Raw genomic sequence first — 144,179 nt, 5'->3', positions numbered from 1 at the left:
TGGGAGGGTCAGTTGGGACCCGGCCCTCCCGGAACGTGCTGCCCCACCCACCAAACTGCCCATGACATGCCTCCATCTGTGGGTTCCCTTTCAGCTTTGCAGGTGGAGGGTCACTCTGGCCACCGACAAGGAGTCAGGACTTGTACGTGGGGCCTCCCTGCTCTCTGCTGTGTAGAGTTGGAGTCACAGCATTCCCTCTGTGTCTGCTGCTATGGAGCCAATGGTAGAATTGGAATGTTGATACCCACAGAAATTATTTTGAATCATACTTCCTGGTATTTATGGGATAATATGGTCCTAAAATCCAGAGAATGTTATCACCTGATTCGATCTTAAAATAAATAAATAAATAAAGATCTTTGGTGCTAGAGAAGGACAAAAGACCATCATCATGGTACCAAAAGGGAAATGGAGGTACGAATAGTCTGGCTAACTTACCTACCCAAGGTCACACAATTTAGCAGGCTTTCTGGTAGAAGCCCAGTGCTCTCTTCTTGTAACTTTTTTTTTTTTTTTAATATTTTCTTAGTTGTAGATGGACCTAATATCTTTATTTATTTATCTTTATATGGTGCTGAGGATGGAACCCAGTGCCTCACACGTAAGGCAAGTGCTCTACCACTGAGCTACTCCCCAGACCATCGGATGAACAGATGAACGTGTCATGAGGTCAACAGGCAACAAGAGCCTCCAACACCCCGTCCCCAGGTTTCAGCTACAACCCCAGCCCTACTTTTACCTCTTTTTAGATATTTCTTTGCCAAGATCTGAAAGTTCAGTGAGACCAAAATATTGATGATAATAACGATAGCTTCTATTATTAGCTAGCAAAATATTCAGTGCTTATTGTGTGTTACTATAATGTCAACACATGCACTATCTAAGAGTGCTAGCTCTACCAAAGATGTGCGGAGTTCAGTGGGGCTTAAACCTCATGGGAGGCAAAGTGCTCCAATGGAGAATTTTAGGCATCTGAGAGGGTAGGTGATCATAATCCAGAGGTCATCACCTTCTATGATACGGCTGAGACTCTACTGGATAGACCCATGGGAGACTTTAAAGGCAACGTGCAGAGTCAGTTGGATGCCTCTATCCTTGAGTAGTTGATACCCTTTAGTGCCCTGGGTCAGTCTGCAAATCTCCACCGTTAACCCTGGCTCCAACGTGACCTGGGGTGTGCACACACCTATTGCTTCTGGGCCCTGGCTCATGATTTCTCAAAGTGTGAGTGAGCCTAAGAGGAAAAGAAGCTCAGCAGATGAGCCTAGAGGCCTGGAGGACGGTTGCAGCCAGTGCCCCAGAGGAGCCTGTTTGTCTAGCCTGGGCATCTGGAGGACTTGGTAGGCCTGTGTGGAGAGCTGTGTCTTCCTTACTGGTTGCTGGAGTTCCCCTGGCTCTCTCCTGCCCTTCGCTCACTGGCTGGCTCCCTCAGGCTCCAAGGTCAGGGATAGACTTATTCACAAGCAGACTTCTGTTTTTTTTTTTTTTTTTCAAAGCCAAAGCTCAGTTCTGTCTGGGCAGAGGGTGCTAGGAAACGTTTCCCTTTTTTTGCTCCTTGGGGAAATAGATTCATGATAAGCTTCACTTATCAAACACACCAGACCACTAAATGAAGCAACCCCCTCACCTGAGACTCATAAAAGGAGGAGCACCACAAAACTGGTTATAGTAGCACGCACCAACCCCTCCTCAGACCAGCAGATGAACAGATGAACGTGTTGTGAGGTCAACAGGCAGCAAGAGCCTCCAAACCTGTCCCCAGGTTTTAGCTCAGCTTGATCTCCCTGCTTAGCATGGCCCACTTCAAACCTGGACCCTGGCCTATAATAAGCTCCCTGCTATGACAGCTCTTCATCCAGAACAAGTTCTTCAGCTGGTTCATAGTCTTATCTACCACCTACAATGATTCTTTTGCATTTGTATCTGCTCTCTGCCTTTTTCTCAGTGCCCTCTCAGTCCCTGTGACCCTTTCTTCACCTTTTTGTAACACACATATGTCACTGTGGAAAGTATGATGTGTGACTTGAGTGTTACAGATATTAGTAATTGAGACTGGAATAAAAGAACATGTGAGTGCCCAGCTCATGAGTACCAAGTGAGCCATGAGTACTCAGGAATTGCAAATGATAAAAGTAATTATAGCTTGTAAATTTATATGTTCAATTATTTTATTTTATTTTATTCTTTGTGATGCTGGGAATTGAACCCAGGGATGCCTTACCATTGAGCTAAATCCCCAGCCATTTTTACTTTTTAAAATTTTGAGACGGGCCGGGCACAGGTGACACACACCTGTAATCTCAGCGGCTCAGAGGCTGAGGCAGGAGGATCACTAGTTCAAAGCCAGCCTTAGCAAAAGCAAGGCACTAAGCAACTCAGTGAGACCCTGTCTCTAAATAAAATTCAAAATAGAGCTGGGGATGTAGCTCAGTGGTCAAGTGCCCCTGAGTTCAATCCTCTGTACCATCCCCCCCCAAATTTTGAGACAGGGTCTCAAAATGTTGCCAACCATGGCTTTGAACTTGTGAACCTCCTGACTAAGCCTCTCCAGTAGCTGAGATTACAGGTGTATACCACCCCAGTTGGCTGTTATCCCATAAATTTGACACTATGGGAAGACACAAATGTGTCTGGTCTACGTGCATGGCATAGCTTACTCATGATGGGTGGCAAAGAAGCCTAGCTGTCCAAATGGAAAGCAGATCACCCCCAAAGGCCTCCCTCACTTTCCCTAAAAAAAAAAAAAAAATAGGGCATTTTGAAGTCAGAACCACAAACATCATTGCACCTGAATTACCTGTGGGGAACGCAGGCTCAGCAGGGATTCCATTAACAATAATAGCTAGCGTCTGTGAAGGCCTGCCCTCCTCCAGGCATACGTCACCCATCCAGTCCTCAAAGCCTGAGGAAGGTGGCAGTCCCATTCTCATTTTACAGATGAGGACACGGAGGCTTAGAGGTCCTACAGCTGGCAAAGGACAGAGCTGGGTTGAATTGCAGTTTGATTTCAGAGTCCAAGTTCTTAACCATAGAACCAGGCTCCTCACAGTGGAATCCAGTAGCCCCCCGAGTGAGAGTTTGATAAAAATGCCAAATGCCAATGTCAGGGCTCTGCTCGGACTAACTGAAACAGAACCTTGAAGAACGGGGCCAAGAAGGTTTTGCTGACAATATGAAGTTTGGAATCCCCCGCGCTGTGCTGCACTATCCGTGTGGTATGGAGAAGCGGGTTGTGGGGCATGGAGAGCACAGGGCAAGGAAGCCCAAGCAGCAGAGGGCCTCAAGTGATGTGAGGGCTCAGAGCTATTTCTTTGAGAAGGGCATCCCATCCGGAGTTCCCCTGTTCTAGTAGCTGTCCTCACACTGGGCCTGCATTAGCTGGGGCAGCCCGTGCCCAGCCCTAGGCCTGAGCTGTCCAGGCCCAAAGGACAGTCCTCATGGATGGTCTTCTATTGCCAGAATTATGCCAGCTCATTCTGAGGTCAACAGGGCTTCCCGAAGTCCCTGACTCTTCCATCCCTGAGATGCTGCTCCCAGAGGCTGCTGCACCTTCCTCCGGCGGCAGAAGGGACCTCATCTCAACTTGCCAGAGTGCTCAGCACTCTTCCTGCTGGGTGACTAGCCCCCAGATGATGCTTCTCTAGAGTCGGTGACAGCAGTCTCCTGAGAGGGGGTGTTGGGTGGGACCACCACCTCCAAGACACAATTAGAAATAAAGCAGGCAGGCATGTGGCCAGGTGCCAAGCAACCCACGACAAACCAGCCAGGCCTTTCTGACTCACTGAGACAGCAGCAGATGTCCTTTGGGACACGATGGAACAGAAAGGTCCCTCCTGGCCTGGAAATGCCAGCCAGTGGGGGTGGGGGAAGGCTGCCTCTAAATCTGGGGTTCGTACACTCCTCCACAGACTCCACAACCTGCTCCCGGTCCCCAGTATCACCCTGGGAAATGTGTGGGACCCACTTACCTGCAACCCACACACCCTCAGTCCAGGTGACTCAGCTGGCCCCATGGCATCCCTCCTTATTATTTTTAACTTGACTTTGCCTGATCTGGGTGGAGTAGATGGAATTAGTCTGGATAATTCCACTACCAGGCCTGGTGCCAAGCAAGAGAGGAAGGAGACAGTCCTCTTCCTGCATCTGGAAGATCCTTTCTCCTGAAGGGACCTGGGAGACGGGGGCTGGATGGACCCACCCAGGGAACACCTTGCAGACCACGAACAGACTGGTTTTCACCCAGCTCCCACTGCCGCTGTCCCGAGTCTCATGCCTGGCCATATTTTGTCTTGGGATGGCTCTCGGTCCCCCATCCTGATGACATCTCCAGGCCAGGAGGGAAGGCAGCCCCAGCCCCACAGGGCTGCAGAGATAGCGGCTTCCACGCAGCCTGGAAGCAGCCCAGAGCTGTCTCCCTCCACCAGTTGAAGTCTCCTGCCCCTCGCACTTCCTCCTCCCCCTCATGTCCTCCAGGATGCGGAAGCTCAGGCAGACAAGCATTCTGTCTGTTTGGCGATGGCTGATCCAGACAGCAAGTCCTGTTCCTTCTCCATCTGGCTTTCACTGTGAACTTTCTGCTGATCTCCTTCCAACCCTGCGGGCAGCTCCCCTGCCAGGAGGAGCCGGTGCCAGGGAGAACAGAATAATTGCCTCTCGTGTTGTGCATGCAGAGCTTTCATTAACACATCCCCAGAGTGGCATTTGCAGCCCTCTGTCACAGCAGCCCGCCACTGACTAGCACGCAATTCATCACCCTCAGGTTCTTCACTGTCTTGAAAGAGGCAATTAGCCCTGTGTTTCTGCGAGTTGCGTTGGCTCATTCGGAAAGCCACATCATTGGTGCTGTGGTTATTTATGGAGAAGAAGTTTTTCTAACTCCTTGCTTACTCAATGACACATATAAGTGACCAGGGCCCATGCTCTTTCTTTTTCATCCTATCTGCAACACAAGGTAGCAATGCTTCTAATGCAAGATGGTCATGGGATGAAGAGTCCTGGGTAGAGGGGGCCATTGGCTGGGTTTTAGTAAAGGTTAGACCTTGGACAAAACAATGCATTTCTGAATGTCATTTTCTTCCTTTTTAAAACAAAGCGGTCGGCATTAACACACAGGCTTACCAGATCTTAGAGCTCATCTTATCTACCACCAATTTACAGATAAGTAAACTGAGGTTCTGAGTGGCCCTGTAGCTAGGTAAGACCTCACTTCAAGCCTTCTGGGTTTGGATGAAAGGGGAAATGTTTAGATCAAAAGACACAGTGAAGAGATTCCCCTCTGTGTACATGAGGCTAGGGATACCTTCTCCTTCCCATCACGGGATTCCAGGGCTTAGAGGGGTAGTTATCCCCCAGGGGCAATTTTGCTCCTTGAGGACATTTTTTTTATTATTATTAATTATTAGAGGAGGTGAGGAGTGGGAAGTGGGAGAAATTCTACCTGACTCACTCTGGTGACATGGGCATTAAAACATTTATGAGGGTAAAGCCCCCAATGACTTAATCACTCCCTACACACACACACACACACACACACACACACACACATACACACACACACACACACACACACACACACACACATAGGAGTCCCCACCTCTTAAGGATTCCACCCCCGCACCGAAGAGCAGGCTTCCAGTGCAGAGACATTTGGTCAGAAAACCATAGCGGGATGGATGTGTACATAAATGTTCTGATTCCAAAACCATGGAAGAAGTATGATTGGTCCCTTGGTATAAATATGAGCAATGAGGTCTAGCAAGCACTGTAAATTGCCCACGGTCAGAATGACTAATGAGAAGAGGTGCCAGGATTGAATCCAGGGGCACCTGGTTCTGCAACTCTGGGTACCTCCTTGAAGGTTCTCAGACCCGATGGAATCCACGTGCCACTGCCTGCCTGTTTGTACAGTGAGTGGCAGCAGGTGAGTGCCTCAGGGCCTGTGATCTGGGTGGCCCCAGGCAAGGCAAAGGGAGGTCACAGAGTCCAGCCTGGCTGCTTGGCCGTGGGAACCCCTGGCAGGCTGGAGGAGCTGCCGGGGAGCTTCATGATTATTGGGTGTGCGATCTAAGGTCCCAGGAGGCCAAGCATTCTCAGGCCTGTGGGCTGCTGGCATCCGGAAGACCATTCTCATGTACGAAGTATCACACAGGGGCGGTGACTGGTGGCTCACCCCACAGACATCTGTCTGCTGCAGTGACAGCACCTTCCTCCTTCCTGGCAGGGGACTGAGCATCAGCCTGCCAAAGCAGGGCGGGTCTGGTTGAGCTCCATCAGGGCACAGCTCTCCTCCCCAGACCATCCCCTCCTTCCCAACCAGGCATTGCCCTGCTCCCCAAGGTTCCAAGGTCATTTCTGAGGGGTTCTCCCCTCTTTTATGGTGTGGCAGACCAAGTACAGGCTCCGTCTCAATCCTAGTTCTGCTAACCAAGTAATCTTGAGCAGGCCGTTTGCTTTCTCACAGTCTCAGCTTTTCTAGCTGTAAAATGGGAAGAACGGCAGCCAATCTCAGAATTCTTGGATAAAGGTTAAACAGATGACAGAGAGAAACTGATATTTCCTAGGTGGTCAGAAATCTCCTTTCTGGTGGACGTTGAAAGATGATGGGCGGGTGGTTGGAAAACGTGTGGGAGAGGAAAGTGGGTTGGAATGGGGACGTGGGGAGACTCAGGCAAGGAGTGGCCGTTCCCTGTTGTTTGTTTTTCCACCTGGAGTGCTGGTGGAGGGGAATCCCTCCTCTGGTTGCTGGTGGCCTTGCCTAAACAGGCTCCGTCACTTGTGGATTAAACCTGCTGTTCTAAACCACAGTGTGGGCTCAGGATCAGCTTCTTTAGTTTCCATGAGGGGGCAGAGCACAGTAGTTAAAGGCTCTGGGCTGCCTGGCCCTTGGGCTTCACTCCTTGTGGCCTTGAACAAGTCGCTCCAATCTTAGAGCCTCTGTTTTCCGATTTGTAAAACAGGGGTGTTAGTGTCTTATTGGTCGCCTGGATGATTCATTTGGATCCTGCCTGGGTTATGTTGGCTCAGCGCCTGGCCTTCAGGATGTGCATTATCAAGGCAAGTGCTAGTCGCCCTTGTTGTCATTGTTATTGTTGTTACTTCAGTCCTAGCTACAGATCTCGTTCTTAACCTGGGTTGTCTGTCTTGGAGAGACAGACAACTCATCGGGAGAGTGTAACTGGTTTGGCCCTGGCCTCATGCCTGGTGAGCCACATTGGCCAAGGAGGAGGCAGCTGGGCCAGCCTTGTGCCTGAGGAAGAGCAGCTCAGGTGACCAGGGAGGCTGTCCACCTCGGCAGAAGCAGTGGACAGCAGTCCACCTCGGCAGAAACTTCAAAACCAGAGGGAACACTGTGCAGATAGGCTGGGAAGGGACTCCTGGAGGTCCGCCCAGAAACCCCCGAGGCAAACCTAACCTGAAGCCGCCCAGAGTGCAAGCAGCACCAACGGTGCTCCTGGTGAGGACCAGCTAAGGATGGGAGACAGACCCCCCCCCCCCGCCCCACATCAGGTCTTGCATGAAATCCCAGGAGACAGAATTCTTTTTCCTTCCACCAGAATATCCTAGGAAGACTCCAAAAGCTGCAACCCCCTCCTCCTCTTTTGAGGAAGTCCGCTGACCGCTGACCGTTTGGACTCGGGTTCTCTCCTGCTAGAACTAGGACTCCCTATTGGTGGCCGGGCTGGCTCTTTCAGTCCAGGACTTTCTGAGGCCCCTGTTGGGGAGCCGACCTCCTGCTAGTCCTGCAGGTCCCAATCTGAGACGAGTCCCAGGGAAGTTGACAGTGCAAGGAGAAGGGGACAAAGTAAAGTCCACGAACCAGCAGAACAGCCTCCCAAGAGCACAGTGCCACCCCAAGGGTCTGAGTCCTGCCACCTGATTAATTAGCAGCTGTGTGACCGCAGGCGAGCCACTCAACCTCTGTGCCTCAGTTTCCTCATCCATAAAAATGTGGATAATAGTACAGTTTTCCACCCCCCCTTATTGTGATTTTGCTTTCTACTCTTTGTTATCTCAGGTTAGCTATGATTCAAAAATACTAAATGGAAAATTCCAGAAATAAACAATTTGTAAGTTTTAAATAACTTTTATTATAATATGTTGTCATAATTGCATGTTTTTGTCATCGGTTATTGTTGTTAGTTTCTTACTGTTTATAATCTACAAATTAACTTTTATCAAGATTATGTATGTCTTTTGGAGGAAAGGTGGTCTCTTCAACAAATCATTCAGGGAAAACTGGAAATCCATACGTAGCAAAATGAAATTAGACCCCTAACTCTCTCCCTGCACAAAACTCAACTCAAAGTGGGTCAAGGACGTAGGCGTTACACCAGAGACCCCGCACCTACTGGAGGAAGAAGTAGGCCCAAATCTCCATCATGGTGGCTTAGGAACCGAACTCCTCAACAAGAGTCTGAAAGCACAAGTAGTAAAATCAAGAATCAATAAATGGATTAAAGTAAAAAGCTCCTTCACAGGAAAGGAAACAATCAAGAATGTGAAGAGAGAGCCTATAAAATGGGAGAAAATCTTTGCCACCTGCACCTCAGACAGAGTATTAATCTCCGGGATATATAAAGAATTAAAAAACCTTACCACCAAAAGACAAAACAAAACAAAATTTAAAAAAAAAAAAAAAACACAAATAACCCAATCAATAAATGGGCAAAGAAATTGAACAGACACTTCACAGAAGAAATACAAATGATTAACTAATATATGAAAAAAATGTTCAACATCTCTAGCAATTAGAGAGAGAAATGCAAATTAAAACTACACTGAGATTTTATCTCACTTTAGTCAGAATAACAATTATCAAGAATACAAGCAACAATAAACATTGGCGAGGATGTGGAGGAAAAGGTACAGTCATACATTGCCAAAGGGACTGTAAATTGGTGCAAACACTCTGTAAAGCAATATGGAGATACCTCAGAAAACTTGGAATGGAACAAACATTTGACCCAGTTATCCCACTCCTGGGCATATACACAAAGGACTTAAAATCAGCATACTGTAGTGGTGCAGCCACATCAATTCAATAGCTCAATTCACAATAGTTAAGCAATAGAACCAACCCTGGTGACCTTCAACAGATGAATGGATAAAGAAAATGTGCTACATACATACAATGGAATATTACTCAGCCATAAAGAAGAATAAAATGATGGTTTTTGCTGGCAAATGGATGGAACTAGAGATTATCATGCTGAATAAAATAAGCCAGTCCCCCTAAAACCAAAGGCCAAATGTTCTCTCTGATATGCGGATGCTGACTCACAATAGGTCCGGGGCAGGCGGGGAGGGGGAGTGGAGGTTCACTGACTTGGAGAGAGGGGTGTGGGGAGGGAAGGGAGGAGGATGGGAATGGGAAAGACAGTAGAGTGAATCAGACATAACTTTCCTATGTTCATATATGAATACACAACTAGTGTAACTCCACATCAGGTACAACCACAGAAATGGAAAGTTATACTTCATGTATGTATGGTATGTCAAAATACATTCTACTGTCACATATAACTAAAAGGATCATTTTTAAAAAACAGTAAGTATGTATAGGGAGGAATGATGATGGGAATGTTCTATATAATATACAGTTTGGTACTATTTTTGGTTTCAGGCATCCACTGGGGTCTTGGGATGTATCCCCTACAGAGGAGGAGAGTCTACTCTGTCTGCCTTCCAGGGTCAGATTGTAAGAATTAAATGAGTTAACACGAGCAAATGTGTTTAGGGCAGAGCTGGCTTGTAGCCTATCTGTTCCTGTGCTATCAGGACAATGTACCCAGGTGCCACAGAAAGAGGGGGAGGACAAAACAGGTGTGGTCGGGGCTGAAGGGGTTGTTAGGGTGGTCAGTTATCGCGCGCCATCCGTGGGCTGTGTGTGTGAGCTCTGCGCATTGGAGCTAAATGACGGACAGGTCTGGCATTGCATGCTGACTGGGCTTCGCGATGTAAGTTCGACTTTCCTCTCACTCTGCCTGTGATCCCACACAGCACCTGAGATGGGTGTGACTTGCCAAGATGTCAATCAATCTGCTGACCACAAGACATCACCAAGCAAGACTCCACCTTGGAAACATTGTCCCCTGCCTTATTTGGTGAAGAACATTCCATCGAATCTCCTTTGTGGGCTCCCCCTATAAAAATAAAGAGATTCTGGGAGCACGCTCTCTTTCTAGAGCTGTCCAGTGTGGAACCTGACCGCTAAGGTCAAAGAGCCATCCTACCCTTGACATGAAAACTACTTCTGTGTTGCGTGATTTCTCGCCGTTTTCTTTCTTTTCTTTCTTTATTTTTATGTGGTGCTGAGGATCGAACCCCAGCCTCACAGGTGCTAGGCAGGTGCTCTACTGCTGAGCCACAACCCCAGCCCCTTCTTGTCGTTTTCTTAGCTTAACGTCGCAGCAGGCAGCTGGGGAGAGTCAGTAAAGGACAGGATGCTTACACCAAGCCTTGGAATCTGAGCTGCGGCAGTGGGTAGGGAGACAAAGGTCACGAAGTGGGACTGAGGCTAGCACATGGGGGTGACAGGGAAGGGCTTCGATTCACCAAAGCCCCCAATGCACTGGGGAAGGAAGAACTGGAGAGGGACGCAGGAGCCCATCCTGGAGGGTCTCAGGGGTCTGCAGGGGCTGAGGAACCTGGCAGTAGCAGGGGAGGTGATGGGAAGAGGCAAGGGTGGAGGTAGGAAGACCGATCTGGACAGGAGGTGGCTGTCAGAGTCCAGACCAGAGACAAGCAAGGATGAGGGTGGCAGGAACAGGAATGGGATGCACAGACCTCCTAGGCTGCCCGGGGTGGCAGTGAGGGAGGGGGAGGCCTCTGTGCACTGCTCAGTTCTGGCTGGTGGGATGCACAGTGCAGCCAGGCACAGATGGGGCTTAGAAAGAAAAGGTGAGGCAATGCCGTCCACGGAGCACGTGCTATGGGACAGGCACTGTGCTAGGTAGTGTTCACTTCACCCTCAAAACATCTCTGAGGTGGGTATTAAAGTCCCCGCTAAACAGGAAACTGAGGTCCAGAGAGCGTCAGCAACTTGCCCAAGTTCAAGTTCACACAGTCCGGAAGCGCAGTCTTCGATCTCTGACTTCTCACTCTTCACCACACTGCCTATTTGCCTTCAGCTGTCTCCAGACAAACTGAACCTGTGGGAGGAGAGCTCGGAGCCTGGCCGGGTGCGTGTGGCCCAGCAAAAACTTCACCATTGAGGCAGATGATGCAAACCACGCCTCTCCCGTGACTTACGGATATTTCCGATTTTGCCTATTTCAACTCAGCCAAGAACTTCAAAGGAGCATCATTCCTGGAGGATTTGTTCATCCGTGTGTCATAGTCCAGCTATTGAGCCTATGAGCAGGAAGGAAATGAGCAGGTCCAGAGACCAAAACATCTGTCCCCTGTGCACCTTGAGAAGTTGGGAAGTTGGGACCCAAGGATTCTCATGGAGACTGTCTGATATGGACAGTTTGGCCATCCCCCACCCCCAACACACACACACACACAGTGAGCTAGGGTTTAGAATATCTGTCTGATGTCTCAGGCAGGGTGGGTGGGAGAAGGTGCCAGCAGGACGCATTTCCTGGAAGGTGCTTTCATGGCCTGACCCTGCAGCAGGGCCAGGGACTGGATCATCTTGCCACCCTGGGAAGAGGAGGACAGTCCTGCTGCATGCTACCCTTCTTATGCCTCCCAGAAGCCCATGCATCACTGTCCCCTCAAGGATGAAGAATCAGAGGCTCAGCGATGTTAAATCAAAGGGTCTAGGTCACACAGCCAGGAAGGTGTTGATCTACACTCCAATAGGCCTCAGGCACCCTCCATAGCCACTTGCCAGTCCTTAGACCGGCACTGGTGACTCTTAGAAAAGTCTTTTCTTGTGTGAAATTCAGTTCCTTTCAGGTGTTGCTTTTTTTCTGTTTCTTTTCTTTTCTTTCTTTTTCTTTTATTTTTTTTTAAGCCTCGGGGGTTGGGGTTGGAGTCTGAAGGTGGAGTTTTCTATTTTGCACAAGTGACCTGCCTCCTGCGCGCGTCATCTGAATACCAAGTTCCGTTCACAGAGGAAGTGAGAGGTGTCCGATTCGGTCATGCAGAACGCAGCTGGCCTGCCTGAAACCAAATGCAGCGGCTGCTCAAGGAGGTGTTGTCCCTGGGCTGGGCCCAATTGAGTCAGAGCAGACGCCACTCCCACGTCAAAAAATACCGTGCCATTGTCCCACAGAGCTGGTCGGCTCACTCAGGTCATTTCCTCCCAACTCCCTGAAATCCATGTTAAAGAAGAAAAGGAAAAGAGGCAGAAAGCAGGAGGTCCCAGTGGCCTGGCCAGTGCTTCTGTCCACTGGGTCACCTTAGCTTTGGTTTTGTCTGGAACCCAGGAATAGATCTAGGTTGTGTCAAGTCCAAACACTTGCAATCTGGGACACTCCTTAACAAAAAGAATTTAAAATTATGAAAGCAACATGAAGTGCAGATGTGAATATTTACTGAAGGAGAGAAGGGGAATCAGAACCTGCCCACACCCCTCAGATTCGGATCTCTCTTTAGAGGTCTCCTAGGCTGTTTACCAGAAATGGAGCCCAGCAACACTTCCTGTTTTTCACCTGGCCTCCCCTCCCTGCCAGAACACTCCTGGCACCGCCCTGCTCTCTCAGAGAGTGGACGCTCACGTCTCTTCACCTCCAAGGAGTCTCCAGGGTCCACCCAGAAAGCTCTGACACCCAGGGCAGGTGACACCAGGTGCATCTTTGACGGACTCTGCTTCCCTTTAAGAATTGAATGGCGGCCCTGGAATCATTCCTGGAAAAATACACAGATACTCAAGGCCGCTAGATTTTACATACAATCTTAAGGATTCTTAGACCCCCTAAGCCCATCTGTAGAACCCAGGTAGAGAACCCCTGGCCCAGCTCGTTCCTCTCCTTCCACAGATGAGGCAACAATGCGTGTGCACACAGCATGCCAGAGGGGGCGAGGGACTTGCTCAAGGTCAGCCAGTATGCTGGGGCAAGGTCAGGACCAGATCCAGCACGACTCCCCTCCTTCACCGTGACCCCTGCCTTCAGCGCCAGAGGTGGCGTCTCCAAGGAAGCAGATTCCAAGGTAGACCTTCCTCACAGGGTCTTTCTTGTGTTTTCTGTTTCCCAGACATTTTTTTGCTTAATGTAGCTCAGGGGAGGCAGAAATGATGGCATTTAAACATAAATGCAGACAGGAAAAGACTGCTGCAGGTCTGGGTATAAATAAATGTACTGGGAAATATAAAGGAAAGAGAGAGAGAGAGAAATAGTCAACAAACACATGCAAATCTCCTGAGGAAGAACTTGGGGCTGCTCTACTCAATACCTGGAGACAAAGCTCTGGGGAAATCCGGGGAAGAGACCTATCTGATTGGGCCCAGTTGAGCTCCTGCCCACTCAGCGCCCCAAGCTGTATGCTGTGGAGGTGGCTGCCTTCTGCCTCCCCAGCCTCTGCCTCCCCAGCCTCCGCCTCCCCAGCCTCCGCCACCCCACCCCCAACACTGCCCAGCTGTCTCACACTTCCTCTGAGCCCCCAACCCCCTTAGATCTCCTGTACCTCCCACCCAGCACCTGGCTCTTCTCTTGCGCAGTGCAGTCCTTTTCAGATTTGCATGTATTTGTTTCCGGTGTCTGTGCCCCTAAAGGATATGGAAAATCACAACCTCCAGTGAGACCAGAGAGATACCAGTGTTGAGAATCAGGATCCGGGTCCCTGGTACCCTGGTGTTGACGACTGAACAACCAAGAAACACCAAAACAAGAGCAAAAAGTTTTATTTAAAGGATACAACAGAGAGAGAGAGAGAGAGAGAGAGAGAGAGAGAGAGAGAGTCCTACCTGACCCATCCTGGCAGGTGGAACCACTGGTAGAGAAAAGCTAAAGGAGCCAAGATGCTCTGAACCCATCCCCAAGAGGGATCTCTAAGGAATCTCAGCTGACTCTTAAGACTAAATAGGAACAAGGTCAGTTTTGATCGACTTGGTCTTAAACACCTGGTAGGAGATTACAGCCTGAGCACCATCCTACATGGATATTTTTAAAAAACACACACACAATGGTTTTCTAAAATGAAACTTAAGATGTACACTTGGGTCAGCCCTACCAAAAAGTAAGTAAACCTGGAGGCTATAAAGGAAGTGTTCTTGTGAGGGAGTATCTAATAATAATGATCACAAAGGACTTGGAGACTCAACTTTGTCCTGAGTTAATTTGAGCCTGGATCTCATAGACTTAGAAATCTTCCTAATTTCCTACATTGATACACTGGGTCTATTTTTCACTGATATGATTATGAGTTACTGTCTTTATGGTTTTTAAGGACTGGCTAAAATACCAATTTGCTTTTATGCTAATTGTTAACAAAAAAAATAATGCTTCACTGTCTTGCTTATTGTTGTCTTAGCATGATCTCTGCCCTTTGTGTGCCTTGTTTAGTCACCTGCCATCAGCCAGCGTGGACCTCTGGACTGCTCTGATGCTGAATACCCTGAACTGTCCATACCCCCCACCCCCTGAGAAAACAAGGACTTTGGGTCACTTCCTCCAACTTCACCCTCTTTCAGCAGCAAGCAGCTTGGAGATGTCATCGCCCATTTTTCCATAGAAATGGAATGTACAAATTGACAATGGGAATGTAACAGTGTCCACTTTAGGCTTTGAATATAGCCCTTGCTGCTCTGCTACTGCAACTTATTTTTAAAATGGACATGTTTCGCTTCCTCTTTCCCTGCTCCTCCGTAACCTCTCCCCCTTCCTAATCTCAGGGGAAACTGGATTACCTTTCTTCCCCATCCTAGGCAGAGTTATTTGTCCTTGAGTACATACTCACCCTAGGGACAAAGTAATCCAGACTTTGGGGATGGCACCAGAAGATCACAGAAATAACTATCTCCCAAACTGACAAGTGAGTCATAACTCCAACAGAGAACATGTGGAATGGAGGTTTGAGTCCCCTCTTTAAAAGCCCTTGGTCCCTGCCGATGGGCAGAATCACAGCCTCTGGGACAGGAGTCCCCTGTGTTTCTCCTTTGCTAGCAAAGCAATAAACCATCTTTTTCTTTTTTCTCAAAACCATGTCCTCGTTATTGAATTGGCATCCAGGACAAGGACTGAGCTTTTGGCAACATTCATCCCCTCCGAGTCCACTATAGCTAAACGGTGGCCAGTATGTGACCCTAAGTCAACCACATTCCTGGGCTAGATTTTTGCCGCCTTACTGCCACACGGATGGAGCAAGGACCTGTGTTGGGTCCTTTATTTATGTTGAAGGCATCCTCCTTTTAACCCCATCTTCTCCTATTCCTTCCTTTTTTTGAACATTCAGACCTCCATATGGGGGACCAGTTTCTGCCATTTTGTTCCCACATGAAATACTGGCCTTCTCAATCGTCATAGAGGTAAGATCCCTTCCCATCCCTCACAGAGGTGCCCTGTCTGAGACCTTCCACCTTTCAGCTCATCCAGACCCCTGGGGTCCTCCACTTTTGGGATTGCCAGTCCCTGTTGGAATGTTCTGTCCAGTGACAGGAGAAATCAAATGACACTTTGATCTCGACTGCCACCCCCGTCAAACCTCTCCAGTCTATACCAGGGGGCTCCCCCTTAGGGTGTCTCATAAAAAAATTAAAATCCTCCACTTCCAATCTGATCTCAAAAGTAAATGCTTTGTTAGGCTGAGGACAAAGATCTGAGCAGAGTATAAATTAGACAACCCAAGTCAATGGCCTGAATTTGAAATTTGGGACCTTTGATCCAAAAAAAATCCTCCAAGACTTAGACTATTTTCTCCAACAAAATGGCAAATGATCTCAGGTTCCTTACCTCTGGGCTTTCTTTTACCTTCTCTCAAGGCCTCATTATATCAACCTTGCTCCGCTCTACAATTAATATTCTCCAACTCCCTGCTCCACAAGCCCCCTAGATCAAGCCCTGACTCCCAGAACTCTTCCTCATTTACTGCCCCTGAAATAGCAGATGAACCCAAACCCCATCCTAGCCCATCTTAGAACAACCCTTTGGAAATAGGCTCACTCCCAACTTCCCCAGCTCCAATCTCCAAGGCACCCCCTCCTATCTCCATAGGGACTTAGTATATCTCTCTCCTCCCCAGCCTTCCGCCCGCCCGCCCCCCGCCCCAAGAAAAATGGAAGGGTCTCTTCAAGGTAATCCTCACCATTCCCACTGCAGCCAAACTGGAAGGCTACCGCTCCTACATTCATCAGATCAGTCTGAAACTTGCCCCTACCAATGACATATGCCAATCTATTCCCACAGGCCCCACTTCAATTAGTCTTCAAGGAATCTGGAAAATTTCCCCCATGGCTGAGCAGGAAGAAGCCAACAATTAAATGCTCTCATTCGAAGAATTCCACTTCTTGTTGACCGCCATCCATATGGATCTAACCTCCTTCCCTCTACTGACTCTTCAAAGGACATCCCACTTCATTCCATCTTTCCTCTCCTGGAATACCGATTTATGGCTCCAAGGAACCCTCTCTTCTCCCCACCTTCAAATTACGTTATTTTACTTCTGTCTCATTCTTATGCTCTAGTTGGGCCAGCCTCATCCCTTACGAACCCCCGCCTCCTGACTCTGTGGCCACTGCTATGAACTCCCTCTTACCAACTCCTCAGCCACCCTCCTCCTTGAGGCTAACCCAACGTGGGCAGCCCATCGGGTGTGCACTCAGGTATCTCCACCAAATGTTCTTCACACCTGTGCCGCCCCACCCCCCCAACATTTGGGCTACCAGTTCCATGAGGCCCTATCACCATCTACCCAAGGTTTCTATATTCTCCTCAAAAAAATAAAAATTAAAAAGATAATAATCTAATGCCCCTGAAATGGCCAACAAACTCTCCAGACCCTCACCTAACAACTCCTGCTCGTCCCCTCTCTGGACCAAGCTCCCCACTCTCAGCCATATTGCTCAAGGTCTTCCTCAAATCCAAGCCGCCCTCCGCATTTCTTGGCCTTCTTTCCAGGGAGGAAAGCCTTTGGGTACTAACCCAAACTGCTTCCTCACCCTAACTATTCCCACTCCCTGTACCTTTAAGAACTCTTCTTCTACCACTGCAGGAGGATCTCAGACCAAATGGCCTCAAGGAACACCCACTGACCAGCTTCAATGCACCTCATTTCAGGCCATATCAGGGCTGGCCACATCCACAACATCAGGCTTTTGTCAAGGGCGAGCCCCCACATACCAGGGGCCCCCACTTCATGGTTTATCCTATCCCGAACCTTTTCAAAACAACCGTTGCAGAGGGTTTCCCACCTCGTCCCCTCGCTGCCTTTTCCTCTACGGAAATATGGGAAGACTCACCTCTGAAGGCCCCATTCCCTCCCCTGCAAATGAAATTACAACCACTTACAGCAGCACATCTAAACACCACCCTGACTGGGAGCTGAATGCAGCTAGAACCGAACTGCTTCTCTACGTCACATCCTGGGGATGCCTGGAATCTAAGCAGGGAATATTCTTCCTATGTGGGGACTGGGCCTACTTATGTCCTCCCTTAAATTGGACGGGAATCTACCCTAGCATTTGCAGTCCCCCTTTATCCTCCACCCAGGATACCTCTGTCATCCCTATCCCTGCCACCCGTTTCTCCATCGCAGCTGGCGGACCCCAGGCCTGATTCCCATCCACAGAGGTGGCCACAAGAACTGCTGCTCTTGGGGTATCCCTAGACAAGACTGAGTGGCCATCCAGAGCACTTAGGGAATCACTTGACATATAGCTCCCCGACTTAATGACATCCAAGATCAATTGGACGCTCTGACTGCCGTTGTCCTTCCAAACTGGAGAGGTCTAGATTTAATTCTCATAGAAAAGGGGGGTTTATGCATATGTCTAAAAGAATAATGCTGTTTTATGTTAATAAATCAGAAATCGCAAGGGATAAGATAAGAAAGCGCTCATCTAGCGACCACCTCCTCCACCCCTGGATGGTGGGAAGGACTCCTGACCTGTATTTGGCCCATTATGAGCCCCGCTCCCTGGTTATCTTACTTATCACCCTTCTTTCATGTTTCATTAATTTTTTTCCAGAGGTTTCTAACAGAACGTGTCTCTGCAATCTCCAGAGCTACCACCCAAGAACATGTCAAAAATATTCTCCTCCCGTACTCACAACTTGACCCTCCTGAGCCACACAAAGGGGAGGTCACCATGGTGACCTTGAGGCTCCCTCCCTCTACACTCCTCTCAAGCCACAACTCCCAAGGCATCCCTCACCTCCATATTCTCTTCCAGACTTCTGATTAGGGGATCCCCTCTCCTCTCCTTCTCACCAGGAAGTAGATAGATATGATATCAACACCACAATTATTATCTCCTTTTAGAGTCTGGAATTAAGGATATGGAAAATCACAACCCACAATGGAGGAAAAGGGAACAAAGAACTCTGGCCTTTCACAATTCCCCTTATCTACAAATGTTTGCCTGCCCTCCCTAAATGAGCCCACCAAAAGCAACCAACAAAATTCCTTCTTATGACTCAGCCCTGCTAAACCTTATAAAACTCAGACCCTTGTTGTAGCCATCTGCCATTTTCTTCTTGAAAATATGCCCTTCCGCAGCTTCATAAAGCATGGCAGCTCTGTTCTGTCTCCATTTCTTTTTTGTCTCCGTATTCTCTTTTATTTTCTTTCACTCCTCCGGGATGTGAAACTCCATGTGAGCAGGGTCTGGGTTTTTGGTGCCTCTGCCCCGGCACACAGAGGCTGTCCATGATCACTTGCTGATTCAAATGAATGGTGGCATCTGGTCCTTTGAACTGAGGCACATGGAGCAAATGACCACTGGCCAGCTCACTCCTGAAATCCCTGCCAGATCTGCATGCTGCTTCTAGGACACAAGGGAAAGACGAACTGGGCCCAGCCCCTCAGGGCAGAAGCTCCAGGGGAGCCCACACAGACCTCCAAGCCAGGCTCTCTGTAGTTCTGGGAATTCTGCCCTGTTTTCAGGAGTCCAGCTCTCTGAGCTAGAAGGACCCCCAGCCCCCCAGCCAGCCAGTTCACCAGCAATTGTGCTAGGGGCTGTCAGCCAAGGTCCAAAGGTGATGGCCGAGATGGGCATCCTCTGAGGGCTGCACACACCAGGAATGACTTAAGAAACTCAGAAACAGCTCCCCCCTCTCCTGCCCCCTGGGCTCACCTCCAGATAATGGAGTTGTCTTGAGACAGCAGCCTGTTATTCATACCCAAGTATTTTTTTCTTTCATTCCATTTAGTTTGGGGGAGAGCGTTTTTATTTATTTATTTTTTCTTTCAACCTCACTCCCACGACTCCCTGACTGATGCTGTGTGTGACTATCTCCTGAGAGCCAGGGAGCTCTGATGGATTATTCTTTCTCCTTTCTCTTGTTCTTCTCAGTTTGGGGCTGGTCGGGTGGGGAGGCAAAGGATTTATGTGACAAAGAAGCACTGTTTTTCTCTGCCCAGGCTGGCTGCCGGGGAAGCAGGGGGTGAGTGGAGAGCAGGATACCAATGAAGACCAGACTGCCCCTGCCTCAGGCTTTTTTACCCACCCCCCCCCCCCCAGCAGCAGAGGATGGAATCTGACCACAGCAGCCCAGGGACAGGTGCATTCACCTTGGCAGGTGGGCGTGTGCTCCTATCTGCTCTTTGCTTCCTCTTAAAACACTCCGGCAGAACATCCTCCTTCCTTCCGCCCACCTCAGATGAAATGATCAGAATGGTTTCTTTTTCTTTTTTTCTTTTTTTTTTTTCCTTTTGACAAACACCAGGTACTTCATTTTCTTGCACCAATCACCTTTGCAGGGAGATAAGAAGTAAGCTGTGATAGGGTATTTAGTCAGCTGAAGGCAGCTGATTGGTGCTGATGAGGAGGGTGTCACCCATGTCTCATCCTCGCCAACTGATCTCCAGTAGCTTTTAGCAGAGCCCGACAACCTCCGTAGGTGTGAGATGTCCTCAAGGCCTAGCTGACTAGTCTCTGAGCGTCACGACAGGCCGCACAGCCTCCCTCCCTGCCTTACTCAACTGGTGACTCTGCCTTAGATCACTGCATCCTGGCTTTAGCACTTTGTCTCTGTTCCAGAAAAGCCTTTGCTTGGTCATAGCTTCTCTCCTCCTCAGGCCAGTGCATCAAAAGAGTGTCACCACCTTGCAAATATTTTGTGCTCCCAGGTGAGTGGCAGGCACCACACATCAGGGTTTATGGGGCTGTCAGGAAATCGGTAAGAAAACGCCTAAGTGGAAAGAAACAGCTGGCTCTTATTACAGCCCCTTGGCCCTGATGGCAGTCGGGTGCCATGCCTCCTTGAGGAAAGGGGGACTCAACGCCCAGGACTCCCAAGGATGTGAGATGCGGCATGTAGGGGCGTCCCCACACAGCCTCTCGTGTGCCCCACCTGGCAGAAACCCTGACTGCTACATGCCAGCTGGGCAAGCTTGGCCATGCCACCTGATCTCTGTGTCCCTATTTCTTCACCTATAAAGTGAGGATGGCAGTAATAATAAAGAATTGTTATGTGTACAACAGTTGAAATACTGCCTGACACACAATCAGCACCAGGTACGTATTTGCTATTCTTAAGATTAGAAAGATAGTCACTCTAGGCAATTGATAGTACTTTTAACCAGGAGCTGTGAATGTCCTTATCTTGTAGGTCACAACCTCCACAAACTCCTCCTCCAAGCATGGAACCATCTGTTGCAGAGGTCCGCGAGCTTCTTCCTATAAAGGGTCAAACTCAGTATTCAATAGTTCAGACCTGGCAGGTCACTGTTTCTATCACGGCTACCCAGCTCTGCTGTTGTGGTATAAAAGTGGTCATAGACAATATGTGAATGAATGAGGGAGGCTGTGTTCTAATAAAGCTTTCTTGACAAAAGCAGAAGGTGGACCAGGTTTAGCCAGCGGTCCATCATTTGATAATCCCTACTCTACATTGATTTGTTTTACAAAAACTCTGCTTGAATGTTACCTCTTCCAAGAAGTCCACCCAGATTTCTTGTGAGATGTCACTTTCCTCTCCCCAGACTTTCAAAGCACTGGTCTTGGAAGGTGCTTAGGGTCCTGGAAAGCTCTGGACTTGCTGTACAACTTAGCGCAAAGCACTTAAGATTTCTGGAGACTCAGTTTACCCATTTGCAAAACTGGTATAAATTTTTCTGCCTACTTATAGGGTGGTTTGAAGAGCACTAGACAAATGCACATGGATGTGGCTTGCAAAATGGAGAACCTTACATGCCAGAAGTGATCTTCTTGGTGCTGTACCTACTGCTCAGAATAGGATTTGGCCCTGGGTCAGCATCAACAGCTCCAAATACCAGTGGGATACTAAGAATGGAATTTTGTATCACACATTGTTAGCACACGTCTATACGGGTACTGAATGGAGAGCTCGAGGGACCCAGGCCCAGGACAGGAGGAGCAAGGGCATCTGCTGGGGCAGGTCTGCAGAATGCTTGTCTGCTTGAAATGTAGCTTAGGGTCAGATAGCCGCGGCTCTAGATTGCCACAACAGGCATATATGGCTAGAAATCTGGATTTATTTCCTGAGACTGATGTAACAACCACAGCTTAAAGCTAGAGAAATTCATTTTCACAGAGTTCTAGAAGCCAAATCTAAAATCAAGGTATTGGCATGGCTGCACTTCCTCCAAAGGATCTAGGCAGGGAATCTGGGTTTGCCTCTTCTGGCTTCTGGTGGTTGCTGGTATTGCTTGATTTATAAGCACATCAATCCAATCTTTGTCTCCATCTTCATATCACTATCTATACTTCTCTGTGTCTTTTTCTTTTCTGTCTCATATGGGGGACAGAATTTCTTACAGTGTCATTATTTTCACTTTCTCTCTGAAGTATTTCCCATACTGAGCAGTCTTCCAAAAGCATTATTTTTAATGGCTAACCATGGATGTATCATAATGAACTCTGTGTATTTTCTTCTTGATAGACAGTCAGACTGTTCTTGGTTTCCCACTATTATAACAGCAATACCTTGCATGGACTTTGTAGTCTTATATTCCCAGAAGAAATTTTGGTTCTGCCATTTACCAGGGATGTGCCCATAGTCAAGTTTCATAATTCTTTCTGAGCCTCAGTTTTCTTGTTTGTAAAGTAGAGATCATAATGCTTATCTCATGGGTGACTCAGGATCAGATGAAAGATTATGTGTAAAGTAGCCAGTGATAGAGTTTGGCACATGCAGATGCTAATTGCAACCACTCTTGATTCACTAATACCAATGACATCTCAGTTAATTTTCTTGGATGGATTCCTAGAAATGCATTCCTAGATCAAGGTGAATGGATAGTTTTAAGGTTCTTGGTTTGTATTGTCAAATTGAGTTCCAGAAAAAGGATCAGCAGAAATATAATCCCTCACAGTAACCATTATTCCTGGGCTCAGATGAACACCTTAACCAATGCATAAGGACAAATTATGAGATTAGTGTTGGGCTTTGAAAAGATTATAATTTATTTGGAGCAAACAAATCATATTCATGAAATAAGTCCAAAAAAAAGAGTTCATTAAATCAAATGTTTATTGAGCACCTGTTATGTTCTGGCTACTATCCTAGATGATGGATCTTATACATTGGGGCATGAAACAGGAATGACCCTTACCCCCATGTAATCTATGGGTCAGGACTAAGTTGCAGCATTTCATTTCATGCAGAATTTGGAGGAAGTGGAGACCTATGAGAAGAGGTTTTAAGAAGGAAGAGAACCCAGAAGTCGACCTGGAAAAGGAGCAAGGATTGGGAGCAGTGGGTTCAGAGGCTTACAATGCACTGCCTCCGGTGGTTAATGGAGGGCAGGAAGGAAAAGGGCTTGCAGGGTCTATTATGGAAGACCAGGACAGCATGGCAAGGTCTAATGTGTTTTGCTTTAGAAAATCAGCAGCTCATAAAATTTTCTGAGCAGGGAAAAGCCAATGAAAGGTGTTTGAGAAGAGGGGAGGGCTCTGGATGGGCCAAGCTAGAGTCTGAAGGCCACCCAGTCTTGGGTGCTACAATGCTTGGTGCCATAAACCTCACCCTGTTTCACAAGGAAGGGCTCAGCAGCATGACTCGGTGGCCTGGTAATGCTGCTTGGCACATGGAGTCCTGAGCCCCTGTCCCATGTCCTTCTCCACCTACCATTTCTCTTGATGACCAGCATTGAGCCCTCAGCAAGCTCTGAGTGTCTCTGAGTGGTTGCCATTGTTTTCTGGGACCCTGGGGGTGATCAGACCCTAGATGCTCTAGTCCTAGGGTTCATCAACCTGGTGTTCAACCTGGAGTTTATTATTAACTTTTTGGTCCATAGGTGTCCCTGGGCCAGTGATTCTTCCAAGAATTTCTTCTGTTTCACTGAAGTGTGTTCCCCAGAGGATGGTGACTATCTAATGATTGACCAGCTCTCTGTCCCCTTTGGTGATTAATGTGCTGCTCTAGAGGAATCAGGGTGCAGAGAAAGTGCCTTCCGCACATTTCCACCTGACCACTCAGCATGTTCACGATCCAGTCAGATGTAACAGGAGCTGGGGGTGGGGGTGGGGTGAGGTGGGGTGCTAAGGAACTATAGGGAAACTCCATGTGTGCAGAGACCCTTCATCCAACCCAACCCTCCACCCTGTCCTGAGTCACAGGCCCTGGAAGCGGGCAGGGGCTCATTTCGCATCTTCCCTGAACATAGAGCCACTTCTCTGATCTCCTTCCATTCCTGTAAATTGGAGCATTGCTGCCCATATAGAAATGATGATTGTCTTGTCTGGGGACAAGGGCAAACCCACTGAGGCCACCAACATGCTTCTCTGCAGTGGAAGAAAGCAACTCCCATGGACACCAAGCTCTGGCAACCCTGGTGAGACAGTTACAGAGCACTCAGGATCACCTGTGAACCCCCTCCCGCCACAGAGAGGGGCAGTGGTGTTCAAGGCCACCTTCAGGGGATGGGGTTAGAGTAGGCTCAGCACCCAGAGCTCCTGCACCCAGGCTGGAGCCCCCACCCACTGCTGTGCCAGGCCTCCTGAAGCCAGTCTGTCCTTCTTGAAGGTGATTTTCACCAAGAGAGGTGTTTTCTCCTTGGCATACTCCTCTTTTATTTAAACAGCAAAGTTCCTGAATAGGTACGGAAAACCCAGATCCATGTAAACTTCAAACCAAAACAGTTCAGATAAAAGCACAAACGTCTACAGAATTGCATCCTGGGAAGGCTGCTCTCCCACCCAACTAAATATGGATGCTGCCAAGGACCAGAGCCAAGATGGAAGCAAGAGAAACTGGGAGGCTTTCCCAGTGGCCCTTTTTTTTTTTTTTTTTTTTTGGAAGGGATGGAGGAAGGGGTTTCAAAGAGTGGGGAAGGGAGGAGAGCTTAGCAGAGGGGCCAAAAGGGGACTTGAGTCAAAGGGAGGCTAAGAAACCCTCTTCTGCCTGTACGTGGTGGGCACTTGGGACCCGGCAGGGAGGGAAAGAATGACAACAGAAGCCTCCAGGTCATGAGGTGCCTTGGGACTGTCCAGCACATTCAAAGAACCTGGACTTGAGGAATGACCTGAGCGCTGTACTAGCCCTCCATGTCCTCCATGCGTCTACTTCCCCCGGGGACCCTTTGCTCTTGCTGTCTTTGTCCCGAAATGCTCCCTGCTGTCATCTCTGTCTGATGACATCACAACTATCCTTTCATCATCCATTAATTAATTCATTCACTTGTTTATCATCAATGGGTAATAAGAGGTCAGACGGTTTCGGGCACCGGACATGAGATGCAACTACAAACATGACCAACAGAGTATTGACCTCCCGGGCTCACATGGGAGATGCTGGGGCAGGGCTGAGGGGGTGGAAGGCAGCCCTCACAACAGTACGGAGATGACTGATTGCACAGGCGATCGTTACAAAACAGTCCTGGTTAGAGCCATGAACAAGCAGTGCAGTCTATTCTGAGCATAGGATGGATCCAGCCCTCTGGGGCAGTCAGGGAGGGCTTCCTTGAGGAAGTGACACTTAAGTAGTGTTCTGGAGACTGTGTGTGAATTAATCAGTGGGAAGCAGAGGGCCCTCCAGAATGTGTGCAGCACCTGAGCAGGATGGCTTGTGGGCGGACAGGTGGGGTGGGGGAACTGAAGTAATCAAAATGAGGAGGTTAATATGTCCTCCACCAGCGGAGGTTTGAGGTCCCGAACTCATGGGCCAGGCAGATGAGTTACAGTGTTGCAGTCCAGTAGAAAGGGAACAGGGAGAGTGGGAACCTGGAAATGCTAAAGGATATTTATACTGCACCCAAAACATCTGAATTTAATGTCAAGACCTATAATTCACCAAAGCAAAATCTGCTGATTCTTAGAGCTTGGGGCTTCTGATTTTAGGGGAACAGGTTGCCTGGAAACAAAGCCTGTGGGGAGGGACCCTGGAGCTGCTTGACCAGAGAGCCAGAAAAAGAGCCAAAGGGCCCTTCTAGTCCTTTTTCCTCCCTGTGGCTGTCAGATCAACCACTCTCCACCCGCCCGGCTTTGTGACTTCTTCCAGCTTGCTTTTCAGGGCTCATCTGTCCCCAGAGTCATCCCACTTTTACCCAAAGCAGTCAAGTCCAGGATGCTAACTGCTGCCTTATGAACGGTGAACCTCCCTTAGCTCAGGAGGGACCATCCACTAACCGCAGCCATCACTGAGCCCAATGAGACCCGTAAGTTCCCACAACATACAGATTTATGGGATCGGTGGAGCTGGGGAAATAAACTGAAGGGGGATGCAGAAAGGAGGTGAAACAGATTCATAAGCCGAGAAAATAAGATTAGAGAGTTGACACACTCCTGTGTTATTTTGATGTTCATTTCCAAGCACAATTTTGGGTTATTTGCTTCCCATTATTGGTTCCTTCAAAGCTTGAAAGCGGGGGAGCTTATTTAAGGGCTGCTTCTACTTTCCTTGTGCAACATAAAAACATGAGTGAGTTTATCTTAAAAGCAATATCATGATTAATCAAAAACAATCCTTGTTTTCTCCCCTCTGTGCTGATTTAAATTTCCTTATGCGCCCAGTGTTGGGGGTTTCTAACCCCCACCATCTTCACAGTCACGTGGAGGAAAGATGCTCAGCCTCCACGTTTCTGCCTTCTTGGCAACACTGAGTAAGAAGTACACTCATTTTTGCCAGATCTTTGTAGAGCAAACCTCTTTATGTGGAAGGAGATGAATTTTCTTCTGTCTCATAAAGGAAGGAATTTTTTAAAGTCCATTTCAGTAGGTAGACACTGCTCTCACCACACACACAGCTAATGGCTTGTTTCCACCACCCTCTAAAGCAGAATGCGAAGATATTCCTTGAAAAGAGCTCAGCTGCCTGAGCCAGAATTTTCAAAGGACAGGCTCGTGAACAGCAAGTCCCCAAAATGTAGAGAGCATCTGTGACTTCCTCATTGCCCAGTGTCCATGCCTAGAGTGCCAGAAGAGCTCTGGGTTTATCATCAGAGGTCCACTTTGTCCTTCTCAGTCCACAGGATGCCAATGGCATTGATTCCTCCTTGAATCCTGGAAAAGGAATTTCATCCAGGCTAGGACAACTAGGCAACCATGTTCTCTCTCGGGAAGGGCCATCCAACCTAAACCTGTCCAGAGCCACAGAGGCTTGATTTCAGCTAGGGGGAAAGAGGATCCCATCCGTTTCCTGCTGGAACAAAGCCTGAGAGGATGCAGAGCTTGGGCTGCTATGGCTGTCCTGTCTACCTGTGAGATGGACGCACTACACATAAAGGTGGACCAAGATAGAGAAATTGAGTCCAGGTGACTTTTGAATCTAGCCATATCTAAAGCTGGCCCTACCCCAGGGACTTCAAAGCTATATGGAGAGGGCTGGGGATGTGGCTCAAGTGGTAGCGCGCCCGCCTGGCATGCGTGCGGCCCCGGTTCGATCCTTAGCACCACGTACAAAGATGTTGTGTCTGCCAAGTACTAAAAAATAAATATTAAAAAATTCTCTCTCTCACTCTTTCTTTAAAAAAAAAAAAAAAAGCTATATGGAGGGTCATTTTCTAGTTTTTCCCTAAGGCAATCTGAATCAGGTGTTCTCGATCTTCTGGGTACCATCCATCTAAACATAAAGCAACGTGGCTGGTTCCCATGTATGATTCCAGTAGAATCTGTCCCATTATTTTGTAGTCAGAACTTAAGCTCTGAATGACACTTTCAACTTCTTAAAGCACCATGACCAATGTGCCATCACATTTCATCCAGACCATTCTCAAGAGGGGAGTTTTCCTACTTCATCCTCAGGTACAGGCGGCTTTCCTGATGAGACACAGGACTACACAGAACAGCCCGATTCCCCAGCAGGCACCTCAGAAGACTGCTTCATTGCACACCTTTTTTTTTTTTTTTCCCCTTCAGAGAAATAGATTAATATTTAAAAGACTGACCTAGGAAATTCAGTCTGGAGAAGGACAATTGCAACAGAGATCCTTATTTCACTATAGTCCCACTGGGAAAAATCCTAAGCAATCATCCCTCGGACCCGCCAAATGCTAGAAAACTACAAAGTCCTTAACAAGCAGAGCCGAATGTCTTGCACAAACAATTGTGAAGAAATAAAGTTTAGTGAAAAGGCCAACACTGGGGATTGTGTGCTATTGCTTCAAGTTTTGAAACAGTAAAAGCCGGTGTACGCTTAATCTTGCACATGCAGATACCATTTCTGGCAGAAAACCACCATGTTACTTATAGAAGGTGCTCAGGAGACTGGAGATGGGGATGAGAGCAAAAGGGACTATAATTTTTTTCTTTTCTAGATGGTACACCTTGCCGCAGTCTGGCTGGGCACAAATCACGAGCCACCCACAGCTTTGTAGATTCAAACAGCAATTCTTTATTCCCGATCTCACACCGGCCGTCTACAAACACGCTCTGGGGAAATCCACGTTCTCTGCCCAAATCCACACCCACTGGGCTTCTGTCTCCCAAATATATTCTGAATCCCATGAGAACTCACGGGGAACTCAGGCAGCAGGATACGCCCTATTCTAAACGGGGAACGCCCTAAACTCGGATTATCCTAAACCGGGAACACCCTAAACACGGATCCGCCCTGGTCCTTGAGCAAGGTCACCTTACATGCAATGTCGCTGCAAAATGTCCTATTTCCACGAGTCCTTCCACTAAAGAAACATGGGGGTACGCTGGCAAGGAAATTGTCATACCTACTTGGCTGATGGCTCCCAGCAACACCTTTTCGTCTTTCATTTTTGCATAATGTGTATGCTTTACCTATTTTATAAGTAGATTAACTTTTGAAAGAGAAATGCCAACAGATAACAACTACAAAATCCCTCATTTTGATGTGAAAGCCTCACAGAGCTTCTAAGGAGTCAGTGACTGGCCTCCTTCAGAAACTGGAGCTGAGGCTTGTTCTAACTGGATGCTGATTTTTTCAGAGGGGGTTGCAGATTAGGAGTCAATTTTGAGGGTTCCTAAAAGGAAAAAAAAAAAACCCACAAACACAAAGTCTTTTGGAGCAATCAGGTAACAAGTAAATGAAATCTCTGTGAGGAGTAGAGGGGGAACTAGAAGATGTGCTTCAGGAGTGGGGCTTCAGGGACCCGCTGCTAGGAAAGAAAAGAGGCGCTGATTATATTTTCTAGAGGAAAAGTCAGGTGCTGGGCACCCTGTCTGTGCATTCATTGCACATTTTAACATTTTCATCATGTGCCTTCCATCCAGCCATCAGCTGAAGCTACATCTGCAGAGACCAGGGTCAAGACTGCCTCATTGTCTTGAGCTCCTGGAGGACCTTATTTTGAAGGAGAGTATGTTGCTTAAAAAATCCCTCGTGTCAAAAGCTGTTTTAAAAGTACTGAGCTCACGGGGAGAGAAGAAAGGAATGAAGGATGCAAGAACCTAAGAATATCCTGAGCCCCTCAACATCCCCAGACCCTTGAGGAGGTAGCACCAGGAACACAAGGGCCACAGCAGAGAACAGAAGCAGGAGCTGCAAAAACTCTGACCAACAATGCCCCAAGGTATGACTAGATGGTCCCTACTGCTGCTTCCTCTTCTGGAGTGCAAATATGACACCGTTTATTTATCCAGTCTGCTATTGGTGGACATTCGGCTTGTTTCCACTTTGTGACCATCACAAGTCATGCTGCTACAAACGTTCCCATACTCATCTTTGGGTTCTCACCCTTTGCCGTTGGTTCCTAGGACTGGGATGGGGCGGAGCTGCAGCTTGGGGTCAGCTGAGCGTTCTCAAGGACTTCAGCAAGTTTGATGCCTTCAGCCTGAGCCAGAGCTCCTGCTGCTCAGTGTCCTCAGGAATATTTGAGACTGTGGGACATTTTTGTTTTTGTTGACCTGGTGGCTCTGTGACCTTTGTTATTGTTGTTGTTTGCAGTACTGGGGATCAAACCCAGGGCCTCAGGCGTGCCAGGAAAGTCCCCCACTTCTGAGCTACAACCCAGCCCTGTTGTGGTTATAGTATCCATTTTCCTGGTGGCAATGAGCTTGAACGCTTCTCGTGTTCACAAGGCATTGGGACTTCCTCATGCAAAGTGCCTGTTCATGGTTTTTACCCATTTTTGTTTGAGTCAATAATTATAACTCTCTTGATGGTATATCTTTCATTTTATGGCTTATTTTTTAATTCTTTCTATGTCTTTTCATGAAATGAATTTTGAAATTTTAGTGTTGTCTATTTCATTGTTTCTCAACCTATCTACAGGTGATGAACCAGTTTTTGTTTGTTGTTTTTATTTCCATTAGTGGCGTTCTGATATGTTCTAAAACAAAATAAGATTATTAAAATAAGTTAAAAATAAAAAGGAAAACTGTACTAAAGCAATTGTCATGGAAACCATGCAGATCCCTCTTCTGGGACTTTAGCTCTTAATACTCAGGTTTTCTTCAAGTGAAGCACCTGCATTGATCCATACATATATAGACACTGGACAGATGCTTTCAAATTTAGAATGGAGAGGTTAAAAATAACAGCCCTGGATTGCTAGAAATGGAACATGAAAGAAAACAAAATCGAGCTGGCAGACATGAAAAAGAGGAACACTAGAACAAGAGGACAATGACAAAATGTCCTCACAGAGCAGAGTCTGAACACAAGCAGATTAAGAATGGAATATATTCTACCTCGGCACATTTCTTACCATATGAAATGGTCTACCAGAATCGGAAGCCAGGAACACAGCGATCTTCATTTACATGCCATTACCCAGAATGTTCTAAGGCTTCATCATTTTGAGGAAGAACACTGCTAGCGTCAGAGTTTGGAAATGAAAGCAAATTAATTTTAGAAATGGCAGAATCATCCATTCCACTTGTTCATGGAATTCTTCATTAAAGTTTTGGTTGTATATCACTCAACGTCAATTAATCTCTCCAGATTCTATCTAGTATATTCCCTAAGCTTTCCAGCTTAGAGAGTTAACTCAGGATGGTCCGTTTCAGACAGGTTCCCTTTAACAGCCAAGTACACAGTAACTTTTGTTGAGGTTGTTTCTAAGTGGGTCACCTTTCTGGTCCAGCTTTTCTGTAATTAAAGATAGAGATAGACAGGTATAGAGACAGACATAAGAGGGAGATGGAGACAGAGACAGAGAAACCAGTAGGGAAACCAGCACCCTATGGCAATTGGGTCTTCATTTGTAAGAATTACCTGCTCATTTTTCTTGATCTTCTTTCTACCAGACTCTGATTTGGCAAATAAGTGACATAAATATTGATAACTGGAACCAGGCACGGTGGCGCAAGCCTGTAATCCCAGTGGCTTGGGAGACTGAGGCAGGAGAATCGCTAGTTCAAAGCCAGCCTCAGTGATGGCGAGGCGCTAAGCAACTCAGCAACTATTTACAACCTTGTTTCTAAATAAAATACAAAATAGAACTTGGAATGTGGCTCAGTGGTCGAGTGGCCCTGAGTTCAATCCCTGGTATACCCCCCAAAAAAATTGATCACTGGGCTGGGGCTGTAGCTCAGTGGTAGAGCATTTGCCTTGCACATATGAGGCACTGGGTTCAATCCTCAGCATCGCATAAAAATAAACAAATAAAATAAAGGCATGCTGTCCATCCACAACTACAAAACAAATATTTTTAAATAATTGATAACTAAGGAGCAGGAAAGTGGTAGATCTTTCCTAAGTCATTTTAGTTCTCCACACTGTCCAGCTTTCAGTTTTCTGGCCAGTAGGCAAAGAAAGGGATATAACTCAGAATCCTCCAGCAGCACAGATGTTCAGGTTGTGCATGGACGTGTGCATTAGTGTTGAATGTGTGGGCATGGAGTGTGTGTGTTTAATGAGATTATTGCATGTGTATCTGTTGAGTATGTGTGCAATGAGTGTGTGTTGAGTGTGAGTACATGTATACTGAGTTGTGTATCTGTTGGGTGTATGTATGTAGCATGTTTGTGTGTTGAATAACTGTACAGATTAAATATCTGAATGTTGAATGTGTATATTATCGAATATGTATCAATTATATGTGTGTGTGTGTGTGTGGTGTGTTCAATGTGTATGTGGGTCTGTCAAGTGTGCGTGCGTGTGTGTGTGTGTGTGTGTTGTGTGTGCACATGTGTGTCCCTGTTAGGAATGTGTGTGTTAACCAGAGTTAAAACTCATCCACTTTAGGTCACACATGTTGCATCAGGAACCCAAAGGGCTGCTTCCAGCATCTGACTTCTTTTGTGTGGTTTGTACAAATGGGAAAGCAAAGACCTGCTATTATTTATTCAGTGGGAATTATTTTGACAAATTTGGAAAAACAGAGGACACCAGGGCTAACCTCACAGTTGGCTTCTTCTTCATTATGTCTTCCCTGTGACTCCTAACCCACTTTTCTCCCTTTGGAGTTAAAGAGTAAAGCTAATTATCCAGGGATAATCACCTGATAAAACACAATTTTCACCAAGAAAATGTGTGGGGCAGGGGCAGGCCATGACAACACACTGACCATCCAGAAATGGCTGGCAAGCTCTCTTGTCGAGTCACCTGTGTAATCTAGACCCTCAACCAGAGAAAAAGCTGCTCCAGTTCTGGAGTTTTCTTGTCATTTCCTTACCCAGTCCCCTCCTACCCACCTCATACTTCACACGCCAAGCTCTTCATAATCACAATGGTAGGAGCCAAAACTGGGCACCTGTGTGTCATGCACAGTAGGGAAATTTCACTCCGGTTGACCTCGCCTTCTCAGCCCTGTACTCAAGCCACATCAGGCTTTTTTTTTTTTCTGTTCCTTGATCCCATTAAGCTTGTCCCCAACACGGGCCCTTTGCTCTTGCAGTTCCCTCTGTCTGGAATGCTCCTGCCAACTCTCAGCACAGTCAATCTGTCAAACTCCACTGGAAGGACAACTGGATTCAGAATGGAGCTGTTGTCGCTGGACTTGGGCAGCACAGACCTAATTGGTCATCCTGACAGGGGTGGTCTCAGTGGCTTTGTAGAGACAGGAGCTCCAACCACAGAGGCTAGAGGAGAGAACAAAGGGTGAATAAGCTGAGATGGTAACTACAAAAATTTTACCACAAAGGGAAACAGAAAAATAGGGTGATGGCAAGACAGAGGTGTGGGGTCAAGGAGGGTTTGGTGTTTGTTTGCATATTTCCTCTTAAAGCAAGAGAAGACAGCAAGTCTGCATATGGATGGAAGTGACATTGACCTCTGTCACAGGGCTCAGATATAGGGGGAAGGGGAATAATTGCTAGGAAGAATCATTTGGAGAGGAGCAAAGAAGCAATGGAATCTGACTGGAGAATGTTGTGGGATTTCCAGGCACTATTTAGTTTGTTCAATAAATGTAATGCTCACAAAATCCTGTGAGGTACATAGTGTTATGCTCCTTACCTTAAATAAGAAACCTAAGGATCAGTGATGTTAACTTGTCCAAGATCACATTGCAGACAAAAAGAGGAGTTGGGGTTTGAAGAAAGTTTCTGACTCCTGGTTAATTATGAGATCTGAGTCAAGATTATGAAGGATGGAAAGTCAATTCTAAATAGCCAGTAGAGAGGATTTTGAATGTTCTCAACAGAAGTAATTGATAAACATATGAGGTGGTAAGATATACCAGTTACCTTGATCTGACTATTACACATTGTTTACATATACTGAAATGTCATGCTATACCCCATAGATAGCTATAATTACTATCTGTCAATTAAAAATAAAAATATATTTAAAAAGCCAAAGAAAAGTCAGCTCCTTAATCAAAGGCTATCAAAGATACAACTGAAACCCAAGGAGCTACAGAAGTGAAATAACTCCAGTGGTTCATGAATGGGAACGTTTTCAAGATGTTGTTTAGGTGCTTAAAAAAAAAAAATACGTTTGTTGGCAATGTGCTACCTCTCATACTGGGAGGATGAATTTTGGTTGTTTGCTCTTGAGCTAAATCACTAATCCATGTATCAGCTCTGTGTATTTTTGGGTATGAATGTTTTACAATTAAAGGTTTAAAAACAAAGCTGAGCTGCCTTGTTGGTAGATGTTATGATTTAGATATGGGCATCCTCCCAAAGCTCCTGGGTCAACGCAGGAATGTTCAAAGGTGAAATAATTAGGTTATGAAAGCTATAACCTAATCAGTCCATCCTAATTTGAAAGGATTGCTGCTCTGGGCCAATGGGGCATGGCTGGAGGAGGTGAGTTGGTGAGACAAGCCCTTAGGGATTGCATCTTGCCCACTGGCTCTTCCCTCCCTCTCTCTCTGCTTCCTAGCCATTGGAAGTGGAGTGGTACTTCTCCTCCTCTGATGCCTTCTGCCTTCTGACATGATGTTTGGCCTCATCTTGAGCCCAGAGCAATGGAGTTGGCTGACCATGGACTGAATCTCTGAAACTGTGAGCCAAAATAAACTTTTACTTCTCTAAGTTGTTCTTGTCAGGTTTTTTGGTCACAGTGACAAAAAGCTGACTAACACAGGATGATATGTTGCCTTTCAAAATATGACCTAACTGAGTAGTTCCAAACCTGATCAGTTATCAGAACCACCTGGGAGACCTTCCGAAATAAAGATTTCTACCTAAGACCCAGCAATTTGCTGGAAACTTGCACAGTATCATCAGAGAGCCTCAGTGACTAAGGCTTGGTCAAGTCTGGGGACCACCAGCTTCAAATACATCAATTCAGTTAAAATTAATGTTTTTTATGGTACTGTTTCCTATGGCCTGCAGAAATACTCAAAATATGCCTCATGCAATACAGAAGTCTGATTAATTCAGAAATGTTGTATGTTCTCTGTTCCTGCCTTATATGCTGAACTAAACCTGTCCTTTGCCTTCCTTCTGACCTTTCTGTTGCTTTGAATCATAGACAGAAAACATGCAAATGCAACATATGAAAACTCTTCAGCTTAACCCCAAATGACCATAAACTCAATTGTATCTCTTCCTTCCCTTTAATGTCTATCTCTCTTGACAGCTCCTGGGGAAAAACCTCCGCCACTCTTAGTAGGGAGGCCAGGGTATGTGTGGAAGGGTTCATCTTCTCCACCAAATGAAAGCAGTGGCAGGGTCTCCCAGCTAAGAGGACCACAGCAGAGTACTAGGGGAAGGAGCTATTCTCCACACTCATCTTTGATCTAGAGCCACCTAAAGACCCAGAGTCACTGAGGCCACTCCTGGGAAGGAAGGGCAGAGGAGCTCAGATGTGGGCCGACTCTGCCAGAGACGGTGAGGCTGCGGCAGAGTCAGACTGTGTCCATCCCGCAGATTCATAGGGGTCTTAAGGCAACCAGCTCTGAGAGCATCATTTTTCTTCATTCTCTAACCAAGAAAGAGCACAATGGAAGCACAGTTCTATTTGCTGCCCTTCCCAGGAAGAAAGAAGAAAGGAGCAGTTTGAATCTTTGCAGTTTGAATCTCAGGAATGCATAAGAAACAGCAGCACTGCCTCTGAGCAGAGCCACTCTATTGAAATTTGACTCATCTTGGCAGTTTATTGTGTTTCCCCCCTTGCCTTCCTTGTGACACAGGAGTGAGGTGAGTAATGCTCTGCGCAGTGAGAGGAAAATAGATTCCCAAATGCCTTCCATTATGCTAAAGGCCTGTGTCACCAGCTGTGGTGTCAGGGGGTGTGGTCACCACCCATTAGCAGGGGAAGATGCAGAATATCTGACTCCCTCGCTCTGCTGCTGGCAGCAGCGGAGGCTATTTGTGGTTGTAAAAGCCCAAGCAGGATCTGAAAGCTGATCCATGAAGAGGCCACCTAGATCCCCGAGATCCCTGCTGGAGTCTCAAGGGAGCCAGAATGGTCAAGAGGCCCCATGCCAGAGCTACAAGGCCACAAAAAATGTAAACAGTAGGACCTACTTTCTGCAGCCCAATCTTGCCAGCCCCTTCCCCACAGTATAAGAACTATCTCTTCCAAGAGTAAAACCAGCCAGTATTTCCTGAGTTGTGTTAAATGCTGAGCAATGGGCAAAGCATTTTTTAAGAGTTCTGTTATCTAATAAATTGCAAGCTTGGGCATGCACTTACGCATACACACCTCTGGAAGTACTGTGTCCTTTCTCAGAACAGCAAACCCCAGGAAGGTTCAGTAACATGCTCAGGTTTTCTGGATTCATTCAGGACACAGGCCAAGGCCAGCTTCAGGCAACAGTTTCAGATACAGTGCTTGAGCACACCTGCTTGGTTATATGTGCAGTTATTTGAACAATGAACAAGAGAAGGACAGAGAAATGTTTCTGTTGCCCCATTTCTTTTGCTCTATAGATGGATGCATCCAGGTTCTCAGCACAGAAACTGGGCCCCAGATCAATAACCCCAGACTTCCTATAGGCATTCTTTTTATTATAGTCTAAGAGGAGGAAATGGGGAGGTAGTTGCTGCTGGAGTTGGATGCTTGTTAACCAGGCAGCAGTGAGTACAAATCACAGCAGATTCTCCCTCCCCTACAGAAACTTAAAAAAATAAATAAATAAAATTAAAAGCCTCCTTTTCTCCTATTTAATATTTTAAAAATATATTAAGTTCTAATAGATCAGAAACATCTTCCCTTTCTGGAATTGACTGCATTATCCTCCTACCCAGGTGGAACCATGCTAGAGAGAAAATAAATGTGTGTCTCAATGGCATTTTCTGATTCAGCTAATTGATTTTTTAAAATAACAATAATGCTTGAACATCCCGCCGCCTAATTACCAGCAGCTTCTTATTTGCACTATCATTAGCTTTACAGCTGCCTTGTCAGTGACAAGCGGGACCACAGACATGTCAGCTGCAAGTGTTAGTTTCTGAAAGAAGAAACAGGTCCAACTCCTCCTCTGCCAAGGTCGAGGTCCAACTCTTCCTCTGCCAAGGTTGGGGCTAGTTTCAACAGTACCGGTTGAGGAAACATGTTGGGTGGAAGGGACCTTGGAGAGTATCTGGCTCAACTTTCCATTTACAGATAAGGAAATTCAAGGTCCATAGAGGTTAGCTGACTTGCCTAGGATCACACAGCTAATCAACTTCAGTACTGGAACTGAAGTCTAGGCCTCCTGGTTCCTTAGTTATCAGAATTTTTTTTAAAAAATTGAATCATACAGAAAAAATGTACATAAGTGTATGGCTTAAGTAATTACTTTCACATGAACACATTATTGTAACCATCACTCAAGTCGAGTAAAAGACCATCTCTAGCACCTTCTGTTTTCCTTCCTTCATTGCAAACCCTCTCCTCAAAAGTTACTTCTAACACCACAGATTAGCCTGGCTTATCAATATACTTTGAATAAAGAGCTGTTTTATGTGAAGCTAAGCTATTTGGACCTCAAAAATGAACTTTATCTTTCATGGAGTGAATTAAATGTACTTCTTACTGGGTATGGGGCTTCCTTTGAGGGTGATGAAAATGTTTTTCAACGAGACAGAGATGGTGGTGCCTCTCCAGTTCTACAGTCTTTGCTTTTCTTGCATCATCATTGATCTTCCTGATTTTGCCCCTTGCCTCATTTGCTGGACTATTCCCTCCTATCTCATCCCCTGGAATTTGCTCTATGGTCAGCCCACACAGTCATTTCACATGCCAAGTGACCCTTTCTTAATCCCAGTCACTTCCCTAGAGAAGTCATGGGATCATTCCATTACTTGTGCAAATAATTCATCTAGGGAAGTCTTAAAAGAGAGTCTATCCTACACTAAAATTGCTCTAAAAAAGGCCACTTTCCAATTTAAGCTGGCAGGGACAGTCTTCAAGTAGCCTGCTTCCCTGCAGACAGCAGACCTGGAGATGAACTTGTCTTACCTCTCTTGATTACCTTGTATAGACCCAAATATTGACATTAACTCATCAGTTTCCCCTTCTCCTATTTTCACTCATGTATTAAACTCAGGTTCTCTTAACTCTTTCAGATTGTTCCTTCCCATTTGGTCCCTGTAATTAACTGTCTTATGCTCTGGGGCTGAGATCTGGGAACCAGAGTACTGTAGTTTTTCTTTTTAGTCATAAACATGAAGAAAAAGTATTATTCATGATCCCAGTTGTCATTTCCTTTTTTTTTTTTAACTACATAAAGTCACTCTGGTGGTCAGGTGAATTCCTAAGCAGTGATCCTTTGGTACAGGGTTCACATTCTACCCACTTATACAAGTTGAACCTACTTACAGAAGCAGAAGCATGAAGCTTATTTTTTTAAGAGAAGCTATTAATCTGACCTACAAGTGCAGTTTTATTCCTACCAGAATATAAAATCCTCAAGGACAGGGACTTTGTTTAGTTACTGTTTATCGCCACACTTAGCCTTTATATGCACTGACAATGAATTCAATGACAATGAATTCATTCATTCCACAAATGCTTATTGATGTATTTATGAAAGAGGACACTGTGTCAGGTGATGCTTGAGACAGAAAAAACAAATATAGCCAGGATATTTTGGCCATAAGTAACAGACCTTCCCTAAACACTTTGGCATTTATTAGTGCAGGTAAGTGGAAGTCCAAATTTAGATCAGCTCATGTTTGCTCAATCCACCATCCAGGACCAAGGCTTTATACAGCAACCAGCTAAGATTTTTTTTCTCTTTGGAAAAGATCATAGGATGAACATCAGGAAATGAGGATAAGAGTAAGAGAGGGTGTGAAACTCCCAGAAGAATGAGGAAGAATCCTCCCAGAAGCCTCCATCAATCCTCTTGCATTTCAGTGGCCAGAACTGGATTATATACCCAGCTCCTGAATCATAGATTTAACCTTACACCCATCAGACCCTCACCTACAGTAAGGGTGGGGTCAGTTTATGCTGAAACAAGGGGGCTGTGTGGACAAAGTGGACTTCAGAGCTGATGAGTATACACATGAACACACACCTGCATACAAAGGTATGCTGCACATGTACATATACATATATACACCACACATATACCATACATACATAACTGCGTACATATACACCTGTCTACTTGCTATATATATATATATATATATATATATATATATATATGAAAAGTAGAAGTTAGTAAATTATAATTTACTACAAATTATAATTAGCATTTACCAAAAAAGTCTAAAGTTTAAAATAGTGTCTGTCTATATTAACATATAGCTCATTTGATCCTTCAGTGATGGTAAAGCAATGGTCTGTCAGGACCATCTAAGGAATGATTCTGATCCAGAAAGATTGAGATGGGACCTGGTCATTCATAGTTTTTAAAAGCTGCAGACACCCAGCCTGCATTGCATACCTAAGCTGTATGCTAAGTAGCACCATCTTGCAGGTATCCACATAAGAATCCAGCACACAGTCTCTGCCCTGGAAAGTCCATAGTAAATGTCAGTTAAGAGACTTTCATATACATGCCAGAGCAGTTTCAAGAAAAAGCTCCCTGTAGCCAGAATGTTAGCCAGAAGATTCCTGGGAGACAAAGAAAATGTTGGAAAAGGTTTCTGGAAGACAGAGAGACCTCCAAAGATGATTGAGACTTGAGTCAAGATCCAAGGGGAGCAACACAGCCAGAAGGGCACAGTATGAGCTGGGAGTGGGGAGAATGGAACAGTTGTCACATTCATGTGTCATTTTTGTCAGAGGGCAGGCTGATCTATGGTTTACTGCCATATTAGTTCATGGGAAAGGGAAATTTTCTCATCTTGAATCAACAACTAGAGAAACTGAGGTTTTTGTTTGTTTTTTTTTCCAGAATTTGGTGAATCAGTGCTATCTGATATTCCTGATACTTTGCTGGAATTAGCATCAAGCTTCCTCTTAGAGCACAAAGGGGATTTTAAGAGGCAGTACTGGGGCTTTTACATATTTATGTTTTTAAAATCAGATACACTGGATGGAAAAACCCTATGAGATCACCTCTGTGTTCTACCCAAGCTGTGCAAGGGGTACAAAATCATCTTAGAGAAGGAAGCATTTTGATTCTCTCCTTCAAATCAAACAAAGATAAACCAAATCAAATCCAGCTATGCTGCAAAAGTGATTAGGAGGAAGGTTGGAAACAACCTGAGAGTATGGAGGAAGTTTGTAAATTGGTTGGCAATTGGATTCCATTTAAAAATTCAATTAGTGACAGATTCAGAATAGAGCTTCCTTTAGTGAGTGTGTTAAACTATCAGGCAGAGGCTGGGTGGTTTGCTGATAGCATAGAAGATGAGTCATCCAGCATCAGCTCCCTCAGCCAGGCTGGGACAAATGTCACCCATTCACTTTGATGGATGCACCCCATGTTAGAAATATGTGGACAGATATTGATTTTTTTTGAACTCTGCCATTACTCACTATTCTTGACAACTTACCTTCCTCCTTTGGCCTGCCTTTATTGGTGCTACCTCTGCTGCTTATAAATTGCTTTTTAGTGAACTTTGAAGGGGGCTCCCTTGCTAAAGAACAGAAACTTGGATAGACAGTTGGCAACAGATGTTCAGTGTGTGGCTCGGGCTGGACTCTCAAGAGGAACAGTGCTTCTCCCAGGTTTCAAGAGCCCTCCATATTATATATTAAGTGGGTTCAGGATGAAAACTCTTGGCTAATCAAGAGGTAGCTACAGAAAGCACACGTGGCAATTAACTTCTTAAATAAAAAATAAAATATGTGCATGCCTTCCAAGTAGGGATCATGATGTAACATTTATAAAAGAATGGTTAGCATCTCAGAGGATTACAGAACAGAAAGAGAAAGAAAAAAGCACCAGGCCACAGAGGTCAGGACTGGCCGAAGCCAGTGAGGGAAGAGTTGAGAACTAGCTCACTCAGTTCCCAGCTCTATGCTCAACCAGCTTTGGCAGAGAAGAGGGAGTAGAAATGAAGGTGGAATGTGATGGTCATCATTATCCAAAGTACATGTATGAAGACACAAATTGGTGCGAATATATTTTGTATACAACCAGAGATATGAAAATTTGTGCCCTAAATATATAATAAGAATTGTAATGCATTCCGCTTTTATATATAAATAATAATAATAATAATAATAATAATAATAATAATAAAGAAACTAAAGGAGTCATGAGAGGGCAGCCGATGTGGGGGTGACACAGCAGCAGAGGCCTCCCTACAAAATGTAAGGTGACCTGTTTAGCCAGGAGGGTCAGACCTTTCTGTGAGTCCCATCTTTCCTTGTCTAAGTGGTCCCTAAGTTTAGAGAGAATCATTTTCCAAGTGTTAATTCGGCAGACTTCTCTTTGGGAGAGCCTGAAACCAATAATGCTGATGAACTGGAAATGATTGTAAACAAAAGATAATATTTGGGAGAAATTTGGGTCTTGTTTTGGCAAATGAGTTGCTTAAAGGTTAGAAGCAAGGACCCTAGAAAAACGAACGACAGGCATGAGTGCTATTCCACCAAAAGTAGCATAGAAAGCAAATAAGAGCAGTCTATTACCTATAGCTGAGCAGAATGTGAAAAAAGTTTCACTGTTTTATATTTCTAAAATTTCCTTTTAGTTCTTTATTGAGTTTCTGTTCCTTTGCTGAGATTTGCTCTCTGTTCATTCATGATGAACATATTTTTGCTTATGTTCTTGAGCATTAATAATATTTTTAAATAATTATATCCTAATTTCATATCATCTTAAGCTCAATCTCCACTGATTGTCTTTTCTTTTGAATATGGGTCACATTTTTTTAATTATTCAAGAAGTTTGGATTATGATCTGAACAGACTATAATTTCCATTATGCTCCTGTGAAAAGCTTTGAATTGTTTGTTTTACTAAACTGTTAATTTGCCTAGACTAAAACTCCAAACTCTTTCCTCTCTGTGGTGGGCAAGGGCTAATGAGTCTGTTCAGTTATTTTATCATTAGCTAGGGTGTTTGAAGTCTGCCCTAAGTGTGTTTAATTTAGAGACCAGCCAGAGATTTGGGAAAAGTTGATATATAGAGTTTGGAGCTTCTCTTTCTGTGGTTCCTTTCTTTCTAGGATTCCCATTACCATACCATTTTCTAGTTGCTGTGGTAGCTGTGAAAACCTAAAGCTCTATCTTCTAATTCCTCAAATCAGTTCGTCAAAATTGTGAGTTTCTATCCAAATTCAAACTAGAGCCTGCCTTCAGACAAAAAAAAAAATCATTTAAAAAACAACCAAAACAGGAAACTCATCCAGTACCATTCTCTTCTTCCAAGTGTCAACTTTCTAGTTTTGAGTTCACTCTTTGAGGACTTTAGGTCAATTTTTTCCCTCCAGAGTTTATCATTGCTGTTTGCAGAATGATTAATCCAATGTGAATTACTATATTATTAGTAGACATGGACTTCCAGGTGCTCAATAAATAGTTGTTGATTAAATTCTTGTCCATTTTACATCTCCTTATTGACCTTCAATAGACAACATAACTTAATTTAGTCCAAATTAAACTCAACTTCTGTTCTTCTTTGTCTCCCACCACCACCTCCAGCAAACCTGCTCCTCCCCAAGTCCAGAAGTATAGATTTTTTTCCAGCTGTCCTGACATTTCCACTTGAATATTTAATAGGTCTTTTAAACTTAATATATCCAAAACTGGCACCCCCACACCTCAGAATCTTTGCATTCGCCATTCCTTCTGTAAGGAATGCCTTCCACCAATTCTTACTCCCTTCAGGGCTCAAAGTCAATTTTTCAACAGGGCTTTCTTGACCAGTTGTTATAAAACAAATACAACCATCCCCTCCTTTTGTGCCACCCATCTCCTTACTCTTTGGTTTTTCTCCAAGGTGCTTATGTAACTACTACAGATCTATTTTTTAAATTGCTGCTGTCTCCCCTCACTAAGGCATAAGCTCTCTGAGCACAAGGCCTTTTCAATGCTGTGACCCTTGCACAAGGCAACAACTTCATATGAAGTTGGTATTCAGTAAATACTTATTAAATGAATGTGAGAAGAAAACATGAGTGAGGGATGAACACTAATGTTCACAGGCTATATGACAGAACAAGAGCCTATAAAATAGAGGCCACAACAGCCAAAGGGAGAAAATACAGAAAGAATAATGTTACAGAAGACACAACAGGAGCTTCTATAGGGCAGATGTGAGATCAAGTGAGGTGAAAACTGCAGAGTGGCTGTCTACCTTTCGGAATTAGGAGGACCTTGGTGACTTTGTGAATACAGTCATTTCAATGATGCAATGGAAGAGGAAACCAGATCACAGTGAAATATGAAGTGGCAGCAAATAGAGACACAGGGCAAAGGCTGGGGAAAAGGCTAGAAAGCAGGTAAGGTTGAAGTTGCAAAGATGACAGAATACTGAGGGGACAGTGGAAAAGAGATGAGCTCAGACTAGCTGGAGGGGTTTGCCTCCTGCAGAAGGAAGACCTCTCTTTTTGACTCTGAGATACAAGGAAGGAGGGGAAGAATTTACTACCTGTTTGTTTGCTGGACATTCAGGGATGCTACATGTGGTTGTATTAGTTATGTCCTGTCTGCAACTCCTAGCTGAGAAAGGCATTCTGTACTCCAAGTCATAAGCCTTGATGTGAGGCTGTGTCTACCCAGAAGGAGAGGCATTTTACTAACATAGTACCTAAGCTGAACCTCTCTGATGCTGCATCTGCTGGAAGGGCATCTTTACCTAAGATTTAAATTTCAATATGGTCATTACTTCAGCCCGTTTCCTGTTGCTACCTAGCCCAAAGACATAGACTGGGTAATTCATAAGGAATAAAGGTTATTTAAGCTCATGGTTCTAGAGGCTGGGAGGCCAAGGTCAAGGGACTGCATCTAACAAGGTCCTTTTGGCTGGTGGGAACTCTGCAGAGTCCCAGCATAGCACAGGGCACATTGTGAGAGTACCCACTCTTGAGATGACCCATTACCCCATTTGTTCCTGAGGGCAGAGCCCTCACTCATGACTTAATCACTTCTTAAAGGTCACCAGTTCGAAATTCTAACACATCACAATGGGGATTAAATTTCAACATGAGTTTTGATGGGAACATTCAAACCACAGCAGTCATATTTTTTCAATTCTTTTCATGATGAATCAACATGAATAATTTTTAGGTGTGTGTGCTGGAGGGGGGAGGTGTCTGAAGAATTCTTGCCAAATGACCTTCCTTTTCTCTGTGAAGGCAGAACAACTTTTAAGAGATAGCTATAGAGTTCTTGAGTGTCCTCCTTCAGTCAACTTACATTAATTGAATCCACACCAAATGTCTAGACCTGGGAGTTGCTGGGGCAGGTGGGGGAGGGGAACAAGATAGAATTTCATACATGGCATCCTGCCTTACTAGAACTTACCAGCAGACTAGTAAGGTTTAATTTGTGTAGATATGGTACACACTGCAGCAGAAACTCAGAGGGAAAAAAGATGGGTGATTAAGTAATTATCTATGGACTGGTTCCATCATGGAAGACTCACTATGTTGATTTTCTTGACATTCTATAAACTTAAGAATCAGAGTCTTAGTACTACAAGGAAATAAGAAGATGGGGACCCACTAAAGTTCCAGTCTCTCTGCTGAAGGTCTCAAAGTGAGTGAGAGACAGTTTCCACACTAGACCTACAGATTCCTGTCCAGTGTACTATTTCACCTACTAGCTATGAATACAGAAATACCCTCCTTTGATCATAAAATAGAGATTTGAGAATGATGTAAAAAGTTAAAAAAAAACAAAGAAAGAAAGAAAAATAAATCAAAATTTAACCTCAATAATAACCAAATTCAACTATAATGTTCACTGACAGAAAAGCCCTCTGTCATTTAATTTGGGCTTACAAACTGTTGGAACCATCTTTATATCAATTTGTCTTATGAGGATACAGAGAAATACATTATTCTCATCTTTTTCTCCCAGATAGAACACAAAGTAAAATGTCTTAACCCAGGTCACTTTAAAAGTCATAGCAAGAGAGTAAATTAATGTGGGCACATGTATCTATATATTGCAGTCACTTTTTTGTCCTTTTACTGAGTGTGAGGTTACCTACTCTACTTCATTTTGCCTGTGGAGAAATCAAGTTTGGATGTTAGTCAGTAATATGAAGGAATAAAGCAGAGATACATTGATGGAATTGTTCATATCCAAGTTGCTGTTACAGTCCTAATTTTTCTTATCTAAATCCTCACCAGCACACATGAGTATAAAAATCTCTTCCAACTGCATGTGAGAGATAAACTGTAATTAGGATCAATCAAAAGAGCTGTTCGTTATGAAAACACTTAAAACATTAACTCCTTATATTTTCATATAGTAATAAGCTTAGTAAGAAATTGATGTTATGGGCACCAGTGTTAGGAAACATAATACCAATTACAAGGAATCTTTAGAATCGCCACCAAAGTCAACCGTAATGTTCACTGACCAAAAATTTGCTTCCTCCATGTTCCTAAAGAGACTAATACTCAGTCCAATTGGATAGTCATGCTACAGAGAATCCACTAGTACAGGCACACCTTGCCAGAGGTTGAAGAATCAAGAAATGAGATGTAATTACTGCCCCTTAGGATATGATGTCTAGAGAACTGGTTCTAAATACCAATAATCCAGGATGCTCTAGGTAGATTCAAGATTGTTAAGGGCACAGAAGAGGGAAGTTCTACCTGTGAAAGCTGGTGTGCCATCACTAATGCCCATCTGAAAGATGCGTTTAAAGACACTCTTGTAGGGGAGCGAGGAAAGCAAGTAAAGTAGAACACACATCCAGGGCAAAAGCAGTAAGGCAGGTTTGTACATGGAGTGTACAAATCTGTTAAGGCTGTGACTACACCATGATGGCTTTATGTGGTGGGATAACAAATTAGGATTTTAATATGTAAGTGTAGGGCTTAGATTGGTACTTCTAGGTCAGTTGGACAGCCAAGAGTGGAGGAAGGCATCTCAGGGAAGGAATCTCATTATTAAATTTTTGCATTAGGCTAAATGAAAAGTGTTGAAAGTCTGGTCTGAAGCATAGGGGTGGAAGGGTTGGGGACATATCCAGAAGACCTTAAGGGGGTCATTAGGATTAGTCAAATGAACGTAGGTGGATAAAGTGTTTCCTTCAGTTGAAACTAGAAAAAAATCAGGAAGAATTTTGTTCAGGACCCAGTACGTTTAATAGGTACTTTTTATAGTGACACCCTCATCCCTTATATTCTATTAACAGAATATAAAAGAAGCCAAGGTCAGGAAATTTTTAAATTAAAAATCTTTTATAAATAGCTGATCATACATTGATTACCTGCAAAGAGGCTATATTCAGAAAGTACCATTTATGCCTTCTCCCCTTCCTTTTTAAAAATAAAATTCACTCTAATGGTGTTTGATATACTAGAGTAAATAATCACCAACTGTGCCAAAAAAAAAAAAAAATTGAAGAGTATTCTTCAATAGAGGAAGTACTTAATCTTCATACCTGAGATGCTTATGCATAATTAAGCTCTCCTGAAGCATAAAATATATATCTGAAATCAATTTAGAACAAACATGGTATCATCTTCAGGAAGCACCAAGGCATTTTTCCATTAGTTTTAATCTGAGGAGAACAAGATGAGAAGGTGACACTGTTTCATGGGTTCTAAGTAGCCTCTGCACAACAGGCAGTGTCACAGATCCCAAAACAGGAGTGATATGAGAAAAGTGCCTTCTTCCCGATTGTAGTGGGTTTTGCCCAGTCTCCTATTCGGCCCTGAGGTACTATCTCCTAACAGTACAAGTGTACTCTGCTGAATTGCTCTTAGCCCTCTTCACAGGGGCGGCTGATCAACTGATTGAACAATTAAGGTTGGGCACATAAAAAGCCCAGCCTCTCACATAGAAGGGACTGGCTAAGGCATAGCAGTTCACCTTCTCCCCACCACCTTTTATAGGTGATATTCCCAAGGGCACTCTCTCTTGCACAAAAATCTCAGGAGTCATTGCCCAGAAAGTCCAACCTACAAAACTATCAGGACCACAAAAAGCCTTTCATTAACAGTAATTATAAGGGATGAGGGTGTCACTATAAAAAGTACCTATTAAATGTACTGGGTCCTGAACAAAATGACCCACACTTCCTATTTATGTTCTAAAACTAACAACACAAAGATGCAGCACTCAAGTGGTCTAAAGGGCTTTAGATATAAACGAATACACAAAATTTATTAAGGAATCCCATCAAGGACACATAAAAACATGTATTTAGAACCAAACTGAGAGTTGAGTACAAATGATCTGCAACTCTTCATCATCCGGATACTTAGTTGTTTGGGTTAGTAAGCCATAGTTTCAAAGTTTGTTTTAATCCTTCTCCCCATAAACTACTCCGTAATACTCACTAAGGCTCCACAGGCAGTGGGGGTGGTGTAGGAGCATGCTTCCAAAAATGCCTGGATCCTGACTGCCACCTAATGGACTTCTTGAGTATTAGGATCTCTAGTAACTTTTGAGGTTGGGTTGTTTAGTTGCTTACAATGTATCAATAAAATGGCTATATGTGGCCATATTAAACCAAGGGTCACTCATCTTGAGAGGGCAAAACTCTAGGGCTCATTTTGGTTTCCGTAAAAAGTCAAGTTCACTGTCTCCTTTTTCCACTCTACCTGTCAGAAGACATATTCCTGGCCTCCATCGTTGTTTGGTTTGAATAACCTTCAAAAAAAGATCATTCTGTTACCACTGTGCAGAAAAAGTGATATGAAATATTTCACCCTATTTCTCCTTTTCCTAAAATAAAAAGCTGTAGGTGTTATGAATGTGAGGGTATGAAATTCCTAGATAAAAAAGGTGCTTTCTCCAAAGCAATCCTTAGCAAGAGGAGTGAAGCAGGAGACATCACAATACCAAACCTTAAATAATACTACAAACCTATAGTAACAAAAACAGCATGGTACTGCACCAAAACAGGCATGTAGACCAATGGTACAGAACAGAAGACACATAGACAAACCCACATAAATACAGTTATCTCATAGTAGACAAAGGCATCAAAAACATATATTGGAGAAAAAACAAATGGTGTTGGGAAAACTGGAAAGCCATATAAATAGTTGATCATACATTGATTACCTGCAAAGAGGCTATATTCAGAAAGTACCATTTATGCCTTCTCCCCTTCCTTTTTAAAAATAAAATTCACTCTAATGGCGTTTGATATACTGGAGTAAATAATCACCAACTGTGCCAAAAAAAAAAAAAATTGAAGAGTATTCTTCAATAGAGGGCGTACTTAATCTTCATACCTGAGATGCTTATGCATAATTAAGCTCTCCTGAAGCATAAAATATATATCTGAAATCAATTTGAAACAAACATGGTATCATCTTCAGGAAGCACCAAGGCAATTTTCCATTAGCTTTAATCTGAGGAAAGCAAGATGAGAAGGTGACGCTGTTTCATGGGTTCTAAGTAGTCAAATGAAATTAAGCCCTTATCTCTCACTCTGCACGAAACTCAACTCAAAGTGGATCAAAGACAGGCATTAGAATAGAGACTCTATGCCTAATGGAAGAAAAAGTAGGTCCAAATCTTCACCATGTTGGCTTAGGAACTGACTTCCTTAACAAGACTCCTAAAGTGCAAGAAGTAAAATCAAGAATCAATAAATGGGATGTATTAAAACTAAAGAACTTCTCAGCAAAGGAAACAATCAACGATGTGAAGAGAGAGACTATAAAATGAGAGAAAATCTTTACCACAGAGCATTAAACTCCAGGATATTTAAAGAACTCAAAAAACTTAACACCAAAAAAACAAAACAAAAAAAAAAAAACCAATCAATGAATGGGTTAAGGAACTAAACAGACACTTCACAGAAGAAGAAATACAATTGATCAACAAATATATGAAAAAAAATGTTCAATATCTCTAGCAATTAGAGAAATGCAAATTAAGACTACACTGAGATTTCTTTTCACTCCAGTCAGAATAACAATAATCAAGAATACAAGCAACGATAAACATTGGTGAGGATGTGGGGGAAAGGACACTCATACACTGCTGATGGGACTGCAAACTGGTGCAACCATCTTGAAAGCAGTATGAAGATTCCTCAGAAAACTTGGAATGGAACCAACATTTGACCCAGCTATCCCACTGCTCAGTTTATACCCAAAGGACTTAAAATCAGCATACTACAGTGACATAGCCACAACAATGTTTATAGCAGCTCAATTCACAATAACTAAACTATGGTCCCAACCTAGGTGCCCTTCAACAGATGAATGGATAAAGAAAATATGGTATACATACACAATGGAATGTTACTCAGCCTTACAGAAGAATGAAATGAGGGCATTTGCCAGTAAATGGATGGAGCTGGAAAATATCATGCTAAGTCAAATAAGCCAATCCCAAATAACCAAAGGCCAAATGTTTTATCTGATATACGGATGCTAATTCACAATAAGGAGAGGGGCTAAGTAAGAATAGAGGTACATTGGATTAGATAAAGGTGAGTGAAGGATATATGGGGGTAGGAAGGATAGTAGAATGAATCAGACATTATGACCCTATGTGCATATATGATTACACAACTGGTTTAATTCTACATCGTGTGCAATCAGAATGAGAACTTAGTCTCCATTTATATATAATATGTCAAAATGCATTCTGCTGTCCTGTATGACTATTTAGAACAAATTAAAAATTTTTAAAAATAATGATTTAATATATTCAATAATTGGGTCCAAGACTTTCCTACATCTTTAGTATAAGTACTGTGGAAATTCAGGGATGAATTTAAGCATGACATTATTCAGGATTAAAAGATTCTATGTCTTCAGTGGAAGTTTAAGAGGACTTCCAAGACACACATGCCTAAGCTTAAAAGTACCCAAACCTTTCTAATGTTTCCTAGGGTTAAATTATACATGCAAATGACATATGGATTTCATCTGCAATCACCATTTATTGCTTAACATTATGCCATAGTACATGGAGTAAGAGGAGGCAATAAGTTTGCTTACTCAGTTTTGAAGCCCATCTGTGCATGTTATTCACCCTAATAAAGAAAATTAATCACACACACAAATAGGTGTTTTCAGAGCCCATGATACAGATGAGTCCAATTAACTCCATGTTTAAAAGACAACCCTGAAGGACTGCTGCTAGAGCTGTCCTCTAAGAAAACCAAACAAGGCCAAAAAATGTAAACTGCTCCTATCCCCATACATCAGAGGGCAAGGTCTATTGGACCCTCTTGTATGTAGAGAATTCAAAATAATTATTTCACATTTTAATTACACTTTCTTTCCTAGCCTTCGAAGACCTGCTGGTGATGGCTTCTTTGGCCTCCACTGCCCCCATCTTTCCCATTAAGCCTTGACCCATTCACCTTTCTACTTTTGTTTCTGATAACCACATATACATTTGTCATCTCCCATATTACTTCTGATCTTTCTAAGCTATTCTAATTCCAAGAGTTTCTTCCTGCACTTCCCCATCATTCCCAAACACACCCCTTCCCCAAAACATTCTAAAAGGTGTTCTAACCAGGCTATGAATACTTTTCCTCATCTTTTTATTTTGAAAAATATCAAACATACAGAAAAGCTGAAAGACTTGTACAGTGAACACTTAACATACCCTCCACCTAGATTCAGTGACTGCTAACATTTTGCCATGTTTTTCTGTCTCTCTATAAGTATATATATTCATACACACATTTTGTAAAATTTTATGCAGTTTTTTTGGCCAAACAATTTGAGAGTAAATTTATTATTTGTTTTTATTCATAGCAGAAATGAGTTTCAAAATTGTACTACCATTGGTATGACTAGTTTTAAATCTGTGATATTTGAGGGTTTTTGCTTTTTGGGGTTCTTTTTATGTCCAGAATATATACCACAAGAAAGGTATACTTGTAAGTTGAGTACGCTTAGTTTGAAAATCCCAAATCCAAAATGCCCCCAAATCTGAAACCTTTTGAGTGCCAAAAAGACATCACAAGTAGAAAATTCCACAACTGACCTAGTGTGATAGGTCATAATCAAAATGCAGGTGCACTAAAAATACTGTATAAAATTATCTTCAGGTTATGTGTAAAGGTATATATTAAATAGAAATAAGCTTTATGTTTAAACTTGCATTCCGTCCCTAAAATACCTCATTATATACAAGGAAATATTCCAAATCTAAAATGCTTCTGGCCTCAAGTATTTCAAAAAAGGGATACTGAACATGTGCTGTTAAACAACACTTCTGAATAGGTCTAAAGAATTTTGAAGAACAGTGATTTCTGATCCTTGCTTGTAAAGCTTTAGATTATCATCTTTTTCAAACTGATGAAATCCTTTTCTATTTTTAGTGGCATGTTTTCTATTCCTTTGTGATTGTTTTCTGTTATTTAGTGATAGAGAAAAAAACAAAATGGCTGGAAATGTACATCCTAAGACCAGCAAGTCAAAGCATATTTAAGTGGATTGCTACAACCTATGAATATCTAATCATCTGCACTTACCAATATCTATCTAAGCCTTTAAAGTATGATGCCATCTAAGTATCATCCCAGAATATAAGTATTAAATGCCATGTACCCTAAAACACTCAAACACAAAAAAGCAAATAGTTCACCCAGTAACAAATTTCCATGCAAACATTTGAAACATTTTATGACTAAAGAAAGCAAAAAATATATAAGCAAGTGTTAATACTGTGCACATTTCTAATACATCTTAGGCATTTGTGGAAATAGGAAAAATGCGGGGAAATCTGAGGCTACTTTTAATCAGGTAGGATACAATAAAAGTGAAATAATGCAGTATCTCATTTGACCAACACATTTTGTTTATTGTTTTCTCTTTGTCCTATGGTGGGTGGAGTTTTTCCTAAGGCAGCAACTATACTTCTATTTTATTTAGTAGTCCTTCAGTTTTCTTTAGATGTGAAAGAAAATAGTTATATAATCTGATGGCAATTTGGAGACTACATTTTATTTACTCACTGGGTTTCAGTGAAATAAAGAACTGGAGGTTTACATACTGCTCTTTGTTTTTGCTGTTCTAGGACTGAATCCAGGGCCTCATGCATGCTAGGATACTGCTCTTTTTGAATAATAAACATGATTACATTTAAGTGAGTGTTTTAAGAAAAATCAGACATGGCAGATTTTAACATTTCAAAGGTGGTAAGTCAGAAAGCCTATCTGAAGTATCACTTTTCATCAAAGCTTATAATAACACCACACAGAACTGAAAAAGTTGAATACATGTAAAGTGTTCAGAATGGTGTCTGGTACATACAACTGCTATCATATCTTAGTGATAATTAAAATTCAATGTAGCTTTTCTTTATAAATCAATATTACCTAGTTTGAGAATTAAAAACAATACTGAAAACAAAACTGCCAAGATGGTATAGAAATCTATGTTGGAATTTATAATAAATATTTCCCTATTTTCTGATTTAGAAGTTTCAGGGAGACTTCTCATTTGAGAGATTTTTCACACGTTTTGGCATCAGTTCTTAAAATGCAAAATTAGGATAAGAACCATTGTCAAAAATTACATTTTATTTCAAATCAATCTCTATTTAAGGAAATGTCCATCTTTTTTGGTTTGTCTTCTTAATTAGAACTACATACTGCTGCCCTCTGCAGTATTTTCACACTTGCAAGTTGACTTCCATCCCAATCACACTCACATACCTGTCCTGATTTTCATCTCCATGGTTATCTAACTTACTGTATGGAATGTGTGTGTGTGTGTGTGTAGAAAAAAATGGAGCTCCTTCAAAAGAAAGCAATGAACTAAAGCAAGATGTTGCAAATTCAAGAGGAGGAACTGAGAGAAGGGTCTTCTTAGTTAATCCCCCAGGGAAGGTGGATATTTGGATAGCTTTAGTTTCAAGTTATTATCTTTTTTTAAAGAAATGAAATAAAATTATATAAATATGGTGGAAAAAGAGGAGGGGGAAGAGGAGGGGAAGATAGAGGAGGAAAAAGGGGAAACAGTAAAAAAGATAATGAAAACATTTGGCCTCCATTCCAAACCTTAGATAGGTTTGTGCATCAGAACTCACATATATTGTATTATTGCAAACATGCACATTTAATGAGCATTTCTTTTTGGACATAAATGGAAGTCTAATACCAGTCTACTTATCACTCAAGACTATAACCCGGAGATTGTTCTCTATTAGGCAAGATAATTAACACCAAATAGATTAAACGGATTTTAAATAAATCAACCTCTTCTCAATAGTTTTTGCCACAATTAGCTTTCTCTTCCTATTAAGGCATTTATTATTACACAATGTAGAGGTTCTCAAACTTCAGTGGACATCATTATCACCTGGACAGCTAATTCAAACAGACTGCTGAGTCTACTGGCAGAGTTTCTGAATTCCAGAGGTCTCGGGCGGGACTTAAAAACTTGCATTTCCACTAAAGTCCCAGGTGATGCTGATGCTGCGGACTCAGGGACTACACTCTGAAAACTAACCACTAGTATAAAAGCTGCATTAAATTCCATCATAGCTAGCTTAAGAAGGCAGTCAGAAAGAGCCTGACCCGCTTCACGATGAATATCCAATGACTACCCACTCAAAGCCGGAACTTAGGTATGAAGACCCTATACACTGCGCCCGGCGCAGCCCGGTTACGCCATTTCCTTCCTATTAAGCCCCACCTACTTCACCTCCCTAGCGAGCTTGACCGTCTAGAGGGCGCCCGGAATCATGTGAGTCGAGTGACATCTCGCGATGTTTTTTTCATATCTCGCGAGACTGCGTTTGCCTTGTCTTTTCCTCCTTCCAGCGCCCGGTTTTCCTTCCCCTCCCCCTCGCCACCGACGGAGTTCTTCCTTTAGAGACCTGGTTGCCCTGTTGTCGTCGCGAAGATTTTTTCCTACTGCTACTGCCTCTGCCGCCACCGCCGCCACTGGGCTCATTTCCCCGACCCCTTCCCGCCGCCCCATCCCCAACCCCACACAAGGTAACAAATCCTGTGAGGGAGCGTCAGGCCTCGCCGGGCCTTGGTCTCCCCAGAGTTGGAGCAGAGGCCCGAGACTGAGGAGCCAGCCTCACAGGAGAGGTCTGGGCGTGGGCTGTGGGGTAGGAGCCCCAGCTCCTCTCCCACCCAGAGTTGGTCGTGAGCGGCCCCGGCCTGCGTTGGGGCCTCTGCGAAAGGGCGAACACGGCCAGACTGGGGCGGCCGTCGGGTGGGGTAGGGACGCCCGCGCGGTTCTGCAAAGCCTCGGACAGCCGATGTTTAGGTTTCCAGGCCTGAAACAATCGACAAAGTTGTGGCGGGCTTAAAGGTGTTGGGTGACTGGCACAAGAGCTGCCTGGCTTGCTTGAACCCTTTAGGGTCTTTTCAGATTCCAGGCTTTCGCTGGACGGGAATTTAAGAAAGCCCCATACGATTGCTTACAAATCATCAAAAGGAAGGGTTCATTCATATCTTGTTTGCTGGAGAATGTGCGAGCTACGTTTGGCAAATGGCAACGTTTCTGGGAATGCCTACATGCGAGAGTATTTTTGTTTTTGTTTTGAGATCGAACCTAGGGTCTTGTGCATGCTCTAGCGCTGAGCTACATCCTCAGCCCAGCGGAATATTTGTGTTGCTACTTAAGAAAATGAATCGACAACTGCATATTTAAGTTGACTGAGTTGTGTAGATAACAGGGAATCAGTTTTATTTCGCCGTGGATGTATTCTTTCATTAAAGATATGATAATAACCTTAATTATTGAGCTGGTCACAGTGCTTTCCTATAATAAGAGTTAAGAAAAATAAAGAAGTTTTCTTCTTATCCCATGCTTTTTCAACCTTTTTAAATGAAATTGAACTGACATGTTCTGTATTCTTCAGAATATGTTACCTTGAAGTTTGTGATTTAGCTCAAGTCTAAAGTAAGAGTAAAAATAATGGTGATAAATATAAGCTGCAGGAGTAGTTTGGATTAAAACTGGTTGATTCAGGCAGGTTAAGGAAATATGTTTTGTACTTTGATATTTGACTTAGTTTTCATGGTCTTAACCTCTTTATTTTCCCCAGATGTCAGAGGATCTAGCAAAACAGCTGGCAAGCTACAAAGCTCAACTCCAGCAAGTAGAAGCTGCATTATCTGGAAATGGAGAAAATGAAGATTTGCTAAAATTGAAGAAAGATTTACAAGTAAGTACGAGTGAACAACTGTAGTTGACATTGCTTGAAAAAAATTTCTGTGGCTTTCAATTGATCTATTTTTTTAGAATCCATAGGTACTCAAAACACCCTTGGAGCAGGTTCCCCTCCTATGTGTATACACATATGTGTAGGCACTGAGGCTTGTAGAGAAATATGGTTACTTCCTCAATTTATATGCATCAAAAAGAATAAACATTGTTTTTAATTAGGTAAATCTTGTGGGCTCATAGGATTTCTTAAAAATTAGTTGATTTTGAAAGTGTCAGACTTTCAACAGAAGAAACTTTACAAAGGAATTTGCTTTTATTTTTCAAGTTTTGGCAAAGAAATTGAGTTCAAAAAGTAACTTAAGATTAAAAAAAAGAAAATATAATCAGATTAAAATTTGTTTTAGTGATATAATATTGAGAGTGAAACATTTAATAACTTTTTATTTCATTGCTAGTGGGTTACACCTTATATTAAAAACATATCATTAAGATATCCCAAAGAGATACATGTTTTTGGTATTAATGTTAGTTAGGTGTTTGAACTTAAGACTAGGTTTTATAGTGTAGTTTTGACCTTTGTCAAGTTGAGATCTTAATTTACTATGGGATAGTTCAGTAAGTATAACATTTTTAAACCTGCAGTGGGTTTCAAGACAAACATAAAAGCATGATAGTAAATACTTGTTGTTTCTCAGGACACCAGGTTAAGAAAAGTACCATTTGTAATTTGTAAATACTAGTATTATAACTTTTCATCTTAAGAACTTCCTTAAAATTCTGAACCTGATTTTTTTAAAGTTTTCAGGGGGTTTTGATTAGATGATCTCTGTACTGGTTCTATATCCTGTCTAATTAAACTGTCCCTTTATCATCCTGTTACCCACTAAATCTTAAATTTTAGGGATTTTATAACTGAAAATGAGTGAAACTTTTCTGAATTGGGGTCTAGGTTTTAGATTCTGAAAGAGGTTATCCAGGCATAAAATGAATGAATATTTTCAAATTCAGTTCTAGATTTAGGATAAACTTGCAAGTGTATGTTGTTTTAAAAAACATAGAAAATATCTGGAATAATTTCTTCAAACAGAATCCTTCATAGAAGCCAGGCCTGTGGATTGTAGGGCCACCTAACCTGGTGGTTTGCTCCTGTCCATTCAGTGAATTACTCACGTGTTCTGTGAGTATGCATTGCAGATATAACAAAAGCAAACTGACCTCTTTTCGACTTCAAGTATTGTTTTTTTTTTTTTTTTCTCCTTGCCTCAAAGAGATGCTCAGTCTACTTTACCAACTTAAAAGCAGTCCTTTTTTGTTTGAAGAAAAGAAAACATTGTGTGCAATGTTGTATTGTACCTTGCTTCCTGGGCAATGGGAGGAAAGATGTGGAACTGGTGGAAGGGGAATTGGGAGTGGAGTTTCAAACAGGATTATTATCAGGTCTTTTTAATATTTCTAGAGTAAATTATCTTTTAGGCTCTGGGCACAACTGTCTTAATATGACACAGTTTATAGCAGTAGATACTGTAGGGAGAAACCACTATAGTATTGTAGTGAGTACATAAAAGACTTATCTAGGGTTTGGTTAATGACTTGGGAATTGTTTTTCTATAAAATATCCTCTTTTCTATGCTGACCTGGTGGTGCTATAGGCCTGTAGTTTGATCTACTCAGAAAGCTGAAGCAGGAGAATCACTTGAGCCCAGTAGTTCGAGGGCATTCTGGGAAACATTGAAAGGCCCTTTCTCAAAAACAAAAAGACAATAAAAATATTATGTAACTATTAAGAACAGCACTGTCCAGTAGACCTTTCTGTGATAGTGGAAATATTCTGTGTTTGATATTCAGTACCATAGCCACTGGACACGTATGGCTATTAAATATTTGAAATACAGCTAGGGTAATTGAGGGGCTGAATTTTTAATTTTACTCAATTAAATGACTACATATGGAATGGCACAGATTTAGAAGTTTAAGTTTTAATCCCTCAGATAGTGATAAATCAGAATGTTTTAACTAACCAGTCTTGATGAATTACTTTTTTTATTCTCACGATGAGTAAAAGATTTGATTTTGATTATTAGATAGAGGCCTGTTTTGAACTGAAACTACTCAAAGATGGAAAGCATCTTTTAATATTTAGATAAAATTTTGAATGGTGTGTGGATATATGTTTCCACCCAGTAGTTGTTGTCTTCTTTGAGACTATAGTTATACTTCTGTTCTGCAATGTTTTTTTCTCCCTTTTCTGCTTTCTGCAATGTATCTTGTGCCATTCGTATTCAATACTGCTTATCACCTTTAATGAAAAGCTTGTTCAGATTGATTATTAAGTCTCTGGCTTTATCATTTTCATGTTTTTGGATCATCATATGTTTTTAATTTCTTGTGTTCTTATGGAATCATATCCTGTTTCTTAATTTATTTGCCCTTTGATTTATGATAAAACATTCTTTCTGAACTTTTTTCAGTGACATATTTTTCCAGTAAGGTTTCCATATTTATCTCTTTTATTGTCTTTCATAGTGTAGTTATTCAGCAGGCAGCAAATTAATCTACTGAAGTTCTATCAGCCTTTCTTTTCACTTAAAAGATAAAATAGGTATATTAAAATTCGGGCTAGCCAGCTGATTAGCTCCCCAGGCAGTGTATGATAATCACAAAAATAGTCAATTTATTAGGCTGTTTTGCTGAATAAACTGGTTCTAAAGGAGGCAGGGGTCAAGTCACTTGTCTCATATATTACAGTGGCTCTCTGCATCCCCGAAACGCCTTCCTTCAGTAAGCAGAGTGCTTGAGTGCACCCCCTTTGACCTGCTGATATGTAGATCACAACACCTGATGCTTCCTGGAATTGCCGATTACTGTAACTGCTGCCCATCTGTCATTGAAGGAGCAGTTTCAAAACTTGGGGGAGGAAAAGTAATTAATGGTATGTACCTTCAAGAACCCCCTCATACGTAAAATAGTTTTCTGATACTTTCATCCATATGCACATGTGAAGAAAACAAAAAATTAGAAAGCTCTTCATAGTTTATTGGGAATATATATAAAACCATGGCAAAGTCAGTTACAGGACATTAGGGGTAAATGCTCTGGATTTTGTTTTTGTTGAAAAGGGGTCATTTCAGAGCAAAGCTCTGAACATGCACAGCTTTTTAGGACCATTTTCTTTAAAAATATCTTTTCTTATGAGTATAGTGGGAAAATGTTCTGTCTGAAAAGATAATAGAGTTCTAACTATGAGATGTACAAATGAAAAATTTGTGTTTGAGCTTCAATGGTTAAACCATCCATAGGAGGATGTGGAAGTATTTAATGATAGAAGTATTATAGGCTCTTGAGTCAGGTTTATTGGATTATATCCTTGGCTTTAAAAGGGGTTAACTAAAAACAAGACTGGGTAATTTACTCTCTTCTGTGTACTACTTTATGTGGAACTTCTTTGCTTTTTTGCAAAGGACTGTCTAATTAAAAAGTATTAAAGAGGCTAGGGTTATGGTTCAGTGGCAGAGCACTTGCCTGGCATGTGTGAAGCGCTGGGTTTGATTCTCAGCATCACATAAAAATAAATAAAATAAAGATATTGTGTCCATCTACAAGTAGGTGGGGAGAAAGGTATTTGAGGACTGGTGCTATAGCTCAATGGCAGAGTACTTACCTAGTATGCACAAGACCTCCAGTACCACCAAAAAACGTCATGTCCTATCTTTAGGGACTATGCAAAAGGAAAAAAAAAGTGTTCAAATAACTATTGGCAGCTAATAAAACGTAGAGGTGCTACTGTACTAAATCTATAACTTAAGTCTGACTCTTGTAGTTCTTTAATCCACAAAATCAGCCTGTCTCCAAAGGCTTACTATTTCTTTCTCTTTTTTTTTTTTTAGACCCAAATATTAGTTTTTCAAAAGTAGCCAGTAAGTTTTTAAAACTTTAGGAAAGAGCTAATATTTAACTATCTTGGCTACTGAACCAGAATTACTATTACAAAAACTCAAAGAGTGTGCCAGAAGAAACTAAGAGAGTTAATTTTGCCAGTTTTTCTCCCCCAAACACACAGAATATTTTAAATAAAACAATGTGGAGGAATAGGTATGCAGTATGTTAAAACAAATCAGATAAAATGGTACAGACCTTGGATTTTCGTTAGAGTAAAAATTCAGTAGACAGCAGAATCTATGAATTTGTACTATTTTTCATGTTTTGGAACCATCCCTAACATACCTTTGAAGGAAACCAATAAATGTGAGCCTGAATTAGAAAATTATTAGCCACACAGAGGCATTGCCTGCCTGTGTTAGTTTTCTTTTTTTTTTTTTTTCTTTTAAATTAAGCTGTGCTGGTGTGATTAATAAATATCAAGGTATATTTAAATTAACTTGATGTGTGCTTATTAGTCAGTTGATGTGAGATTTATAATAAATGAATAGGAAGACTACTGGTTTCTTTTACATATGCCTACAGTGTTTTAGTAGAAATATGTGGAAGTAGGAATATTTTTGTTCACAAATAAGGCTGCTTCAAGTGTTTTGGGAATGGGGCGGGTATTGACTAGACAGGTAATAAAACTGCTAAGTAATACCTAGAAGACAGAACAGTTGCATGAAGTATACATGATGATAAAAGTAAAAGGGACCTCAAGTCTAATTCAATCCCTCATACTGTATTTCTCATCTTTAGAGAGATTTATTTACTAATAAGCACTTTGAAGTAATGCATGGCATAAGCTCAAGTCTATTTTATTTTTATTAGTATTTATGATTAAGATGAAGATATCTGTTAGGCTTAAATCACAGCTTCACTACTTATGTAAAATATTATCTCAGTTTCAACATGGAGTAAATCTCAATATTTCTTAGTGTTATAAACTATATCAGCTCTCAAACCACATAGCATTTATTATCAAAAACTAAGAAAGTAATTGATAATATGAATTATAAAATTAATGTTATGATTTTTGTCATCCTTTTTTAGGAAGTTATAGAACTAACCAAAGACCTCCTGTCAACTCAACCATCAGAAACTCTTGCAAGTTCAGATAGTTTTGCTTCTGCTCAGCCCACTCATTCATGGAAAGTCGGAGACAAGTGTATGGCAATCTGGAGTGAAGATGGACAGTAAGTGTAGAAAAAAAAAAACCCTCTAACTGTAACATGCAATAATAAAATACAATGGTAAGATTTTTTATTCAGTTTGAACTACCCTATTTTAATCTTTCCATATAGGCAATGTGATTTACAGAGCCAATTTTCGGGTGGTTGCCATTAATGAAGTTTAGGTTTAGCTTTAGATTAAGTTTGAGGGAGAAGAATGGTTTACATCCCAGAGGAGACAAAAATGAGTAGTTATTTTCCGAAATAATCTAAATTATTTCCTCCTTAAGTTGAAAACTGAGCAAATGGTAGATTACCTCAGATTTCTGTGAAGTGCATACACTGAAATCACTCCTATAAGAATTTATTTTTTTCTCAGAGAGTTGAACTAAAGCATATTGAATAGATATATGTTTAAGAGACTTTCTTGGCAATATTTTGATTAGGGCTTCTTTTTTAATACCAGATGCATAACTCCAACCACTCTTGAATTATTTTTGTCAAAAGGGCCATTTAACTTCAGAAGTTTCATTTTAATCACATATAATAATTGAATCTCTGCAGTATAAGTCTTGTAGGCTGAGTACTAAATCTTTACTCACCTGCTTACAGCCATGATATCTTTACAGGTGTTACGAAGCGGAGATCGAGGAGATAGATGAAGAAAATGGCACCGCTGCAATTACCTTTGCTGGTTATGGCAATGCTGAAGTGACTCCACTGTTGAACCTGAAGCCTGTAGAAGAAGGAAGGAAGGCAAAGGAGGACAGTGGGAATAAACCCATGTCAAAGTAAGTAACTGGCATTTTAGATATTCCCCATTTGGGTACTTGAGGTAATCTGCAAATGGAAGCTATATGTACCTAAATTGGGGTGAGGAAGTTAGAATACTATTATTGTTCTAAAGATGAGTGACACAGGCTCAACATGGTCTGTTATGTGTATGCCTAAGTGAAGACATATTGGTTCCCTCTTGGGCATTCCATATTAGGAGGATACCGTACTGTACTGAGGACATCTTCCTACTATATTTTTTATAAGCCAGGAGCTGAGGCTGTATCACAATGAAGACCAACTTAGGCTTCCTCTGAGTAAAATGAGTTTATATCCAAAGAGAACACTTAATCAAAGAAGCACTTTAATAATAAAGTGAAGATATTAGGAAGGGATAGAACACACTTACGAAGGGAACAAAGATAGAGTACTGGCACTGCAGTTATCAGGGCAGTTTTCTTAAAGAAACTGCATTGAAGTAGAGGTAACAGAAAGATACCTGTGGTAAAAACTTGGGACTAGAAGGTGGGGTTTTCAAATTTTTAAGTTACAACATAAGTATATTTGGAAAAATTCTGTCACTTGTTAAAATAACACATAAACATCCCCAGTAAGAAAAATCAGATTGTAAAACTGTGTAATCTCTGGTTTTAGTTTTTTGCCTTCTGTATACAAAGCCATACTTGGCTTCATGGTGGCAATTATATAGTATGGGGATCTAGATTTTATTGCCTCTTCTTCATCCTTCATTTTTTTCTTCATCCTTCATTTAGTTGGTTTTAACTGAGTGCATATTATTGATAGTTTTTTTTTTGTTGTTGTTAGAGAAGCTGCTTTTTATTTATTTTTTTATTTTTTTTATTGGTTATTCAAAACATTACAAAGATTGCAGAATCACATCGGTTACACATCCACATTTTTACATAATAATTATTATTGATAGTTTTAAGCTCTAATCCTATTTAGAATCCTGTGTAGGATTTTTGAACCCCACCCCCCACCGTGTTTTTGCTCTTTGTTTTTTTTAACAATTGTTAGCTGAGAGGGTGGGGTTGTAGCTCAGTGGTAGAGCACTAGCCTAGCACACATGAGGCACTGGGTTCAATCCTCAGCACCACATAGAAACAAATTTTAAAAAATAAAGGTGTCCACCTACAATTAAAAAAACTATGATTTCCCTTGTGCTGCTGCATTCTTCTAGGTGAAATAGTTTTATCTATATTCAGTCCATTCATCCACTTTTTCAGATGCTCTGCATTATACTTCTATGTCTATTTGGGAATTGGTTTTTAGGCAGCTAATTATTTGAAATTTAACATGTTTCTAAAATACAACTGATAGAAGCTATATAAAAGTGAAATAAAAAGTGCCAGGCTTGTGGTACACGCTTATATTCCTGGCAAGTTGGAAGCTAAGGTAGGAGGCAAGTTTGAGGCCAGCCTTACCAACTTAGCAAGACCCTGTTTCAAAAAATAAAAAGGGGCTTGGAATGGGGCTCAATGGTTAAACATCCCCTGGATTAATCCCCAGTACCCCCCAAAAAAGGTCAAATATATAGTTAAGTGCATGTATGAATATAGCATAATAAATACCACTATTATATATAATGATATTGCACCAGTAAAAAATACTTTTTTAAAAGGCTTAGCTGAAATATTTGATTTATATTTGTGAGAGATTACATATGAAAGCTTTTAAGGATACTTTAAAAAAAAAAAAACAATTTATATACTAGTGCCAGGTGATTGGCATTGATTTTAATGATTCAGTGCTTTTATTCATTGAGAGAAGTATGTGTAAGTTTATTGGATTTGTGTGTGTGTTGTGTGTGTGTCTCTCTAAGGTTCACAAGGAGGTCATCTTTTAAATCTTAATAGTTGACATTTAGCTGTTTTTATCACACAGAAAGGAAATGATTGCCCAGCAGCGTGAATACAAAAAGAAGAAAGCTTTGAAAAAAGCACAGAGAATAAAAGAACTTGAACAGGAAAGAGAGGACCAGAAGGTGAAATGGCAACAATTCAACAACAGAGCCTATTCTAAAAACAAAAAAGGCCAGGTTGGTAAATCTATTCATCACACTTTGCAAATCTGAAAAATGCAATTGTCACTAAAATGTTTAAAATGAAAAACGATGTACATAGATTTTTGAAACTATGATAAATCAGTTATAATCAAAATCATTGCCATTCCTCAATTTTGCTTTTTGAAAAATGTCTCTTATTAGCCACTGTCTGTACAATAAAAACATTATTCATGAGAGTTTATGTTAGTAATGACAAATTTGAAAAATTATTTGCTGCTTTACATACCACTTAGGGACAGTGTGCTGAACTCTGCTTTATAAACATGTCTTTATGTGCATTGCTGTTAGATCTTATTTAAAAAAGCTTTTAAGTTCCGTTGGTTAACTTTCTGAGTGTTAGGTAAAAGATAATCATAACATCCATGGAAGTTCACAGTCAGGATAACCTGGCTATTGTACACATCTTTGTTTTTTGTTTAGTCATCTCCATTGGTAGACATGATTTCTGGAAAATAGTACTTCCTTTTCATAAAGATGTTCATTTTATGACTTAACAAAGGGCAAGGGATTTCATAATTTAGATCTCCAATAGACACTGCTGTAAACTTCAATATAGTCAGAGTTGTAGTTATGCTAGACCTGAAGACTCATATTGTAAATTAGGGTTGGATTTGAGACTGCAAACTATAATCTGGAGACAGGAAAATGCCCAAGTGTTATGAGTGTTTGTAGTGTGTAGTGATAATTTCCACATGTTATAAGTTAGAATAAATGGCTTCTGTTTAAAGTTTAAAATTTCCTTTTTTCCCAAAACTAATCAGAAATGGTTTCTGTTCTTTCCCTTAGGTAAAGAGGAGTATTTTTGCTTCACCTGAGAGTGTTACTGGCAAAGTTGGAGTAGGAACTTGTGGAATTGCTGATAAACCTATGACACAGTATCAAGATACCTCTAAATACAATGTCAGGCATTTGATGCCTCAATAATCAGAAAAACTGTTGGATTTCATCTCTGCAGGGCTTTACATTTACCTTTTTATCCTTATATTTTTCTAAAGGTAAATTATTTGTTAGATGAGTAAGGAAGATACCATTGTTGTCATTGTTTGACTTCAATAGAATGAAACTTGAAGAAATTGCATTTGATAACTGCTATTCATTTAACTTTTCATTTATACTAGCACAGTTCCCTCAGAGTTTGTTGAATAAGGCAACTTTTCTAGATAGATGCTGCTTAAATCAGCACTTAAAATGAATTGTTGATCTTCCTAATATCAGGCCCCCCACTTGATGGTGTAAACTTTTTGTAAGTCATAATTTTAATTTTCAAACACTTTGAACTTGACACATATTCTAGCAATTCATTTGGAACATCAAGACAAAACACCAACTTGCTAAGGAGATCTTTTTGGGTTTTTCCCCCTTTGTCTTCAACTTTAAAACTGAGCTCTTAACCAGACAAGTCAAAATATGGGTTAATTTGTAAATGGTAAAGTTTGTTTGAGGTTTTTTTCCTTCAGTAACTTGTTTTCTAAGCCTGTACGCCATCTCTTCAAAATTGATCTAAATTTTACTTTTATTCACTGAGTTAGTTTTATGTAAGAAACCATGTTAAGATGAGCTACCTTTCTAAGGTGTTTTTTGTTTGATGTTTTGTGGTTTTGTATGTTTGATTTTTCCTTTGTCAGTTTTTCACATATGGTTAGTGGTACCATTTTTGGATGTGTAATGTTTATATGGGAAAACAAAAAGCTGATGTATAGCCCTGTATACAGTGTAGATACTATTTTTGTAAAAAACCAAGGCTAAATTAATGAACAAGAGTACTGAATGTTTCATCATTAAAATTTCTTGTATTTCTTGTGCATTAATCTGACCATAATTTCCCTGTATATTATGTTCATGTAGCTGAGTTTTTAATTTTTATTAACTAGATCAAGTTGCCAGCATTTGTTGGTGTGACATCAGTTATCCTGAGTTGAGTTAAAGCCAAATACATGCATAGAAAAGGGTCTTCCTATTAATGGGAGATGATTTTTAGAATGTGTGTTAATTTCAGTTTTGTATGTTTAACTTTTATTAAATAAAGTGTTTTTAAAAATCTCCAGGGTGTGTTAACAAGAAGATGAAGTCTTTAGCTTTGACATGGTGATTAAGCCTCAAACTTGCACACAGAATTGCCACTAAAAAGAATTTTGATTATGGGATAAAGGTTTCAGTAAATCCTTAAGTATTCCTTCCATTAGACATTAAGAGTTGGATACTAAGGATTGCCTAGTTTTATTTTATTGGCTTGTGCTATGAATGTGGTATTCACAAATTTTTGCACAAGGGGAAAAATTGAAGTTTTTATTTCACAAATTTTAATTTCATTAGTAAATTGAGACTTTTAGGATGGTGGTAAGAAGTAGCATTCTTTTCCTTCCTCCAGACCCCAAAACAGGCATAGAGAAAAGGCTACTTAAACCTGAAAACTTAGAAATAAAAAATTTTGAAGTATACTATTATTTATCTTTAACCATTGTAACAAACATCTTTTAAATTTTTATTAGAGATTATTCAGTCTTAAGATTGAGATTCAGTAGCTACATGATTTTCCCATTGTAAAAACATCTTAAGAGCATAACTAAATAACCAGTAGTAGCCTTAAAAGATAACAAGATAATTATTTGAATGAAAATGCACTGGCAAGAAATTTGCTGTAATTATGTGACCCCAGTTATGTTTTTTATTGAGATTATCTTGTTATGTTTGTTGGGATAGTAATTCACTTGGTGTTTGTACAGACAATACTGTTGGAACTGAGACTTATTCCTCCTTTAACCCTAAAGACCTTCCTTTCTTCATATGAATTTTCCTGGAAGGCTTTGTAATAGGATAGAGAAAAAGAATAAAAGTAACTATATCATAACAAGTATTTGTTTAGAAAATAGGAGCCATACAGAATAAGATCAGGACCTCTTATGTCAAAGACCTGGATATGGCCCTTTGGAAAATCCTAGTGTCAGGAAGGAAGATGTTGGTGTCTCTGGACTAAACTGAAAGAACTTACGGGGAGATAATACCTGCCACAGTTCGATGCTGAAGTTGAGAAAATACTTAATGAGAAGCATGATAGCAATAGTATTTTACAAATGAAAATGTAAGCTCTGTGTATTCTAAAATTGAATAGGAATCTTATCCTTATAGAGCTTTGTTATAAATTTAAATGTAGAATTTCTCCTGTCAAGAAAGGAGACTTGAAGCTCTGAAATGTAAAAACACCGATTTATGACTCCTGAGTAGGAATGCCTGCGTATATCTTCTCAGAGTTTGACATTTCACTTCAGTTACCATTTCAAGAAATGAATGATCCGAACACTCCAAAAGTTAATAACCCAAATTAATTTTAATAATTGTATAACTAATGCTATTAACATGTAGAAAGGTCAATAGGGCATATTGGAAGAGCAAGGATTCCTGACTCCCTATTTATTAGCTACTGTGTATAACTCCTCTGCCTCGTTTTTCTCCATAGAATGGATTTAATAATACCAGTTTCCCTAGGTTTTAAGAATTGAGTTAATATATGTAAAGAGCTACAGTGTCTGGCATATGGTAAGCACTATAGAAGAATCTGCCATTTACTGTAAAGTGGCAATGGTGAATATCTGATCTTTTTTTCCTTAACTTGAACAAGAATTGTTCACATTGCAATGGATAATAATACCCACTTGCTTATGATTTCTGGTCCCCAGACCCACAATTTTAACTTATTACTGAAATATTACCAAATTGCCAAGAAACATAATAAATCCTAGTAAAGGTTTAAAATTCTTCATATGAAGGCATGTTTCTTAGTGGGAAAGGGAGAAATTTATAATAAAAGTCACCCTTAATTCTTAAAGAGGAAATCTTGGGGTCTGGTTCCTATCCCAAACATTTCCAGGCCAAGGTATATGGTTTGACAAACACCATAGAGGATTCTGATGTGTTTCCTTTGCTGAGAACCATGTTTTTAGGTTAAATGTAAGAGAAGTTTGATTCTTGAAGAAAAATTCCATTTAGTGGCAGTTTTTTTAATCTAGTTTTGAAAACTAGGCATCCAACGCAAAATACATTGATTATTCTAAAACTTCCATTTTTTTAAAACTTGTTTTTGTCATAGTGAAAGGTGGTATGTATGTTTTTATATGATGTAGTTTTAATGCTGAGTATATCTCATTTATAAATAGCAAGGGAAAACATCAGGGGACAAAGGAAAATTTGATTTTTTTGTGATTGTGTGTCTGTAGATTATAATTTTATAGTTACAATTAGACCTTTTATACGATGAAAAATAACATTTGTAAATTTAGCCAAAAATATATTTAAAGCTTTTAGCTAAATTGAATAATAACTGAAATACAAAAGAAGAGTATCTATTTAAGCCAGCAAGGTTTTGTATTTGCTAAAATCTTTAGAAGATTCAATAAATATCTGCTGAATTGTATTAAGTATTTGTATTATACTATGAAAGTCAGTATAAATAGCAGTTTATTAATTCGACAGTAAATATAAACATTCTTTATATCTAGGATTTTTGAGTTCCAAGTTAAACAGAATTTTTACTGCAGTGGAGAGGAAGAGCATAGCAGGCAAAATAACAGGTAATTCTGTAGTTTTAAACAACAACCAAAAAAACCCCAATAATTGAATCCCTGTCATCTTGTATGATTTTTTTTTTAAAGCATATCTACCTGTATAGATACGTTCTTAAGAGGTTCAGAAACCAGTATTAAAAGAGATGGGACAGCTTAAGAATGTTTTGGATTAGTTTAGAGTGAGTAGAAAAGATGACATAAGATGGAATTACATCTGTAGTTTTTCAGTTTTTTCCCCCTGACTTTTCAATTTATGTGTAAAGGTGGTTCTTTTGTGGCCTTTAGTGGGATAAAACAGATCTGAGAATTAACAGTGGGTTTGTAGTGACTGACAGCTTAACTAGCTAAAAAAATCTCAAATTTTGGATACTCAACTTATCATTCAGTTCCCAGGCAGTAAAAACTAGACATTTACTTCTTTTACACTTCATTCGTTGATTTTATGAAACCACTCAAGTCACAGAGATTTTTAATTTGTAATTTTGTAATTTGTTTCCCCAGTTAGTCTTTTTTTTTTTTTTTTTTAAAGCAAAGCTAAAGGAGCCATTCTTAGGAGGAGGAAAAGTTTGAAGAGCTACTTTTTCAAGTTGGGCCCCCAAATCATGGTTATTAATTTACTCTTTGATTTCCCTTTCTTGGTGAAACTGATGTGCTTTTGTTTTTTCCCTTTCAAGCCCTGTACTTACTTTAGCAAGATGCAGTGAATTTGTGACCCAAGAAAGAATTCAGGCTTGGAGAAAACTTGATTCCATATCCTGAGAAACTAGAGTTGAAGCCTGAGATCTACAGCTAGGCTAGTCTTTAATAGATGGTAATTGTCCAGTTGTTCATTGCTCAGAAGTAGCAGGAAGGAAGAGTAAGTATCCCTTTGGTTCTTTTGCCTGGAGTGTTTTTTTTTTTTCCTCCAAAAGTGCTGTCAGGTTAGTTGACCTAGCTTTCAGAAAGTGTGATGCGTTACTAATTTAGAAACAACTGACCTCTTAAATTTATATTCTTTTAATACACATTTTAGAAGTACTTTATGGCTTTTGTTATATTTTTGCAAGGCTATTCTTTGCCCTGGTGTGAACATCTAAAATAAATATCCCAATTATTGCCCTACCAAGAAAAACTTTTTAAGCATTCCCCATGGCAGGGAGCAAAAGAATGGAGGGACTAGAAACATTTCCAAAATTACAGTAGATTAATTGGGAGATTTTAAGTGCATTTCATTTGAGTCATTTTTCACAATCATGACTTGGAAGAAATATAAAACAACCAAGAGTAGAATTCTCATCCAGTACATCTTTTTCAAACTACACTGTATCAAAGAATCAGACATAGTCCACAAGAAAAGCAGTTTCCTACTATCCGGACCATGGGCCAAGAAGATAGCTACTGATTTTACTTGGCAAGGTCAGCACTAAATATTAACTAGGACACTCATTTTCACAGAGGTTTATAGTACGCAGTATGATGTTAGTCCATAAAGACCAGATAATCACTAAAAATTGATGACACATTAATCTTATAAAGCCTTTATTTAAGAAATTTTATAAGATGATCAAAAGTCAAGCTAGGAATAAATGCCTATAGTTCCAGCTATTTGGGAGTCTGAGGCAGGAGGATCACTTGAGCTCACAAGATCCAGACCAGCTTGGGCAACATGGTGAAACACTCTCTCAAAAGAAAAGTACTACTACCATGGAATTGTATTAATACTAGACACTGAGCAAGTTATTTTCAGGGATGGAAGTGTAGCTCAGTGATAAGAGTATATTCCTAGTATGCATGAGGCCTTAGGTCCAATCCCCAGCACAATTTTTTTGGGTACTTGGGATTGACCCCAGGGGTGTCTTATTATTAAGCTACAGCCTCTCAGACAGGGTCTCCGTTGCTAAGGCTGGCCTTGAATTTGGCACTCTTACTGCCTCAGGCTTCCGAGTCACTGGAATTATAGCCATGTGCTACCACACCTGAGCTAAAATTCAGTATTAAGGAAATTAGAAGATTGCATTCATCAGAAAAAGTAGAGAAGTACCTCTTATGGATGGAGGTACTATTCGCATGGATTTTAGGAGTAGGTGATAAGTTGCATGTATCAGGGGAATCCTTATGTTTCAAGATGAAGATAGTATTTATAGCAACTTTTCAGGGAGGCAACAGGCTCCATGAAGAGATTGAATAACTTGCTCAGTGTTTACTAAATGTTATAATGGGATTAAATGTAATTAAAACCCTTGCTTTTCCCCCATTATGCTACATTTGGTAGGTGTGTTGGAATCTGACTTTGATTTGGGTTAAGAATATTTAGGTGGAAGGATCATAAAAAACAGGGTTTAGTCAAGCGAAGGAGGCGTCTCAAAATTCCTAAAAGGCTAAACAGTTTCTTTAGGAGACAGGAACCAAGAGGCAGTATGGCCTTAGAGTAAGGAGCTCGGCCTCAACAATTCTCATTGCCTTTTAAAACCCTTTCATGATTCTAAAAACAGGTATTGCCATATAGACATTGTCATGGGGACTAGAAAAACCATTTTTTTTTCTGTATTTTCATATCTATGCTAGTCTGAGTCAATGACTTCATTAGAATCCTTTGGTAATATAAAGGTCACTCAATAAGCATTTTACTAAAAGATCCTAAATAAGATTAATGAGGGTTAAGGCATCAAATGGGAACATGGAGACTTTTCAGTTTGCATAATGCCATAGTCAAAGGGATTCTCTAAAATGTTTCAAAATCAGATGAGGATGACAAATGTTTTGTGTGACCTACCTGAAGCAGTTACTGAGTACCTGCAGTTAGGTTATGTAAAAATAGATGTTTAAATTCTAGAACAGAAGAGTGATTAAATTTCAAATTGGTATTAATTCTGGACTTCTGACATAGTACCAATGTAAACATTTGGGAGACAGTTGTGACTACTCATCCATATTTTTGCCTTCATGGAGAAGGGTATTTGTTAGAAAATAATTCTGGTATTCTTTATTCAGTTTTTGTTTCTTGTGTTAACTTTTGTGTCTTCATTTGTCTTTTAAAGAATTAATACTTCTTACTCATACAGTCTATCCATATCCTCCACCCCCACAAAAGGAAAACCATCCAGGGAAAGAAGAGTTCAGGGGCAAATGAAATATGTACTATAGGTTTGTACAACCCATTATCCTGTACACGTACAACAAAATGGCAGCCCCTCAAGTTTGCCTGAATGTTGTCCCAAATTCCAGCCCTGTGCCAAAGACGCCAGTGAATGCCATGGGAATAACAAAGTCATTGGCTTCCATTTACTTTCCATGGTAATTTTAGTACAATCTTAAACTCTCACTTGGGAAAGTCAAAAGTAAGCAAATATATAGAGCAACATCTTGACCTAGCCAGGAATAATTATAAATAAAACTAGAAACTGTTTACTTGGGCCACAGAAATGAATCTGTTTTGTCATGTTTTTCATTAATTCCCAGCACCTGAAATGTAGCAAGTCCTAGTACTGGGTTTTAAAGGCATGCAGTTTTCAAACACACATCTATTTCAAAGAATTTCTTCCACTCAAACACAGCACAATCAAGGAAGATTTTTTTGAAGGAGGCACAGGGAGAGCACGAGAACGAGTGAGTATATATTATATATATATGCTGAGGTCTTGATGTATGACCAAGATGGTACACTCCATATAAAAGTTGTGAATGCTGTTTAAGTGCTACTCACAAAAGAATAGTCTAACATTAACACACAATTCAACTGCACTGCTAAATATGGTTGTCTTTATTTTCTTTTTCCTTGCCCAGCCCTATCTAAACATAAAATAAAACTACAGGACTGAAATTAACAACCCATTAAAATCAGCAATAAGTTATGAAAATCATAAAGCTTTTTTTTTAAGTAATTAAGGGTAGTTAAATTATTTAAAGTATACAAAGTCCAAACAGCTGGGGGTAAGGTCTCCAGGAAGGCTTCCCAGGGTAAGAGAGAGGACCAAAGGAAAACCTCGCAGTTTGAAAGACAAAGGGAACACATGACATCAAAGTGCAGGCTAGAAATTTCACTTCGAAGAAAATAACATTTCTGGAAACATTTATAAGAGCAACAATAGCACCTGCACAGGGGGATTGTGAAGAAGACTGCTTGTAGAAAATGGAAGCAAATCTTTACATTAAAATGAGACAAGTGCTGAACTTAACTATGTTAACTATGATAGTGTGTCTACTATGGATATCAGATGGTTAAAAGCTGGTAAAAAGTAATGATTCTAAAAGAAAACAAAAACAGCATTGACCTTTTTTCTACCTAGCCCAGACCTCATTCATTTTGTGCACTATAAAGAGTGAGGTGTGAGGTGTTTTATCATTATCAAATGCTGCATCAAAATAGATGATTTTTCCCATGTGTTTTTCCACTATAAAAGACATCTATGTTTACTTATGGACAAGCTTTAAAAAGATGTCATTTTGGTTTTCAACACATATAAACAGTTATCAAAATCTCAAATAAAAATGCTGCCATGGCTCAGACCTTGGCCTGCTAATCTGCGTGCACAACTCTTCTGACCCATGCAGACACAGGCACATGGAGCTTTTTCCTTTTGGCTCCCCAATCCATACTCATAGGCCTTGTGTAATAGAGGCTGTCATGCATGGACTGCCCCCATGCAGCCCTTAGGCCGCGGGCTGGCGAGATGGCAGTTGGGTGCCCTAGTGCTAACAATGCAGGATAAGGTTAGCTTGTTTAGCATGGAATCCAACAGAAAGCTGAGCTGCATGATGATCCCTTTCAAAAGGCTTCATGGGAGTCTCTCCTTTTGTAGAGCATGAAATGAGTTTGGGTTTGTTTCATTTTTGTTTTAAAGAATTGATCATCCACAGGCTTCATGATAAACTGTCCCAGGCTGAGTTTTAATAGCTCCTTAGCTATCCAAGATTAATGCCTGATTATCTTTTCTTTACCATAGATTTTTTTTCCCCCCTAGGGCCATAAAGCTCAGGAAGGGTTCATAATCCCATCTTTAAATGTGCCTACTCAATGTAGTATGAGCAAACTAGAAAAAGAGGATGGAATCTCCAGTGTCCTCTTTGAAATCAATTAGATCAAATCAAGATAATTTCACACAAGTTTTCCATTGCCATTAGAAATTGTGATTTTTCCAAAGTGAATATATTTGTTCTGCTGGGGAGGCTCTACCCCACTTTTTGCTAAGTATTTGCTTAAATACAGGTCTTCTGACCCTTTGTTCAAGTATAGTTTTGTTTAGCTTTATAGAGGAGACTGCATCATGAACCCAATTTAAGAGATTGTACTGAATTGGCCCAGTGAATATTTTGCCCTGCACTGTTATGTCATGCTGGGTTCTAGGAAGTGAACGAAAGTTTGACACTGGCACTGGAGTAACCCTCATCACTCCCAATACTCTGCAGGCTGCTGTGGTCATCAATGTCACTGATGCTGGTGGTACTTATATTGTCCACTTCTCCATGGGAGAACTCTGTGCTTTCAACATCCACTTCAATCTCCTCTGCCAAAGGGGAAAAAAAAAAAAGAAAAACATTAATAATCTACTCTATGTGCACCTTCAAAAATTAAAAGGCATGAGGAAAAGTGGCACAAAACAAAAGTTATACAACCAGTTTTTTTTATCAGTGAGCTCTGGAGAACAGAGAAACTGAAGATCAAAGAAATACTTTCTGTACAAGGGAATCTTTGGAATACAATGGTGGTCTTAATTTGGGCAGCAAGTTTACTAAAACCCTGTTGACGCCAGTCTGTCTGGACCTCCCACCAATCTGGGAATTATTAATTAATATTAAAAGATCCCAACCCAAGTGGTTTAACAACATCTGTCTTACATTAAACTAAAAACTAATTCTCAGTGTTGTTTACTAATCAGGGTTGACTAGCAGAGGGGGAGCACAAACCTAAAAACAGACTAAGTAAGGGCTGAAGGTATAGCTCAGTGGTAAAGCACTTGCCTAGCATGCACAAAGCCTGATTCCAACACTGGAAGGAAAAGAAAATAGCAAACTAGAAAATCTACTCATTCAAGCCTTTGGAGATACCATTCTACAGATAGTTCTACAGACTTCAAAGGTTCATAGTGAAGATATTTTGCTATTTAGTAATTAAAATAAGCCATTTGTTATAAAGTAGATTTTTGAGGGATTTGTCTTTAATTTTCTTGCACCAAATATAGTTTGAAGTTCCCGCCTCCTCCCTTGTCTTTTCGGTTTGTTAGGGATGAAACCCACAGTCTTGTACATGGTAAGTGGTCTGCCACTGAATTACATTCTCAGCCCCAAATATAGCTTGAAATAAAGACCTGAAGCTTAAAATAAGTCTCTGAATTATAGTGAGATCTATAGGATTACAGAAAAGGCATTTTGGGTGGTGGTATTTAACTTCAAAAACCCAAACAAACCCTTAAACACGTATATGATGTCTATATAGACCTTGTCAAATACTACATATACTATCACCAATACGTTATAACAATATACAGTTTAAAAATAAAAGTTAAAAACTGTTTTATCCAATAAGGGCTAGAATAAAAATGGGATTTTCCATTCCTCTATGACAAACTCTAAATATGTGTTTCATATTTGAATTAGATGAAACAAGAATGACAGAATGTTGATAGCTATTATAACCGAATGATGAGTACATGAGTTAATCTATTTTCTCTATTTTTGAATATTTTGGAAATTTCCATTAAAAAGGGCAAAACAAAAAAAAGACTTAAAAACTTAGTGTCACTTGTATAATATTTTAGAATGTTTAAGATCTCATTAATTCTGTTTTCTCAAATTTAAGGCTCAAAATCATCAAGGTTCACCTCAGGATTTTCTATTATGGTATAAGGCCTGAGCTATAAAGTTCAGACTGTTTCTTTTTTGGCTGACTTTTTTTCTATAATTCTGCCAAAGACAAATGTTTGAGGACAGGCAGAAAGAGTAATGAAGGGTGTGGTACTTTAAAATATACATTAAGAAATTAATATCACCAGTAATAAAACATAATTCAGTATTTTTTCTGAAACAATGAAATGAAGGGCACAACATCACTTAAGTGATATTTCTTGCTCCAATGCAATAATTTTAAAACTTCAGACAAACTCAAATTGAGGAATACTGTATAAAAAGATTGGCAAATACTCCAAAATGTTATGGTCATGAAAGAAAGACTAAGGAATAGCTAATGCAACAGGGAACGCTGCATAGGATCCTAGACCAGACAAAGGATATCAGTGGGAAAAACTACTAAATTTTGAGTAAAGTCTGCAGATTACTTACTAGTATTATGTCAGTTTAATTTCCTCTTTTTAATAACTCTATTATGGTTATATAAGATGTTAACATAAGGGAAAACTGAGTTAAGGTAGGTGAGGACCCTACAATTTTCTACAGAAAACTTTAAAAGTATTTCAGAATGAAAAGTTTTAGGTAGGTAAATAGATAACTCCCACCTCCCCAGAATAAGAATTACACAGTTCACACAGGCAGGACTATACAATGTTGTGAATACATAAAATGTCAGTGTTGGCTAAAAAGAAAGCAAATACAGTGTGCCTCCCTAAATCCAGATACAGAGATGCTTAGTATTTCATTAGAGAAAAGGCACACTGCCTACCTCGCTCTGAATCAGAACGATCTGAAGAAATAGTTGATCCAATGCTGTCCATTCGTATTCGTTCCATTTCTTGAGGACCCTGCAGCTGTTCCAGTCGCCGCTTTAAAAATCTCTGTTCTCGTTCCAAGTTCTCAAGCTGGTGCTGGCTTTTCCTTTCAACTTCTTCAAGTTTCTAGGATGATGAAATGATATTTACATTGTGGATGGTACAATACAAACATTAACTTACTTCTACCTGATATCTTAAAAGATTTCTTCTTTGGCTGAGAAAACAAGTGAATATACAAGTGTCTGCATATATAAAAATATATAAATTCATATTTTTAAACATCAAAAGAGTCCTGTCTTATTTGTGTATGACTGCATATAAACAAGACAGAATTTTAAAAGTCTGTAAAGTAATCTCTATAAAGGACAGACTTCCTCTGCAGTGTGGTATTTGATGGAAAAATACTGAAGGACACAGTCAAATGAAGTCATCTCCACCAGAGGGCACAATGGTCTTCCTTGTAGATATCACAAGAGTAATTGTTATTTTTCTAGCATTCTCAGATCTTCAAATGGCCACACTGTCAAAACAATTTAGTTTTATCAGGTTATGTTGCTCCACTCAGATTGATTAGGTGATCAATTTTCAGAAAGATTTCTCTTAAGGTCAGTTATTAAGGAGGGCATGGTGAGCCACCTAAAGTATATGAATAGGAATCATTGGTAATAACTAAACCAGGACCCAGAGAATCATGTGCAAATCTGAAAGTAAAAACTCTCACCTTGATGTGTGCTTTGGCTTTATTGAGCAAACCAAGTGTTGTGTGCCTGGTGCAGTCTGGTCCTAGTGGAATCAGAACTTTTAAGCGTTCTAAACACAGGCGCAGATGAGCTCGTCTGAGACCAAAAAAAAAAAGAAGTCAAATGAGCACAACCTGAATATTTTACTGGAAACAGCATAAAACCTATTTTAAGAAAATAATTTGGGATTATTCAGCCTATAAACAATTCTTCAAAGTATCTGCAAGTATAGAGGTGTCTGCATTTCAGTCCCTCCCATTTCCATTGTAGTCTGAAGACACCAGTCACTTCTATCCCCAATGGTAATCTGTCAAGAGACAGTTTATTTTTTAGTCTACCTCATAAACTGTCAACTGTATTAATGTGGAATACTAATAATACAGCAAAAAGCACTTGATTTTGAATGCCTAAATCCATGCACTAGAATAGGGGTTTTCAGATAGGGTATCCCCAAGAGGTATAAAATGCACACAAGTTTCCATTTCCCCTCTCTCATCTTTAATATTTAATAATTTTTAAAGTCACTATGCTCCTCTGCTATGCTACCCAAATCTCTTTAAAATGAAGAATTTCACATTATCAGACTGCTCTAGATGAGCAGATCAAAAACAAAAACCATATACAAAGTAAAAACTGCCTTTATATTCTTCATTAGGATTATTATGGCATATGCCAAACAAGTGCACTCATTTAAGACTGTAGGATGGAGAGAGAGACTGGTGGTTCTCTGCTAATTAAAGGCTCAGCTCTGGATTCAGCCTTATTATTATTTTTTTTAATGCAACAAACAAAAACAACTAGTAATGTTTGCACATAGTACCTTGCCACAAGAACAGCTCTGTCAATTTTGTTCAAATTTCTAATTTCAGAAATCTGGTATATAATTGTTTCTTATACTTTAGTTTAAGAAACTTCTGACTCCTTACTATAGTTTCATATCAAGAATAAAAAGGGTGGGTCAACTTTCTGTTTTGTTAGACTTATTGAAACCTACACGTAACATTACAGTCTTTTTTCTCTCTTTTAAACATTATTTATGTACTTATATTAAATGACTTTTGTGAACTCGGCATTGTTCTAGGTATCTGCTTGAGGGAGAAGAGTATAAAGTGAACTTTTAAGAGTTTATAAGCAGACTACAACATGAAAAATACTATTTGTTTAGTATCATTCTGAAGTAAGTTGTGTAGATATCAAGGGCAACACACTGAAAAAGTGGAGACATTCCAAATGAAGGAGACAGACTTGTAAAGGAGGCTGAAACTTGACTTTGGATTTGAAGGACGTTGAATTTCTCTATGAAGAAAGTATTTTCCATGTAATTAAAAGAGAATGAAAGGACTTAGGTTTATAGTTGGAAAATAAATTTAAATCTAAGATTAAAAATACCTGTTTTATTCATTCAAGAGAAAACAACTTAGTTGGCATTCTATAAGGAAGATCAGCTAAGTTGAACTGTTTGGTGACCTTCAATAAATTACTTTAAAATTTATTAAGTAATAAATCAGGAGCCGAGACCAAAGGAGTAAAGGCTTAAATAATGCTTAAATGAACTGAAAAGGCAGAATCCCCTTAAAAAAAAAAAAATCTGTTTTATTAGACACTCCTGAACATTTCTTCAGTTATTTAATTGTAAATCTGCTCTTAAGATACAGCTTACACTAAGAAAACACCCTGAGAAGACTTATCTCACAAAGGCCAGGGATGCCATTCTCCATGGTTTGCAAATACAGTTCTCCAAAACAGACACTGGCTTGAAGGATGAGCAGTAAGTGATGTTTGCTCTTCTAAGGGAAGAGGTCTATTTGTGGGAGCTAAGTATAATTTCCTTCAGTGTCTACACTTACAAATGAAACAGGCATTTGGAGAATAAAAATAACAAAGGGTTAATGGCAGCTGAAAGTCAGTAGCTGATCAGGTGGGAGCCACACTTTTTAGAACACGATTCATAAAATACACTTTCCACTTGTGTCTATGTGCCACCTAGGCAAAGGCATCCTTCAAAGAGCAATGGATATAAATCGCAAAGAGTTAAATCATATTCTCCTTGTTGTGTAATTTTTTTCTCTCCAACAAATTCCTAGAAGAAGAAATGTATAGCAAATTACTCTTCCCTTACCATGGTGCTGCTCTCTACACTTTACCCTATAGTCTCCCTGCTGTTAACCAGATTGCAAGCTTAACCACCAATGACCTAGAAAGGCATATCTTTTGATGCCATCTGGCCTTTTCTTTTCTTGTCTTCATTCTCATGTGACTGGTAGCTCAGGATCCTCCTGTATGGGGTTGCCAAATCATGGACTGTACGACTTTGGGGAAAAGAAAGCAGACAAGAAACAAAGAAGAAAAAAGCTCGGTTTGGTTTGAAAATCCTTATTTATTGAGAAAAGATAACATGCAAGTATCATACAATGTTTTTCAAGTCTCCAGAGAGTAGAAGAGCTGACACAGAGAATAAAGGTCTGGGAAAGGCATGGTCCTGCACCTGACATTATAAGATTGATGGAACCATACTTAATGGAAAATTACTTTTTTAAAAAATTTAGCCCCCTGGTTAGCATTTACTTAACTTTTATTTAACACACAGGTATTCTTTTAAACACATGGAGAACTCAATAAAAGCTATAAAAGCCAAAATCATTCCTAAATTAGTATGAGTGATAGTAAAGCAAAATTAGGATTAGATACTGTAGCAAGCAAGAAGGTGACCTATGAGAAAACTCAAGTCTCTTGGCGGGGGCGGTGTTGCTAGAGAATGGAGAGATACTAATGTTCTTTTATTTTCAAAGACAATATGAAGGTTGTTTTAAAATGAGATTCAAAAGTGGGTTTTACCCAGGGAAGAGGCAATCTGCAGTTACTAACCCTGTTAAGTGCACATACCTTTAGAAAGGACAAGCCCTTATGGGAAAGAGAACAATTAAAGTCTGTTTGCTTTTTGTTTGAGTAGAGTGGGATCATTTTTCCCTAAAGGAACCAATGTTGCTTTTGGTCTCAAATCCTATAAATATACTGCCAAACTGATGTATCATACAATAATGAAGGGAAATGATTTTGCTGTAAAATGGCCCCTCGTAGCAGCTATAATATTTTAAAGCACAGGTATATCAATCTATAAGAAGTACACGTTGTTGTGGGAGAAGAAAGAATTTCCTTTCAAGGTGGAAAAAAAAAAAAAAACAACATACAAACTGCAAGCATCATATGACTGTGCTTTTCAATTCTTAAATTTTGTCAACTTGCCTCTGGAAACTCTAATCCCCCTAACTCAACAATAAGAAATCTAACCCTTGCCCACCCCACAAACTGTTTATTGGCTGATGCTGCTGGAGGCACAGTCCTGCAATGGAACTTGCTCGCCTTTCATTCCTCCACTACAGGATACCAAGACTTTGCCAAGTAACTAAATCAAAATGGAAAACAAGTCAAGTGATAGGGACAGAGCTTGTATTTTCCTCTCTGCTGAATGTTACACAATGGCCTGTGAGTCCTCCCATGAGCCACATTCTTCAAAGCTGTGGTGGCTTGTGGCCAGGTTTCTCAACTCCCCACAAACACACCCCTGCATGCACATGACAGCAGCTAGCTGCTTATCCTGAAATACCAAAGTTTTTCTAAAATTCAGTTTATGTTGAGAATAGTATAAAACTCTGCAAAGATACACACACACCCGGCCTGACTTTTATGTGAAACATGTATCCAGATAGGTCAAACACTACACTGTTCATGAATTTTAATTACTAAAACATATATGATCACATTCTGTTGTTCAGCTTTTTCTGTTTATGAAATAAGCTAGATAAGCTATTCCTATAAAATGGTATTTGATAATTATATGTTTCACCTAAAACTTACAGATTATCTACTTCACAGAAAATAAACAGACTATTAACTCCCAGGTAGTAACTTGGCAAGTGACATTTCCCTAGCGTCAGACTTGACTGTGGTAGTCATGGGACTCAATAACAACAAATAAAAACAGGAGAGTAGCTTGGACCCTCTTTTCACTTTTCAAACTGAGACCCTCACTTTTCAAAAAGCAGCTGATTTCACTTAATATTCCTCTTAATTGGTAACTTGTATAATAACCAAATTGGAGTATCAGGTATCATAATGAAGTTGCAAATTACATAATGTATGCTACATTATGGTTCAATAATATAAATTTTTCTATTGTACCATTATTAACCTCAGCATGAAAGGGTTCATCTATTTACAAAATAAGAATTAAAATCAGTTGAAATATGTGTTATTGGCTGATGCTGCTGGATGCACAGTCTTGAACTGGAACTTGCTGGCCTTTCATTACTCTGGGAAAACTTTTTAAAATGACTTTCTCTCAATAAAATCTGAACAGTTCCAAAGGTTGGCTATGTATACCCCTAGAAGTATCTATCACTAAGACAGAGGGTATTTGAAGTCATAAGGTTAAATAAGGTATCTTTTCCAGAAGTCAACATTTTCCCAGATTAGGAAGAAAAACACTATTTTACATAAAAGCAGACACAGAAAATGCAAAATGTTCACTTGTTAATTAATTTATTCATTTCTTTTGCAGTCCTGGGAACTGAACTCAGGGCCTCACATATGCTAGGCAAGCAATGAGTTACATTGCCAGCCCTTTTTTATTTTGAGACAAGGTCTTGCTAAGATGCTCAGGCTAGCCTCAACTTGTAATCCTCCTACCTTAGCCTCTAGGTGCCTGGGATCATAGGCATGTGCCACTGTGCCCAGAAAAATACACTTTTAAAATAAAAGAAGGCTTCAAATAAATTCCACATTATTTCATACCACATTTCTGGAACTCCAGAAATCTATGTTCATACTGCTAGATCAAATTACTACAGATCACTATTAAAACTTTGAACTTCAGAACATCATATATGACTTACAGCTAGAATTATGTCCCCCAAATTTAGAGAGAAGGGACAAGGGAGCAGGGATGAGGGAATATAGGAAAGGAGAGGGCAGTAGGGAAAAGGAAAAGGAAGAAACCTTTGAATACTTAGTAAATTCATAATGATGAAATTGTAGTCGTTTTTTTCTCAAACTACATGGTTTCCCAGTAGGTTGAAATATTAAGCCTTTACAACTCAGACATATAAAGAACATGAAGTGTCACTCAGTCAATAACAGTGATCACCAATAAACAACCCCAACCTATTATGCCACTGAGCTAGATGCTATGAAGATTTTTAAAGTTGCCAGTAGTAATCTTTATCTGTTTGAAGATTATAATTTTGCTCTCTGCTTCCTACAGTCTCATTCCCATTACTCATACCCTTACAAACCTCTTCTACAACCAAATGTGCTTTCTAATTGCAAATTACCTGGAATGCCCTTCTTTCCACTCTCTTCCTGATGGCATCTAACATATTTGTCTGCCCACAGACAAATTAATGTTTCTTCTATGAGACCTTCCTTGCCAGACTCCTTTCTCAGATAATTAATACTTGATTTTTATACTAATCACACTGTATTTTAATCAATACATACTTTTATTGCATTGCTTATTTTTAATCATTTCCATTTTCTCAACACCAAACAGACTAACTAGCACACAATGGGAGGAAGAGCTGTAACATAATTTCTAATGGATGTTTCTGGAATTCTTCAACTTACCAAAGTTGAGGTAACAATCAATACTGTTATCTCTAAACAGTATAATCAGATGCCAAGTCAGCATTTGGGAGAGAAGTGCTTATGAATCTGTTATTTCTGAAGTAGCTGAGGTCACCAATGAATGTTAAGATGAGCCATATCAAAGGTATCTACATGTAGAGCAACTGACAATCTCCAACTGAATCCTGATTAGAGATGACAACTCTTTTGTGTGTGTGTGTGTGTGGTGGTGAGGACTGAACCCAGAGTCTTGCACCTGCTAAGCAAGTGCTCTACCACTGAGCTACATTCCTAGTCCCAGGTCCCAGTCCTCTTGGCACCTTATTTTGAACTGTAGCCATTACAACAAAATGACTTTATTATTAAAGTATTTAAAATGATAAAAAACTACAACAATAATGCCAAATGAAATTAATTCAGAAGGAATTTTCTTACAATTTTCTTTCAACTTTCTGGCCTTAATGGGCCTCCAAAATCGGGCCTGGTGGCACATGCCTGTAATCCCAGCAACTTGTGAGGCGGAGGCACAAGGATGGCAAGTTCATGGCCAGCCTGAGCAACACAGAGAGACCTGTCTTTAAAAAACAAAAACAGGCCTCCTAACATGTAGAATATTTGACCTGATCTAAAAGTTTGGCACGTTCCAGCTGTTGTTCAAGAAGTAGTGACCATATTAAGTATAATGGCAGAAGGCAATCACTAAGGAAAAAATAGAGAAGAACCAGCTAAGAAAACCAAGGTATGAGAGGGAATTCTAAAAAGAAATACTCCACAGTCAGAAACTACTGAATGGACAAGCTTACAAGATCTCTGGACTGCTGCTCATTTGACAACAGTAGTGTAGAGAATATATAAGTAATTTTTTATTGTCCTATATTCATCTCTAAGGAGGACTTCATTTCTGACAGCATCATTTGAAAACAATAATTAAAACTGGGTCCCAAAAGCATATATTCTTCACTAGAACCTCCTACAAGGAACATAAAGTGACTTAAAATCCACTGATGTCCATTCTGTTTTAAATTTAGTTTCTATATATACATATCCTCTTATCTGTTTATAAGGATTTGATTCTTAAAAAACAAAAACAAACTTGATCATTCATTCAACATATTTTTTCTTGGGTCACACAAGAACTTTCTGTATTCCAAGTTTCAAAGTCTGGGAAATAGGACTACATCACTGGAGAAAACAGTGGCAATTTGTTCTAAATACAAAATAGCTTATTTTCCTTTGGCAAATCTCCAGGGGATTTGGGTGGAGGGAAAGGATACTCCTCTCTGGAGATCAGGCTCTGAACCTGGACAACTGTCAAAACTTGCTGTGGGTGGAAGAGAATTTTTTTAAAATTATTTATCTTTCACATCACTCTGGAAACAGATTAAAGATTTCTGCCTTATTAACAGTTTTCTACTCTTTGGCCTTTTGTTGGTGTTCATCTCTATTCTGGCAGCACCCATTAGCTGATTTAATGGTACCAAAGGGCTGAGAAGTATTGCTGTCCAAAAGAAAAAGCATTCTCTCACAGGGACTGGGAAGGCAATCTGCAATCACAACAGTAGCTACTTGTTAATTTTCTATTTGAAACGCAGTGATGTCAATAGTATTGTACCCTGCCAGCCACCGTGGGGTAAAGTACATTTTGAAACCAAAACAAACTTCCTACGTGCTGGCAAGTCAGAAGTGAGAAAACGGTTGATAACCATGGTGTAAGACACTGCCTTAGTTTTATATATAAAAAGCACACAAGAATTACATCTATTTTTTTTTTTTTTTTTACAGAAGTTTAATTCTCTCACAGCACCATTCCTACCCAGAGCTCAGTGTAATTGTTTTATTATATCAAATTATCCTCTGGGACGACAGAGAAAGATGAAGAAATATTGTCAAGGATCTCTAATAAAACAGAGATCCTTACATAGCATGAACACCACACTTGAAGAATGCTTTGTAGTGTAACTGTTCATTTAAAAGCATAAAATGAAAATAACAAAAGTGCCTTTAAAAATGGCCCTACTAATTAGATGTGATTAGTAGAATCATTTTAAGGCTGTGTTTCACTTAGGAGGAAAGATATGTTTTATTAACACTATGACTTAAGAAGTAATTTATCCCTAGAAGGTAAATATTCACAACTTGTATGGAATGCAAGTGACCTAAAATGGAGCACTACATGATTAAAAGTGGTAAGTAACAAAGCTTACTATTGGCAGATGGCAAATGGTTTGACATTGTTGGACATCTGCCAATTTAGTCAAGTCAGAGAAGAATTATTTTTAAGGTCCCATTTTTGGCACAATTTTCCTAAATTAAAAAAAAGATTTTTTTTCATTTGTTGATAGGGAAGGATATAAAAGTTGGGGCAAGAAAAGGATACAAGAGAGCAATTGTTGGCCCATGTGTTTGTTTTGTTCAATAACCCTGAAGCATATCAGTCATTTAGAACCTCTAGAAAAATAAAACTCACGGAATTTAAAATATGCCATAGTTCTGGTAATGACAGACAATTGACATTTTGATGTATGTTTTTATTTCTAAATTACTTAATTGTTCTGAGTTTTCGCTTTCATTATACTATATCACTTTTTTTTTCTGACCCAACTAAAAAGAAGTTTTTGAATTATTTTTGGAGGCAACCTAGCATAACACAATTCTCCTGAGCATGCTTTCCTTTGATAAGGCAGAAATTTCTTTAGCTTTATATTAGAGCACTGACAGACGAGCACTCTTCCGCAGGTAGACTGTAAACATGCCTTAAGCAATACTTTACTTTATAAAACCCTTCTGAGAAGGAAAAGGTGTTCAATGGATTAACAACATTACAATAATCTCCTAAAAGGTTTTACCAAGTAAAAGATAGGGTTCAAGTTGTGAGTGGGTGGTAACACTACACTTTGTGACTTAATTCTATTCATATTTGTCTAAATCTTAGTTTAACTCTCCTCTGGAAAAGCCCAGAAAAAGATTAATTGAGAGAGGAATCTGAGCTCTAGTATTTATATAATAAATATAAGTATTGAGCCTCAGCTCAATACTTCACAAGTAATACTGTACTTCATTCTTTGCTTTTTAATTTATAAACAATAACTGTATACTGATTCTTTCAATAGCTCAGAACAATCCAGAAAAATTATATAGTTCCATGAAATTGGGAAACAGAAAGAGTCAGGCTGAGAGAACATGCTCCATTTTTGTTACCACTGCCAGTCAAAATTCTGGCTGTTCATCACAAAACGACAGTTTGTATGGCTCTCTTGCCTAAACACATTTCAACGTAAGAATATAAGAACTATTTCTCCAACTAAAGAAGCCAGTAAAGTTCAGAGATTACATTTCCAAAATATAGCTACATTTCCTTTCAGATACTGCAGGATAAAAGTCCTGAAACATTTTTCAGGATCAGCAACATTTCTCATCTCACAGAACAAAAGATATATGAAGGGTTCTTTGAAATGGTGAAAATTAAGACTTAACATTTATTCAGTATTTTCTTCCAAGAATACCAACATTTATCAAACACTGCAAGTCAGCAAAACCAAGCTTCCTCTTCATGTGACCCAATACATAAAGCAGTAAGTTCTAACTACTTTCAAGAGAGCTCTAAGAGCTCAGTATCACCAAGTTGCTCTTTAAGAAAACCTTCTCCATTTACAAAAATAGCAGTCTTGTAAAGTCGTTGGGCTCTGTCTAAATTGTGTTATGTTTACAAATGTTTTAACTGCAAAGATGGAATTTCTAATTGAAAAAGAACCTTATTTAGAAGAGACTGAATTTTTTTTTTTAACAGCTCTGCCAAACACAAGCTGTTCTGTAAAGGAATAATTGTGAATCAAGCTGGAATAAAGTGAATAAAGACTACAAATAAAATAAAGACATCACAATCCTAAAGAAAAATGCCACAATTGGTCATACCAATGACCCAAATGCCAGAGTTGTGTCTGTCAGTGACACAATCATAGTAAAACTATGATTGCTTCCATCAAAAGTAGCCCTATATATTAACATACCTATAGCATCTTTTACTAAAGCCTAACAGCACTATCAAAAAAATTGATCTAAACTTGGTTTGATTTTTTCACTTACATTTAGGAAAATAAGTTCCTGTATAGTTACCACACCTTGTATTTAGTACTACTGTTTGGTTTTTTCCTAATCTGAAAATTTTCTTCAAGTTTCAAAGGAGATATATGCCCTATTTTTAGTCATTACGATTTTGGTGAAGAAGTGTACTCTTCCTTAACTTCTAGATTTTTCCCTTATTCCAATTTAGTCATTGCATTCTTAGATTAGAAAGCTCATATCTTTTTATATTTAACTTTAGGTTATTTTAATGACTGGAAATTCAAGCATATATGTATGTATGTATTGTGGTATGGAGATTGATCCTAAGGATGCTTTACAACTGAACCACATCTCCAGCTCTATTTTTATTTTAAGGGTCTCATTAAGTTGTCAAGGCTGGCCTCAAAACTTGCCATCCTTCTGACTCAATCTACCAAGTTGCTGCAATTTTAGATATGCCCCACTATGCCTGGTTGAGTAGATTTTGTGATCGAAGAAAATCTCATGTCAACCTCAGTTTTTAGGCAAGGGTAAAAGAGACAGGTTTGGGGTTAAAAATTTTAAATGCACAGGGTTTCCCATGCAGGCATCTTGAGATTTTTCTATTAAAACAACAATCTGAGAAGCACACTCAAATAAAATGTAATTGACATGACCCTTGATCAATGTGGGTTTGAACTAAAAATTTAGATGCAGATTTTTTTTTAAAGATGTTTGATAATTTTTAAAAACTTCCAGATGAACCATATAGCCTAGAAATATCAAAAAAAAAAAAAAAAACTAATGTGTTACCTAATTATTTTGCTGAATTTTTATGTTTCTATAAAGTACCAGTTGAAAAGTAAACAGTTATTTTTAAAAGTTAGGTATGTCATAAAAGCATAAAGCATATATAGGTAAGAGTTTATCATTTACCCACAAAATATTCATAAATCTATCATAAGAAGTTAAAATTTATAAAAATTTATGCGAACAGACCACAGGTGGCAGCATTCACAAATGAGAGAAATGGAAACAATGGAAAAATGCAGCATTAAACTGCAACTAAACAAAATCAACTGCAGTACATACTGTACTACTGTAATAATTTTATAGCCACCTCCTGTTGCTATTTCAGTGAGCTCAAGTGTTGCCAGTATTTGCCTCAGACACCATGTGACATTAATCATCTCCCCATGAGCAGTTCATCTCTTCAGTAAATTTTATATGGCAGTAAAAAGTGTTACCTTGAAGTTCTTGAGTATTTTTCTCCATATATAATATATATCGAGTACAAAATATGATTAACAGAATGTTTATGTTATCAGTAAGGCTTCTGGTCAAAGCAGACTGTAAGTTGTTAAGTCTGTAGGGAGTCAAAAGTTACATGCTGGTTTTTTAAAAAATATTCTTTATTTTAGGTGGACACAATATATTTTATTTGTATGTGGTACTAACAGTCAAACCCAATGCCTCCTCACACATGCCAGGCGAGTGCTCTACCACTGAGCCACAACCCCAGCCCCTATACTGTTTTGTTTTTTTTACTACACAGGAAGTTGGAACCCCTAACTCTCGTGTTGTCCAAAGGTCAACTATACATTATCTCAAAAGTTACTAGGCTCTTCATCATATAGGACTTACTAAAATAAAATTAACATTAATAATACTCCAAAACAAGGCTGGGGTTGTGGCTCGGAGGTAGAATGTTCACCTAGCATGTGTGAGGAACTGGGTTCGGTCCTTAGCACCACTATAAAAATAAAAAATAAAGATATTATGTCCATATATAACTAAAAAATAAATATATATAAAAATAATACTCCAAAACAAAATAACAGAATCTAAGAGATTCTGCAGGTCTAAGGAATTGGGATTTCAGTTTCTTTATATACCCACAGCTATAACATTTATCCACACAAGTTGAAGTTTTTGGTTGTTTTCACTAGACACTTAGATCTTTACCAACACTGCCCCCACAAAGAAAGGGAGAACCACAGTAGACACCCCTCTTCACAAGGAAAACACAGTCATTAAAAATGACAATTTTTTGCTGTCATTAGACATATATAATAGAAAAGCAACTATAAGAGAATAAAAAGGCTATATCACTTTCTCCAAAGGGATCCCCAGGCCCATATTTATCCTATTCATGTAGAAGCGCTTTTACCCCAGAATAATCATACCTGAAGATTTAAGACAGAGATTCAGATACAGCATTCTCTTCCTAAACGTCCTTTCACAAACCAACATACTGAAAACATGATGAGACCAGTTATGGCAAACTACTAAGACAGAACCACGCCAGCTAGCTTCAGTCCATGGTAAACCCCTGCTATGTTTACCTCAACTCCCATCTGAGACATATTCACTTAGCACTTAATTATATTGTGATAATGTTGTTTTTTGTTTTGTTTTATTTTACAGAACTAGAGAATGAACTCAGGGACACTCTACCAGTGAGTGAGCTATACTCCAAGGCTTTGTAAATTTTTATTATTCTGGGACAGGTCTTTCTTAAATAGCCAAGGCTGGCCTCAAATTTGCCATCCTTCTGCCTCAGTCTTCCCAGTAGCTGGGATTACAGGCATGCACTGCTGAGCCTGGCTAATCATATACTTCTCAAAGGGGCTTTATAATAATATATTTTGTATTTTACCTAGACTATAAATCCTCAAGGGCAGGGCTCAGCACTTCTACTTGTTTTATCCTATCTCTAGTACCTAGTGCACAGTCAATGCCTAATAGGTACTTGTCAGTTGATCTGTACTTGCCTTTAGGAGTCCTTTGTCAGTGCCAGGAACTAAGCCACTTCAAATGAATTCCCATTTTCACCAAAGATTTCAAATCAGAAAACATGATCTTAATGGTTAATGGTATGTAGGACTGTTAAGACATAGTCTCATATGTATTTGACAACCACCCATTATTAGTCATACTAGACTGAGTGTTCAAAGGAAGTTCAAAACAAACTCTAAATTATCTCACCTAAAAGTGCAAAGGATAGGAAAGAAGAAAGTTTGCAAGAAAGGCCAAGTTGTATTTTACTGGGTATAGTAAAAATGCTGCTAAAAGATGAATAATCTTAACTACTGCTTATTCCTAACCACTATTGGACCTGTAATGGTATCCTAAAAGTACTCAAATTTCCATTTTAAAAAAAGGTTGAGAAACTTCTAATTAACCTTCACTTGACAAAAAAGACAGGTTCACTTTGTAAAGAGAAGGTATCAAACTCAAATATGTTTGTGATAATGGCTCAAACTAAAAATCCTAGATAAAAATAGAATACAGTTCTTTATACTATTTCCAAAAAAGTTTCTCCATTAGAAAAATTCCATTTAGAAAAAAAATTTATTTTAATATTGAATCACTAACCAGTGCTAACCCTCAAGCTCTTGCCTAAAAAATCATTTTTTATATTACTAAACTAAGCGTTGTTGACTGCAATTTTTTAAAAAGGAATTTTATTATCTTACTATGGTAAATTCTAAGGCCAACTGAAATTCAGAAAGTAACAGGCAAATGCCTATTCATCATGAGTAAATTAACCTACATAAATTCAAATGAAAATTACAAATGTATGAGTTAAAAAATAGTGAAAAATCAACCACAAATATCTTTCCTTCCAAGCATAGCAGATCAGAATGTGCTAAACAAACATTTTTAATTTCTAATAAAATGCTCAACAGAGCAAGAACAAAATTTTAATATACCATATTTGAAATTCCCTAAAATAGTTTCAGATCACTTCTTATTTAATACACTCCTATCTGTACCTTAATTATTTCAAAGCTTTCAAATGAGCCAAATTCATAATCACTTTTTTACAAAGAGAAGAATCTCATTAAAGATATAAAGATGTGTACATGTATGTATATATCATATACTCATACATGAGCACACACATACTTTTTAATTGTGGTAATATAAGAATGACTCAAGATAACACCTGTAAGCACCAACTGGCTATTTCAATAACAGTCTCCACTGTTAGCAGTATTTACGGAAATTCATGGAATCCTATTATGTTTTCCTAAAGCAATTAATTCTAAAGGAAGAAAGACATTAGCTTTCAAAAAAAGTTGTCTTCCCAAACCCCCCCTCCAAACCTCACCCCCAAAGAATACTGTTCCAGCTAGTCATGGAAACTTCCATGAAAGACTCTATTTGTTTAAATAATTTTACAGGCTTTTAACAAGTCAAATTAAACTTATGAGGGGCTTGGGTTGTAGCTCAGTGGTAGAGTGCTTGCCTCTCGTGTGTGGTGCCCTGTGTTCAATCCTTAGGCACCACATAAAAATAAAGATATTGTATCCATCTACAACTAGAAAAAAGAATTTTTTTAAAAAAATTATGAGAATAAAAGTTACCCACACAAAGAAAAGGCCAGAAGCAAAACAGATTGACATAACTGCAGATGAAAATCACCGAAAAGAGTCTATATCCTAAATCAGCTGAAACTCATATGTTAATATTAAGATAAAAAACTATGTAGACAGAACAAGTTGACACCATTTCAAGGACAAGATACCTATATAAATTTGAGACATGTTGAGGAAATGTTTTCATAATAATCAAAAAATATTTGTAGCAGCTTCTATGCTAATTATAGTAAGACTCTTAAGACTCAATTGAGGTTCTCCATCTGCTGTACCAATTCAAATACTGAAAGACATGTACCCTCATCCATAAAACCATCACACTCAGGAGGCATTTTCCCATGGTACAACAATCTTATCAGAAGTCCCATTATAAAGCACAATCACTAAGTATCTCCTAAGTGGGTCATATTACCTAGAATATACTATAGGGACAAACTGTTCTCTTTGAAGCAGGAGTAGAGAACAAAACTATTATCCTTGGAAAGGGAAGATGTTTTGAGGGTAGCAGATAGATATCTCTCTGTGTATCTTCCTAAAATATTTTCAATCTTCAAGTGGGAGATTTCTCACACAAAACAATTATTTATTTGATTTGGCATTTAAACTAAATAATCTTAATAACAAAAGGTAGATAGTCTGCTAAAGAAACATTCATTATAAATTGTTGTTTAAAAATACAAAGAAAACCAAGATGTTTATGTCCTCATGGAATGCATACAATTTAGAAAAAACATACATGATCTACAAAGAGGGAAATCTATAATATAAAGTGGTGTGGATTAAATTCATGTAAGTGACAAAAATAATGAATCCCATGAATTAGAGAGACAACTTTGGGTAATCAGACTTTGCAAAAAATATGTATCTTAGCTATGCCTTAAAGGTAGTGTGAAAGCTGATCTGTGAATCATAAAACCTAGGCTCTCATTCTGACTCTGTCATCAACCAGCTTGGTGGAATTGTTGAGCAAATATACAGAGCGACTTTAAATTTTGAGGACTAGACAAGGTGATGATTTTTTTTTTTTTTTTTTTTGGTGGTGGTGCTGCTGCTGCTGGAGATTCAACCCAGAGCTTCACACACACACAAGGCAAGCACTCAACCACTGGCTATATCCCCAATACAAGACTAAATGATTTTCTAACATCCCGTGCAACTTTATGATCTATGGAAGTGTATGGATAGATTTACATTTGTTACCTTTTAAGAAAATTTTTTATTTTTTTTTAATTCACAAGTAAGTCGCTCTTAGGAGCTACAAAGACTCTTAACAATAAAATCAACATGATAACATGCCCTGGAATCTCACTTCCTTCAGCTACAAGTATATCATTTTGACAAGTATCTTTTATGACATATATCTTTCATGTGTGTGTGTGTGTAAATAAGATTATACTGGAAATATTAAGCTGCAATTTGCTTTTTTATATAATGTATCTTGGAAATCTCTCCACATATATAAATATAGGTCTACATCATTTTTTTACCTGTTGCAAAGTACAGATGTATCATCATTTACTTAGCCATTTCTCTAATGACAGAATTCAGATTACTTCTGACTTGGGGTTGTTATAAACAATTTTGGTTTTTTTGTTGTTTCAGGTTTTTTTTTTTTTTTTTGGTTCTGGGGGTTAAACTCAGACCACTGAGCCACATCCACCAGCCCTATTTTGTATTTTATTTAGAGACAGGGTCTCACTGAGTTGTTTAGACCTTGCTTTTGTTGAGGGTGGCTTTGAAATAAAAAAGTAAGTTATAGCCAATAATGTTTACAGACTAATTTGAAAAATTCCCTTAGAAGTCAGTGGTAATGTTTTGTAAAAGTGACACAATCCTTAATATTCATTACCATTTAAATCTCATAACTTACATTTATGTTTGTATATGTTGAGTATATATACATGTGTATATGTGTGAGTGTGTGTATATATATATATATGTATACACACACTCACACATATACATATATCTCTACATAAAAAATAGATTCAGCTTTGAGAAATGTGTTTATAGTATATATGCACACACAAATATATGCTTTAAGGAAAATTTAAGTTTTATAATAAATATTTACAACTTATCAAAGTACTTAATTATAAAATAAAACCTTATCATCATAGCTACAGAACCACAAGTACCAAATTTTAAATGAAATACAGTGAGTTCTAAGCTAATTTTTCCAGCAACTCTTTCACTATGTGTGTGGGGACAGGGCTGGTTTGTTTGTTTGTTTATACACACACACACGGGTGTGTGTACATATATATACACACACAGAGACATATTTATATATTTTAATATATAAATACATATGCATATGTATATATACATAAGAGATATATTCATATCAAGGAAAATGCTTCAGAGATATCAGAAAAAACAAGTTTCTGTTAATACCTATTATTTACTGCACTTAAAAATGCATATAACTGGGACTGGGGTTGTGGTTCAGTGGCAGAGTGCTCGCCTAGCACATGCGAGTCCCTGGGTTCAATCCTCAGCACCGCATAAAAATAAATAAAATAAAGATATTGTGTGCAACTAAAAACTAAATATTCAAAAAAATGCACATACTACAAAGATTTTCATGTTGAAAAGGATTTCAGAGATCATCTAGGTTTCCTTTTTTTGTTGTTGTTTGTTTTTTTGAGATAGGTTCTCATGTTGCCTAGACTGGTCTTAAACTCCTAAACCAAGCGATCAACCTCAACCTCATGAGTAGCTGAGACTATTAGATGTGTACCATCATACCCAGCTGGTGTCCTCCTTGTACAGCCAAGAAAAACAAGATGCCCCAAAGCCAAATAACTTACACAAAATCTATAGCCTATTAGTGGGAGAAATGAAAGGAAAAATGGAATCTTTTGAATTCTGGTACAATTCTCTCACCAATTCATTACATATCTCAAAGAAGCCATCTGTGTAGGATTCCAGGTATCCTTTTTCACCATTTGGCTGCTATATATTGGAAGTATTAAAACTTCTTCTTCATTGGCTTTTCCCAAAATAAAAACAAAACAAAGAAGTCATTTGCTTCTGAGGTAAGTTTCAACTTTTCCTGATTATAGAAAAAGCAAGGAATATGTCATGCTTGTTCCAGTGCTGAATTAATTATTTTTCAAATTGTCTTCAAGAACTGGTTAGCAAGTAATCATATTCAGAAATTATATTCTCATTACTGAATCCTTATTTATACCTGTGGTTTTTCACTAGCTAATAACACTCATGAGAATTTCAATTGACATTATGCACTAGAGTAAGTAGAAAAAAATAAAAGTACAAAAAATAATTACCCTCTCCCCACAATAGCTAAAATATATTTTAAAATATCTGAATCTCTTCATTTTTTAAAGAAAAATGAAAAAAAGAAAACTGAACGCTAGTAAAAAGATTTCTGACTGATATACCTCTTGGCATAACTTGCCTACAATTTTATCTAAATAGAAATTTCTTTAAATGAAGATACTAGTTTATGAAAAAACATTTGAATTCTGGTTTATTAAACTTTCAATATTTATCAGGACTATTACACTGCATTAATTCCTTTACCATATGCAGTGAAAGAATTCAGTAAAACAGTGTACTGACTTACAAGTCTAGTAGAATTCTGAGTAATTATTATAAGCACAATTACTAACGGCATAATCAATTTTATAGATCTAAAAAATTTCTCAAAGATGCAAATAAAGTAAATTTTAGTGTACTGCATCACCTAAAATATCCCAGGAAAATGAAATAAAATTTTCCCCTTTTTTAACTACAATAGTTTGAAAAATGCATTCTTAAAAAAAGGTACAGCTACACTGAGGTAGACCTCTGCAGCCACCTGCTATGATATTTGCCATGTCAATTATTCAGGGTCTAACTTAATTACATGTTTACTTCTAGAAATAATTTTAGAATTCAAATTTTAAGTTATAAAACTTCTGGATTTTTTTAAGAGCCAGTAATCTTATCTCTTTCCATACATGAGTTGTAGGTCTATATAAACTTTGGGAATTGGACAGATGTAATACTGAGAACACTTTTTTCTAGAAAGCAATTGTCTTTGAGTCAGCCTGTCACCTTACAGTATATGTAGCTAGGTTGGGGAACAGAAAGCATAGTCTTAATGAGCTATTTCTGACAAAGGTCCATACAGAAACTGTCAATCTATCTGGACACAACTGCAATGACTTAATTTGCACAGACTGCATTTTAGATGTTAATTTTGTCCTAGAACACTTCCTCTATTAACCCTAAATTTTATCTCCAAAACTCACCCATTACTTCATCTGCATCTCATATAACATTCAATTCTAAGTCTAACAGGTGCTTATCTTTGAACTTGGACAGCTATTTTTAATTGTCCAGTTTTCATTAGTCTTACTCATATAAAATGTTTAAAACATGCATTTACTTATTTATAAAATACATCAATTATATGTCTCTGACAAATAAATGATGGTGCTATTCTTCATACTATTTGATAATGTTAACTTACTTTATTTTTTTATTTTTTTTATTTTTTTGGCAGTACTGGAGATTGAACCCAAGGGATGTTCACCACTATGCTACACCCCAAGACCTTTTTATTTTTCCTTTTGAAACAGAGTCTTACTAAGTTTCCCAAACTGGCCTTAAACTTGCCATCTGTCTGTCTCAGCCTCCCAAGTAGCTGGGCCATATGTGACACCGCACCTGGCTTAAGAATTTTCCATACATAAGATTATGATATCTACATATATAAATGGTTTTTCTTCTTTTCCAATCAAGATAGCTAACTACCTTGGACAGGACTTCTAGGACAATGCTAAGTGTAAGTCGTGAGGGTAAATATCCTTATCTTATTCCTGATCTTATGGGAAAAGCATTCAGTAGTTTACCATTATATATCTTATTAGTTGATACAGACATCAGATGATATACTAAGAAACCAATGCCCAATGATTTATTCATGTTTTGTTAAAAAATTTAAGGCAAACTAAAACTCCATCAAAATATCCATGTTTAATGGGAGCACAGTAGAGTCTAGGAAAAAATATGGCGTTCATTATCACATCCAAACAATTGTGATAAACATAAAACATCAAAACTTCTAATATATATGAAAGTTAAAATTATTTATGGAATTCTAGTCTTCAAATACATATAAAACGTTTTCCTTGTGGGTTGAGGTTGTGGCTCAATGGTAGAGCACTTGCCAAGCATGTGTAAGACTGGATTCGATTCTCGGCACCACATATAAATAAATGGATAAAATAAACATTTGTCAACATCTAAAAAAAATTTTTTTTAAATATTTTCCTTGAAAAAATGTTTACCAATTTCAAATCATGGAATGAAAAAGGAATAAATCTCTTACAACTGAAACATAAACTCCATTAAATTGTTCTCCTTTATAAAAATTACATGTCCTTGTCTTAGTGCAATATATGATGCCCCAAATGAACTAAAGAGTCAATAAGCCTCTAAAAAAATTTACAGATTTTCTTCTTACAAGCAGGACGAAATCCTGCATGGCAAAAATCCTTTAAGATCTTCCCACTTAGGAGTTCATTAAATTTCTATTCCCTACTAAAATTATTTTTGTCTGCTGAGCTCTCATGAGTACGTGTATACACACACACACACACACACACACACACACACACACCACTTTTCACTTAGTCATAGTTTAATAACTTGTTGATTTTATTTATTTTCTACTTTTTGTGGTACTCAGGGTTGAACCCAGGACGTCACACAATACTAGGCAAGCATTCTACCATTAAGCATACCCCCAACCCTTGTAGATTTTAAAATCTATTCAATATCACCTATCATTCTTTCACTCAGTGAATATTTACTCAATGACTACTATGTGCTAAGGGTAAATAATACAAAGTCCCTACCTTTTTGAAACTTATATTTTAGCAAAAGAGGTCAAATAACACAAATGAATAAGTAAGTAATCCAGGCATATATAAATGTTATGGTAACATAAAAGGCAATGTAATAGTAACTGGCAGGCAAATGTTCTCTAAGATGACTTAAGAACTAAATAATGATGAACTAGAGCAAGGGCTTTATAAGCAGAAGAAACACCTGGTACAAAAGCCCAAAGATGGAAATAAGCTTGGTATGTTTGAGGAAAAATTTAAAAAGCAATATCAGGTGCACCACAGGAAACAAGTGAGAGTGCTAGGACTTTGTAGGCCATAGATTTTATCTAGTTGTAATAGGAAGCCAGGGAAGGATTGTAAAGAGAAAAATGACTTTATCTGATAGATCCTCTAAGAAGATCAGACTTGCTATTATGTGAAGAATGAAATGTTAGGGAGAAATGAACAATAACAGTTAACAAAATATAATATTGTTCCTTTACAGTGTTTCTTACTTCTCTCTCTGTTCCCACTTCTAATAATAGATTAATTCAAAAGCATCCAAGCTATTCTTCCATAGCTAGACAATACCTTTTTTTTTTTAATGCTTTAATCACACCTTTCTGCTACAAAAGTCTCAAATCACTTACCACTGCCAACAAAATAAAATCCAAATTCTCTGACACTCACTCAGTAATACTCCACAATCTAATCCCAAACCACCTTTCCACCTTTGTCTTCCACTCTACTATTCCATTCAACATGGTTGACTCAATCTTTCCTGAACACAACTTCCGATGCCAACTTCCTTAATATAGCTCTATGCACACTGACCCTTTTCCTTATTCTTTTCCTATATTCAAATTCTCTCTTCCCATGGCTCAACATTCATTATTCTTGGCTATCCAAAGCAGTAGTTTTTTAATTGATCTATAAGATATCATGATCCAGTTTACATAAGTTTCACAATTCTACATTTAACTTTACTTCATGCAATCCATTTTGGCATTTTCTATTGTTTTCAATTTCTTTTTCAACATAAACGGTCACACAGAACACTAATGATTTTCAGTTTTCCATTATTAGTGCACCTAGACATTAATTGGACATTTAAGTAGATCATAGTACTGAAAGATGAAACCCATAAATACCAAACTATAATAGCCTTAACTGTAAGGATATAACAGGGTCACTATTTATACTTCATTTTATTAATCATCATGCCAGCAGACTATTTATTAATCATCATTGTAAAGAAAGACTGATATTAAACATAGTTATCATAATTCATGATCAGATAAGATCATGATTTAGGAGTGCTTTATATTCACATCACCTTGTTTCAAACTGTAACTATCAAAGTCAAAATGGTCATTTTCAATGATACTGTAACCAACGCTTCCTGCCTTCCAACCTCATAGAATTACATAATAGCTTTGTAAAATGTGGGGATATAGTAACTCCATAAGTGCTAGTTTTCCTCTTTCCTTAAGGGGTATATGAAAGTCCATATGTATGGAGGATACCTAATACCATTTTATAAGACATGTTCTCTTTTATTACAAATAGTCACTTCTCTGCCTAGGAAGGAATTATTAATTCTGTGTCCTCATTTGGCCCTTCCAGTTTTGCCAAAGTTTAATAAGGGTAAGCTTTTTGTTTTGATGGAATGACAGCTATTAAAGTTGAATGGCCTCTCCTGTAGTCAGCACTAAGGTTCTTGACCATTAAAGTCCTGTTTAAAGTTGTTGACTCTGTTAAAAAACATCATCAGTAATTTGAATTAAGAAAATGAAAAAGCAATGAAGCGACCTAAAATCTGTACTAAATCCTTTCTTCTCTGGCAAAGAACCCAATTCATAAGCAAAGTAAATTCTTAGTTCTTCAGTCTCAAAGAGTCATTAAGTTTACCATGAGATAATTCATATAGGTTCCTGAGGAATACAGAATATTTAAAGGTATTCTGTTTTCTCTCCATTTTCGCCTTCTTGGACTGTTATGACCTGTTGTAGGTCTAGGGGACCAGGGATGGCATACAGGTAACAAGTGCTCTGCACCATCTAGACCAAGTTCAACACAATCCACATGGTTTTAGGCAGAAATCAGCCCCCAGGACAAAATCAAGAAAGAATGCAAACTTCCATATTCAATCTAAATTACCCAAAGGTCCTTGATATGCTGTAGGTATCTGGTATAATACTCTGGGTATTCCAGACCCCAAATCTCCACCATTAGGCTTCCCTCTGTAATATGGGAGTATGAACCTCAACATTTGTTAGCTATTGTTTCAAGGACAGAACACAGGCTTTTAACAATCTTACAACTTTATTTAAGAGAGCCATCTGGAATTACTCTGCCAATCACTAACAATTTAAAATTACTTAACTTTAATTATTACTGCATTTGCCCAAGTAAAAAAACAGGCTCAGAGATTTATATCTAAGATTTTAGAACCAAGCTTAAAAGGAAAAAAAGCATTTTCTTAAATGAAGATTTATATGCATATGTGTGTATATGGATACATATAATACATATATTTATAGTGACCAAATTTCAAGAATATGAATTATTTGAATTTCAAGAATATGAATTATAAAAATGCCTTTTCAGAATAAAGACAAAATTAAATTTACCATTTTGATGGTGAGATACTTTCTTCACATAAGATAATGCTTACAGGCAAAGGACAGGTAAAGTCAAAATTCTATTTATCTCAAAGGATGCCAAAGCTGGATTAACGTTTTTCTGTAACACATCAAATAAAAAACCATTCCTGATAAAAAGGACTATTAAATAAAACTAAGTGGGGGCCTAAAAATTTAATAACAATATAGGGGGGCTGGGGTTGTTTCTCAGTGGCAGAGCACTTGCCTAGCATGTGTGAGGCACTGGGTTCGATTCTCAGTACCACATACAAATAAATAAAATAAAAAATTTCATCGACAATTAATAAAAATAGTTTTTAAAAAGCTGATGTTTTAAATATATATATATAGGCTTAAATTTTTAAAAATATTTCTGTGCTGCTTTCCTGGTAAACACTTCCCCAGCCTTAAATCTCCTGTGTCCTGTTAAGTCATAAGCTGGTAAATTTTCAAAAGTGGGAATGGGTTATTAAATCTGGTTTTGTTTTGGCACTGACCCTGTGACACATGCTACTAAATTAAGAGTTTTATTTATAGTGATAAAAAAAAACTTTGAAAAACGTATCTTCAAAAGGTTAATCCTGTATCACCTTTCAGCAAAGGCTTAGAGAAGAAAGGGAGGGACGAAGTCAAAAAATAAAAAATAAAAGGAAAATGAAGAAGAGAGCAAGAGGAAGAAATAATTTGAAAAATAAAGAAATGAAAAATGTGTACTAGCCCTTCTAGATTAACAAAGAATGTATGTCTATTAGCCCTTTTAGGGCTAGCAGAAGAGAATGAGAGAATCATACCGTAAGTATTATAGCTTAGTAAACTATTCAGAAAGTCTCACACCTAAGTAAATAAAACCAGAACAAAAGACCTTCACTGGAGATGTCATACAGCCCAGGTAATACAGAGATGCATGTTGTACATGTGTCACAATCAGACACTAGATTAAACAACTTATAGGGTATATCTAAGTAAATACTATGAGTGATACACATGTCATTTTCTCTGAGGTTTTCTAAGATATCAGTAAGTAAGAAATGATATCCAGAATGCCTGAAACAAAATTTGCTCAAAAGATTTTAAAACCTCCATTCCAAAGAGTTACTAAAAAAAAAAAAAAAAAATCTCTTTCAAATGTTAAAACAAGTTTTTGCCAGGTTTCCAATGGGGGTCTATCAAGGGCCACATCCAGATGGACGACAGAATTATAAAAGTCACATATTTATCAGTATTTAATCCTTGTAGCCCAAAATATGCTCTTTACTTCTATTTAAAGTTCAATGTTAGAGTTTAGTTTTAGAATCCTCAGAGAGATCATTTCTTGATCTTTTCATGGTCTTTCCTGCCATGTTTTAAATCATCCATATCTTTAATATACTAGAAATGTAATTCAGAAAATAGGTTTTGTTTTTTTTTTTTAAAAAGGAAGATCTCCTGCTGAACTGCATTGTCACTAACAAAATGTCTTTTACCAGACCCCTGAACTCTGAGTTCCAATTTTATCCTTCATTCAATATTAACGCTATCGTGTACTGTATATCCAAATCTCAGGCACTGAGGATACAAAAGTGAACAAAACAGAATCCTTGCCTTTGAGACAGTCATAGTCTAGTCATCTGACAGAAGAGACACATCAACAAATAATTACAATGCTACTTAATCAGTCTTACCATAGGAGATAAGAACAGAGCAGTGTGCACACAAAGTGGTAAAAGTCACTAAGCCTGCCTGAAGGACTATGCTAAGTTTTTCAAAACGCTGTGACATTTAAACTTATCAACAAGGAGGCAGCTAGGCAGTCAACCTGTAGGATCCCTTCTATTTAAAAAAAAAAAAAAAAAAAAAAAAAGTATCACAAAAAGTTGAAAATCTAGTTAGAACTTGAGAACATTATGTTGAGTGAAATAAGCCAAACTCAGAAAGTCAAGGGTCATGTTTTCTCTCATATGTGGAAGCTAGAGAGGAACAAGAAAGATGTGGGGGGTTCTCATGAAAATCAAAGGGAAATCAACAGAATAGAGGAAAGGGGCACAGGATGGGGGAAGTACTGGGAAGTGACAGTGGCCAAATTCTATTGCTATATTATATTCATATACAAATATGTAACAACAAATTCCACCATGAAGCAGAATTATAATGCACCAATTAAAAAAAAATGCGGAGGGCTTGCGTTGTAGCTTGGTGGTAGAATGCTTGCCTCCCACACATGAGGCCCTGGGTTCAATCCTCAGCACTACATAAAAAATAATAAATAAATAAAGATATTGTGATCATCTACAAATGAAAAAAATTTTGAAAAAATGATTGGTGTCAACAGTTCAGAGCTTGTTGGTTATTATCTAATCTCTTACCAAATGAGTATATTTGACTTCTACAGTCATGTTTGTTTTCTCTCAAACTTGTCCTCTTCCTATATTCCTTTTCTCAAAAAATGGCACTTCCATCTAAAATTTAACTATCCAAATCCACCTAATCACTAATTTCTATTGTTTCTCCTCCATACTTTTTTGTCTGCCTCTACAGCTACTATCATGTCTTACCTATGTTACAACAACAGCTTTTAAAAGGGTCTTCATGTCCCTGGTTAGGCTCCCAACCAACCAATTCTTCACATTATAGCCAAAGTGATTTTACTGTTCCTTTTTTTTTTTTTTTTTAACTAGAGATTGAATCTAGGGGTGCTTTCCCACTGAGTTAAGGCCCCAAACCTTTTTTTTTTTTTTTTCTAATTTTGAGATAGGGTCTCACTAAGGGCCTCAATAAATCACTGAGGAACTTGTGATCTCTGGGATTAAAGGCATGTGTGCCACCATGCCCAGCCTCAAAGTGATCTTTTCAAAACACAACTAAACAAAAGATTTTTTAGTTAGTTTTTTTAGGAGGTGATACTGGGGCTTGAACCCAGGGGTTCCCTATTACTGAGTTAGAATTCCAACCTCCACTCCCACACTTTAAAAAAAATTTTTAGACAGACTCTCACTAAGTTGCAGAGGCTGGCCTTAAAGTTGGGATCCTCCCGCCTCAGTCTCTAATGTAGCTCAGATTATAAATGCGCACCACCAGGCCAACTCCAAAACACAAATACCATCATATGTATAACAACTCATTTTAAAATGAATAAATGCTACCTATTGCTGAGAGAGAACTTTTCAGTATAGCTGACAAAACTCTTCAACGTCTGGCCTGGTTTACCCTATACTATAATCTTTCATATTCATAGTAAACCTCTTGCAGTTTCCTTAGTATTCATTGCTCACCCATCAACTTCTGCAGTCTTTCAAGACACTATACAAAAGGGAATCAAGTGATCTTCCAAAATAATCTTTCTGCACCCTCAACCACCCTCTGCCTCCCATTACATACTTATTATGTTACACAGTATTTTAATTACTTATTCTCTAACAAAGATGTGAGTTCCTTGAAGACAGAAACTATGTTAAACATTCTTATATTTCCTATGTAAAGCTTGCTGCTTGCTTACAATGATGTATATAGTCCATGCTTGATAAATATTTGTTGAAAGCATGAATAAATGAACAAACTGCAAATAAAGAATTAATGCACTCCAATTTTTCATATTTATTACATATTCCAGAAACCTAATCCTTTAGCAAGACCATATTTAAGCCATGAGCCTATCATGATTTTTTAAAATATTTTTTTAGTTGTCAATGGACCTTTATTTCACTTATTTATATGTAGTGCTGAGAATCGAACCCTGTGCCTCACACATGCTAAGCAAGTGCTCTACCACTAAACCGCAACCCCAGCCTGCCTATCATGATTAACCTGTTCTGAAAGGCAGAAATAAAAGAAAGCTACCCCATGAACTCAAAATTCAAATGAGCTTAAAATGTGTTTATTTCTTCTAGTTTAGGTAGCAAAAGCTTACTTTTTTAGTCATTTATTGAAAAAAAAAACATATATATCAGAATCATGACAGGCTTTACATTTTAAAAAATAAAATTACAGTTATGTATGTACTGTTACATTATTTTCACAGGTAAAATTATGAGTTTGCTTTTTAAATATAAGTAAGAACTACACCCATTACTGACTCACCGGTTTTTTTCCAGCTCATTATGTGTGGATCTAAAAGGAAAAAAAACAAAAAAAGAACATTAGCCACACTTGTTAATAAAGCTATAGAAAGGGGAGTTAGTTTAGTTACTGCTATGCCATGACCCTATAATTTAACAATGCAACATATGGTCACACTTCTACAATGTCATGCATCAAAAGGCAAAGTCTACATTTATTAGAACTTTTCTTTCAGACAGTGTTTTCAGTTAACAGTGTTAAATATTCTGAAATTGAAATTTGTTATTCTAATAAAATTAATACTAGCACATGCCTTCCTGCCTATACCTAGAGCATCCCGTATTTTGTTGAATACATTATATCAGAAATTTTATTAAAATATTTAATTCAAAATTAAAATGAGTTTAAAAATGTGTTTACTACTTCTAGTTTAGATAAGAATACCATTTTTATCTAAAAACACCATTTTTATTTAGAAAGAAAAAAATGTGCATAGTCCTCCTCTATCTCCATCTATCTACTACTAAAAGAAGAAAAAAAAAAAGTTTTCCCTAACATAGAAACAAAACAAGCTTGCCTTACTGCTAGGTGACACAAGCAAATTAAGCCTTTCTGACTTTTATGTGAAACAAATGAGAAAAGATACACAAGAAAAATATAAAACATAAGGAAAAGATACACATAATAAAATCAAAAAACAAGCTTAAAGACAGGAAAGATGTGACTCAAAATGCTAGCAATGGTTATTTTCTTTTGCTGACCTTTTTTCATTTGCCTTTCAGTATCTGTTAAGATGCCTACCATCTACTGAGCAAGCATAGTACTTGTTAAGGCAACATGATAGCAGTTAACACATGTTATCTCACTTTATTCCTAAAACAACCTTTATTTTATAATCACGAATACTGACTCAGAGACATCAAGAAACAAACTCCTGAGGCTGGGGCTGGGGCTATAGCTCAGTGGCAGAGCGCTTGCCTAGCACACATGAGGCACTGGGGTTGATCCTCAGCATCACATAAAATAAACAAACAAAATAAAGACATGCTGTCCCTCTACAACTACGAAAAAAAAAAACAAAAAACTCCCACCTCAATAGTATTAGCAGCAATAAATTAAGCCCAGATCTCTCTTACTTCAAAGCCCCAAGTTCTTAACCACCTGATAAAAAGCAATTCTGAATAAAGATTAAGGGCATACTCAAAGGCCAGATTGCCTGAGTTCAAATACTGTGTGGCTTTGGTAAAATTCCTTCATTTTTCTGTGCTGTTTTCTCATCTATGAAATAAGAAAAAAGACAATATAATTAACCTTCCATATCTATGGGTTGCACATCTGTGGATTCAGATTGAAAATATTTGGAGGAAAAAATGCATTTACACTGAACACATACAAAAGTTTTTGTCATCATTCACTAAAATATAGTATAGCAACTATTTACATAGCTTTAAATCATATTAGGTATTATAAGTAATCTAGATATAACTTAAATAATACAGGAAGATGTGAATAGGTTACAAGCAAATATACATTTTATATAAAGGACTTGGGCACCCACAGATTTTGTTTATCTTTGGGAGTTCCTGGAATCAATCCCCACAGATACTGAGGAACAGCTGGAATTGCCTCATAGGATTGTTACAAGAACTAACAAATTTATACTAAACAGCAATATATAATAAACTATATAAAGTTTGCTACTATTAGGATTATGTTATACTAACCTAGTTCCCTTGAATGACACTGTATTACTTTTATGATAATTTAGCATTAACAAGAATTTTATAAAGGAGAATTTAAGTTTCTATCACTGGACCTAAAACTTTAATCATTTTATACATTCTGGTAAATGTCAAATGACTTCAGAAAATTTTACATAACATTACTTTAATCTGATTTATTATTCCAATGGATATTTAATAAAAACAGCAGGATTTCCAAACCTTAAAATAAATGTTTTTGCAAGCCTCATAATTTGTGAAAATTTTACCTACTGTTTTAGTGTAAGAGCTGAAAGACTTGAGTTACTCTCTCCTGTCTACCTTTTGCTTTCTTAGCAGTTTCGTAAAGTACAGTGAAATGGGATGAAAAAGACAGATTCATTTTAAGGAGTTTATCTTAATAAACATCATTTTTTCAAAAAATGAAAAAAAGAATCTTAGGATGTTTTAAAACTTTAGCCATATTGATAGCAAATATGAATAAATCAGATGGAAGAAACTATAAAAACATAGCCAAAACTTGTAGAATTTAATAAAATTCAATACTCAACAATTACAATGAAACCCCATCTTAACCGTAAGTATTATGTTTTTTTAATTTATTTTCTATTTGAATGAAATATTAAAGCAGAAAGATAGAAGAGAAAAATGGCATATTTTAAAGAGCTTTAAAACTAAACATTACTTCAAAATATGAATGGGTTTATTGATAACAAGATTTCCAGCCTCGTAAGTTTTGGTTTAACGGCCTTTCTCTAAGAAGAAAACTAAGAACAAGTAAAACAAAAACAAAAAACAATCCACATATAAAACACTAGAAGTAATAAATTAAAACATATTCAGAGAAAAATAGATTCTAGTTTAGCATAAACTTTTTCTAAACAATCTGGAAATCTCCCTGGTAGCCATAAATACAAAAGACAATATACTCAATGATAACCAGTTGCTGAATAACAATATTATATTGAGCCTATTACAAAAACAAGCACCAAAGGAACATAATCTGACCCACTGAAATGAACAAAATCAAAACATCAGGTCTTTCTACCTCTCTCAAACAGATTTTTTACTATTTGGCTTCTTCAAAAAAGAAAGAAAGATAAATATGAACTTTTCCACCAAACCAACTAATGTATGCCATCTTTAGTTATTCCATCAGGAAAAAAAGTTTTCCAAATAACAAGAAGCAAAAATTATCATATACTAATCATTACCATATTAATTTTTTTTAAAATCGCATCAGTATTCACTATTATTTTGATGAGCTTTTGCCTATAATATCAAGTCAACAAATATTAAGTACCTTGTTCAAAATTGATTTAGGAGCTCTCTAGTTCATAAATTAAGACATGGATAAGAATAATTAAAACTCAAGGCAACATAAAAATATGAAGAAAGGTACAAAGTATTGTAAGAATTCAAAAGAGGCAGAGTTTACTTCCAAATGGGGCTTTAGAGAAAATTTAGAAAAAGATGGCATTTCAGCTGGGGCTTAAACAATAGGTATGTTTGCTATTAGCAAAGTCTGGAACCAGCTAAGGAGATACCATTCCAAGTAGAAGGGACAAGATAAGCAAAAAAGCAAAGTTGTACAGTCCAAACAAAGCAAAACCAGGAAATAATGTACAGGGATCATAAAGACCAATGATGTAGAGAAAAAAAGTTCTGAGAATTCTCATTCACACTAGTTATGTAAAATTTGGGATAAATTATTTAATGCCCCTGATTCAGTTTCTTCATTTGTAAAACTGGAATATTACCATATCCCTTGGCAGGGTTACTGTGAGACCTAGAAAAATAAATAAATAAAGCATCTAGCACAGAGTAAGTATTCAATAAATACTAGTTACTACTCATATTATTTTGAACAAGACTAAATATATTCTTCTCAAAACATGTGAAGTATGTTATGAGACAACAATTTGACAGGTATTCAATAAACTTAGAATTAGCCTGAAAACAAGCAAACAATCATAACAACAAAGAGAAAAGGTAGGTGACTAAAAGACACCTAATCATTTAATCAGTTATGAGGCCAGTAAAAGGTTTAAGAATATAACAAAGAGAAAGAAGAAAATAACAGTTCAAACAGTGCTGGCAATAAATTAGTAATTGAACGTACACACTAGCACACTGAGAAACGATCCCTTTACTTCTCTGAGCCTACGTGTCCAACCAGGTCCTTCCAATAATGTCACTAAAATACTCAAAAGTGATCAATTTCCTGTAAGATTCAGATGTTCTGAATAATCCATTTTGTATCAGCCCATTTTTTTTCTCCAAATAAAATGCACCTCTGAGAAAAAACACTAAGGAACTGAATGACTTCCTTTTAGACATCCTTACTTTTTTTTGTTTTTTTAGTTGTAGATGGATAGCATGCCTTTGTTTCATTTTTATATGGTGCCAAGGATTGAACCCAGTGCTTCACACATGCTAGACAAGTGCTCTGCCACTGAGCTATAGCCCCAGCCCCAACATCCTTACTCTTAATGCTTAACAACTTCCAAGAGTAGAAAGAAAGACATTTCTATAATTTTATCATGAAGTACAGGTAATCTTTTTTTTACAAATAACATCCTTTTGAGAGAGACATCCTAATGCCTTTCCTATTTAAATGAGAGCCATTATCTCAACCAGGTCTGAGTTTTCATTGACTACAACATGCTTCTAACACATAAACTTTTAATTCTTTATGGTGTAGTTTGGTGGCAATCAATAAAACAATACATAGAATTCAAACTGCACAAAACGGCACAATTTGGCTCAAGAATAGTGCTGCCATGGAAGGAAAATAAAAGCCCCCATTCCCAGAATACTCTACTAGACTTGTTGAATTAATGAGCCAACCCCCAATTCATTAACATTTTTGTTTCACTTACTTTCTAAACCTAAAGTACCTAACAGATGCTGCCTTCTACACAATGAAAAGAATACATTCTATGAAGCTAGATAAGTAGCTTCTAACTGGTAACCTTAAAGGGGTGGAGTGGGGGAATTTATCCATTCATACCCCAAGGCAAGAAAAACTCAGCCAGAGTAAAGCAGGGGTATCTCTAAAGTTTATATCCAAAGGGGGTTACGTCTGGAAACAAACAAGCAAAGAATCATAAGGTCAAAGCTAGAGATGCTACTAAACATCCCATGATGCACAAAACATTATCTTGCCCAAAATGTCTATAGTGTGGAAGCTGAGAAACACTGAAACAGAGAAAAGGAAAGAATGAAACAGAAAGTGGGAAAGAAAAGTGAATATCAATAAACATTAAAGATGATTTTTTTTTAAAAAATCAGAAACTTGATAAATAACTTCTAAGACTAATGAAAAGAGAGACAAAAACTACAATTCAAAAAGAAACAACATGGGCTGGGGCTGGAGCTGGGGCTCAGTGATAGCACATTTGTGCGGCATGAGTGAGGCACTGGGTTAGAGTCTCAGCATCACGTATAAATAAATTAAATAAACGTCTACCAACAACTAAAAAAATATTTTAAAAACAAAACAAAACAGGAAACAGTACCAGAAAACAAAAGTGTGCATTAGTACAACTCCAACCTACAATAAAAGTTAAGAGGGCTGAGATTATAGTTCAGTAGAAGAGTGCATGCTAAAGGCCCTGGGCTTGATTTAAAAAAAAAAAAAAAGGAAAGGAAAGGAAAGAAAGCCATGGTGGCTCATACCTGTAATCCCAGCTACTCAGGAGGCTGAGGCAGGAAGATCATAAATTTAAGGCTAGCTTAGGCAACTAACTTAGTGAGTCCCTGTCTCAAAATGAAAAATAAGAAGGGCTGGGGGTATAGCTCAGTGACAGAACACCCCTAGGTTCAATCCCTAGTAAAAGCACGCATGTGCGCACACACACACACACACACCCCGAATATTATGAACAACTTTATGCCAGTCGTGTTTTTCCATATAACTAGACAACAATCAAGTTTTGTGAAAGAAATTATCAAACTAACTCTTAACTCTAGAATAGAAACACTGAATAAACCTGAATCTATCAAAGAAATTGAATTAATAGTAAAAACCTTCTCACAAAAAAAAAAAAAAAATCCAGAACCATAGTCTTCACTAGAAAATTTTAGGAATTAAAAAAAAAACCTACATAAAATCTTTTGTTAAAAAAAAAACACCAAAAAACAAAAACAAGGGGAAGAGGGAATACTTCCCAATTAATTTTTATGAGGCCAGTATTAGCCTGATACTAGCCACCCAGAATTAGCCTGATACCAAAACCTGACAAAGAATTTGGAAGTCAATGTGGGATATAAGGCCTGCAATTACAGCTACTCAGAAGGCTGAGGTGGGAGAAACACAAGCTCCAGTCCAGCTAGGACAACTTAGCAAGACCCTGTCTCAAAAAAAAAAAATAAAAGGACTGGGGATGTGGCTCAGAGGTAAAGCACTTGCTTAGCATGTCCAAGTCTCTAGGTTCAATCCCCAGTACCTAAGAGAAAAGAAATTACATGGAAAACAAATAAAAAGCAAACAACCATACCTTTCATGAATATAAACACAAAAATCGTTTGGTTTTTTGGTGGGTTTTTTTTTTTTTTTTTTTTTTTTTTTCAGTGCTAGAGATTGAACCCAGTTTCATGCATTCCAGGCATGTGGTCTACCAGTAAGCAACAAAAAATCCTTTTTTTTTTTTTTTGGCACCTGAGACTGAACTCAGGGGCATTTGACTACTGAGCCACATCCCCAGCCCTATTTTATACATTAATTTAGAGACAGGATCTCACTGAGTTGCTTAGTACCTTGCTTTTGCTGAGACTGGTAATCCTCCTGCTTCAGCCTCCAGAGCCTCTGAGATTACAGGCATGCACCACTGTGCCCAGTTCACAAAAATTCTTAACAAAATATTAGTAAACCAAACAACATCATTCAGAAAGTATCATTGTTTACAGTCTGGTTTTATGCTTAGGTTCTGAGATACAGCTTCTAAAACCTTAGAATTCTGTGAACAGGAGTGTCTTCATCATTCATGATGGGCTCCTGTACTACAACTGAGTTCATGTTTAGTTATGGTGAAATATCACCTCAAAATCCAAAGTAAGGAGAAGTGCTAGGAATTGAGTTCAATCACATAACCAATGATTCAATCAATGATGCCTACATAACAGTACCCCAATAAAAAATCTGGAAAGTGAGGGTTGGGTACACATCCTAGTTAGTGGACATGTCCACACACCAAGAAGGCAATGCATTCACCCTGATTTTATTAGGAGGGGGCAAAGAAGCTTTGGGTCCAGAACTCTCCCATATGTAATTCTTTGTGTCTCTTCATTTGGCTGGCCCCAATTTATATCACTTATAATAAACCTTGCAATTAAAGTATAATGCCTTTCTGAATTCTATGAATAGTCTTAGCAAATTATCAAGCCTAAGAGGGGTGTGGGAATTCCTGAACCTGTCATCAGAAGCGAGAATGGGGGGCTGGGGTTATGGCTCAGCAGTAGAGTGCTCACCTTGCACGTGCAAGGTCCTGGGTTCAATCCTCAGCACCACATAAAAAGAAAGAAAGAAAGAAAGTTTTGGTGCAACTACAAAAAAATATTTTAAAAATTAAAAAAAAAAAAAGAAGTGAGAATGGCTTGGGAACTCTTAAACTACGTCTGCCTTCTATAAGGGCAGACATTTTGTAGACTGTGCCCTAAAACTAGGGAAATCTGTGCTAATTCTGGGTGGTTAGTTATCAATGCTACTCTGGTATGAAATATAATATGATGAAGAAGGGCTTACTCCAAGAACACAAGGTTGAATCAAGACTTAAAAATCATGCAATTATTTTCACATTAACAGGGGGAGGGGGGAAGAAAAATCATAATATCAAGATAATAAGAGAAAAGCATTCGAAAAAAATTCAGCATCTATTCATGATTTTTAAAAAGTTAATAAGAGGGGCTGGGGTTGTGGCTCAGTGGTAGAGTGTTTGCCTAGCATATGTGAGGCACTGGGTTCGATTCTCAGCACCATATATAAACAAATAAATGAATAAATGTCCATCAATAACTAATAAAAATTTTTTTAAAAAGTTAATAAGGAACTTTCTCAGTTTACAAGGCATCTATAGAAAAACAAAACCTACAGATATTATACTGAATGGTAGAAGAATGCATTTTTTCCAAGACTGGGAACAAGACAAGGCTGTTCACTTACAACTTCTTTTCAGCACTGTACTAGAGGTTCCAGAACATGAAATAAGAAAAGAACATCATACACAATGAAAAAGAGAAAATAAAAATGTCTCACGAACAATGTTATTATCTATTTAAGAAGCTAGGGGTGTACCTTAGTGGTAAAGTACATGCTTAGAATGTGTATGGGCCTGGGTTCAATCTCGATCACCCCTCCTTCCCAAAGAGAACATTATTATTTAGGAAATCCAAGGAATATATAATTTACTAGAACATATAAGTTTGCAAGGTCAGTATGCCAAATTCAATTGTCATTTACAACAGCATCAAAAAATACTTAAGGATATAGAAGAAGAAAAAGAAGGCCAAATTTTCGTCATGTTGGCTTAGAAACTGACTTCCTTAACAAGACTCCTAAATCCTGCTTTAGAAAACCAAGAATCGAAAATTGGGGGCTGGGGCTATAGCTCAGTGGTAGAATGCTTGCCTTGCAGGTGTGAGGCCCTGGGGTTCAATCCTCAGCACCACCTAAAAATAAACAAACAAATAAAGACACTGTGTCCATCTAAAACTCAAAAAATACTTAAAAAAAAAAAAAAAAAAAAAAAAAAAGAAGAAGAAGAAGTGGGATGGATTGACACTAAAAAGCTTCTTCTCAGCAAAGGAAAACAATAACTTGATGAGAAAGCCTCAGAATGGGAAAAAAATCTCTAGGATACATAAAGAACTCAAGTCAGGTCCAGTGGCACATGGCTGTAATCTCAGCAGCTCAAGAGTCTGAGGCAGGAGGATCACAAGTTCAAAGCCAGCCTCAGCAAGGGCAAGGTGCTAAGCAATTCAGTGAAACTCTGAAACTAAATAAAATATAAAAAATGGTTGGGGATGTCGCGCAGTGATCAATGCTCTTCAGTTTGATCCCCAGTCCAAAAAAAAAAAAAAAGAAACACCCAATCAATAAATGGGCTAGGAATTAAATAGACACTTCACAGAAGAAGAAATATAATTGATCAACAAACATATGAAAAAATGTTTATCATCTCTAGCAATTGCAGAAATGCAAATCAAAACTAAGATTTCATCTCACTCCAGTCAGAATGGCAATTGTCAAGAACACAAGCAATAATACGTGTTGGCGAGGATGTAGGGAAAAAGGTATACTCATACGTTGCTGGTGAGACTGCAAATTGGTGCAGCCATCTGGAAAGCAATATGAAGGTTCCTCAGAAAACTTGGAATGGAACCACCATTTGACCTAGCTATCCACTCCTTGGTCTATACCAAAAGGACTTAAAATCTGCATACTACAGTGACGCAGCCTCATCTACGTTTATAGCTCAATTCACAATAGCTAAACTATGGAACCAAACTAGATGCCCTTCAACAGATGAATGGATAAAAAAAGGTGGTACATATACCCAATGTAATATTTCTCAACCTTAAAAGAGAAAATTTATGGTATTTGCTGATAAATGGATGGAACCAGAAAATATCATGCTAAGTGAAATAAGTCAATCCCAAAAAACCAAGGGCAGAATGTTCTCTTTGATAATGGATGCTGGTCCATAGTGGGGAAGGGCAGGTAGGGAAGAATAAAAGAACTTTGGTTTGCGAAGAGGGGAGTGTGGGGAGGGATGGGGCTGTGGGGATGGGAAGGACGGTACAATGAGACAGACATTATTACCCTATATACATATAAGGTTACACTACTGGGGTGACTCTGCATCATATACAGTCAGAGGAATAAGAAATTATGCTCCATTTGTATACAATATGTCAAAATGCATTCTACTGTAAAAAATAAATAAATTAGAATTTTTTTTTTTAAATCAAGTACTGCTAGCCGTCACAACATGGATGAACCTTGATAACATGCTCAGTGGAAGAAGTCTGCCATAAAGGACCATATATTATGTTTCCATTTATGTGAAATTCTATAATAGGCAAATCTATAGAAACAGAATTGGTGTTTGTTCAGTGCTGGCACAGAGAAGAATTTGGAGAGTGACAGCCAATGAGCACAGGATTTCTTTTGAGGTAGTGAAAATGTTCTAAAATTGATTGTGGTGATTGTTAGAAAACTCTGTAAATATACTAAAATTCATTGACATTTAATAAAAAAATACTTATGGATAAATTTAACAAAGTATATGCATTACCTTAACTCTGAATAACTATATTGAAATTTTACAACACCTAAATAACTGAATAAATGGAGACATACTATGTTCATGAAATAAAAGATTCAATATTACTAAGATAAGCCAAGTCTCCCCAAATCAATCTACAAATTCAATTCAATCCAAATCAAAAATTTTTTAAAATATTTTTTAGTTGTTGATGGACTTTTATTTTTATTTATTTGTATGTGGTGCTGAGAATCGAACCCTGTGCCTCACCCATGCTAGGCAAGCGCGCTACCACTGAGCCACAGCCCCAGGCCCCAAATCAAAATTTGAGTAGTCTTTGTCATAGAAATTGACGAGCTAATTCTAAATTTATGTAAAAATGTAAATAACCTAGAACAGCTAAAAGAGTATTTATAGAAATAAGCTCAAAGATATCCACTACCTTATCTCATGACTTATTTAGAAAAATCATAGTAATTAAAACTATAATATTGGATTAGGATAAATATTTAGACCAAAGAAACAAAGTAGAGAATCCAGAAATAGACTGACACATATGTGATCAACTGGTTTTTCACAAAGGCGCCAAGACAATTTAATGTAGAAGTTTAGCCTTGTTAACAAATGGTACTAGAAACAACTAGATGAACACTTTCCAAAAAATGAACTTCAACCCTACCTCACACTTTTTATAAAAATTAACTATAGCATGTTTCATGAAGTCCTGGGTTCCATCCCCAGCAAACATACACACACGTATGCACACTCACAAACCCCTCTAAATTTCAGATCTAAGTGTAAAACCTCCTACTATAAAACGACTAGAAGAAAATGTAAGAGAAAATTTTTGTGATCCTGTATTATTGTATTTCAGAAGCATGAACCATAAAAGAAACATGACAAACTGACTTCATCATAACAAACACTTTCATCCTTCAAAAGACAGTTATGACAAAAAAAAAAATCCACCAAGTATGGAAACTATTTGCAAAACACATAATAATAAACTCTTATGTCCAGAATTTACAAAGAAATCTTACAATTCAGTAACAATTCAAACAAAAAAGAAAAATAGACAAAATATTTGAAAAGACACTTCACCAAAAAAGAATATACTAATATCCAGTAAGAACATTAAAAAAAAAAAAAAAAAAAAAAGAGGGCTGGAGTTGTGGCTCGGTGGTAATGCGCTTGTCTAGCAAGTGCGAGGCCTTGGGTTCGATCCTCAGCACCACATAAAAACAAACAAATAAAGGTACTGTGTCCAACTACAATTAAAAATAAATAAATATTTTTTTAAAAAAAAGATGTTCAAGATCATTAGTCATAAGGAAAATACAAGTGAAAACACAATTACTATGATCTAAAATACCTAAAATTAAAATTATAAAGACTGACAATAGGGCTGGGGATGTGGCTCAAGCGGTAGCGCGCTCGCCTGGCATATGTGCGGCCCGGGATTCGATCCTCAGCACCACATACAAACAAAGATGTTGTGTCCGCCGAAAACTTTAAAAAAATAAATAAATAAATAAATATTTAAAGATTCTCTCTCTCAAAAAAAAAAAAAAAAAAAAGGCTGACAATACCACATGTTATCCAAGATGTGGAGCTAGCTACCTTGAAGTCTCGCACACTACTACTAAGAATTTAAATGGTAGCAGACACTTGGGAGACAGGAAGTTTCTTTATAAAATTAAACATATGTTTACTTTGATTCAACAATTCCTCTTGGGTATTTACCTAGGAGAAGTAAAAAAGACCTGTTCATAAAGGTTCATAAGATCTTATAGGTAAAAGCAAAGAGCAACCTAAATGTCCATAAGTTGATGAACAAATAAACAAACTGTGGTTAAGTCCATATGATGGAATATTACTCAATAAAAAGGACTGAACTATGAATACACATATAACATAAATGAATCTCAAAAGACATAATGCTAAATGAAAGAAGTCAGACACATAAAAGTATATACATGTAATATGGTTACAGTTACATAAAATTCTAGAAATGGTAAAGCTGTACTAACAGAGAAGAGATCAGAAGTTTCCAGAGAACAAAGCTGGAGAAAGAAGAGCATAAAGGGTCATGAGGTAATGTTTGGGAGTGATGAAAATTGTCTACCTCATAAATGTGTAGACAACTGAATGACTATATATATAACTTACGTCCCTGAATTGTAAAACAAATGGAATTCTGTTTTGTGGAAATTATATCTCTATAAAGCTTTCTTTTTTCAACTAATAAACTTCACCATGAAACCGAGATAACAATGTACCACTAAGTACTCAGGGATCAGAGTAAGTTTTCAATTCCTTAATGAGTAGCACATACTAACATAAATTACTAAAACATTCATAACTTAAAAACAATTCAGGGCTGGGATTGTGGCTCAGCGATAAAGTGCTTGCCTAGCACATGCAAGGCCCTGGGTTCGATCCCCAGCACCACATAAAAATAAATAAAATATAGGTATTGTGTCCAACTACAACTAAAAAGTAAATATTTAAAAAATAAAAATAAAAACAATTATTTGGGTAATTTTTGCTCTCATATACTTTTTAAATTTTTTTATTTCTGGCATATGATTAACTTGCTACTAGTCAAGAGTATAAAGTACAACCTCATCATCTACAATTTCATAGATAGCATGCAAGATAACATTCTTATTTAGAAATATAAGGGCAAATGAAGAAGAAATTACTAAATTAATAGAAGTGGTAGCCTATATAGGAAGCAGAAATTGTATGGAAGATATGGGGCAGTTATTTTTCTTTATAAGGTATTTTGTATTAGTTGATTTTTTAAGACTATATGCATATGTTAAAAACAGATTAAAAATAATTAGTTTATCTTCTATTCTTTATGAAAAAACATACAAGGGGGACTGGGGGTGGGGCTCAGCGGTAGCACACTTGCCTTGCATGTGTGAGGCACTGGATTTGATTCTCAGCACTCCATATAAATACATAAATAAAATGAAGGCCTATCAACAACTTAAAAAAAAAAAGAAAGAAAGAAACATACAGGGCTGGGGTTGTGGCTGAGAGGAAGAGTGCTTGCATAGCATGTGTGAGGCACTGGGTTCAATCCCCACCATCAATCAAAATAAAATAAATGTACTGTGTCCACCTACAACTAAAAAATGTTAAAAAAAAAAAAAAAAGAAAAGAAACATAGGTACTATTGTTATATATTACTTGTGAAACAATCACTTTTAGGTAAGAAAAATATTGGAAACTACAGAAATTTTAAGATTGAAATGACTGCTCCTTTTTTTTTTTTTTTGAGAAAATACAAAGCCTTTAAAAATAGAAAAAATATCAATGATGTTCTGAATCATCTGATTTCCAAATGGTAATTCAATAAGAATCAAGCATGAAATATACATGCAGTAAACACTTGTTGAGAACAAAATGAACAGCAGCATAATTAACAGCATCACCCATAAATATAAAGCCTATTTCTTAAAATTGATATTATATTTTATTGTTAATGTACTCCACTACTCTTTATCAACCAATTACGCCACACAAAAAAGTGGTCCTGCAAGGGAGGTAAGAGAGGTTCACAAGACAGCTAAAATCTCCTTGATCCTGGAGCTGTTAGGAAGTAGAGATACCATCTTTCAACTGGCAACACTCTCTACTCCTCACCCCTTACTGGTTTAAGTTTTAAAGAAATCACCGCTTAATATTCATTCATTCAGGGCTGGGGATGTGGCTCAAGCGGTAGCGCGCTCGCCTGGCATGCGTGCGGCCCAGGTTCGGTCCTCAGCACCACATACAAACAAAGATGCTGTGTCCGCCAGAAAACTAAAACAATAAATATTAAAATTCTCTCTCTCTCTCTCTTTCTTTAAAAAGAAATATTCATTCATTCATTCCATTAACATGGATAATATGGACCTCAGTTTCTAATTTTTTTTTTTAAACTAACTTTAAAGCTGGGGTTGTAGCTCAGTGATAGAGCACTCACCTACCATGAGTGAGGCACTGGGTTCGATCCTCAGCACCACCTAAAAATAAAAAACTAAGGTATTGTGTCCACCTACAATATGTGTGTGTGTGCGTGTGTGTGTATGTGCATATGTGTATGCGTACATACATGTACATATATATACACACACACACATATATACATGTATATATAACTTTATCTTCAATGAGTATTCCTGCTACAAATAAAATGACAATAAGAATAAAGATATTAAGTTTCATACAAAGCAATCAATTGAGTCTGCTTCTCTAAAAGTTTTCTCAGATACCAATTTTTCATCAAAAAATAACTTCAGATCTCTGATCTTGCTCAAAGTAGTCAATGATTAATTTATTCAGTATTTACTAACTACCTATATTAATACAGATACTCTAAAATTACATTGCCTCGCCTCACTGAGCTCAATTTCTTTCTCTTTTGCAAATACATAAAGCAAGACATTGCATAACAGACAAAATGACACCATATTTTTACATGGCTAAATAACTATATGACCGTTAACTTATATCCATTTATATTTATATACAAAATTTTGTTCCTTAAAATATTAGAGTATGATAATGATAAATTCTATAAAAATATTGGACTTTGAGCTTTAGTAACTGTAACCCCAAATCAACAATGATTCTATAGAAAAATTAAATCAATTGCTTCTTTTGACTTATTGTACTATTTCCAGGGAAATATATCTGTCTTACAAAAGACAATTTACCGGATAATAACATGCAGATGTTAAAGTGATATTAAGTATACCAAATGGTTTAGCAGAGCCATGCCCAGAATTCTAAACTTTAAATTAGTAAACACAAGTGCATTAACTGTTACCAAAAAGAATACAAAAACCAATTCTAGTACACTCAGCACTGATGATAATATAATACAATGTCCAATTTTTGTGGGGTCTAAAGATCATTGAGGTCTATTATCCATCTAGAAGATATATCCTACCACAAGAGATGATAGTGGTGTCAAAATCAAACACCCAAAAACGCACATTTTTTCTTAATACCAAGACAAACTTACTCTCTCTTTTATTTATAAAAGGAAAAGTTCTTGGGGCTGGGGTTGTGGCTCAGTGGTAGCGCGCTAGCCTAGGACATGTGAGGTGCTGGGTTCAATCCTCAGCACATAAAAATAAATAAATAAAGGTACTGTGTCCAACTACAACTAAAAAAAAAAAAAAAAACCTATATGTGTGTGTGTGTATGTATATATACATATATAAAAGAAAAAGCTCTTTACAATTTCTCAAAAGAGAATCCTAAATCGTCCATCTCAATAATCAAAATCAGAATAAAGAAAAATCTGTTGTTCTATCAAAATGTATTACTCAATGAAGACTAAAATTGTGTTTTTCTATATAAAATTGTGTTCTTTAGAAATGCCCATTTCAAAGTTCTGGTCACTTAGCCTCCCAAAATAGTGTCCTCCAGGGCTGGGGGTTAAGTTCAAAGGCAGAGCATTTGTCAAACATGTGTGAGGCCCTGGGTTCGATCCTCAACATTACAAAGAAAAAATAATCAAAATTACTTCCAATAATAAACAAAGGCAAGGAAATAAGCACCACATAGAAATCCTTTTATCCAATGTCATAAAACTAAATAAAAAGAACTCCCATGAAATGTATGCAGTAACATTAACAAAATCATGTACTAATACAAATATTTCTTATGAGAAATTAGTTTTCCTTACCTAAAACAGGAGGAACTTTGAACAAGTATCATAACTCTACATTTCCCTAAATATGTTTTGAAGTTAATCAATGGACAAGTACAGATTACAAATCTATAGCATTCCTGTAACATATTAGAATCTTTTTTATATAAATTTAAACAACTTACACTCTGTACTTTGCATCTGACACAAATAAAAATGGCTGTTTACAACATCTTACTGCCTTGTATATTTACCGTCTTATATATGTATATGGTATCTTTCTTAACATACAATAGTTCCTCTATGGCAGGAAAGCATATAAGGCAACAGTTTTACAAAAGTTCAATGAATTTGGCTGCTAATTACCTTCATGAGAGCAGTTTCAATAGCTAGCGAACTGTAAAGAGTTAAAAAAAAGACTGAACACTGGTAGGAAGGCATTAAAAACAACCAAGCACAGACCACACATTTAAAAAATTTGGCAGAGCACAAACACATAAAATCTCAGGTTACAGTCAGAGTCTTAACTTTTAAGTAAATTATTACCAAAAAATGTTTTCAGAGAAGTCCCAGGGCTTTATCTCATCTTCTAGTTCTACCTGTGGAAGTAACTAGACAAAAGCCCAGTTTCCTCAGTGGAGGGAAAATAATTGTACTTTTACACCTCAGAATTTCAGATTTCCAAATGATTATATTAAAGGTCTTTAAATATTAGTGATATAATAAATATAAGATATTATTATTATTATTGCACATGGAACCTACCTTTGACCCAACAATTCTAAATCATATTTATGCAACAGATACACATGAACAAAAGCCAATGTATATGTACAACAGTGTTCAGAGAAGCCTTGTTTGGAGTGACAAAAAAAAAGGAACATCTGAAAATAACATCAATGTCATTACCTATTTGGAAATTGCAGGAAAAAATCTGAAAATAACTTAAATATCATCAATGGATCACTAGCTTAATAAATTATAATACATGAAATAAAGTATCATACAGTAATTTAAGATGACGTCAAAAATATGTAAATATGAACAGAAAAAAATGCTCAGGACAGTAAAAGCAAGATTACAAAATGTTTAATCCCAAGAAGGCTTCTTCCCTTATCCATCAAATTTGATCAAGTCCTCTGCTATCTACCTCATAGTATCTTCTACTTTTCCTATGTAAAGCTCATCAAATTTTGAAATACTACATTCTCATGTTTATTTGATAGCATGTTTTCTTCATTAAATGGTATATGTTTCACAAAAATGAGAAATACGGGGGCTGGGATTGTGGCTCAGTGGTAACCGCTCGCCTAGCACGGGCGGGGCCCAGGTTCGATCCTTAGCACGACATAAAAATAAACGTATTGTGTTGTGTCCATCTACACCTAAAAAATAAATATTAAAAAAATGAGAAATACAATATATCTATTTAAACAGATAAATTTGGACACATACACAGAGGGAAAAAAAAGTGTCAGTATTTTTAAAGTAGGAAACCAAAATTAAAAAAAAAAAATCTAAGGGGGGGAACAAATTTTTAAAAATTTGCTTAAATCAGTACTATATCAGACTAAAAATAGGATATGAAAATATATTTTGTCAAATCTTAGGACCAACCTCTTTGATTTAATACCTAGAAAATTGCTCTCACTGAAAAAAATTACGAAGAATCATGCTATTTCTAAAAGGAGGCAATGCTGTTTCATTTCTAAGAAACGCAGAAGAGAAAACTTCCTTCAAGTCTGGGCTGGGGTTATGGCTCAGTGGTAGAGCACTTGACTAGCATGTGTGAGGCACTGGGTTCGATTCTCAGCACCACGTAAACAAATTAAATAAATAAAATAAAGTTATTGTGTCCATCTAAACTAAAAAAAAAAAAAAAAAAAAGACTTCTTTCAAGTCAACAGCCTTGCCTGGTTAGAATGATGTATATATTATTTAAAATCTAGCTTGCTACTAAAAATCAACTACCACCCGTGCTTAAGCAAATCGCTTAAACCATTCCTTGGCTACATGTACCTTAATCATAAAATGAGCAATAATATCTTACCTTCATAAAGCAGGGAACTATACCAGATGAAATCCTGAATTCCCCATGATTTGTAATTTTCTATGTCATATATTCTGTATCTTGACAAAAAGCCCTCTCAATCAAATAGGAAGAAAAGCAGCTATCCTATTGATTTACAGGGCATGATCATGAAGTCTCCTTCAAACAATACCCTATAGAAGGATACATCCATAAGAAACCCAACAACAGCCAACTTATGCTTCAATGAAGCATTTAATGGAAAGCCTCAGTTAGCTTAGTGTGAGACATATAAATAATTGAGAATTTTTCACTGAACCCAGTTTTGAGAAAGACATAAAACACATCTCAAAAGGTGTGTTCATCACTCATCACATAGAAAATAGTGAAAAATACTAACATTACTAAGAATTTGATTTCTACTACTGCTCTCCATTTTTGCCCTAAAATTTTATGAGTTCCCTATTGGACAAGAACGCAGAAACTATGTTTTGTTTTGTTTTTAATATCTTTATTTTATTTGTTTATTTTTATGGTGTTGAGGATGGAACCCTGTATCTCACACATGCTAGATGAGTGCTCTACCACTGAGCTACAGCCCCAGCCCAGAAAATATGCTTTTAATATAGAAAACTTGAAAACCAGAATAGAAGTTTCACATAAATTAGTCCTTATTCAATTCTTCTATGAAAAAAATAGGTACATATTTAAGGATTAAAACAGAAGATAAAAGATCATGAATTACTTCTACTGGAAAAAATCCTCCATAACTATTCTAGAAAAAGAATTCACCACCTCTCCTTGCCAAAATTAAAATAAAATACAAATCCATGAAGATAGCCAAAGAGAATGTAATGCTAAAACTATAACAATATAATCCTTTTAAATAAGACAAAAAGATTTCTTTATTCTTTAGTTTAAGAAAAGTTAAACCAAAGCATTATAAGCAACAGGAAAAGTGTGTGTTTGTTTAATGACCTTGGTCTTAGTAGGTAGAACTGCTGACATTGTGAGATTCTTTAGTATCCACAGGACTCTAAAGAGAAAAAAATTACCCAACTGAAATCCAAACATAAACTGGTTACAACTTTCTAGGTCTCCTCAAAACAATGCAATTATTATGGATGTGTCACAGGGTCATAACAATATTTATTCCAAGTATCCCCTTACAAATGCACTATTTTCCAAATGTCCCAGGTATTGCAATTTTACAATCAGTTTTTCTACTTCCATGAAACAGAAATTTTAAAGAAATTTCCATTTAGGCTAAGGAGAAATAACTCTTGAGTGTTTCATTTTAATATATTAGCTCTCTTTCATAGGCCCCATGCCGATACTGACAGACTTCTGGTTCTTTTGATATCACTTTATTCTGATAACATAGTATGGCAGTTAATGTTCTTTAAAGGAAGTGTAGCTTTCTGTAGTCTATAGTTTTTAAAATACACAGTTAAAAGAACTGGCAATTTGGAGATTTTTATTCTTCAATTACTGTAGATTCTTTTTATTTCCAAGTGTATTAACATCTCTTAGAACACAAAATGAAATCAAAAAGCCTGCCAAAGCAGGGGTTTCATTTTCTTCCATCAGTTTGGTACTCAGCAAGAAACAAAAACTCAGTTTTCATTTGAGACAGCCTAACTGGGGTTGAAAAATTTTCATTCTTCGGAAAACACCTACTGTGTACAAAACACTATATGACAGGTAGTAAAGATAAATGTTTAAACAGAAGAGACTCAAACCCTGTCCTCTTGGAGTTTTTAGTCCAACAAATGGACCACAAATTTACAAAATATTCAGATAACTATACTTCTACAAATGTGATGAACACTATGAAGAAAAAGTAGGAGTGCCATGAAGTATGTAAAGACTCAATCTACCTTATGAAGCGAGGAATGACTTTCCTGAGGAAGTCATGCTTGCATTGAAGGAAGAGTATTATTAGATAGAGATAACTTGGCAAAGAGCAAGAAAAAATTATTGTCAGCAGGGAACAAGAGTACATGCAAAGACCTTGAGGTAAAAGGAAACGTGATGTAAAAGGCACTGAAAGAAAGCCAACTGATAGAATTCATGAGAATGTGGTTACAAGGATACCAAGGAGGAGGTTACTGCAGTTGTGAGAGATAAAAGCTGAAATTAGGATAGCAATGAAGTTAAGAGAACAGAAGCCAGATTCAAGAGATATTTAGATATATCAGGGCTAGTGTTTTAAAGATGATAGAACTCAATTTCAGCTGTGAGACAAAATCTAAGTTTTGATGTTCCCCAACGAGCCAGGTAGTTATTGCAGAGAGATTCTCTAGACGCAGTCACATCTTACAAGGTTGATTATAGGAAGAGTACCAGAAAGCTATGACCAGGATTACAGTGAAATCAAGCATGTATTTAAAAATAATTATATATTATAGGTCTCACCTCCCAATTGTCAGTTAGATAAAGATTACTAGGATATGCAAGGTTCACATTGGTAACATCACAATATGTCATTTATTTTCTCTCCTTTGTGCTTCATGAAAAGAAGATTTCAAGATTTAGGGGGAAGGAGGCTTAAAAATTTATATGATGAGTCAACTAATTCTCAGCATAAATCTATAAAATAACATTTTGTCTTAGGAATATCATAGTATACTTGAGAACATTAGGCAAAAGAAGTCAGCCACCACTTATTATATCTTAAAAGATACTATACTGTCAAAGAAACAAATGTTGGGGTTTTTTATTTGTTTTGAGCTCTGGGGATTGAACCCATGAGTTCTTTATCACTGAGCTACATCCTGGTACCTTTTTTTTTTTTTTTTCAATTTTGAGACAGGATCTCTCTTGCTAAGTTGCTTAGGGCCTCGCTAAATTGCCGAGGCTGGTCTAGAACTTGTGATCCTCCTGCCTCAGCCTCCACAGTCACTGGGTTACAGGTATGAATCATCATGCCTGGCACAAATATTGTTTTATGACATAAGTTATCTATGTTTAAGATGTATAGTAAGAGTAGCCACTTCTACACAAGTAGCTTTTTAATCTGGAAAAAAAATATTTAATACATACACTTGTCATTCCTTTCTTTGTTTCAGATAATAAACACATTTCTACGAGTCATCTGTTTTATGTAACCAGTATAAAAAAATTTTCTATTAAATCCAATAATAAACTTAGTTTTAATAGGAAGCCTACAGTGCCCCTTTACAAAAGGACTATTTCCTACATACCCCAGTACTGGAATTTTGTAGTTAGTTTCCCTACTTCCATGGACAAGACATTTGAAATAAATATCTTAGGAAAACAATGTCTAGTGTTTCACTTTAACATACTAGTTCTCTTTCATATGCCCCATCATAAACCACACACATGATGGACCTACCTTAAGAAAATACATTTTAAAATCTTTCTTTTTCTTGCTACTTGAAATTCCCATAAAAAATTACCCGCCTTTAGTCCCAATCCTCAGTGGTCCAATGCATATGTATTCTCCCTTGGATACTACCCCACTAATATAGCATGCTTGTAATTTTACAAACTTTCTAACATGCCGTGCTAAAAGACAGTAATTAATACTGTAGTACTGAACAGGAATACTAGCATGAAAGAAAAACACCCCTTAGTCAAAATTCTAAACTGAGCACATACAAGAAAACTTAATTACACTTTCCTATTAGTGACCTATAATATAATTAGTAAAATCCAGAAATGTCTTATTTATGCTTCTGAAATCCTTGAATTGATAATAAAAAAGACATATCTGCACTGACAGGAAGACATACTGAATATATACTAATAAACTAACTAATCTCTAAACTATCAATAAATCAGTCACAGAACTTCAGGGGAAAAGAGGACCTTGGTGAGTATCTAACACTCTCATTTTACAGATGAAAACAGTAAGGGACAGAGGAGAAATGTAATGAGATCATATATACATGATTTCCAAATAAAACTTAATACATACAGCATGAGAGAACTCAGGTCTGGTTTCCCATATGGTACTTTTCCTAAATTTTCAAATTTAAAAACTTTTTTTGTTCTAAATCCTGAATAGGGTTTAATTCCTGATAGTTTAAGGGCAAACAAATTTATATTTTTAAGTGCTATATACCATACTACGTAGTTTCACTTCATACACACTATATGACACCAAATTCTCTAGACTCACAAATTAAAATATTAAACTAAGGGCTATTTTTTAATTAAAAAACTAAGTTTAAAAAATGCAGAATAGTCTTAAGAAGTCAAAAAGGAAATATGCAATTCTAAAGGCTAGTCAAAGGGAGAACAAATCCTAGTTTTGCCTCAGTGATATCTGAAAAGTAGTGTGAGAAGATCTAACCTCATGTTCTGTTATCTAGGATCCTCAGGTTTTTCCGCATCAAGATCTCCTACCGCTCCCTCTTTAACCTCCCTCCCCAAATAACTACCCAATCACCTGGATGGAGTTTCCCAAAGCCTCAAGGAAGCTCCATTACTCACAATTCACTCTGCTCCATCCCCAAAAATGAATCATTCTCTATGTTCTCTGTGTTTAGGAGACCAGAAATAGAGGTCTCATTTAACTTCCTTTTATGGATGGAAAAGGTGGCAAATGTTTTAAGAAATGACTTTTGAAACCGAGCACAGTGGTACACACCTGTAATCCCAGCAACTGAGGAGGCTGAGGCAGGAGTATATAAAGAAGTATAAGAAGCCCCTAAGTTGCAGACCCAACTTAGGGAGACCATGTCTCAAAATAAAAAAAAAAAAAAGGGCTCAGTTGTGAAGTGCCCCTGGGTTCAATCCCCCAGTACCAAAAAAATAAATAAATAAAGGACTATTGAAAACTTCCAGGAGATTAAGGAGATTTGGGAGTCACTGGCTTCCCAGAAAAAATATAAAGAGACAGTCAGACAGTACCAAAAATTTTCAGAAACTGAAGTCAACTAAGTCTGAGTACCTCTAAGACAAGCATATCCTGAAAAATCTACCTACTTTAAGAGTAACCATCTTTTATCTCTTTGTAGTAGAGCTCCAATACCAATCCAATCTTCTAATAATGTAAAACTTCCACAGCATGTCTTTCCCCTCTGCCTTGAACAACAAACAGACCATGCCCACTAACTTCCTATTCTAACTAAATATTTTTATTCCTTTAACAATGCTCTTGATTCTGCTTTATTTCTTGCGAGAGATGTTTCTGATTTTTAAAAAACTCTTCTTGGATCATCTTAAACTTAGAAAGAAAAATGAAAGCTGGACCAAGATTACATTTGGCATGTGGCTACAGGCATGGACACATGCTGCCAAGTCTGTGGACTTGCTGTCAGCACAGTCAAGAGACCTCTCATCTGAACAGTCCCAGCAAGAACTTTTTGTCTTTCTATATTCTATTCCTTCTCTTCAACAGAAAGCCAGGCTATGATTCCTAGACCTTATTATTTTAAAAGTGCCAAATCCCCAGGGTAGTGCTAAGGAAACCCATTTTGTATTGCTCCGGAAGTGGCATTAGAGGAAATACACAGGTCAGTAGGACAGGGACTCTGGATTTGTGTTCTCTCCCTCCTAGACTGCTACCTGTTGGCAGTGCTGGTGGTGCTGCTCCCGCTGCTGTGTTTCTGTGCCCGGCTCAACCTCCGTGGGGGCTTTGAATGCTGTAGCCGGGGGTTCGGCATGGAGGGGAATGATGAGGCGTAGCCATGTTCACACTCTAAAGAGAGCAAGAAAAAGAGACTTCAAAATAGACATCCCTAGATGAACACATCCAGGGTCCCTGCAGCCACAGGCTTTGGAGAGCGGCAAGAGGCAAAGGGTTCCCTTCTCTGTTCAGAAGACAACCGCGCTGGCCAGGACACGGTGGTTCCCGCGGCTGACTCGAGCCCCTCCAAGGTGCCCGACGGCCCTCCAACCCAGTCCCGCCTCCTCCCACCTCCTCTCCGAGAGAGCCCCCTGACTAAACACCCGCATATCCCAGACCCGTTACCAGCCACCACACGACGTCCCCTCAGAATTCCCCATTAACTCTCTTCATGCCCCAGGACGTCCTCCACATACCTCAACGACCGAGTCCCTGGGGCCTCCTCCCTCCCGACGCCAAGCTTCCCGCTCCGGGTTTCGGCGTCGCCTCCCACCCCGCACCGCCCAGTCTCGACGCGCGACGCCCACGTCCCCTTTCCCAGTGCGGTCGCCGAGCCCCCGAACCCCCGACCCGCCCCAAGGCGGTCACGCTCGCTTCGGTCGCCTTGCCAGATCGCTGGCCACCGGAATTCTGCCCGCGCGCGCAGGGGGTCCCGCACGCCCCACCCTCCGAGCACAAATGCACGCCCACGCGCGCCACCCCTCTCGCACAGCTGTCTGCCCTCCCACGTGCGCGTCCTTTCACATAACTCGCCCGCACCTCCAGGCACATAAATCTCCCCTCGCAGGCGCGCGCACCGCCACTCACGCGCGCCCCCTAAGAGACGCGCGCACCTTGCCTCACGCGCGCGCCGCTCCTCACACACACACACGCGCGCACCTCCCTCACCAGCGGCACCGCACATTCCACGCGGAGCAGAAGCGCGCGGGCTCAGACAGCGGTGCCCAGCCGTTACCTCGCTCCCGGCGCTCCAAAAACTCGGCGGCCTCCAGCAGGCGCTGCACGTTGATCATCCGCACCCGCTCCATGGGCACCGCGGGTGGCGACCCGGCTACTCCGCGCTCCTGTCCCTGGCCGACAGGAGGCGCCGCAGGCGGCTACAGCCCCGCGCCGTCCCGGGACATGTGCGGCGGGCGGGCGGGCCAGCCCGGCCGCGGCTCGGCGCGCTCTCCGCCGCCCCCGCCGCCTCCGCCGAGCCCGCCGCGCCCGCCGCGCAGCCTGCAGCCCGCGCGCGGTTTGTTTACCTCTCCGCGCGAGCACAGGGGAGGGGCGGGAGCAGCGCTCTGGCCCGCCTCCTCCCGCCCCTTCCTCTGCCCCCCGGGAAATGTAGTCCCTCCCCGCCCACTGCACACTGGGAGTCGTAGTTCGCATGCCGCCTCATAGCGCCTGCGCCCTGCGGAATTCCGCGATGGCCGCTGGGAGATGTAGTGTCCTGTGTTTCCTTTTCTCCCTCGAGGGTGGAAAGACTAAGAAGTTACCAGGGCTTTACTTCTGAGCGGGAAGGATTTGAGCGTGCTATCTACTCCCAAGGCGGCTCGTTTCTCAGCAACTACCCGCGGGGAGTATAAGGAGTATTTCTTATCCAAAACTGCAGCATTCCAGTCCTCTACTACTACTTTCTCCTGTAACTTCTGTGCCTCGGTTTCTTTATCTACAAAATGAGCAAAGTAATACGTTGCAAGAATAGCACACACAGAAACACTTGGGAAGTCATGATCGCTGTTCAAAAATAAGGGATCATTTCATCAGAACCGGAGAGAGAATTTTTTAACATTATCTTTTCCTCAGTCCTTCACTAGTGCTTTTTAAAACACCAGTAAAATCATTCTGGTGCCGCAAGAGAAGGATATAATTCAGTGGATACGTGATTTGGTGCTGGAGTTACACCAAGTTCAGTTGGATCTGGATTCTGTTACTTAAGCTAGCTGTATGAATTCTGCACGCCTCACTTTCTTCTCTTTTTTCCCCCCAATAATTTTTTAGTTGTCAATGGACCTTTATTTTACTTATTTATATGCAGTGCTGAGAATGGAACCCAGTGCCTCACACACGCTAGGCAAGCGCTCTACCACTGAGCTACAAACCTAGCCCCCGCTTTTTTTTTTTTTTTTTTTTTTTTTTTAATGTATAAAAGATATAATTCCTCCACTTGTTCATTATGTTGAGGTCCTGCTATATGCCTGGCACTGAACCGGACAATGTGTATTGTAGTCACAGAAACAGACATGGACGCTGCTTTCAGCAGCTTTTTAGCAAGCTTGTGGTGAAGATTAAGTGAGATAATTTCAATACTCAGCTCATACTGGGCACTCAAATGGAAGCTATGATGATGACTGTTTCCTCCCAAGCTGAAGGAAGGAAAAGGTTGAAAAGTAACTGAAAGCAGTGGCTAAAGAAAGGAGACCACTCTCTCCAATTTCTTCATCTAACAAATCCTCCAAGTCCACACCACAGTTTCTCAATCTTGGCATTATTGCCATTATTTGTCAGATAATTCTTTCTTGGAGGAGCAAGGAGTTCTGTTCTGTGCATTGTAGGATGTTTAGCCACATCCCTGGCTTCTACCCACTAGATGCCAGTAGCACACCACCACCCCTCAGGCATGACACCCCAAAATGCCTCCAGACATTGCCACATATCTCCTGAGACACAAAATTACCCCCAATTCAGAACAACTATCTAGGGAGAGGAAGACAAGAGGATTAGAACTGCAAATGATCTAGGAACATGCTAGGAACTGTGTCAACATATCAGCAACTACCCGCGGGGAGTATAAGGAGTATTTCTATAACTTCTTCCCACTCTGATTATTTAAAACTGCTGGTGGACATACAAAGTAATAGGAAGCTCTTAGAGGAGAATTCCCCTTTCCTTGTGGTCATTCCACTAGCTACAGCAGAAAATATCATCTTGGGATGAATATCTTATCCTCTCAAAAATGTTATGGGTTTCGTGCTTTCATGCTGCATTTTAACACCCTCTCCCTCTTCTCCACACCCCCAAGTGAACAGGAGCTCCAATGAGGTCACAAACTGCAAAGTTCTGCTAGCCCATTTAAATGTTATACTTGGCACAACATTTAAGAAGCAGATGTTCCATCAAATTCAGGGAGACCCAAAATGAGAGGTGTTCATAAGCCACAGGAGAATTTTTTTTTAGGGCTTTGAAAAAGGGATTGTGCTTTTTCAGCTGTTGGCTAGGTCACTTCAGATCTCTGCTTTCCCACTGGGTGTTCGTAAAGACCACCCTACATCCTCAACAAGGGATGTGTCAGGTAGAGGTGGCAAGAAATGGCTTAAAATGCCACACAGAATATCTGTTGAAGGAAGAAATTATTTGGTTGAAAGTTAGTTTCTGCCATTTCCAGAACCTCTCCAAAGCTTTAGAGTCTCAATTGAAAAAGGCTACCCCAAGAACTTGAAGGAGGCAGTTTATGACAAATAAAAGTTTACTTTACCCAATGGCAGGTAAACCTGCGTGATATGCAACCAAGAAAAGTAACACAACCTGAAAATATACATGAATTCAAGACGGGTTGAATTCCATAGATCACAGAGCCAGAGCACATTAGTAACAGAAAATTAAATAGATGTGTGGGGCCTGTGGGTGGCCCTTCACAGTTGACCTTAGGGTGAATTTGACAGCCTTTTCTCAAAAGCCATAGCCAAGAGGCAGATGAGGAGATGGATACAGCATGAGAGTCACGTAAAGGTCACCAGCCCATGGTGAAGAGGAGAAGAGGTAGTGGTGATGGTGGGCAGTGGGCAATGTGAAGGGCTGGTTTATGCACAGACATCTCCAGCATTTTCTAGCAATAACTGAGGAATGAGGAGCCGCTCCTTCTCCCTGTTCCAGATGCCTCCTGAAGGCCTTGCTTGGCTACCAGGGCCTCCCACAGCAAAAAGCGCTGGGTATTACCATCAGGAGAGTGATGCTACCCCAAACCATCCTGAGCACAAGCCTCAACCTGGGGCAACTCAGAGACAGCCATGGCTTTTCTTTTGCTCAGAAGAACCCAGCCTGCACTACAAATGTAGATGGGCAAATGGGAAAGGTAAGGCTGCCGAAATCTACTGGCATAAAGAATCTGGAATCTTACCGGTAGTCTCTGATTCTGTCTTCTCCTTCCAGTATTTCTCGCTGGGGAAATCTCCTTTGAAAATGGAAAAAGTCTCCCAGAGTCTCCAGGCCCTTTAATAATCACAACCTGGACGGGGACAACCTACCTTCTGAAGAAAGTTGGTGAAGCTCTCGATTGTTTGGGTGCCCTCTCTTCTCCTCCCCCAATCCCTACACAGTATACTAAATGCGAATTTCTAAGTGATTATTGCAAATTCATAACACTGAAGACTGATGTGTTATATCTCTTCTGCAGAGAGGAGAGAAGGAGAGGGAGGGGGGCCTGAGGTTACATTACAAGTCCAAAGTCACCTGGTTGACACTTGGTGCTTCAGACAGTTTCCCCGGATCTGCAAAGCGCTTTAGCCATGTAAGCACTGTTTTCTGCAATTATCTTGAAGGGTGGAGGTTTTCAAATGATCAAGGTTGCCCACAGGGGAGGGTAAGCTCTTAAGTCCTAAATGAGAACAGTAACAGTTAGATATCTTTCCATCCCCCACCCCAAAACAAGGACCACAGCCTCCTCCCCTCCTCTTCCCCCAGGGCCCAGAAACGTGAAGAACTGCAGAAAACCTTCCTCTGCCCAGTGAGTCAGCCCTGCCTAACTTCATGCGTAAGCTCTCCTCGAGTCAGCGGCAGCTCAGAGCTGCGGGTCTGTGTGCAGCCGAGATAAATTTGGGTCTAGAAGGGATGACGTAATGCTAAACCCGAGAGGTGGCTGCCTCCTCCCAGGGCTCTGGTCTCCAGGGCTGCCGACTGCCATCCCAACCTCACGGAAAAGCACCAAGCTACCCAGGTGCCCCAGATGGGAAGAAAGGGAAAGGACATGGGGAGGGGACAGCGGCAGGGGGGCAGTGTTAATCCGAGATGGCAGAATCTGGAAGTTTGTTGTTTTTTAACTCCAGTTTTTCTGGTGAGATCAGACCACTGGCAAACGCTCAAACAGCTGCACTTGACTTCCATCCTGACCCAGCTCTTCTCATAGGAAAGGGCTTCTTCCATTTTATTAAAAGCCCCTTATTTCAGCAGCCTATTTCAGTGATTATAATGGATGCATTAATCTCTTGAATGTCCTTTTCCTTCTTTCTTGCATGAACTTGGACCCAAGAAGAAATCTGCATTGCAGGACTCAGTTAATATGTACATGTAACTGGCTCCAGAGCACCCCACTTGGGGGGCATACTAGGGTGCAACTGAGAAGGTATTCTGAAGGGTTTGCTAGGGTTGTGCCAAGTGAATATTCACCCAAATGGTTTCATGGTTTATGCCATAGAAGTGTATATTACTGAACTCATTTCTCAATCCAGTCTCTATTTTTCAGTTGAGGGCACTGAAGCTCAGAGAGGCATGGTAACTTGCCCAAGGCCACACAGCTTAACTATCAAATTGATGGAGAAGGATTAGAACCCAGGCTTAAACCCTATGCTCTCTTCTCATCTCCATAATTCTTTTTCTGGTTGATTCATGTTTAAAGGGGGAATAAAACCAAAATGGAGCAAGTCGTCTTTTAAACCTGTGAAGCCCCAATCCTTTAAATATCAAGATCAAGTAACATTCCAAAACAATCTGAAAGCTGCTTTGGTTTTCTGTTCAGGTTTCATTCTTCCCTAAGAAAAAGCTACTCCCAGAATAACTCCTTCTCTACTGGTGATGAACACAAGCTCTGGGGCCACTATGGCACTTTAATTAAAAGACCACCCACCACAGACAAACTAGCTTTTGTTGTATTAAGTATTTGCCTCCATTAGGAATGCCTCCCAAATACTTTTGTCGAATTATTTTTCATCATTTGCCGCTGTCATCTGTGCCTGTAATTGTTTACACTGGTAGATTTCAGGACTTTCAGCCATAGCTGGCAATGACCTGGTCAGCCATGGTATGTTATTCTTCTGAAGCACTGCTCAATTCCACAAGTGACTATTTTGTTTAGAATTTTTGCAGCTATATTCAGAAGCAAGAATAAACTAGTTTTCCTTTGTGTTGCATTTGTCAGGTTTCAGTATGGCAAGGATCTAGTCTTTCAAGTTAGATGCAACTTGAGTTTAAAGCCTTAAAAAACAAAAAGACTGTCAGAGACTTTTTGCGGCTTCTAAGAGGATGCCCCACATTCTTGCCCCCAACCTGGGTCACCCTAACTCCCTGCCAGGAGCTGGCTTAAAGTGGCCCTGACCCCACCCCTTGGCATCACCACTTGCCTTCAGGTAGCACAAACTTGTAGAGGTTACTCTTCGGCCCCGGAAGGTCTTGGGCACTAAATCACACATTCAGCCCCTGCTGGCTCTTGCCAGGGCGCAGCCTCGGGTGCAGCGTTTATAGTAAAAAGACCAGGCTCTTGTCTGTCCAAAGACGTGGGTGATCTCACCCTCTCTTCCAGCTCTAGCATTCTGATTCTAGGACACTGGGATTCTCCAGAAAGTTCAGGACAAAATGTCAGCCTTCCAGCTGTTGGGATAAACAGAACCAACTGTGTGCATGGTTCTGGTAAGACAAAATTGGCTAGGCCAATGGTCTCGATAAAGGGCAATCCTATTTCTCCAGGGGGCTTTAGAAATGTCTTAGTATTGCAATGATTAGGGGATTCCAGTGGAATTCGGTGCATGGGAACCAAGGATGTTAAGTTTTGCAATATTCCACACTCATCTGCAAAGATCTGTGCCCCCAATAGCGCTCCTGCTAAGAAACACTAGGTCAGAAAGTTAAAGGCAGAAAACTCATTATTAATTCAACATATATTTCTTAAGTATCTATCATATGCTGGACACTATGCTGAAGATAGAATAATGAACTAAACTACTTCTGGTCCCTGTCCTCAAGGTGCTTATATTTTAGCCTGACAGACACATGATAAGTAAAACAACTGTAAATTGCAATAAGTAGCCTGGCTAAGGATTCAGTGATAAAGAGGGAGGTAGCTTTAGTGAGAGGGGGTCTGGAGAGTTACAAAGATTATCTAGGACATCTTCTCAGACTTTAAGGAGCACACAAATGTCTGAGAATGATGGTAAATGCAGATTCTGATTCAGTAGGTCTGGGCTGGGGCCTGGGAGCCCCGTGTCTGGCAAGGTTCTGGGGGATGCCAACCCTGCCGACCCCCGAATCACACTCTCTCTAAAAAGCACAGGTGAAGCCATGGCAGGCAATGACACCAAAAAAGAAACTTTTTAAAAATATATATTTATTTTTTAGTTATAGGTGGACACAATATCTTGATTTTTATGTGTATGTGGTGCTGGGGATCGAACCCAGTGCCTCACACATGGTAGGCAAGCACTCTACCTCTGAGCCACAGCCCCAGCCCAAAAAAGAAACTTCTGAAGTGCTTTAAACAAGGGAGTAATGTGGACCTGGCAATACTTAAGATCACTCTTGCTTCCTTGATCTCATTCCGGGAGAGGAAGAGGCTGGCTGGACCTACGTCGCTTGACAGGAACCAGCTGGCCCCAGTGTCACAGTTTTGCAGCCGGAGGCCTCCAGCTCATCTCTGCAGCGCACACCCGCCTCTCTCCTCTGGCTTCTCTCAAAAGCCCTTGGCTCCAACCACAGGCCAGCCCAGTTGCCCTACAAGCTGGGGCGCCCTCCAGGAGCCTAGTGTGGCCTGACAGGGTGTGGAGTCACAGCCCTGAGAACCCAACGTGCAAAGCCACAGGAGCCCTACTGGTCGGGTGAGTTCCCCAGGGGTTGCTGGGCAAGGTGGCACTGTACACGTCAGCAGCAACACCCTAGACCATCATCCTCCAGGGAAAGGGCTTCAGTGTCAGTCCCCAAAACACCACTAAGGTTTTGGCTGCCTTTTCTCTGTCTAGGACAAGCAGGGAGAAAAGGAAGTCACTCCAGGGAAGCATCCCCAAGGGACCCTCAGCCTGGACTTCCAACATTCTAGATTCTATTTCTTGCCTCTTACGAGCTTCATGCTCCCTGAGGCTTACTCCCTAACGAAGAAAGAGTGTCAGCTCCACTGTGGTCAGCAGGTGGCCTTGGGAAAGCTGGGGCTCTCCTCCTCTAGAAAATGAGGATGATTATGGCACCTGCCTCTTGGATGTGCATGAGGATTCCATTTAAAGCACTTCGCATTGTGCTGGCATATAGTAAATGCCCAGTAAAAGGGGACCATTGTCACTATTCCTTTGGAAAACAGAGAAGAGAATGCACTTATCAGCAGCCCTCTTGGGGACAGGTTATCAGACTCCCAGGAGACAGACTAGAATTGTTTATTGGTTTCTATTTGGCTAATATTTGAGCTGGAATACACAACTTGAACTGGAAGCCATACATGCTTCATTTTTTAGAATCACTTTTGGTTCTTCTAAAATTATCTGTTGCATTGAACTAAACTTTACAGCTGGTACAAAGAATGAGGGTTATATGCAAGGCACTTAGAAGTTTGGAGCTGAGAAACAGGACAGGGATGGTCGGGCTATGAATGGAAATAAGAGGGAGATGGCACAGAGACCCAAGAAGGTAGCTCTGGACCCTGAAGAAAAAAAAATCAAAGGTCATACCAGCTCCCACTTGCCATCCATGGCCAGAAACAGGTCTGCCCTCCACTTCAGTACAACAGCCTACCTCGTCCAAACCATCTTCACTCGGTGTCCTTGATAATGGCAGTAAAGATACAGAGTGAAATATTTCAGATAGTGGGCAATCCAGATCCCCCTTTTGGGCTTCAGTTTGAACTTCCCAATCTCCTTCTCCTTCAGGACAGTGTTGATCTTTCTAATTTGGCTGTGTTTAAATCTCCTTAGCAGACACTGGAGCTGGATATTAGAGGTATGTGACTAAGGGCATCTTGTATGGGAGAGTGGGCTCCACAGTAAGTGGAATGGACACTCCTCCAAGGGCAGGAGGCCCCATTTGTAAAGAACTGAGAGCAGAATGTGTTTATTTACAAGGCTGCTTACATGGTACTTGGATTCCTAAGCTCGGGCAGTTTTTAAGTCAGGTCTGTAGAAATTACAAGGACAAACCCAAAAATGTAAAACATTTTAAACACTGGACTAGGGAGGGGGGGCAGCAAGGAAAAGGATTACTCCTTTTAGAAATCCAGGATAAGTTTACATCCTATCTGTGCTAATGGTTAGAACCAAACACACAAAGCCTAAGTCAACCGCCATTTCATACTATGGGGGCTCTAGGTAAGAAAACGGAATTTCCAAAACCCGGCACTGGGATGGAGTCCGCACTCCATGAGGGCAGGACAATACTGCCAGGACCAGCAAGTATGTGCTTCTTAAATACCCATTTAATCACCAAATGAGAAACAAAAACAAAAAAAAAAAAATGCACAGAACAAATTTAGAGAGAGATACTGGCATGCAGCCTAATTCTACAACTTATCAAAGAAGTTGTTGCAATAACCTTTTCAAGACAATATTTCTAATCTAAATTTTATAAAAAAGGGATTCTGTTTGCATATATTTCCAGGAAATTTATTGCTCAAAGCAAGGGCCACCTGAACTTTCAAAATGCTTCATAAGGAGTTCATACGTACAGCATTCTGCCAAGATGTCAGAAAGGAGGAGCCTTTAGCCCAGAATAATGATGGCAAGTGCCCATTAGTTTGGCCAGAGAAATCAAGTCTGACGGTGACAGCCTTAACACCTCTGTCCAGGCCCCCTAGGGACAATGATATCACAGACAATTGCTTTCCTTAAATTTAGCACAAAACTCAGATAGCAGGTGTCTGTTCCTGCAGAACTGAAGTCAGGTTCTCCCCCACCCCAACCCCCTACCCCTGCCTCAGTATGAGTTCTGAACACCCACCATCTTCAGAAGGAGGCCTCCTTGGGAAGATTGAATTCCTCCTCCTTAGTTAGGATTTGGGGTAATGCGGTCATTACTGTCACCACCTTCTGGCTCCTCCCCATCCCCCATATGTAAAAGAAAATATTTTTCTAAGTATGGCAAATTCAAATTAGCTTCATTTTGAAAGACCATTAAGAATGTTGCAATGACCTCAGCAACAACCGGTCACACCCTGGGATCAGTAAACCAGGCTGGAGAATTGCTGACTTTATGAGCACCTGACCTGTAAAACAAAAGCTGTTTGGGGCTCTGTCTGTGACCCATTCTCATATCAGGCAGGAGGGACCTGGTTCTGTCTCTGCTGTGTTACCTTGAATGAGCTACTGTCCCTCTCTGGGCCTCCTCCTCCTTGCCTGTTTAGAGAGGGTGACAGAAGCTCTGTGACCTCAGGGGCTCCTTCTGGTTCTGATGCTCAGTTTTACCACCTGCCTCCTTTAAACAGGAAACCCAAAATGGAAAGGAAGAAAGGATGGGAAAAGGAGAGGATGGTACAGAAGGCAGACTGTCATAAGCCTCCCCCATTCCTGCCTACTGAGAATTGCTTACTTCACTCTGCAAGAAGATTTCAATTTCTTGCTGGGTTATTGCTTTTTTACTTTTTTCTCCTTTCTTTCTTTCTTTCTTTTTTTTTAACCTCAAAAGCCACAAAACCACAACTCACCTCCCCAAAGCTGGTCACTTGGAAGCCAGAGCTGTCGGGGGTTGGGTGTGTCAGGCCTGACATACTGGTGGTATCTAAGTGAAGACCAAGCCAGGGCAAGCATGTGCTTCTCCTCCAGAAACCCGGTTTAAATCAATATTTATCCAACTGTATTTATAGAAAGCAGTGGTGGTAAGGAGGAGGGGGTGGGGTGGGGAGGCAGGGGGATCTAAAACAGAAAAAGCCACAATGACTGATGCAAATCTTTGTGGCCAATTCCATTTCTGCAGGGCCTGGTTTTTTTGCCTTTTTTTTTTTTTTTTTTTTTAAGGGAAAAGACCCGGCTTTTGATGAACCTGCTGTTGGCCCCAGTACCATAGCAACAGCCCCAAGTTCTCTAATATGCCCAGAGGATAGACTTGGGAAAAGCTGCGGGAGGGGGTGTTGTTTCCTAGGAACCCTAAACTTGAGTTACGGCCAGACGGGTTGACGGACTCAGAAAAATAAAAAAAACCCTCTCTGGCTGGCTATTCTGTGGCCAACCTCACTTCCAAGCCTTTTCTAAGCAAGGTGTATTGCAGGAAGACCTTGGACAATCAACAGGGTGTTCCAAATACCAGCTCTGTTTCACGTTGCTGGGTGACCTTGAGCAAGTCATTTCACCCATTTGGACTTCATTCCTTGGCTGTAAAATGAGCACACGTGTGTCTAGTTAAGACTGCAGGCTCTGGAATTGGAGGCCTAGGTTGCAAGTTCAGCTCTGCCACTTACTAACCATGTGACCTTTGGGAAAATTACCAGCACCCCTGGCAACCTCCTTGGTTACCTCCTCTGTAAAATGGGGATAATAGAACTGCACGCATCATAGGCTTGCTGTGAAAACTGGAGGAGGTGGCCCGCGTTCAGCTTTATATTGAGTATACAGTCCGTGCTCAATCAATGGCAGCCAGTACTTATATTATACAATGCAAGTAGCTGCTGTTGCTGCATGATGGTGTCTTCTTCATTTCCTGCAGTTTCACCTCTAGATTTTTGCCAGGACATCCCCCAAATGAAAATTCCCACTTCTGGGGTGTGCCCATGGGACAGCATGTGGGTTAGAGACAGAAGATTCATAAGCAGCTACTGTTTTCCCTTGGTACCTGAGGGAATCTCCTTTTCCCCCCAAAGCAAGAATGACCCAATTCAGCTTGCCTAACTTCCAAAGGCCTTGTCCCCACTCCCTACATCCCCTTCCTAGTCCCTGGAAGCTCTGGGACTCTGAAAGTCACAGTGATATGCTCAAAAGTCTACCTTTGGCATTGACCACTGGGCAGAGATAATACTTAAATCGGGGGAAAAGAAAGTTGAATACAGGGATCACAATTTAAGAGGCAGAGGAAATAGAGACCGATTTAACTATGCTCTTCACACAAGTCTCCTAAGAACAAATACCCTGTTCCTCCATGCACACCATAAATCAACCCACAGAGTTAGCAGAAAAAAGCAATCACACATAGTAGATGCTCAATCCATAATTGTGGAATGAATTAATTCATCATAAAATGCACCCCCTGCAGAAGTGTGACCCAATTGAGTGTTACTTGCCACCAAAGCCCTCCATGTTAGCGTAAGTCGCACCAGCGCCCTGCTTTCTAAGCCAGTCAACTTACTCCTTCTCAGGTTTTTGCTAAGGACAAAATGCAGTTTCAGCTCTCTAAGTCTGACCCATCATCTCACAGGCCCTGGTCTTATCAACCAATGGCACTCAGAGATCAGTATTTCCAACTCTTCTCCGAGTCTTCAGAAAATCTGTTATGTTCCCTGGCCTTCTAACCTGATCACCATGCCAGAGCCAGGAAAGGACAAATCCAACCAATCAAGAAATTTATATCAAGTGTCTACTTGTATGCCCAGTGTCATATTATATATAACAGGTGACATAAACTGAAATACGGTAGTTGATCTTTTCCCTTAAGATACTAATAATCTTCCTGTGAGGATAAAGCCAACGCACAGGAAGCAAGTAGAGAATTACATGGTAATGGCTGCCAAAGCTCAGAGAAGTTACTATTTATTCAGCACCTATTATATTTCAGGTACTCTTTTAAATGTCTAAAACGGTGCTTCCTTTAGTTGTTTAGCAGTGATGAGGTGCTATTATTATGTCCATTTTACAAATGGAACCTCAGAGAGGCTAAGTAACTTGTGTACAAGGTCACACAGCCAGTAAATAGCAGAGTAGAAATCTAGGTTCCTGTTCCATATGACTGCAAAGCTTTCACTCTCTCACCTCTCTGATCCAAGAAATAGAGCCAAGTGGGCTGAAATAGCAGGGAGGCCTCATGGAGCAGGTGGGAACTGACCTAAGTTTCAAAGGGAGGGTATGAGATAGAAAACCCAGGGGAGTGAGAGAAGGAGGGTATTCTAAACAGAAGGAGGAGTCTGAGTCAAGCACAGAGACATGACTGTGAAGTCTGCTTGCTGGTGGACCTGCTGGACAGGAGCAGAGGTTTCATGGTTGGGCAGAGGAGATTAAGTCAGGAAGGCAGGGTGGGGCCAAGTGACACCACACAGTGGCAACTCCCAACAGCAGCTTCCTCCACTAGGAGGAAGAGGCTGCTGTGTAGCCTATCTGTGCCCTTCCTAACACTCCACCCCCCAACTCAGGTAATCCACTCCAGAGAGCCACACAACCTTGGGCTTTCTGCTCCCATTCTAATCATCCTTCCCTATCTTAAGTGTTGCCTCCAAAGCCACTGTCCCCAGACACTGGGAAGCTAGTTTCTCTTCTCTAGACTGTATCTGTTCTCATAGCTATGAAACAGCTTTTTTGCATGTAACATCCCTTTTGTAAACCTCTTCTTCCCTTTTAGTTTTAACCTTTTCCAAAGCAGGAACTAAACTTGTTTCTAATTATTAGTCCTTAATTGCCTCCCTTCCACTGGATTCCACAAGCATATAGGTGATGATGCCATAGGTATGTTTACTTACATATACGTTCTGAATTTGTGATAACAGGGTCACAGCCTTCATGACTAATATTTCTGGAGGCCTTCAACTGGAGCTTCCTAAGTATTCATATCAGTTTGGCATTTGAGGAGAATGTACCTGCATTTCCTAGGAAATCCCTTACCTGGCTCACCGAGGATGGTCAACACTGAGTAACTCAATTTGAACCCCTTTCCCAAGAAAACTCACCCTATCTACTGGAAATAGTTCAGCGCTGTGGCCACAGCTTGGTGAACACTCCTAGTAAGGAAACCTCAAGGAGGCAATGAAAAGCAGTTCTGGCTACAATGGAAAATAAGGCAAGTTCCTGCCAAGTGACTACTTTGCAAACAGTAAAAACGGAACTTGGTGAACTCATGACCGGGGGCTATCGGTGCATCTCGAGAAGGTCTCATAGAACCCGAAATGGAAGGGCCAACATTAGTCTCTGGGGAGAAAAGCGTCCCTTTAAGAAGCGACTGGACCAGCTGGCTGCACTACAGCTCCCAGAGATTTCCTGGCCAGCATCCTGGCCCCGCCCCCCAGTCTCCGGCCTCAGCAACGCGTGACGTCATACGAGAGTGAGGCTGCGGATTGGCTGGACGACGCAGCTAGGTCAAGTCCAGTCGGAGGAAAGAAGTTTGTCTCCATGTGGAAACCATGTGTCTCGAGCTGGGAGGGGGAGGAGGAGGAGGCGGAGAAACTGAGATCAAGTGATTACAGGGGAACTCGCTGAAATGAAGGCGGAGAGGTTGTGCACCTGAGCCGGCCAGCAATGCCCTTTGCAGTAGTGACCTATAAAGAAGATGCACAACAAACAAAACCTGAGCACCCCCCACACCATCTTACTAACTAAAGAGCTAGGGTCCTTGCTTCCTTCCCAAAACTAGGGACCTGGGAATTGCTGGAATCCTATCCGAACGCCTAGATCCCTCTCCCTCCCCCAACAACTGAATGATGTAAGCGTTTCGGAAAGCAGAGCTCTGGAGCAAAACAAGCCCCGCGCGCGCGGAGCGACCCGCAGTGCCCGAGCCCGGCGCACGCACGACCCGCCCCCCGACTCGCGTTATTGCTGTGCACACGCGGACCGCCGTGACGCGCGGGCATTGTGTGCAGCCAGCAGAAAACAACGGCGAGCGCCGCCAGCGCGAAGAAGCGCCCCCAATAAAACGAGATAGATGTAGGGCCCGCCGTTTTCCGTACCGGGAGACCAAGACCTGGGGGCGGGGGGAGAATGGGGAGGACAAGTGGCCCCCGTGGGCAGCTCCAGTTTGCCGCGGGGATAATAGAGGGTCCTGCGGGTGGTCGCTGGAGTTTGCTGGACAACACCCCCCATCTTCGAGAGCTGTTGGGGAGCGGGCGAGGGCCTGGAGCCGGGCCCCTGCAGCGGAGCCCAACATAGTGCAGCGCCCCACGCTCTCGGGGAAATCTGGGGGCCGTTGGCATCACGTCATTTACAGCCAAACAGCGGTGGCGAAAAGAGCCGAGAGAGCTAAAAATACTCCCTTGGGGAGCCTGCCGAAGGCGGGGGGCTGCGGGGCCGAGGGGCTGATTACGTACACGAAGTTGACTTTGACTGGGGCGCTAAGGCTCCCGACCCCCTCTGGGGGGCTGGCAGGTTGGCAGCGCTGGTGCTTCGGGAGAGGGGCCGGGAAAAAGCCCCTTGGCTTCACCGGCCTCTAGAGCCCCGCTCGACCGCCGCGGGCCCTCCCCACACGGGGCAGCCCGGCCCGGCGCGCCCGGCTTTCTGCTTACGTGACTGGTGGCCACGCCGGAGCCCCGGCACCGGGTAAACAAGGAGGTGGCGGCGGCGAGGGCGGCGGGGGGGTGGGGTGGGGCGGAGGGAGGTCTCCGATTGTCTGCGGGTGCGAAAGGGGGGGGGGGGCGCGGGACGCTGAGGAAGCTCTGGCCGCCTCCTCAATACGCCTCGCTGGGGTATGTTGGGGGGCAAGCCAGGTTCGCTACACACTGCCAAGGTGCCCTCTTTGGGTGCACTCCCAGCCAGGGCCGGCGCCACGGGACAGACTCCAGAGACCGGGAACCCGGGAGGGGACGGCTAAAGAAATCGCGCCCCTCCCCCTGCAACAAAAGCAAACACACCAAACAAAACCACGTCTTCACCCAGCTCCCCATCAGCTCTCGCTTTTCAGAAACTATCCTCCAGATGAATGCACCCACACACACACACACACACATACACACACACACACCCTTAATAATCTCCCAGCGACTCGGTTACACAGCCTGCGATGCACCTCTCTCGCAACCCAAGCATTCCGAGAAAACAGGCGAGAAGAGAAAGAAAAGAACGCACCACCGACCTCCCAACACAAAAATCCTTGTTTTGGTCTTACAACGTCTGCACAATTGCACTGCCATCACACCGTTACTATACCCCTGAAGGCCTGGAGTGTCGGTCAGCGATGATGTTTTTGTATTTGAGGGTTGTTGTTATGTTGGGCTGGGGGGGGGGGTGCAAGATCTGACACGTTGCAATCGGATTTCTCTCTCTTGCTTGCTCTCTTGCTCGCTCTCTCATGTCTCATTGATCATCCTACTTGTTCGGACAGATTAAACATCCCAGTTTCCTTCTGTCTGTCGTTCTATCTGTCTTGGCCCCTTCTTCCTTTTCCTAGCTATTATTCTGAGGACGGTGTTGGAGACGCCGCACACGCGTGCCCCGGTAAAGGCTGTGAGTCTACTGCCTGGGGAGAGCTGGGGACTCGCTGGCAGTGACAAAAATGAAACAAACAAATACAAAAAGGAAGCTAGGCCTGGGTGGAGTTCTCAGCACCCCCCCCCCCGCAACACACCGCAACACTCTCCACCTGAATCTGGGGGTCGGGGGACAGTAAAAATCGACCCTGGAAGGGGTTTGCCTTGCTCGCTCTGCGCGCTCACTCGGGAGTTCTCTCCCGAAAAATAAAGAAATCGCACACAACAGCCCACACCTTCTTCCCCAACTATTGTTTCTGTGAGATTTCAAAGTTTCCTCCTAGCCACGTCTCCCTCGCCAAGTTTCCCCAGCGCAGGACAGCGGGTCCGCGGCGAGCTGCTGGAGCGGTCTGGCCCTGCCGGCCTGTTTCTTTGGGGGCTGGGGGCAGTGGCACACCAGGGCAACGGAGGCGGGGGGGGGGGCTGTGTCCGTGGACCTGACGGCCTGAGCTCAGTCCTCCTGCGAGTGGGGAGGAAAACCCGACAGAAGGGAGAGCCAGAGCCCGAGCCCACGGCGTGGGTAGCTGCCTGGTGGCAGTGGTGGTGGTGGTTGTTATTGTTTTAGCGTGTCTGTGCGTTTTCTTTCTGGAACCCCTGAGCTTGCTACGGTCTCCAACTTTCGGCTTCTAATCCCCACCCAACCCAGGAACGAGCAACAGAAAAACAACACTTGTCTGCCCAAGAAGGCTCCGAGGAGGTGGGGGGGGGGGGGGAAGGCGACCTCGAAGAGATGAGCTCTCGGCTCAGTTGTCAGCAAACAACAACACTCCCCCGCTCCGCTACGGGGCTGTCCTCGCAGCCTGCCGGAGACGGACAGACCAACGCACGGACAGGCCCCCCTCTCCCCTCACTAGTCTTTGTTACATCTTTAGCAGCTTTGTGCGTGCGTGCGTGTCCTTTCTCCGGTGTCACCGGCTTTACTGCCGAGGGTTGATGTGTGTGTTGGGGAGGAGGGGCGCGGGCCGAGCAGGCGACAGGGGTCGCCCAAGTGGGCGAGAAAGAAAGAGCAGGGAGCGGAGGAGGAGCCGGGGCCCCCAAACTTACTTTTGTTTTCTTTCTCGATCTGCTCCAGGTAGCTGGCGGCCTCGAGCAGAATCTGCACGTTCTGCAGAAAAGTGTTGATGTGCTTCTCCATCGAGTTCTCGCTGGTGTTGAAAATGTCCGAGAAGGGGCACCTGGGCTTGGCCCCCGCCGGCTCCTCCGGCTGGGCCGGGGGCTGGGGCGCGGCCGCGGCCAGGGGCGCGGCGGGGGCCAGCCCCGCGCCCTCGCAGCGCGCCTCCTTGCGCGGCCGCCCGCGTTTGCCCATGGAGGACCGGGGGTCCGCCGAGCTCGTCCTCTTACGGGGCTTCGCGGCCGGGCCGAGCTCTGGGGCCCCAGGGAGACCCGGCCTGCTGAAGCGGAGGAGGCGCCGGGGCGAGGAGCCGGCCTGACTTCCAGAGCCTCGCTGCGTGCAGTTGTGTGTGTGAGTGTGTGTGAGTGTGTCTCTGTCTCGCGCTGTGGGTCTGTGTGTATGGGAGATTGAATGAACCTACAGGACAGACGGAGGCGCTCTGGTGCCTGGGTCCTAGTGCGAGACTGTCACCATCCGACCGGTCAAAATAAAAGGTGGAGACAAGCGAGGCCGGGACCGCCCCCTGTCTGAATCCGCACCCTTCTCCGCCTCTCCCCAAATCTTAGCGCAAGTAGAGCTCTGTATTTTGATGAGAATGGAAAAAAATACCTGATATCTCTAGTGCGCACCTGCCTAAAACATTTTTTTCTTCCCAGAAAAAAATAGTATCTCGGGGCCAGGGTTGTGGTTCAGTGGTAGAGTGCTTGCCTAGCATGCACGAGGCACTGGTTTCGATCCTCAGCACCACATAAATGTAGAATAAAGATATTGTGTCCACCTAAAACTAAAAAATAAATATTAAAAAAAATAATATCTCCAAAAGCATCCAGCACAGTGCCTGGCACTCAGTAAGTCCCCCCAAAATGGTAGCTGCTATGAATTTTTAAATATATTTTTGAATTTATTTATTTTATTTTTAATTAACTTATTTATTTATTTTTTATTTTTTTTTAATTATTTTTATTTATTTTTCCTTTTCATTTTGCTGTACTGGGAATCCAGGAACACCCTACTACTGAACTACGTTTTTTTAAATTTTATTTATTTTAACTTTATTTATTTATTTTCTTTTAGTTATAGTTGGGCACAATACCTTTATTTTATTTATTTATTTATTTATTTATTTATTTATTTATTTATTTATTTTTATGTGATGCTGAGGATCCAACCCAGCACCTTGCACATGCTAGGTGAACATTCTAAGGCTGAGCTACAACCCCACCCCACCCCCACTAAGCTACATTTTTATTTTTCATTTTTGAGATAGGGTCTTGCTAAATTGCAGAAGCTGGTTCAAACTTGCTTCTGCCTCAGTCTCCCTTGTAGTTGGGATTACATGTTGGCCACAACATTCAGTTTTTTTCTTTACTTCTTTTTCAATAAAGGCCCAATTCAAATGAGAAGAATTGAATTATATAATTAAAACTCCTTTCCCCATTCTGCTCTCATACACACATGCACAGAGGCACCTGTGTTGTGTCTTCACACAGCTAAATGAAATCCCAGGCCTCCCAAGTCCAGGTTACAGATTTACTCACTCCTTTGCAACCCTTAAAATGCAAAGTTATTTTGCAGGGAAGAGGAGGAGATGTAAGCATCTCTGCAAGTCCTCTGCCTAGCCTCTGCCCAGCTGTACAAAGCTCACACCCCAGCACCTCCACACTTGACTCCCTTTTATTTGTCAGAGGGGCACAAAG

General features: G+C 39.8%; 2 protein-coding genes across 6 annotated transcripts; one reads left to right on the top strand and one right to left on the bottom strand.

Moving 5' to 3' along the window:
• Positions 1–53,009: 53,009 nt before the first annotated feature.
• Positions 53,010–64,150, top strand: Smndc1 (survival motor neuron domain containing 1). 2 transcript variants are annotated; one of them, XM_076834883.1, is made up of 7 exons: positions 54,312–54,394; positions 55,484–55,573; positions 57,142–57,325; positions 59,368–59,510; positions 60,116–60,277; positions 62,166–62,319; positions 63,133–64,150. In XM_076834883.1, exons 3-7 carry the CDS (start codon positions 57,323–57,325, stop codon positions 63,268–63,270), a joined length of 600 nt encoding a protein of 199 aa, XP_076690998.1. In that variant the 5' UTR covers positions 54,312–54,394; positions 55,484–55,573; positions 57,142–57,322; the 3' UTR covers positions 63,271–64,150. The 2 variants fall into 2 exon arrangements, with proteins under 2 accessions (XP_076690999.1, XP_076690998.1); XM_076834884.1 differs by lacking the exons at positions 55,484–55,573; positions 57,142–57,325 and adding an exon at positions 53,010–53,210 and having other exon boundaries at positions 54,275–54,394.
• A 6,335-nt stretch (positions 64,151–70,485) lies between these two features.
• Mxi1 (MAX interactor 1, dimerization protein) lies at positions 70,486–142,880 on the bottom strand. Of its 4 annotated transcripts, none has more exons than XM_076834281.1 (6): positions 142,416–142,880; positions 125,065–125,197; positions 101,875–101,904; positions 75,267–75,381; positions 74,497–74,668; positions 70,486–72,388 (listed from the first exon to the last, which is right to left on the bottom strand). In XM_076834281.1, exons 1-6 carry the CDS (start codon positions 142,675–142,677, stop codon positions 72,225–72,227), a joined length of 876 nt encoding a protein of 291 aa, XP_076690396.1. In that variant the 5' UTR covers positions 142,678–142,880; the 3' UTR covers positions 70,486–72,224. The 4 variants fall into 4 exon arrangements, with proteins under 4 accessions (XP_076690396.1, XP_076690399.1, XP_076690398.1 ...); XM_076834284.1 differs by lacking the exon at positions 142,416–142,880 and adding an exon at positions 140,217–140,383; XM_076834283.1 differs by lacking the exon at positions 142,416–142,880 and adding an exon at positions 126,081–126,296.
• Between the last annotated feature and the right edge of the window lie 1,299 nt (positions 142,881–144,179).

Source organism: Callospermophilus lateralis, chromosome 15 (genome assembly GCF_048772815.1).
Source record: "Callospermophilus lateralis isolate mCalLat2 chromosome 15, mCalLat2.hap1, whole genome shotgun sequence".
Taxonomy (NCBI): Eukaryota; Metazoa; Chordata; class Mammalia; order Rodentia; family Sciuridae; genus Callospermophilus; species Callospermophilus lateralis.
The sequence above is the reverse complement of the archived record's forward strand: the minus strand, read 5'-3'. Positions and strand labels throughout refer to the sequence as shown.

What these genes read in the sequence shown, in the direction of transcription:
- Smndc1 (XM_076834884.1), top strand. Translation starts at nt 54,275, where the DNA reads ATGTCAGAGGATCTAGCAAAACAGCTGGCAAGCTACAAAGCTCAACTC. An exon ending in AATTGAAGAAAGATTTACAA is followed by an intron (nt 54,395 to 59,367) that starts GTAAGTACGAGT and finishes ATCCTTTTTTAG; the next exon opens with GAAGTTATAGAACTAACCAA. An exon ending in CTAAAAACAAAAAAGGCCAG is followed by an intron (nt 62,320 to 63,132) that starts GTTGGTAAATCT and finishes TCTTTCCCTTAG; the next exon opens with GTAAAGAGGAGTATTTTTGC.
- Mxi1 (XM_076834281.1), bottom strand. Translation starts at nt 142,677, where the DNA reads ATGGGCAAACGCGGGCGGCCGCGCAAGGAGGCGCGCTGCGAGGGCGCG. An exon ending in AAGCCAAAGCACACATCAAG is followed by an intron (nt 74,669 to 75,266) that starts GTGAGAGTTTTT and finishes TCATCATCCTAG; the next exon opens with AAACTTGAAGAAGTTGAAAG. An exon ending in TCGTTCTGATTCAGAGCGAG is followed by an intron (nt 72,389 to 74,496) that starts GTAGGCAGTGTG and finishes CCCCTTTGGCAG; the next exon opens with AGGAGATTGAAGTGGATGTT.